The sequence below is a fragment of the Muntiacus reevesi genome, chromosome 6, assembly GCF_963930625.1.
Source record: "Muntiacus reevesi chromosome 6, mMunRee1.1, whole genome shotgun sequence".
NCBI lineage: Eukaryota > Metazoa > Chordata > Mammalia > Artiodactyla > Cervidae > Muntiacus > Muntiacus reevesi.
The window spans coordinates 63,291-207,469 of record NC_089254.1 but is presented as its reverse complement, the minus strand read 5'-3'; the positions used below and the strand labels follow the sequence as shown (position 1 = coordinate 207,469).

Genomic DNA, 144,179 nt, shown 5'->3' with positions numbered 1-144,179 from the left:
ATCTCTGGGCTTTCTATTCTGTTCCATTGATCTATATTTCTGTCTTTGTGCCAGTACCATACTGTCTTGATGACTGTTGCTTTGTAGTAGAGTCTGAAGCCAGGCAGGTTGATTCCTCCAGTTCCATTCTTCTTTTTCAAGATTACTTTGGCTATTCGAGGTTTTTTGTATTTCCATATAAACTGTGAAATTATTTGTTCTAGTTCTGTGAAAAATACCATTGGTAGCTTGATAGGGATTGCATTGAATCTATAGATTGCTTTGGGTAAAATAGCCATTTTGACAATATTGATTCTTCCAATCCATGAACACGGTATGTTTCTCCATCTGTTTGTGTCCTTTTGATTTCTTTCATCAATGTTTTATAGTTTTCTATGTATAGGTCTTTTGTTTATTTAGGTAGATGTACTCCTAAGTATTTTATTCTTTTTGTTGCAATGGTGAATGGTATTGTTTCCTTAATTTCTCTTTCTGTTTTATCATTGTTAGTATATAGGAATACAAGGGATTTCTGTGTGTTAATTTTATATCCTGCAACTTTTCTATATTCATTGATTAGTTCTAGTAATTTTCTGGAAGAGTCTTTAGGTTTTCTATGTAGAGGGTCATGTCATCTGCAAACAGTGAGAGTTTCACTTCTTCTTTTCCAATCTGGATTCCTTTTACTTCTTTTTCTGCTCTGATTGCTGTGGCCAAAATTTCCAACACTATGTTGAATAGTAGTGGTGAGAGTGGGCACCCTTGTCTTGTTCCTGATTTCAGGGGAAATGCTTTCATTTTTTCACCATTGAAGGAGATGCTTGCTGTGGGTTTGTCATATATAGCTTTTATTATGTTGAGGAATGTTCCTTCTATTCCTGCTTTCTGGAGAGTTTTGATCATAAATGAGTGTTGAATTTTGTCAAAGGCTTTTTCTGCATCTATTGAGATAATCATATGGTTTTTATCTTTCAATTTGTTAATGTGGCGTATTACATTGATTGATTTGTGGATATTAAAGAATCCTTGCATTCCTGGGATGAAGCCCACTTGGTCATGGTGTATGATTTTTTTAATATGTTGTTGGATTCTGTTTGCTAGAATTTTGTTAAGGATTTTTGCATCTATGTTCATCAGTGATATTGGTCTGTAGTTTTCCTTTTTTGTGGCATCTTTGTCTGGTTTTGGAATTAGCATGATAGTGGCCTCATAGAATGAGTTTGGAAGTTTACCTTCATCTGCAATTTTCTGGAAGAGTTTGAGTAAGATAGGTGTTAGCTCTTCTCTAAATTTTTGGTAGAATTCAGCTGTGAAGCCATCTGGTCCTGGGCTTTTGTTTGCTGGAAGATTTTTGGTTCCAGTTTCGATTTCCTTGCTTGTGATGATTCTGTTAAGATCTTCTATTTCTTCCTGGTTCAGTTTTGGAAAGTTATACTTTTCCAAGAATTTGTCCATTTCTTCCAAGTTGTCCATTTTATTGGCATAGAGCTGCTGGTAGTAGTCTCTTATGATCCTCTGTATTTTAGTGTTGTCTGTTGTGATCTCACCCTTTTCATTTCTAATTTTGTTAATTTGGTTCTTCTCTCTTGTTTCTTAATGAGTCTTGCTAATGGTTTGTTAATTTTGTTTATTTTTTCAAAAAAACACAGCTTTTAGCTTTGTTGATTTTTGCTATGGTCTCTTTAGTTTCTTTTGCATTTATTTCTGCCCTAATTTTTAAGATTTCTTTCCTGCTTCTAACCCTGGGGTTCTTCATTTCTTCCTTCTCTAATTGCTTTAGGTGTAGAGTTAGGTTATTTATTTGGCTTTTTTCTTGTTTCTTGATGTGCGCCTGTAATGCTATGAACCTTCCCCTTAGCTGCTTTTGCAGTGTCCCATAGGTTTTGGGTTGTTGTGTTTTCATTTTCATTCATTTCTATACATATTTTGATTTCTTTTTTGATTTCTTCTATGATTTGTTGGTTATTCAGAAGCATGTTATTTAGCCTCCATATATTTGAATTTTTAACAATTTTTTTCCTGTATTTGAGATCTAATCTTACTGCACTGTGGTCAGAAAAGATGACTGGAATCATTCAATTTTTTTAAATTTTCCAAGACCAGATTTTTGGGGTGGCACTGTTTTAAAAGTGTTTAACTGAATAGGTAATTCATTGTGTTGAGTTCACCAAATGTCAAAAGAAAAAAAAAACTATCTCTAAGGAGTATCAACAGAAACCTCTGAAACATATATTTATTGAAATTAAGGTTAGAGTTAATTTTTATGTAACAATAACCTTTCTTCCTATATTCAGATGGCTCATATTGTGCTTAACTTCTCTGTTTCCATTCTCTCCATGTTCTAAATCTTTACCACACATGACTACAAGGAGAGTCACTGAAAATATTTTCAACTAATACGGGTGTGCTCTGCTATGAGTAGAAGCATTTTTCAAAAATAATATTTAGTTCCATTGAATGTTTATCTGAAATTGCGACTTTGTAAGTGATTTACATTCACATGGAAAAGTGGAGAGATTTTCTTAAATATGTAAATATCCATTACATAGATGGCTAAAGGCTGGGTTGGAGAATTACTGTATTTTTTACAGAGATGGACAAAAGTTGGACTTTCCCTGGTCAGTGAATTTTGTTGCATAGTTCCCAAGAGCATGAACTCTGCTATCAGAGTCAGGTTCATCTTAGTTTGATTGCAACTTAATATCTTAATGATTTAGTGCCAATTACTGAAACCTCTTGCTTTTATTTTACAAATACAGAACGAGTATCAGAATACCACCTCTTGGTTGGGTTGTTATATTCCAGACATAATCATTATTTTATTAAATATTGTTCAAATTATACTGCTCTTAATATCAAATGATACATTATTTGTAGTAAATTTTCTGTGACTTACATCTTTGCTCAATGTACAATAATCCAAAACTTTAAATATGCAATTAAGGATGTATTATGTTCTGTATTGTTTCAGATGAACTGAATTTATGTTGTCCTCTGAACTCTACCCAACCTCATGGAAACCCAAAACAATGTCACAGAATTTGTTTTCATAGGGTTGTGGGGAAATAAGAAAATAGAGTTCCTGTTCTTCTTCTTGTTCCTGCTCTGTTACCTGGCTGTATTAATGGGGAATTTCATCATCTCACTCACCATCACCTAGAGCCATCTAATGCAACAACTGATGTACTATTTTCTCTGTCACCTCTCCCTCATGGATGTCAGCTACACCTCCACGGTCATCCCCAGGCTAATCAGGGACTTAGCTGCAGCAAGAAAAAATATTTCCTATAACAACTGTATGACCCAGCTCTTCACTGCCCACTTGCTGGCAGGTGTGGAAATATTCATCTTGGTGCCCATGGCTTTTATTGCTACATCACCATTGTTAAGCCCCTGCACTACATGGTCATCATGAACAGGTAGACGTTTAACATGCTGATCACCCTGGCCTGGGTTGTGGGTTTTTGGCATTCTATTGTTTTACTTCTCATGGTACTCCAATTATCTTTCTGTGGTCCTAATCGGATAGATCACTACCTGTGTGATGTGAAACCTCTTTTGAAACTGATGTGCAAAGATATTCGTGTTGTGAGTATCTTAGTGATTGCAAATTCAGGAATGGTGGTGGCTGTCATATTTCTTGTTCTAGTAGCTTCTTAGTCATACTATATAACCTTAGAACACATTCTTCTGCAGGGTGAAAAAAAGTTCTCTCAACATGTAGTTCTAACATAACAGTTGTAGTTTTATTCTTTGTGCCCAGTATCTATACTTACGTTCTACCTGCAGGGAGCAAGAACAAAGACAAGGACATCTCTGTGTTTTACACTGTGATTGCTCCCATGCTGAACCCTCTCATCTACACCCTGAGAAACATGGAGATGAAAATCGCCCTGAGGAAGGTATGGCCTAAAGTGACACACTCAGGTTTAAAGTAAATAGGGTGCTACTCATTATAGTTTAGAATTCATGTCTCGTCTCCTGGAGCTGTGTCCTTTGAGGTATTAGAAGAAAACATATACACTTTCTTTGAGGAATTGAAATAAATGTCGTCTGGCATTCAGTTCAGTCGCTCAGTTGTGTCTGACTCTTTGCGACCCCATGGACTGCAGCACACCAGGCTTCCCTGTCCGTCATCAACTTGTGGAGTTTACTCAAACTCATGTCCATTGAGGCGGTGATGCCATCCAACCATCTCATCCTCTGTTGTCTGCTTCTCCTCCTGCCTTCAATCTTTCTCAGCATCAGTCTTTTCCATTGAGTCAGTTATTCACATCAGGTGGCCAAAGTATTGGAGTTTCAGTTTCAGCATCAACCCTTCCAATGAATATTCAGGACTGATTTTCTTTAGGATGGGCTTTTTGGATCTCTTAAGTTCAAGAGACTCTCAAGAGTCTTCTTCAAGGCTGCAGTTCAAAAGCATCAATTTTTGGCACTCAGCTTTCTTTATAGTCCACCTCTCACACTTGGCATTAGGTTAGCCAATGAAGCATGCTACTGTGATTCAGACTACAATATGCACTTTAAAGGATCCAACTAGTTTTCCGTGTGAGCACTTGGAGGAATGTAAGAAATGTCCTTCTAAAACACATGTCTTATTGTATGACCAACCTGCCCGATAATTGCTGAGGAACATATTTTTCTTGAAATAAAATCCAACCTTCTCACTCATGCATTAGAAAATTAGGTATAACTATCTAATTTCATAAATCATCACATTGAAAAAAATTATGGGGTTACAAAGAGATTGGGTGGTCAAGGAAACCTGGGTGACTCCTCAATTTGTTTGGTTTTATGCTTTTGTCTTGGAAATTTGTTCTAATTATATTGTTTTTAAAAATGAATGTCTATGAAATAACATTATGCTTCATTGGTCATTAAAAGAAATATTAATTGGGCTACCATCTGTTAAATTTTGCTTGGGGTATGGCTACAGGAAACTCATACAAGGTGCTTTGCATGGGATTTGGTGACAAGAAATTCATAGTAGGTTCTTTTTTGTTCCTTCATCTTTTATCCCTCAATTTCCTCTCATTATATGCTTTTATCCAGCCACACTGGGCCCCTCTACATTCTCTAAACTTACCCTAGAATCTGGCAATCTACAACTTTTTTTCTTCTATTTTCTCTGTCTAGGATTCCTCCACTCTTATGTTCTAGGGTCCATACCTTAAATATTATTCACGTTTCAGATGTGAAATATTCAGATATATTATATATATACCAGACTTCCTGGTAGCTCAGCTGGTAAAGAATCCACCTGCAATGCAGGAGACCCCTGTTGATTCTTGTGACAAGAAGATCCCCTGGAGAAGGGATAGGCTACCCATTCCAGTATTCTTGGGCTTGCCTGATGGCTCAGTCGGTAAAGAATCTGCCTGCAATGTGGGAGATCTGGGTTCAGTCCCTGGGTTGGGAAGAACCCCTGGAGGAGAACATGGCAACCCACTCTGATATTTGTGCCTGGAGAATCCCCATGGACAGAGAAGCCTGGTGGGCACAGAGTCAGATACACCTAAGAACAGCAGCAGAATGTGTATATATACACACACCCATCACTGAGTCTGATCTATAGTTTGTCAAATATTATTTTAAGAGTATTCTACACTTGAATTTAGATAGTAAGTGAAAATCTTTAACTTTGAGATAAATCATCTATTTTGAAGAACTAGGGGATTTATATTTTCTTCCTTTTTTGCAGCAAAGTCACTTGTAGACTATAAGACTGGACTTTACTATGTTCTACTTAGATCTATACATCCTCTTCATTTAAGTAAAATAATAATGGTTCACAAATACACAAAAATGTTTCTAGTTATTCGATTAAAAAAAAAAAAACTCTACAGTTGTAAGATACAAGGCTAGTATATAGTTCTGTAAGGAGTTTGCAGTATGTGATTGTTCCTATTTTCCTATAACTGCCTTTCTGTTGTTGTTCAGTTGCTGAGTCATGTCCAGCTGTTTTGCATCCCCATAGGCTGTAGCCCACCAGGCTCCTCTCCCTGGGATTTTTCAGGCAAAACATTGGAATTGGTAGCCATTTCCTTTTCCAGGGGAATCTTCCTGGCCCAAGGATCAGACCCGTGTCTCATGCATTAGCAGGTGGATTCTTTAACTGTCTTTGACCTTTTAACATATTATAACCTTTTATACATTGAGGCCAAGTATTTTGAGCACTAGGTCTCACCCAGGTTTAGCCTGCCATACTGGCAGGATCACTCTTTCTCCAGATTTTTCAATGTGTCTTTACGCTGTAAAAAGTTTTCTTTCTTTTTTTTTCTTTTTTTAACAAATGGGATTATTAGTAAAAAGCGAAATCAAGGAAAACATATTGAGAGGAAAACAAAGAAGGAACCACTGAAGGCAAGCTGTTACACATTCTGACTGATTTTCCCACTAGCAGGAGAGAATAAGCAACAGAGGGAGTGATGAGAAGACAGTCACTGGCATCAAAGATGAACAACCTTCAAGTCATTAACCTCCCTTCCCAGAACTTTTTTTTTGCACCAAACCCATGGAATTATTCATCTCCATGTTTCTAAGTGTGTAGATAAGCAGGTTTAGCATGGGGACAATAGTTGTGTAGAAGAGTGTTAACACTTTATCTTCTGGTAATGTTGTGGCAGGTCTAATGTAAACAAAGATGACAGGTGGGAAAAAGAGGATCACGACTGTGATGTGGGAACCACAGATGGAAAGCGCTTTATGGTGGCTTTCTGCAGAATATGTGTGCAGGTTATACAAAATCAAAATGTAGGAGGCCATCAAAACCCCAAAAATCACCAGTCCCATCAAGCCAGAATTGGCAATGACAAAAAAAGCCAATTTTGTGTGCAGGCTAGTTTCAACAAAGGACATACATCACAGAAATAGTGATCTGTTTCATTGGGGCCACATAAAGGTAAAACAACTGCAAGAAGAAAGAGACCAAGAGAATGAAGAAGTCCCCATGCACGTGATGCTATGAGAATTGAGTGACATCTTTGCTATGATGATAGCATAGTGGAGAGGGTTGCAAATGGCCACATAGTGGTCATAGGCCATCCCTGTGAGGATGAATACCTCAATACCCTCCAAAGAAGTGTGTGGTGAAAAGCTGTGTCATGCAATTTTTATAGGAAGTGACCTTTTCCCCATCAGTAAGTCAGTCATGAGTTTGGGTGTCACAATGGAGGTGTAGAAGAGATCTGAGAGTGCAAGGTAGTTAAGGAAGAAGTACATGGGCTGGATTATTAGCTAACTGCATGTAATAGAAATCATGATGATCAAATTCCCCAACCAAACATCCAGATAACAGAGTAAGAAAAATAAAAAGCAGAGGATCCAGACTTTCTTGGCTGAAAAAAGTCCCAAGAGAATATATTCAGTAACATTATTTCTAGCTTCCACGATCTGATGATGTTCAAGAAAGTTGACTGAAATGACAAAAGTAATGAAACGAATCAATGATGAGAACGTGGAAACCTAATATCTACTTAAAATGGCACCAATGCCTTTTAAAGACAAGTCATTTTGAGACCCACTCAAATCACTTTCAGGTAATAGAACTCTTTTGAATATCTAGTACTAATATTCTTCTAAGAGCTAAGAATACAATGGCAAATTAGAGAAAGTTCCAGTTTTTATATAATTTAAATTATTTTTTGAGGAAGAAAGAAATTATACTTGTCAAGAATGAAAGAAGAGATACTCTTAACAGTGTTCAGTAGGGTGACATATAATGCACCAACTTGCGATGTAAAATAGAGGTAACTACAGAATTTGCTTGATTAAATGGCTTCAAATGAAATCACAAAATTAGTGTAGGATGTGTGGCTGGGTTTCACAGTGCTTGGCACATAGTCAATGTTAAATAAATATCAATAAAATTAAAAAAAAAAACTGGAAAGCAAACAATATGCTATAATTTTGAAGGAATAATAAAAGAAATAAGCAATCATCCATCAGTCAAGTAATTCGTGATAAAACTGAAGAACAAATCATTTTTATGAGTGGACTCATAATCCTTTTTGATTTATATGAAGAAATAATTCCTTCATGTGAAATACTCCATGAAATTTTTATATTTCTTAAACTTTATTTGTAACATCTATAGGTTAGTGTATATACAACTCTGCTATTTCTATTTGCCTGTATTTCTCTTGCAAGATTATTTCCTCTTTCAAGGTAAATTTGAAACTATTGAGTTTCAAATAGTAAACTATTTGAGTTACATCTTACAGTTACAGTTGCCTAGGTTGGAAATATTATAGAGAAATGGGATCTTTTAATTCCAAAATAGTTTCCCCCAAACACAAATCCAATAAACACGATGTAGCACTTCTTCCCTTAATTTCTTAGAGAATTCACCCACACAATCTGCATGCCTATATAAAAGGATGTTATCAATTCTCTAATATAGGAGCACTTATACCTTCATTCAACTAATCATCTGGTAAATACACTATATAAATAGATAAAATACCTAATTTTTTCCCTCTCATTCTGTTGTTTAGTTCTTCATGCCCTAGGATCTCAGGCTCCCACTCATAAAATAAGAAATTAGATAATCTATGAAGATCTCTCCAGATTTCAATAATGTGTGACTGCTGATTCTCCATTAATTTGGGAAAGATATCTGTCTACCTCTCTCCTGCCTTCCCTTCTCTGCTTGATACATTGAGAAAATAAAAAATAAAAAGTACAGTATCAGCAAGTGGTTATTTCATTACAGTTCCTGTGCCTCAGTTTACTTTTCTGTAAAACTGATGTAAAGATAATATCTCTTTATATGTGATTTTTTGAATAAAAATTACTAAATATGAAATTTCTTAAAGCATATCTGGAAAGTACTATACATTCAATAATTATTGGCCATTCTCTACAATTAATTAGGGCTTACCTGGTGGCTCCAATGGTAAAAATCTGCTTGCAATGAAGGAGACCAGGGTTCAGTCTTTGGGTTGGGAAGATCTCCTGGAGAAGGGAATGGCTACCCACCTCAATAAATAATTTTGCCTGGAGAAATTGGACAGAGAAGCCTGTTGGGCTATAGTCCATGGAGTCACAAAGAATCAGACACAACTGAGCTAAAAACATATAATTCCTAAATATCAAGGTCCCAGAGAAAATGTAAGTACACCAGCTCAGGAATTGCATCTTGTAATATCCTTCTCTGAACAATATAGGAAATATTATTAATGTTAATATCAGAAAATTTGGAGATAGACCTGAGTTCAGCACACCACTTTGATACTCAAATTCAAGAGTCTTCACCTCCTTTAACACTTTTTCCTTCTTCCTTCAAATAAGCATGCAGTGCTTAATTTACAGGACTATTGTGAAATGTAAACAAGTTGACATATACAGAATCTGATACTCAAAAACATGCTAGTTTCACCTCCTTCCTCTTGAAACTTCCATAGTGTTATAAATTTAGGAGGCCCTTACACTATTCAAGTAGTAGTAGATTCTAGCAATTAAGGTTATGAGTTCTGGATCTGCATAGAATGAGATGCCAGGTCCAAAATTATGTTGGAGCATAATCACAGAAAAAATATGTAACCTCAACTTCTTCATCTATAAAATGAACAATGCTGTAATTAACTCTGAGATCTGCTATAAAGATGTGATGAGTTCACTCATGTAACAGTTTAGGATGCAAAGAGTCGGACACGACTGAGTGACTTTCACTACGACAGAAAGTGAAAGTGAAATAGAAAGTCACTCAGTCATGCCCCACTGTTTGTGACCCCATGGACTATACAGTCCATGGAACTCTCCAGGCCAGAATACTGGAGTGTGTAGCTGTTCCCTTCTCCAGGGGATCTTCCCAACCCGGGGATCGAACCCAGGTCTCCCACATTGCTGGTGGATTCTTTACCAGCTGAGCCACCAAGGAAGCCTTTAGGACAGACATTGGTATATATTAAGAAAAAAACATTTAGTAAACATTCATTGTTATTGACATTATGTTTGTCATATCAATGGGTATATTGTATTATTCCTACTATATATTTTGAGCTTATTTAAAATATGTAATATTGTAACGTGGGATAAAGATAGATAGAGAAGACAGCATAGTTTCCCTGCCGTAAACAATCTGTTCTTTCTCACTTGAAGGCTGTAGTACCTCACATCAGAGAAACACTCTATCATGAAGCAAAACCCTTCTCTGGTATGGACTGCGCTGGCTTCACCACGCTCCTGAAGATAAATGTTCTGCTTATTTCCATCAGTTAATACTTTTGTTTTCTTTCTTTTCAACTAATTAACCCTACCCAAATTAGACAGATGTTTGTATTTTCCTTTGATAATTTTTCTTCGTTTCAAAAAACACATTATCTAAACATAGGAAAAAGAAGCCTACCACTTAAATACTATCCATTCAAGTAGGTTTGAAAGTTTCATCATTCATTTTTGCCTCTGCATAATTTTAGAAGCATACTGGTGTTTTGATTTGATTTGATTTGATTTTTTTAATATTCAGTTCCTTCCCGGCAATACTGTCCACTTATCTGCTGGGCCAGTCTATTCTTCTTCATATTCAACTTTTTTCCATCATGGAATTCAAATCAAATCAAATGTATGAAATATTAAAAAATAAGTAAATCTAGTAGTATTTTGATAGCTGCTGAGAGATATAGCACTGATAACTTTAAGAGCGCATGTGCAAATCACAATTCATGATAGTTGAAGCCAGAATGTTTCCCCATATAGTAAAAGTAGCATTTTAAAGATTTTGGAATTTTTCAAAGTTCAGTTAGAATGCTTAGATCATAAATATAATCAGAATGATTCAAATATTCATTTTTAGGAAAGTCACTAGTATAATTAGGAACTGGATTTAACTCACCAGCTACTTAACTCATCAGACAGATTTCTTATAAGATGAAGCTTCACACCTAAAATAAAGTCAGAATTTTAAAAATTACCATTTCCATGCAGCAACCCATCTCTAACTGCATAAAATCTTACAAGAGAATTCATGAGTTCCACTGATAGCGATATATTTGGCAAATTGAACTAACTTTGAGATACTTTTAGCACCCAATATTTCCATTTCTAAAAAGTAAATGTGTTTCTTTGATATTTTGCCTTTGCCTCTATAGAAAAGTTATATATATATATGTTATATATATGTGTATATATATTTGTGTTATATGTGTATATATATTTGTGTTATATATATACATGTATACATATGTATATGATATATTGTATCATATACATGTATATGATGTATATGTATGTAATATATAAATATATATATATATATATGATATATTCTTTTTGATGTTGAATTGGCATTTAAGGAGAATTCTGAAAAAATGTTTAATATAGAATATGTCTCAATATCTCTGAAGATTTAGAAATTTCCCATCAGTATACTTTGCCAAAGATGTAAACCATAGCTTCAGTTTCTCAGCTTCTACCTAATAAATAAAAATGCCAAAGTCCTTAATTACATTTCTCTATTGCATCTACATCCAAGGCACTGTGATTTGACATGGGACATAGAGACTATAAGGAATGTTGTATATAATGCCCATTTGTCAGAACAGGGCAGAATCAGTTAGCTGAGGGAGGCTGAAATGAGCTGCCATGGGAAATACTGAGAACCCTACGACCAGAATCAAAGTTCAGAGAGTAGACACATAATTTAAGATTGAATTTTCCCTGGGAGAGGGTATTTTTTTTTTAGGGCATTACAATTTCTAGGTGACGCCCGGAAAAGTCTCCTATGCTTTAGAGTGGTTTTTGTTTTGGTTGGTTGGTTGGTTGGTTTTTTTGGGGGGTGGACCCATGGGTTCTCTTGCCAGATGTGCAGATTATTTCCTAATTTATCTTTGTATGGCTAACTCCTTACTAAAAAGATGTGCTTTTTCTGATTGAATTTTCCATATGTATTTTGTATAAAATTTATTTTAAAAAGAATTATAACAAAAACATAAAATGGTCTCATAAATTCATTAATATAAAAATACTTACTATTTCCTACTTCTAAAAGTTCTGACTTTTAGATAAACCTTACTATGTAAGGTTTTAGTAAGGTTTTAGATAAACCTTACTATGGAGAATGCATTTGCTGTTGCTTAGTTGCTAAGTCATGTCCAAATCTTTTGCAACCCCATGGAATGTAGCCCACCAGACTCCTCTGTCCATGCGATTTTGCAGGCGAAAATACTGGAGTGGGTTGCATTTCCTTCTCCAAGGGAATTTATTGTGCCAGGGATCAGACTCACATCTCCTGCACTGGCAGGTGGGTTCTTTACAACAGAGCCACCAGGGGGCGCTAGAAAATGCTTCGCGGTGAACAAAGCAGGTCGTTGCCCTCAATGAGGCTGGAGACTAAAGAAGGAGACAGACAATGAAATACACAACAACAACAACAAAATAATTACAAATAGTATATTTTAAATAAATGAATAGGAAGCTGTGGGTCTTTTCTTTTTAATTTATAGAAGTTTTACTCAGCTGCGAATCTTCGACTGTTTTATGTTATACAGATGTTTATTATTTAGTTGTCTCTTGAATTTTACTTTATGCAATTCCATAAAACAATTGTATTTTCTCATACATTTTGTACCTGAAAATGTAGTATTTATATCTGTTCAAAAGCTGAAATCATACAACTGAATTCATCTTTTAAAAAATTTACTTTGAAAAAAAATTACTTTGTGTTTATGGTCTGTCTGAAAGCTTCTAAGATCTTTTCATGTATCCCTGAATTTTTTTAAGCAGTCAGTGGGTATCTGTGAATGGATCTATTTTTAGAGTTTTTTTTAAAGCTTATTGTTTGTCAAATGATGCATGTTATTTTTTTATGTTATACCTGGCTTCCCCCCCCCCCCCTTTTTTTCCCATTTATTTTTATTAGTTGGAGGCTAATTACTTTACAATATTGTAGTGGTTTTTGTCATACATTGACATGAATCAGCCATGGATTTACATGTATTCCCCATCCCGATTCTTCTGGGTCTTCCCAGTGCACCAGGCCCGAGCACTTGTCTCATGCATCCAGCCTGAGCTGGTGATCTGTTTCACCCTAGATAATATACGTTTCAATGCTATTCTCTCGAAACATCCCACCCTTGCCTTCTCCCACAGAGTCCAAAATTCTGTTCTGTACAGAACAAATGATGCATTTTAATAGAGAACATATTTGTGTTTTTATACAAATGTGTAATGAACATGTCAAAGATTCTCTTGAACTTATAATTAATATTTAATATACAAACCAGTAAGATGTTACCATTGGTTCAGACAACAGTTCCCCACATATTTATAGTCAGTAAGGGGTGCTAAAATGAATTTATAAGTTGATGCAAAACTAGTCAAATATACAAAGGGCTATCACTAACCACATTTCACCTGACACAATTTGAATTTCTATGGCCAGAAGTTGTTGGCACTGATATTATTTTGTGTGAATGAACTTCTCTGTTTTGACTTGTAAAATATTTTTGCCAAAGTTAATGAAAGGTGGGTAACAACCTGAATGCAAGAACTGGTAAGGTCACTCACTAAATTACCAAGAATTTCGTCATGGTTTCTTGATATTTTACATGCTATTAATGATCCAGCTGGAGAGAGAAATATGGCTGATGCTCTTGAGAAGCTGATAAGGGAGGAGCTCAAAGTGCAAAAGTGAAGGAATTCCCTAGTTAATGATTGATACTGACAATGCCATGTTTGCTTGCTTATTTTATTAACCTACAGTCTATTTAACTGATATTTTACATGCTATTAATGATCCAGCTGGAGAGAGAAATACGGCTGATGCTCTTGAGAAACTGATAAGGGAGGAGATCAAAGTGCAAAAGTGAAGGAATTCCCTAGTTAATGATTGATATTGACAATGCCATGTTTGTTTGCTTATTTTATTAACCTACAGTTTATTTAAAATGCAGTGCTGGTTTCAGGTATGTAGTCATGTGATTCAATTCATATATATGTGTGTTTATATGCATGTATATTTTCCATCTCATTATGTTTTCTCATTTTCATTATAGGTTATTAGAAGATATTGAGTATAGTTTCCTGTGCTATACAACAAATCACTGTTGTTTACCTGTTTTATATTTCATAGTCTGTATCTGTTAATCCCAAACTCCTAATTAATCCCTCCCCTCCCCTTTTCCTTTTAGTAACCCTGTTTGTTTTCTGCATCTGTGAGTCTGTTTCTGCTTTGTAAATAAATCCATCTGTGTAATTTTTTTTTTCTTGATTCCACATATAAGTGATAGCATATATTTGGTTTTCTCTGTTTGAATTAATTTACTTAGTAAGATAACGTCTTGGTTCATCCGTGTTGCTGCAGTCTCCAATTATTTTAGTAATCTATATTCACGACTTTTATTCCAAGGGTAAAAATAAAACAGAAACAATTGTGTTAATTTTTGAAGTTTTATTTTTCAATAATACAAATCTGGTTGATTGGAGGATAGAGCTTCTGAAGCAGAGCGACACTTTGAGGGCTGGCTGGTCTTCTTATGAAAGACCCTGCTTATTTCACACCAGAAGGTGATCTTTCACTTTCCTGCTCTGTTATGTTCTCTGACGTGTATACTGTGCATGCCTGATCCAGGAGCTTTCAGAAAGCTGTTAAGAGCTAGGTTTAAAACAACAAGCAAATATGTTAGGATACTTTTGCAAGAATTTCTAGCACATATTTTTAGGTTTATTTGCTGGGCATTTTAAACTGAGTCATAGAACTATGTTATTTTTCTTTTTGTATTGTGTACCCATTTTGAGAATTCTCAACACTGACAACTCATTTTGTATCTAGCATGGCTCTCTCTACATCTTGAAAACAAATTCTCATGCAAGAAAATCAAACCCATGTCTCCCACATTTCAGGTGGATTCTTTAGTGTCTGAACCACCAGGGAAGCCTAGTCAGAACATGACATTAATATGAGTCCCATTCTCACACCTTCACTGCTCCAAAGGAAAGTTATTATCAGAATGGTTACATTTCTGATGCATAACAGGAGACTGGGCAATAAAATAGCTCATGCTAATTGACTACTTACTGTGTGACCAAGCAGTGTTTCAGTGCTGCACATATCCTCACAAGACTGTGTGTTGGGCTATTATTGCCACTTGATGGATGGTTTGTTGAGCATATGTCCCAGTCCTCATAGTTAGTAAGTAATTCTGGGTCCAGAACTCATGCCCATCAGAAATACACACGATTAGGTGCTAGAATTAGCCAGAGTTGCAGTTCACGTTTACACGGAGAGAGTTGGGAGAGACAGTTCCTTAGAACAAAAGAAAAGAGTCCTAGTGTTGGACACATAAGAAGCTCCAGATGCCACTGGCTACAAAATTATCAGAGTAGAAAGCTATATTTTTAAGAAATATAGTTGCAGGTCCAAAATTTGGTCTTTTAGAATATTCTTTGAATGATGCAAGTAAATGTTGGAATTATCTTCTAAATCATTGCTACCTGGAATTGGCTTTATTGATTAAAGTCATGTACAAGAATGGGCTGTATGGGTTCTCAGTGTTGATTTGTATTACATGATGCCTTTGATAGTCGACTGCTAAATACCTAAATTGATTACACAGCCAAAAGATCAGAGGGGAAGAGGAGATATAAATAAGAAAACAAGAAAATTAGAAAAGAGCACAGCAGAGAGTCTGGATAAATCCAGGGAGTTGTAAACTTTTGTCCATATTTGAATCTATATGTTGCTAAAACAAAACAAAAAACATAGGCAAGCATTATACATTTTAAAGTTTTCTGTGTATAAAATTCATACATTCAATAAGTTCAGTGGTGAAAATCAGAGGTATCTTTTAGTTCATTTTCTTTCTTACTGTGATATGGCACCAGAGTTATTTATGGTTCTCTTCATCTCCATGTTTCTCAGCATGTAGATTAGAGGGTTGAGCTTGGGGGCAATGATCGTATAAAAAAGAGCAGACACTTTGTCTTCTGCTAATGTAATTGCTGGTCGAATGTAAATGAAGAATAAAGGAGCGAAAAATAGGACCACCACAGTGATGTGGGAACTGCAGGTGGAGAGAGCTTTGCAGTGATTCTCTACAGAGTAGGACCTGACCATGTAAGATAACAAGACCACAAAAGCCGCCAGGTCCAGGAGGCCCGAATTGGCGATGACAAGGAGACTGATTCTGGTGGTGTCAGTGCAGGTCAGTTTCAGCAAAGGATATACATCACAGAAGTAATGATCGATTTCATTGGGGCCGCAGTAGGGTAAAAAGATGGCCAGAAGAAACTGACCAAAGAATGCAGGAAGCCCCCAGCGCCAGAAGCAGCAATCCTGGCCCCACACTTCTGTCTGGTCATGGTCAGAGTGTAGCGCAGAGGCTTGCAGATGGCCACATAGTGATCATAGGCTATCCCTGTGAGGATGAAGACCTCGATCCCTCCAAAGAAGTGCATGGTGAAGAGCTGTGTCATGCAGCCATGGTAAAAAATGGTCTTCTTTGATGCCAGCAAGTCAGCGATCAACTTGAGGGGTCACAGTGGAGGTGTAACAAAGGTCTGTGAGGGATAGATGACTCAGAAATATATCGACTGCTTCATAAGTTGACTGGAGGTGATAGAAATCATGACAAGTAGGTTTCTGATAAGAATTCCAACGTAACAAAGTAAGAACAATAAAAAAACAGAGAATTTCAACTTCCTTTTTCTGAGAAAGTCCTAAGAGAATAAATTCTGTGACGTTATTATTATTTTCCATGACTCACAGGAGTTTGTAGCCATGCAGATAGTTATCAATCTTTATACATATGTAAATACAATGATGCATATTATTCCTTGTCATCAGTTCAGTTCAGTCACTCAGTTTGTGTCTGATCCATCTCTTTGTGACCCCATTGACTGCAGCATGGGGCATTTTATAATGGAAAGGGTTCAAAACTTGAAGTAATTAGCCTCCAACTAATAAAAATAAATGGAAAAAAAAAAGATTTTACTTTTATTTTGAAAGGTTTTCCTTATGTCCTTTTTGTCCCTATCTGGAAAATATTAATTCCTCATAAACAACTTTGATACCTGATTTGAAAACTAACACTGTATAATGTAGTATATTTACATAACCATTCTATTAGCATATATTATCAACCATAACTGGATATTATGCCTTGTTAGAATTCAAGAAATGGTACTGTAGAAAAAAATCAGTCATCTCTTTCCTATTCTCACTATTAGTTATTGAGAAAATAGACACATAATTGAAACCCTGAGAGAAAATAAAACAGCACAAATATATGAGATATAATATGTGGATAACGTTATATGTGAGAAATTTCCTTCCATCCATCCTAGGTGCAAATGTGATAAACAGAAAAAAAAGATCAACAAATTTGGAATCTTGAGATATACATACATGGCCAAAATCAGCTATATTTATTTTGTGCCTAATTTACAATTGTGCTTAATTTACAGATAAAATATTATATTTTATAGTCAAACAAAAGGATAACAAGCAAAGTATAATTACGTCTATTTTTTTTCAAAATACATCATCTCAAACTTTAAAAATATGTGTTTTAGATGTTCACTAAGGCATTTGAGGATACTAATAAGTTTCACTTGAGGTTTAGTCTCCCAAAGTGTCTTATTAACTTGCATAAATTGGTTTCTTTCTAACTGGTGTAGTCAAACTGTTCAAATCTTTCTAATAATCAGTCATCCTGAAAATATTTAATTCTTTCTTTTCCTATATCACATGTCTTAATATCTCAAGCTGACTTTTCTTTCTTCATTTCTGTTATTTTTACCTCCTTTGCCTCCTAGTCACTGCTATAAAGTAATGTAAAACCAGATCTAATAATGTATTTATAACTATTACACCTTTGAATAAATAAATATCTTTCTACTGGTAGAAGTTCAACAAGCATAGACTAGAGAAAGCTACTGAGAACTAATAATTCCACCAAAATTATCGACTTCAGCTATATAAAACACAAGACCTTAGTAATTAAAATATTTTATTTCATTTTCTGAAAACTTCAGAACCAATATATTCACAATTCACTTTCAAATCTGTAATGCTCCTCTGCTTCTTTTTCATTTACAGAGAAATTGCCATTCAAACCTGTGTACATAATATGGGGTTTGGAAGAGTAAAACTGCAAATCTATATAGTGTACGAGAGTCATTATCAATGGCCACAAAATGACATTTAAATATTTATCATACTGAATAGTGAAGAGGGGATATTTGTAGTGATGAAATAGGCCATCTCATTCAAATAGCAATTGTGTTTTAGGCTTTTAGAATTATTCTCAGTAATTTAAAAACATGTAATGCTCTATTTTAACTTCTTCCCTAAATTATATTCTTCTGATCTGGTAGGAAACAATGCAAATTAAATATCCAATCACAGATTATTCTTTATATAATACTTGACTTATTGAATGAACAGATCAGTTAACTGCTTTGAAGGTGGAATTTTGAGGTTTTATTCAAGTTGCCATAGGAAACTCGTGGTTCCTCTTGAGTAACTACAGGGATGGCAGTGAACCTCTCGTGGTTTCTCAGGGATGTCAGACCTCCTTTCTCATTGCCAGAGACACTTTGGGATTCTTCTCGAGTTGTGGCAGGGGAATCTGGACACATCTCGAGTTGAGGCGGAAATTCCAGGGTCCGTTGCCTGTTGAGCCAGGGATCTTGTGGTTTGTATCGATTTTCAAGGGGAGTCAGGCATCCTCTCCTGTGGAGGTGAAAGGTTGTTGCTGAATGATAAGACGCGGGATTCTTGGCCTCCGGAGGAGACGAATTCAATCCGGGGCCAGAGACGACGCTGGATCGCTTAGAGCTTTTGTGTAATAAAGTTTTATTAAAGTATAAAGGAGATAGAGAAAGCTTCTGACATAGGCATCAGAAGGAGGCAAAAGAGTACCCCCCTCCTAGTCTTTAGCTGTATGGTATATAGTCACTCACAGTCTGTTAATGAAAAGAAATGAATGTCATAAAATCTAGAATGGCACCAAATAATTCATCCCAGGCCATAAAATGATTGATTTGAATCTTGTAGAAGGGCAGAATACCAACAAATAGTTTCCGTTTACATAGATTAGGGGAACAATACCTGAGTAAGTAAGTTAGGCCGTTTGGCAGAACTAACTTGAAGATAGAGTCTGGGGTACATTAACGTAGCTTAAGACAACATTTCCATACGAAAAAGAAATGTATTGGTTAACTCAAGGTTTGGGAGTAGTTAGCTTTAGGTGAGACCAGGTGTCATGGCAACACAGAATGTTAAGAGAAACCTCCTTTTAATTTTGTATAGAGAAGGAAAAACAGATCGCTGGTTTGTTCCTTCCTGCCGCTTAAGAGAGATAAAAATGTCTGGCACTTACAGCCTCATTCCTCCATTTGGAGACCCCTGGCCTTCCTGCCTGTTACCCTCTCAGAGGCAAGGAAGCCCTCCCCATTTCGAGATGAGGTGGGGAACTCGGGCTTTTTCTAGAAGTGCAAAAAGGGCATCAGTCCTCCCTTAGTGTTGTGAGAGGAAACTCGGAGTTTCATTTAAGTCATTGCCATGGAATCAGTCCTTATGTCGAGCTGAGGAGGAACACGATGTCCTTTCAACTTACAGCAGGGACCTCTGTGTTCTTCTCGAGTTTCAACAGGTGAGACAAGGCAGCGCATCCAGTGTGAGTGGAACATCGGGATTCCTCTCCAATCGAAGAATGAGAATCGGCCCTCATCTCGAGATGGTTTGGGGAGGAGCTGTTCTCGAGTTGCTGTGCTGACCTCGGGGTTCCTCTAGACTTGAGACGGTGTGCTTGGGCAATCTCTGGAGTTGCTTAAAGGAAGTGAAGCCTCCTGTCGTGTTTGATGGGGAATGCGGGATTGTTCTGGAACCAAAGCAGGGGATTCGGGCCTCATCTCGCAGTGAGGGGGAAACCATGTGGTTTTTCTCGAGTTGCGGTGGGAACATGGGGTTTCCTCTCGAGTTATGACGGGGATGTTCTTTAAACGCTCTTGTCTTCTCAGCAACAAAAAGACTCCTGTAAATTTCCAGGGACACCTTGGGATATTGCTCAAGTCATGGCAGGGCAGTAGCTGACTAGGGAGACACAGGGTCCCTTTCCAGTTGCCACTGGGATATTGGAATTCCTATCGATTCTCAAGAGGAGTCAGGCATCATCTCCTGTAGAAGCAGCAACCTCACATTCCTCTTGAGTTGTCAAAGCAGTGTGAGGCATCCTGTCAAGATGAGGTCGGCAACTAGGGCTGTTTCCAGGGTCTCAACAGGGGATTAAGGCAATCCTTTACATTGTTAGAAGAAACGCAAGCTTGCATATGAATCACTGCAGGGAAGTCAGGCCTTACCTCGAGTCAGGGGAAGTTGGTGTCCATTCCACGTGAGGCAGCATACTCAGGGTCCCTCTCACATACCTATAGCCGAGAGTAGCCTCCTCTGGAGGTGCCAGTGCAAAGTCGGCATTCCTCTCGAGGTGAAGCAAGGGAATCGGCCCTCATCTTGAGTTGATTTGAGGTGCACTGAGCTCTTTCGTCTTACTGCGGTGACCTCAGTGTTCCTCTAGACTTGTGACAGTGTTCTTGGGGACTCTCTGGAGTGCCATCAAGGAAGTCAAGGCTCCATTCATGCTTGATGGGGAACACGGAATTGCTCTGCACGCAATGCAGGGGAATCGGGCCTCATCTCACAGCGAGGGGGAAGTCTCATGGTTTTTCTCGAGTTGCGGCGGGAACCTGGGGTATATTCTCGAGTTATGACGGGGATGGCCCTCAAAACTCGTGTTTGTTCAGTGAAGTCAGGACTCCTGTCTTGTTGCGATCGACACTTCGGTATTCACCTAAAAGCTTGCAGGGCAATAGGGACACCTCTCGAGGTGAGGCGGGAGACCCACTATCCCTGTCCAGTTGCCACAGGGATATTGGAATTCCTATCAAATTTTAAGAGGAGTCAGGCATCGACTCCTTCTGAGGCACTGAACTCCGTGTGCCTCTTGAGTTTTCAAAGGGATGTGAGGCCTCCTGTCGAGATGAGGCTGGGACTAGGGCTTTCTCTAGGGTCTCCACAGGGGATTCAGACATCCCTTCCTCTCGTGAGATGAAAGACGAGTCTGCATTCAAGTCACTGCAGGGAAATCTGGCCTTATTTTGACTCAGGACATGTCGGTGTCCATTCCACTTGAGGCAGCAAACTCAGGGTCCCTCTCACAGACCTATAGCTGAGAGAAACCTCCTCTTGAGGTGCTGGTGGAAAGGTGGCATTCCTGTTGATTTGAAGCCAGGAAACAGCTCTCATCGTGAGATGATTTGGGGCATTTGGAGCTTTCTCAATTTTCTGTGCTGAACTTGGTGTTCCTCTAGACTTGAGACGGTGTTTTCGGGGCATCTCTGAAGTTTCCTAACGGAAGTCAAGCCACTTGTCGAGTTTGATGGGAAATGCGGGATGGCTCTGGAGCGAAGGCAGGGGAATCGGGCCTCATTTCAAGTTGATTTGGGGTACACAGAACTCTTTTGTGTTGCTGTGGTGACCTCAGGGTCCCTCTAGACTTTTGATAGTGACCTTGAAGATTCTCTGGAGTTCCATCAAGGAAGTCAAGGCTCCCTTCGTGCTTGATGGGGAGCACGGATTTGCTCTGCAGGCAATGCAGGGGAATCGGACCTCATCTCACGGCGAAGGGGAAGTCTCATGGTTTTTCTCGAGTTGTGGTGGGAACCAGGGGTATATTCTCGAGTTACGGCGGGGATCGTACTTCAAACCTCTTGTTTTTTCAGCAACGTCAGGACACCTGTCTAGTTGCGAGGGACACCTCGGGATTCTCCTCGAGGCTTGGCAGGGCAATAGGGACGCATTTCGAACTGAGGCGAGAGACTGAGGGTCCCTTTCCAGTTGCCACATGGATATTGGGATTCCTATCAATTTTTAAGAGGAGTCAGGCATCATCTCCTTTTGAGACATTGAACTCCTCGTGCCTCTTGATTTCTCAAAGAGATGTGAGGCCTCCTGTCAGGATGAGGCGGGGAGCTAGGGATTTCTCTAGGGTCTACACAGGGGATTCTGACATCCCTTCATCTTGTGAGATGAAAGACGAGCCTGCATTCAAGTCGCTGCAGGGAAATGTGGCCTTATTTCGAGTCAGGGCATCATGGTGTCCTCTCCACTTGAGGGAGCAAACTCAGGGTCCCTCTCACAGACCTATAGCTGAGAGAAGCCTTCTCTTGAGGTGCTTGTGGAAAGGTGGCATTCCTCTTGAGTCAAATTCCGGGAATAAGCTCTCATCTCGAGATTATGAGGGGTACATGGAGCTTTTCTCGAGTTGTTTTGCTGAACTTGGTGTTCCTCTAGACTTGAGATGGTGTTCTCGGGGAATCTCTGGAGTTCCCTAAAGGAAGTCAAGCCACTTGTCATGTTTAATGGGGAATGTAGGATGGCTCTGGAGCCAATGCAGGGGAATCGGACCTCATCTCGAATTGATTTGGGGTACATGGAGCTCTTTCACGTTGCTGTGGTGACCACAGGGTCCCTCTAGACTTGTAACAGTGTTCCTGGGGACTCTCTGGAGTTCCTCAAAGAAGTCAAAGCTCCCTTCGTGTTTGATGGGGAACACAGAAATGCTCTGCACACAGTGCAGGGGAATCGGGCCTCATCTCGAAACTATGAGTACAGACTCAGGGTTTTTCTCGAGTTGTGGTGGGAACCCGGGTTATGTTCTCAAGTTACGGCAGGGATGCCCCTTCAAAACTCGTGTTTGTTCAGCAATGACAGGACTCCTGTCTAGTTGAGAGGCAACCTCGGGACTCTTCTCGAGGCTTGGCAGGGCAATAGGGACGCCTCCTGAGGTGAGGTGGGAGACCCAATGTCCCTTTCCAGTTGCCACAGGGATATTGGTATTCCTATCAATTTTCAAGAGGAGTTAGGCATCATCTCCTTTTGAGGCAATGAACTGTGCATGCCTCTCGAGTTGTCAAAGGGATGTGAGGCCTCCTGTCGAGATGAGACAGGGAACTAGGGCTTTCTCTAGGCTCTCCACAGGGGATTCAGACATCCCTTCCTCTTGTGAGATGATAGACGAGCCTGCATTCAAGTCACTGCAGGGAAATCCAGCCTTATTTCGAGTCAGGGTATCTCGGTTTCCATTCCACTTGAGGCAGCAAACTCAGGGTCCCTCTCACATACCTATAGCTGAGAGAAGCCTCCTCTTGAAGTGCTTGTGGAAAGGTGGTCTTCCTCTTGAGTCAAAGCCAGGGAATCAGCTCTCATCTCGAGATGACTTGGGGTACATGGAGCTTTTCTCGAGTTGCTGTGCTGAACTTGTTGTTCCTCTAGACTTGGGATGGTGTTCTCCGGACATCTCTGGAGTTCCCTAAAGGAAGTCAAGCCACTAGTCGTGTTTGATGGGGAATGTGGGATGGCTCTGGAACCAATGCAGGGGAATCGGGACTCATCTCAAGTTGATTTGGGGTACACAGAGCTCTTTTGTGTTGCTGCTGGGACCTCAGGGTCCCTCTAGACTTGTGACAGTGTTCTTGGGGACTCTCTGGAGTTCCTCAAGGAAGTCAAGTCTCCCTTCGTGCTTGATGGGGAACACGGAATTGCTTTGCATGCAATGCAGGGGAATCGGGCCTCGTCTCACGGCAAGGGGGAAGTCTCATGGTTTTTCTCGAGTGGCGGCAGGAAACTGGGGTATGTTCTCTAGTTACGGTGGGGAAGGCTCTTCAAAACTCATGCTTGTTCAGCGATGTCAGGACTCCAGTCTAGTTGTGAGGGAAACCTCGGGATTCTCCTCGAGGCTTGGCAGGGTAATAGGGACGCCTCTTGAGGTGAGGCAGGAGACCAAGGTCCCCTTTCCAGTTGATAAAGGGATACTGGGATTCCTATCAATTTTCAAGAGGAGTCAGGCTTCGTCTCCTTTTGAGGCATTGAACTCTGCATGCCTCTCGAGTTGTCAAAGGGATGTGAGGCATCCTGTCGAGATGAGGCGGGGAACTAGGGCTTTCTCTAGGGTCTCAACATGGGATTCCAACATCCCTTCATCTTCTGAGATAAAGGACGAGCCTACATTCAAGTTACTGCAGGGAGTTCCGGCCTTATTTTGAGTCAGAGCATGTCGATGTCCATTCCCTTGAGGCAACAAACTCAGGGTTCCTCTCACATACCTTTAGCTGAGAGAAGCCTCCTCTTGAGGTGCTTGTGGAAAGTTGGCCTTCCTCTTGAGTTGAAGTCAGGGAATCATTTCTCATATTTTTTTAGATGATTTGGGGTACTTGGAGCTTTTCTTCCATTGCTGTGCTGAACTTGGTGTTCGCCTAGACTTGGAATGGTGTTCTCGGGGAATATCTGTAGTTGCCTAGTCAAGCCACTTGTCGTGTTTGATGGGGAACACGGGATGGCTCTGGAGCTAATGCAGGCGATTCGGGCCTCATCTCGAGTTGATTTGGGGTACACAGAGCTCTTTCATGTTGGTGCGGTGACCTCAGGGTCCCTCTAGACTTGTGACAGTGTTCTTGGGGACTCTCTGGAGTTCCATCAAGGAAGTCAAGGCTCCTTTCGTGTTAGATGGGGAACACGGAATTTCTCTGCATGCAGTGAATGGGAATCAGGCCTCATCTCGCGGCGAGGAGGAAGTCTCATAGTTTTTCTCGAGTTGCAGTGGGAACCTGGGATATGATGTCGAGTAACGGCAGGAATGGGACTTCAAAATTCGTCTTTGTTCAGCGACATCAGAATTCGTGTCTAATTGTGAAGGACAACTTGGGATTCTCCTCGAAGCTTGGCAGGGCAATAGGGATGCCACTGGACGTGAGGCGGGAGACCTAGTGTCCCTTGCCAGTTGCCACAGTAATATTGGTATTCCTATCAATTTTCAGGAGTAGTCAGAATTCGTCTCCTTTTGAAGCATTGAACTCTGCGTTCCTCTCGAGTTGTCAAAGGGATGTGAGGCCTCCTGTTGAGATGAGGTGGAGAACTAGGGCTTTCTCTAAGGTCTCCACAGGGGATTCCGACATCCCTTCCTCTTGTGAGATGAAAGACGAGCCTGCATTCCAGTCACTGCAGGGAAATGTGGCCTTATTTCGAGTCAGGGCATCTTGGTGTCCATTCCACTTGAGGCAGGAAAATCAGGGTCCCTCTCACATACTTATAGCTGAGAGAAGCCTCCTCCTAAGGTGTTTGTGGAAACAGGGCCTTCCTCTTGAGTCGAAGCCAGGGAATCAGCTCTCATCTCGAGATGATTTGGGGTACATGGAACTTTTCCCGAGTTGCTCTGCTGAACTTAGTGTTCCTGTAAACTTGGGACAGTGTTCCTGGGGAATCTCTAGAGTTCCCTAAAGGAAGTCAAGCCACTTATTGTTTTTGTTGGCGAACGCGGGATGGCTCTGGAGCCAATGGATGGGAATCGGGACTCATCTCAAGTTGATTTGGGGGACACGGTACTCTTTCATGTTGCTGCAGTGACCTCAGGGTCCCTCTAGACATGTGACAGTGTTCTTGGGGACTCTTTGGAGTTCCTCAAGGAAGTCAAGTTTGCTTTCCTGTTTGATGGGGAACACGGAATTGCTCTGCATGCAATGCAGGAGAATCGGGCCTCATCTCGTGGCGAGGGGGAAGTCTCATAATTTTTCTCGAGTTGCGGCAGGAACCTGCAGCATGTTCTCGAGTTGTGGCGGGGATGGCCCTTCAAAACTCGTGTTTCTTCAGCGTCTACAGGACTCCTGTCAAGTTGAGCGGGACACCTCAGAATTCTCCTTGAGGCTTGGCCGGGCAATAGGGACGTCTCTGGAGGTGAGGCAGGAGACCCAGGGTCCCTTTCCAGTTGCCACAGGGATACTGGGATTCCTATCAATTTTCAAGAGGAATCAGGCATTGTCTCCTTTTGAAGCATTGAACTCCGTGTGCCTCTCGTGTTTTCAAAGGGATGTGAGGCCTCCTGACGAAATGAGGCGTGGAACTAGGGCTGTCTCTAGGGTATCCACAGGGGATTACTACATCCCTTCATCTTCTGAGATGAAGGACGAGCCTGCGTTCAAGTCACTGCAGGGAAATCTGGGCTTATTTTGAGTCAGGGTATGTCGGTGTCCATTCCATTTGAGGCAGCAAACTCAGGGTCCCTGTCACATACCTATAGCTGAGAGAAGCCTCCTCTTGAGGTGCTTGTGGAAATTTGGCATTCCTGTTGAGTCGAAGTCAGGGAATCAGTTCTCATATTTTGTTAGATGATTTGGGGTACACGGAGTTTTTCTCGAGTTGCTGTGCTGAACTTGGTGTTCCTCTAGACTTGGGACAGTGTTCTCAGGGAATGTCTGGAGTTGCCTAAGCGAAGTCAAGCCACTTGTCGTGTTTGATGGGGAATGCTGGATGGCTCTGGGGCCAATGCAGCGTAATCGAACCTCATCTCTGACCGTGAGATGAGACCCATTTCCCCTGCATTGCGAGCAGAAAAATTCTGTGTTCCACATCAAACAGGAAAGGAGCCATGACTTCCTGATGGCCTACAGAGAGAGCCCAAGAACACTCTCACAAGTCTAGAGGGACTCTGAGGTCACCACAGCAACACGAAAGAGCTCCATGTACAACAAATCAACTCGAGATGAGAGCTGATTCCCTGGATTCGACTCAAGACGAATACCAACTTTCCACAAGCACCTCAAGAGGAGGCTTCTCTCAGCTATAGGTATGTGAGAGGGACCCTGAGTTTGTGGCATAAAGTGGAATGGACTCCAAGATGCCCTGACTCAGAATATGGCTGGATTTCCCTGCAGTGATTTGAATTCAGGCTCGTCTTTCATCTCCCAAGATGAAGGGGTGTTTAAATCCCCTGTGGAGACCCTAGAGAAAGACCAAGTTCTCCACCTCGTCTCGACAGGAGGCCTCATAAAACCTCTTGACAACTCGAGAGGTACCCCTAGTTGAATGCTTGAAAAGGAGACAATGCCTGATTCCTCTTGAAAATTGATAGGGATACCAATATCCCTGTGGCAACTGGAAAGGGATGCTGGGTTTCCCGCCTCATTTTGAGAGGAGTCCCTATTGCCTTGCCATGCCTGTAGGAGAATCCTGAGGTCTCTCTCGCAACTAGACAGGAGTCCTGACGTGGCTGAACAAACACATGTTTGGAAGGGCCATCCCCATCGTAAGTCGAGAATATACCCCAGGTTCCCGCCGCAACTCGAGAAAAACCATGAGACTTCCCCCTCGCCGAGAGATGAGGCCCGATTCCCCTGCACTGCGTGCAGAGAAATTCCGTGCTCCACATCAAACACGAAAGGAGCCTTGATTCCCTTGATGGCACTCCAGAGAATCCCCAAGAAAGCTGTCTCAAGTGTAGAGGGATCCTGAGGTAACTGTAGCAACATGAAAGAGCTCCATGTACCACAAATCAACTAGAGATGAGAGCAGAGTCCCTGGCTTCGACTCAAGAGGAATACCAACATTCCACAAGCACCTCAAGAGGAGGCTTCTCTCAGCTATATGTATGTGAGGAGGACCCTGAGTTTGCGGCCTGAAGTGGAATGGACACCGAGATGCCCTGACTCGAAATAAGGCCAGATATCCCTGCAGTGGCTTGAGTGCAGGCTCGTCTTTCATCTCCCAAGACGAAAGGATGTCTGAATACCCTGTGGAGACCATAGAGATAGACCTAGTTCCACGCCGAATCGTTACCGGAGGCCTAACATCCTCTGAAAACTCGAGAGGTACGTGGAGATCAATGCTTCAAAAGGAGACGATGCCTGACTCCACTTGAAAACTGAGAGGAATCCCAGTATGCCTGTGGCACGTGGAAAGGGACACTGTGTCTCCCACCTCACCTGGAGAGGTGTCCCAATTGCCCTGCCAAGACACGAGGAGAATCCCGAGGTATCCCTCGAAACTAGACAGGAGTCCTGACGTCGCTGAACAAACACGTGTTTGGAAGGGCCATCCCTGTTGTAAGTCGAGAATATAACCCAGGTTCCCACCGCAACTCGAGAAAAACAATGAGACTTCCCCCTGGCCGCGAGATGAGGCCCAATTCCGATGCACTGCGTGCAGAGAAATTCCGTGCTCCACATCACACATGAAAGGTGCCTTGATTTCCTTGATGGCACTCCAGAGAATCCCCAAGAAAGCTGTCTCAAGTCTAGAGGGATCCTGAGGTCACTATAGCAACATGAAAGAGCTCCATGTACCCCAAATCAACTCAAGATGAGAGCATAGTCCCTGGCTTCGACTCAAGAGGAATACCAACTATCCACAAGCAGCTCAAGCGGAGGCTTCTCTCAGCTATACGTATGTGAGAGGGATGTTGAATTTGCGGCCTCAAATGGAATCAACCCCGAGATGCCCTGACTCGAAATCAGGCCAGAAACCCTGCAGTGACTTGAATGCAAGGTGGATTTCATCTCACAAGATGAAGGGATGTCTGAAGCCCCTGGGGAGACACTAGAGAAAGACCTATCTCACTGTCCCTTCTCGACAGGCGGCCTGACATCAATTTGACAACTCGAGAGAAACACGGAATTCAATAATTCAAAAGGAGAAGATGCCAGACTCCACTTGAAAATTGACAGGAATACCACTATCCCACTGGCACTGGCAACAGGAAAGGGAACCTGGGTCTGCCGCCTCACCTCGAGAGGTCTTCCTATGGCCCTTTAAAACCGCGAGGAGAATCCCGAGGTGTCCCTCGCAACTAGACAGGAGTCCTGACGTTGCTGAACAAACACGTGTTTGGAAGAGCCATCCCCATCGTAACTCGAGAATATACCCCAGGTTCCCGCCGCAACTCGAGAAAAACCAAGAGACTACCGCTCGCCGCGAGATGAGGCCAGATTCCCCTGCATTGCGTGCCGAGCAATTTCGTGTTCCCCTTCAAACCCAAAAAGGCCTTGATTTCCTTGATGGCACTCCAAGAAAACCCAGGAACACTGTGTCAAGTCTAGAGGCATCTTGAGGTCACTGCAGCAACCCGAAAGAGCTCAGTGCACCACAAATCACATCGACGTGGGAGCTGATTTCCTGGCTTCAGATCAAGAGGCATGCCAACTGTCCACAGGCACCACAAGAGGAGGCTTCTCTCAGCTGTACGTCTGTGAGAGGGACGCTGAATTTGCGGCCTCCAATGGAATCGACCTCGAGATGTCCTGACTCGAAATCAGGCCGGAATTCCTGCAGGGACTTGAGTGCAAGCTGGATTTCATCTCACAAGTTGAAGGGATGTCTGAAGCCCCTGGGGATACACTAGACAAAGCCCTAGCTCCCTTCCCCTTCTCGACTGCCGGCCTCCCGTCCATTGGACAGCTCGAGAGGAACACGGAGTTCAATGATTCCAAAGGAGATGATGCCTGACTCCTCTGGAAAATGGACAGGAATCCCAGGATCCCAGTGGCAACAGGAAAGGAACACTGGGTCTGCGGCCTCACCTCAACAGGTGTTCCTATGTCCCTTTCAAGCCGCGAGGAGACTCCCGAGGGGTCCCTCGCAACTAGACAGGAGTCCTGACGTCGCTGAACACACCCGTGTTTGGAAGGGCCATCCCCGTCGTAACTCGAGAATAGACCACAGGTTCCCGCGCCACTCGAGAAAAACCATGACACTCTCCCATCGCAGCGAGATGAGGCCCGATTCCCCTGCACTGCATGCAGAGCAATTGCGTGCTCCCGATCAAACCCGAAAGGAGCCTTGATTTCCTTGATGGCATTCCAGAGAAACCACAGGAACACTGTCTCAAGTCTAGAGGGATCCTGGGGTCACTGCAGCAACAAGAAAGAGCTCCGTGTACCGCAAATCATCTCGAGGTGAGATCTGATCTACTGGCTTCAAATCAAGTGGAATGCCAACTGTCCACAAGCACCACAAGAGGAGCCTTCTCTCAGCTGTACGTCTTTGAGAGGGACGTTGAACTTGCGGGCTCCAATGGAATCGATCCCAAGATGCCCTGACTCGAAATCAGGCCGTAATTCCTGCAGTGACTTGAGTGCAAGCTGTATTTCATTTCACAAGATAAAGGGATGTCTGAAGCCCCTGTGGAGACAAAAGAGTAAGCCCTAGCTCCCTGCCCCTTCTCGACAGGCGGCCTCCCATCCATTGCACAGCTCGAGAGGAACATTGAGTTCAATGATTCCAAAGGAGACGATGCCTGACTTCTCTGGAAAATGGACAGGAATTCCAGGATCCCAGTGGCAACAGGAAAGGGACCCTGGGTCTGCCGCCTCAATTCGAGAGGTGTTCTTATGGCCCTTTCAAGCCGCGAGGAGACTCCTGAGGGGGTCCCTCCCAACTAGACAGGAGTCCGGACGTCGCTGAACACACCCGTGTTTGGAAGGGCCATCTCAGGCCTAACTCGAGAATATACCCCAGGTTCCCACCGCAACTCTAGAAAAACCATGAGACTCCTCCGTCGCCTCCCAGGCTCCCAGGCGAAGACTCGAGAGCTGCTGTAAATCAGTCTCCGGGCTCCTGGGCGTTTCCTCGAGCGCTGCGGCCCCAAGCTCCCAGGCTCCAAGGGGCAGGCTCGGGAGCTGCGGCCCCCAGGCACACAGGCTCCCAGGCGCGGGCTCGGGAGCTTGGGCCCACAGGCTCCCAGGCACCCCGGCGCGGGCTCGGGAGCTGCGGCCCCCAGGCTCACAGGCTGCCAGGCGCAGGCTCGGGAGCTGCCGCACCCAGGTTCCCAGGCTCCAGGGTGCGAGCTCGGGAGGTGCCTCCCCCAGGTTCCCAGGCACACGGGCGCAGGCTCGGTAGCTGCGGTCCCCAGACTCCCAGGCTCCCAGGCGAAGACTCGAGAGCTGCTGTAAAGCAGTCTCCGGGCTCCCGTGCGTTTGCTCGGGAGCTGCGGCCCCCAGGCTCCCAGGCTCCAAGGGGCAGGCTCGGGAGCTGCCTCCCCCAGGTTCACAGGCTCGTAGGCGCAGGCTCGGGAGCTGCGCACGGGAACCTGGTAACCTGTGGGCGGCAGCTCCCGTGCCTTCCCCTCGGAGCCTGGGAGATCTAGCTCACGAGCCCGCGCCTGGGAGCCTGGGTTACGCAGCACCCGAACCCGCGCCTGGGAGCCTGGTGTCCACAGCTCCCGAGCCCTCGCACGTTACCCTGGGAGCCTGGGGGCTGCAGATCCCGAGCCTGCCCTTCGGAGCCTGGGAGCCTGGGGGCCGTAGCTTCCTAGCTCGCGTCTTGGAGCCTGGGAGCCTGGGGGCCGCAGCTCCCGAGCCCGCGCCCTTGAACCTGGGAGCCTGGGGGCCGCAGGTCCCGAGCAAACGCCCGGGAGCCCGGAGACTGCTTTACAGCAGCTCTCGAGTCTTCGCCTGGGAGCCTGGGAGTCTGGGGGAAGCAGCTCCCGAGCCCGCGCACGGGAACCTGTGAACCTGGGGGAGGCAGCTCCCGAGCCTGCCCCTCGGAGCCTGGGAGATGCAACTCACGAGCCCGCGCCTGGGAGCCTGGGGTCCGCAGCACACGAGCCCGCGCCTGGGAGCCTGGGAGCCTGGGGGCCGCAGCTCCCGAGCAAACGCACGGGAGCCCGGAGACTGCTTTACAGCAGCTCTCGAGTCTTCGCCTGGGAGCCTGGGAGTCTGGGGGCCGCAGCTACCGAGCCTGCGCCCGTGTGCCTGGGAACCTGGGGGAGGCACCTCCCGAGCTCGCACCCTGGAGCCTGGGAACCTGGGTGCGGCAGCTCCCGAGCCCGCGCCGGGGAGCCTGGGAACCTGGGTGCGGCAGCTCAAGTTCTGCCCCTGTGAGCCTGGGACCCTGGGGGCCGCAGATCCCGAGCCCGCGCCCGGGAGCCTGGGAACCTGGGTGCGGCAGCTCACGAACCTGCGCCTGGTAGCCTGTGAGCCTGGGGGTCGCAGCTCCCGAGCCCGCGCCGGGGTGCCTGGGAGCCTGTGGGCCTCAGCTCCCGAGCCCGCGCCCCGGAACACGTGGACCAAGGCTCCTGAGCCCGCGTCCGGGAGCCTGGGAGCCTGGGGGCCTGGGGGCACCAGCTCCCGAGCCCGCGCCCGGGAGCCTGGTGTCCGCAGCTCACGAGCCCGCGTCCGGGAGCCCAGAAGCCTGTGTACAGTAGCTAACGAGTCTGCCCCTGGGAGCCTGGGACCCTGGGGGCCGCATTTCACGAGCCCGCGCACGGGAACCTGGTAACCTGGGGGAGGCAGCTCCCGGCCCTGCCCCTCGGAGCCTGGGAGATGCAGCTCACGAGCCCGCGCCTGGGAGCCTGGTGTCCGCAGCACCCGAGCCCGCGCCTGGGAGCCTGGGAGCCTGGGGCCCGCAGCTCCCGAGCAAACGCCCGGGAGCCCGGAGACTAGTTTACAGCAGCTCTCGAGTCTTCGCCTGGGAGCCTGGGAGTCTGGGGCCCCAGCTCCCGAGCCCGCGCCTGGTAGCCTGTGAGCCTGGTGGCCCCAGCTCCCGAGCCCGCGCCTGGTAGCCTGTGAGCCTTGGGGCCCCAGCTGCCGAGCCCGCGCCTGGTAGCCTGTGAGCCTTGGGGCCCCAGCTCCCGAGCCCGCGCCCGAGAGCCAGGGAGCCTGTGAGCCTGGGGGCCCGGGAGCCCGAGGTCCGCAGCTCCCGAGCCCACGCCCGGGAGCCCGGGAGCCTGTGTAGAGTAGCTAACGAGTCTGCCCCTGGGAGCCTGGGACCCTGGGGGCCGCAGCTCACGAGCCCGCGCACGGGAACCTGGTAACCTGGGGGAGGCAGCTCCCGGCCCTGCCCCTCGGAGCCTGGGAGATGCAGCTCACGAGCCCGCGCCTGGGAGCCTGGGGTCCGCAGCACCCGAGCCCGTGCCTGGGAGCCTGGGGTCCGCAGCACCCGAGCCCGTGCCTGGGAGCCTGTGAGCCTGGGGTCCACAATTCCCGAGCCCCCGCCCGTTACCCTGGTGCGGGGAGCGGCTTGAAAGAGCTGACTCTGGGAGCTGCCTTGATTTTCGAGGGTTCCTTCAAGGACATAGCTCTCTGTCCCGCCACCCCTCTGAATTTACTATCCAAAGATAAACACAACACTAGTAAGCCTTGAATGCACACAAGACGCAGACAGACAGCCTTTTTACGATTACCCCTAATCTAAATCAGGATGCCATTCCTGTGCTCTGACGCCTAGTGAGAGTTCTAATTATTGTTATCTTAAGATGATGTACATGGGGAAGAATTTTCTTTGTGATGCCTCCTTCTTGGTTTAAGTATAAATGAAGCTTGGAGAAATAAAGGAGCATCGTTGACTGCAGCGATCCTCTCGACCCCATCTGTCCTGTGTCTTTATTTCTTAGCCTAAAGGAACGCGTCCTGTTGCTCGCTGAAATCTCCCGGCTGGTCCGGCAAGTGGCGCCCAAGCGTGTGGCTCGTCGAAAGTTCCTCTTGGCCGCTACCCGTTGGAAATTTTGCAGTAAGTAAGTAAAAGGATATTTGCTTGAATATTGTGGGGTAGGAAGGTTTATTGTCGAGAGTATAAACTATGGGGCAAGATCATAGTCGTCAGTTGTTTGTGTATATGTTACAGATAATGTTGAAGCATCGGGGAATGCAGGTTACTAAAACAAAATTGCAGACTTTTCTTAGTTTTGTTGAGGAAGTATGTCCCTGGTTTCCACAGGAAGGGACTATGAGTTTAGAGATATGGAAAAAGATAGGGAAACAGATTCAAACATATTATACTCTCCATGGACCTAATAAGGTTCCTGTGGAGACATTTTCATTATGGTCTTTAATAAGAGACTGCCTTGATTTTGAACATGAGGAAGGGAGTAAATTAAAAAACATGCTCTCACCTGAAGATCCAATTTATGCTACTCCTAAAGTTTATGCTACTCCTGAAGGGAAAAGACCCACAACCTTTGAATTAGAATCTGCCAAACCTTTGAAGGAAAATGAGGGAACGTTGACTCCAAAGGATGAGGAAAGTTTAAAGGAACAGGCAGCTGCTTACCATAAGGATGATCATTGGGAATTACTTGTAACTGATGATTCAAATGTGCAGGCAGCAGCTGCCCCTCCGACAAAGAGTCTGGAGGCACTCGTGCAGCAATTATTAATAACAAAAAAGGAAGACACTGGGCAAAAGATTGTAAATCAAAGGTTAATGAAACTATGGAAGTCATGGGAGCGTTGCAACCTGGCTTACCTTCCCCCATGGCTATTCCAAGAAATGCTCATATAATAATCATAGACCTAAAGGATTGTTTTTATACTATTCCCTTAGCACCTCAAGACTGTCCTCGATTTGCCTTTAGTGTTCCATCTGTTAATTTCTCTCAACCAATGCGCCGCTATCAATGGAAAGTTTTGCCTCAAGGTATGGCTAATAGTCCGACTTTATGTCAAAAATTTGTTGCAGCAGCATTAGAAGAGACTCGAGTAAAATACTCTGATGTTTACATTTTGCATTACATGGATGATATACTGCTGGCACATTTTGATGAAAAACATCTGTTAGCAGCTTATGCCTTCATGGAACCAACTTTGAAGGCTGCAGGGCTTATAATAGCCAAAGAAAAGGTGCAAACTTTTCCTCCTTATTCCTATCTTGGCTTTCGTTTAGAAAGGGAGACATTTGGAGTTCAGCCCATTGCTTTGCGAAGAGATAATCTGAAAACACTTAATGATTTTCAAAAGTTGCTCAGGGACATTAATTGGATTAGGCCCTATTTACATCTTGCAACATATGAATTAAAGCCTCTTTTTGATGTCTTAAAGGGAGATAATAATCCTACCTCCCCACGCAGCCTTACAGAAGCTGGGGAGCGAGCTCTTCAGAAAGTGGAAACTGCCTTATCACAGCAGCATTCCAGTTACTGTGACTATGAAAGGCCTTGGGGACTTTATATCCTTGCCTCAGAACATTCACCTACAGGTGTCCTGTTTCAAGATAACCCTCTAAGGTGGATTTACTTGCCAGTTTCTCCTTTACGGGTGTTAAGTACTTATCATGTTCTTGTAGCTAAAGTAATAGCCAAAGGCAGACAGGAATCCGTTAATTATTTAGGGAGGGATCCCCACTTTATCTGTATTCCTTTTTCAACTGAACAGCAACTATGGCTCTCTCAATTTTCTGATGATTGGGCAATTGCGCTTGCACAGTATGCAGGGGAGATTAAACAACATTATCCTGCTAATAAATTGTTACAATTTGCACAGCTGCATCAGTTTATTTTTCCAAAAGTCGTGCAGCAATGCCCTTTGGAAAAGGGGACAACTGTCTTTACTGATGGATCTTTCAATGGCACGGCCAGTTTGGTGATTGAAAATGAATCTTATTATTGTCAAACCTCATATTCATCAGCTCAAGAAGTAGAGCTTTTTGCAGTACTCCAAGCTCTGCAACGTGTTCCTCAAAGTTTTAATTTATACTCTGACAGTCATTATGTTGTCAGAGCTCTCTCAGTCATTGAAACAGTACCCCTCATTGGAGCTGCAAAGCCCTCTATTCAAACCTTGTTTTTGAAAATTCAGAATCTCATTCGAGCCCGAACTCATCCTTGCTTTTTTGGGCACATACGTGCTCACACTGCCCTTCCTGGGCCTTTAACGGCCGGGAATGCTCTGGCGGATGAAGCCACCCGTATGGTATGTTATTCTTCCTTAACCCCTATCTCTGCGGCACAGGCCTCTCATGCAATACACCATCAAAATAGCAATTCTTTACGGCTGCAATTTGGAATTTCTCGGGAAGCCGCTCGTCAAATTGTAAAAGTTTGTCCTACCTGCCCGCAGTTTTTTGTTCTTCCCACTTATGGAGTCAATCCTCGGGATTTACTCCCCAACGATTTGTGGCAAATGGATGTTACACATATTTCTGATTTTGGAAAATTGAAATATGTGCATGTTACTGTTGATACCTTTTCTGGTTTCCTCATGGCCACACTTCAACCTGGAGAGGCTAGTAAGCATTGTATTCAGCATTGCTTACGGAGCTTTTCTGCTATGGGCCTACCTAAATGCATCAAAACAGAAAATGGCCCTGGATATACTGGTCGCAATTTTCAAGCCTTCTGTGCCCAGTTACAAATTGTGCATAAGACTGGTATTCCATATAATCCGCAGGGCCAAGGAATTGTTGAGCGAGCACATCAAACCCTTCAGCACCAATTGAAAAAATTAAAAAGGGGGAGTTTGTATACTATTACTCCTAACAATCTCCTCAGCCATGCCTTATTCATTTTGAATTTTCTAAGTCTTGACCGGGATGGCAAATCAGCAGCTCAACGTTTTTGGCACTATGACAATAAAAAGGCTCGGCCATTAGTCAGGTGGAAAGACCCGCTGGAAGGCAGATGGCATGGGCCGGATCCAGTTCTAACATGGGGGAGAGGTCATGTTTGTGTTTTCCCGCAGAATGCCGAAGCGCCGCGCTGGCTCCCAGAAAGGCTGGTACGCACGGCGGAGGAGGTCACTGGTGGAGCGAATGAGACAGCTCACAATCCAGGAGACAGCCCCGCTGCCGACAGCTCAGCAGATACAGGCCCTGTTACAGATGGCATGTGAGAATGCTCCAAACCCTTCCCCCGCCTCTCCTACTAGTATATTAATTTCTTTATTACTCCTTTTAAACCAGATAAGTTCCATGAATGCTGATGTCTTCTGGGCATATGTTCCTGATCCCCCTCTTTTGCAGCCTGTCGGATGGGAAATGAGTTCTGTTCCTGTGTATGTGAATGACACAATACTTTTGGGGGTGTTTTCTGATAAACATATTTTTCCGCAGAATGCCAACATTTCTTATACTGGATCCTCTTCACAATTACCAATGTGCTTTTCCCTAAATCATAATGTTTCAGGTTGTCTCACTGTTACAGATGTTGGATATTCTGATTACAGCACTGGCTGGAGTGTGGATATTCCTGGTGTGACCAAGCTCACAGGGCATGCACAGCGACGCAACGGAACGGGACCCCAGGATATCCCATTCTGTGGCCTGGGGCAAAAAGGGAAACATATAGCGGTGCCATGGAAACTCTGCCGGAATGAGACTGCTACGGTGTATTCTATTCCTAACAGCACGCACTCACTGTGAGACTGGTCGCCAGACTCAGAGAGAAACCCCGGAAAGGAAAGTAACAGACAGTTTGCAGCGAGAATTTGGAATCTTGGTGGCACCCTTGTTTATCAAACTGAGGTCTGGAAGTTGCTGGCCGCTTTTGAAACAAGCGGATCCTTCCTGCAGACTGGAGAAAAGGTTAAAGGTGGACTTTTTTGGAATGCAACCTGGAGATATCCTCGGGCTTGTGTACCTTATCCATTTATGATTATTGCTGGTTCTGTAAATCTTACTAAGAAAAATAGTCAATATTATATTCATTGTTTTAATTGTACCCTGACTAATTGTATAAGAGGTATGGAAAATAATTCTGGGGCTTTGATAGTCAAACAACCACCCTTCGTCATGATGCCTGTGAACCTTACTGAACCTTGGTATGAGGAGTCAGGGCTTGAGCTATGGAATAAGGTGCGTACAGCCCTTGCTAGGCCACAAAGGGGGATAGGATTAATCATTCTGGGAGTAGTAACTCTAATAACTTTGATTGCTTCTGCTGTTACTGCTTCTGTATCTTTAGCTCAATCTGTGCATGCTGCTAATATTGTAGATGATTTGGCAAAGAACACTTCAAAAGCCTTAGGAGTTCAAGAAGATATAGATAGAAAATTAGAGGATAGGCTAAATGCGCTTTATGATGCAGTAAGATTTTTGGGAGGAGAAGTGCAAGGGTTAAAGCTAAGAACAAAAATTAGATGTCATGCTAATTATCGTTGGATTTGTGTTACACCAAAAATTTATAATAATACTGAGACCCCTTGGAATAAGATAAAATTACATTTAGATGGTATTTGGTATAATGAAAACATTTCCTTGGATCTATTACAACTTCATCAGGAAATTCTTGATATAGAAAATGCTCCTCGGGCTAGTATAGATTTGGCAAAAAATGCTGAAGAGTTTGTTAACAGTTTGTTTTCCAATTTTTCCTCGATTACCTCACTTTGACATCTTTTTTCAGGGGTCATGGCTGTGCTCCTAGTGTTTGCACTTTTTGTGTGCATTGCTCCTTGTATCATAAAGAAATTCATTACAGAGTTGTGGGACATCAAGGCTGTCCTACACAGTAATTACTTACGCCAAAAGAATCAGGCGTGCCCTTTTACTAAATAAAAGAGGGGGAGCTGCGGGGAGCGGCTTGAAAGAGCTGACTCTGGGAGCTGCCTTGATTATCGAGGGTTCCTTCAAGGACATAGCTCTCTGTCCCGCCACCCCTCTGAATTTACTATCCAAAGATAAACACAACACTAGTAAGCCTTGAATGCACACAAGACGCAGACAGACAGCCTTTTTACGATTACCCCTAATCTAAATCAGGATGCCATTCCTGTGCTCTGACGCCTAGTGAGAGTTCTAATTATTGTTATCTTAAGATGATGTACATGGGGAAGAATTTTCTTTGTGATGCCTCCTTCTTGGTTTAAGTATAAATGAAGCTTGGAGAAATAAAGGAGCATCGTTGACTGCAGCGATCCTCTCGACCCCATCTGTCCTGTGTCTTTATTTCTTAGCCTAAAGGAACGCGTCCTGTTGCTCGCTGAAATCTCCCGGCTGGTCCGGCACCCTGGGAGCCTGGGGGCCGCAGATCCCGAGCCTGCCCCTCGGAGCCTGGGAGCCTGGGGGCCGCAGATCCCGAGCCTGCCCTTCGGAGCCTGGGAGCCTGGGGGCCGCAGCTCCCGAGCCTGCGCCTGCGAGCCTGTGAATCTGGGAGAGGCAGCTCCCGAGGCTGCCCCTCGGAGCCTGGGAGCCTGGGGGCCGTAGCTTCTTGGCTCGCGTCTTGGAGCCTGGGAGCCTGGTGTCCGCAGCTCCCGAGCCCGCGCCCTTGAACCTGGGAGTCTGGGGGCCGCAGCTACCGAGCCCGCGCACGGGAACCTGTGAACCTGGGGGAGGTAGCTCCCAAAGCCCGCGCCCTTGAGCCTGGGAGCCTGGGGGCCGCAGATCCCGAGCCTGCCCCTCGGAGCCTGGGAGCCTGGGGGCCGCAGCTACCGAGCCCGCGCACGGGAACCTGTGAACCTGGGGGAGGCAGCTCCCAAAGCCCGCGCCCTTGAGCCTGGGAGCCTGGTGTCCGCAGCTCCCGAGCCCGCGCCCTTGAACCTGGGAGTCTGGGGGCCGCAGCTACCGAGCCCGCGCACGGGAACCTGTGAACCTGGGGGAGGCAGCTCCCGACCCTGCCCCTCGGAGCCTGGGAGATGCAGCTCACGAGCCCGCGCCTGGGAGCCTGGGGCCCGCAGCTCCCGAGCCCGCGCCCTTGACCCTGGTGGCCGCAGGTCCTGAGCAAACGCCCGGGAGCCCGAAGACTGCTTTACAGCAGCTCTCGAGTCTTCGCCTGGGAGCCTGGGAGCCTGGGGGTCGCAGCTCCCGAGCCCTCGCCCGGGAGCCTTTGAACCTGGGGGAGGCAGCTCCCGAGCCCGCGCCTGGTAGCCTGTGAGCCTTTGGGCCCCAGCTCCCGAGCGCGCGCCTGGTAGCCTGTGAGCCTGGGGGCCCCAGCTCCCGAGCCCGCGCCTGGTAGCCTGTGAGCCTGGGGTCCGCAGCTCCCGAGCTCACGCCCGGGAGCCTGTGAACCTGGAGGAGGCAGCTCGCGAGCCTGCCTTTCGGAGCCTTGGAGCCTAGAAGCCGCAGCTTCCGAGCCCACGTCTTGGAGCTTGGGAGCTTGGGGGACGCAGCTCCAGAGCACGCGCCGGGGAGCACGGAATGAGAAGTTTGGATGATGACAAGGCAATTCATCAAGGCTTTTGTGTTTTTACGTGACTATCTGATCTCGTAGCAGTAACGCCCAGAATTTTCACGGCTTACTTTACTTTCGATATGTTTAAAGCATAGTCAATACATATTCTGCTACCTAATGTGCTCAAGTGAAATGAACTGCGCTGAATGATCATTTGGATTTGTCAATGTTTTAAAAATTAGTAACATAATTCTAAATTAAAAAAGACATAACGTTGGCAGTCTGATTAAAATGAAGGACGAGACAGACCAACCTAGTGAATAGATTACTGGTGTTATGAGTAAGAAACAGGACCCAGGTCATATCTAGTTTTCAGGTTCAGTGAATGACGTTCTTTCCCAGGTCATTTAGCAGAATTTGTGGAAGATGTCTAAGATATTAACCTTATTAACATTTCTCAGAAGGCTGGTTGAGGCTTGAAGCCTTCTTCTCTGCTTTGCCTCACAGGATTTGGAAAGGCTAATGAAACAACATTAGCAAGTTTCTAAGGACTTTGTGGGTAATGGCTTCGCAGACAAAGGCCTGGAGAGACTTCCTCTGTCCTGGGAAGACGCAGGTGCGCCTGCCCGGTGGGTGACTGGGTCAGGGTGAGGAACGGACCCCAGTGAGGTGTTGTCATCTTTCGGCCCAAGGATGTTGCTCCATTTCATCCACTCACCCTGGAGAGCAGAGTCTGATTGCTCAACCGTTGCTCAGAAATGCCTCGTTGATCCATTTCTTCTTAAAATTGAATGCTTATTAGCACCGTGCTAAACATTTTACAAACACCATCTGATTTAATCCTTACAATGAACCTATGAGAGAAGCACTACTCTTTCCCTTTTACAAATTAGGATCCTGAGGCCCAGAACTAACTTACCTGCACAAGATCAGACAGCCCGAGAGAGGCAGGGTGTGAGGCCTGTGCTAACTTCAGAGTCTGAACTCTCAGCTCAGGTTACACTGTTAACTGATCTTCACGGGTGCTGCCCAATGGGTGGGTGGCAGCAACTCAATGATGCATGTCTCAATTCCTTGACTTTATCAGACTACAGATACATCTAACTCCTCTGAGCTATTACAACACTGTCTGTATCATTCATTTGGCAAATACCATTTATTGTCTTATACAGTTTATTTGATTCTGTGTATAAACATATTTTAGTTTGCATTAATTGGGGATCTTCGGTTGCAAGCTACAGAAACTAACTTCAACTAACTTAAGGGCTCCCTACTACTCCCCGACTGCAATATGGGAAAAATATCGGGTGATTCACAAAATCAGAAGAAAAAAGAACCACTTCATCTTGGGAAGATCACAAACAAGGGCAACTTTGGAGATCTTTATAGAAGACATTTATGGGTGTTCTCTATTGGTGTGAAACAGGGATGATTTAACTCTAAGTACCTTCATTCAAGCAGTGTCGCCTGCCCAAGATTCACACTCCTGGCAGAGATGGAGAGTCTGATTGGCCTAGTTAGACCAATCATCTGCCTAGTCTTTGCAGAGCATGGGGACTGTGATGGATAATCTTTCAGGATCCAAATGATCCTACTGTGACATGGGAAGAGACACAATCCATGTCTAGATTATTGTGATTAATTTTATATCCCCTGATGCAATACTATAATTTTTCAGGCAGAAAAGACAATCTATGGTACAAAGACAAGGCTAAGAGGCAGGAAATTATTAAGACAAAGGACCCAGAGAATAAGCAGAGAAATTCTTAGAATGATGATGCCCTAGGAAGAGGCACATAATTTCAGCCTCCATCAGTAAAAGTTAAAGTATTCATCTATTATACTCTTAGCTGTTCCTCTGCTCTCTTCTACTTTCAGAACTGCTCCCTGTGATAAATTTTATGGTTTGAGCAATCTTACAGCAGATTATTCCTCCTGAATAAACAAATATGGAAATGAATTTTTATGAACACAAGTTAGATGTAGTTCATTTCATTTATAGCTGTAGCTAAATAAACTTGGCTTTAAAAAAGCTAAGTAAAATTATAATGAGTGAATTTTAAAACAAACCACTTCAAGATTTTTTTTTTTTCAAATTTAAATTTAGGTTGGGCCTACAAACTGCCTTAGGAAAGCAGGTGGTGTTTTGGATTAAATTTTGTATTATTCCACTACGTAGAAATCCTTTTAGAAAGTTCTCTTTCCCTAAGTGCTACAGTATTGACTGGTCAACCTGACCTCAAAGAAGTTGCAGAGGATCAATGTTGGCTTAGCTACAGCTTGGCAAAGACTGGGAGGTAAGATAAGAGCTGTTGGTCCAGAAAAACAACCCACGATAAAGTGTTCTTTTAAACTATAGCAAATGCATATATTCTAACAAAACAATACAAAATTTCTTCCAAACAACTCTCAGATCTCTCTGCACATATTTTAAAATCATCTGCAAAACCATAAGGATCATGGTTGTGTAATGAAAATTCAATAGAAACCTCTAAAGATTAATAGTAACATATGGATAATCATTAAACAAATTACATTCAATACCCTAAATTTTCAAACAATTGCACCTACTCTGTTTATATACATATTTTTTTGACATGCTTGCATGTTTTAATACACATATATCATTGCATGCTTTACCTTTTTCTTTGATGGCTCTGGTAATCCTACTTCATGATCACAGCAGCCATGGCTCTCATCTCCTATCACAACATACCAAGAAGGAAGAAGATATAGAGGCTAAAGACCCTGTATGTCTTATGAACTTTCTTTTTTTTTCAGGATGGACAATCTCTTTCGAGATCTCTTAGCAGACTTCCTCCTAGATCTCACTGACTAGAGCTGGGTTTACACAAATATGTACTCCTCAATCAAACCTAGGCAAAGGAGAGCTGGACTGTCATGGCCTGCTGAGAACAGGCCAAGCATGCTGCCCATTATGGTTTGGGAGGCTTGTAAGAACCTGGGCCTCATCTTCAGAGATTCATATTTATTTGGCTAGAGTAGGGTGCAGATATCAGGAGTTTTAAACATTTCCACAACTCTAATATGCAGCAGGTCGGGATCCAAGAGTCTATGCCAGCTTTGGTGTTTCACTTTTGTCTGGCCTGTTCCTACTCTGTAAAAAGCAGAGCTCTGTTAGCAGGAGGAGCAGGCAGACCCCACAGCTCACAGTGTCTACCAGAGGAGCTGACAGTAGATCAGGTACACGGCCTCCCTAAGAGAGCATATCTGAAATCTACAGAAGATATTGTTCATTTAGGCCCTTCATGAATTTAATTCGTCAGTCTTTATAGAATGTATACCACTGTGGAGACCCTGTATATGTATAAGGTAAAAACTGGGAGTAGAGTATACTTTATCTTGTAAGTCCAATGTCCTTGTAACAACCTTCACTCAGCACCTAGAATGAGATCCACATTCTAGTTACATTAGGTGCTAGGTTCAAGCAGAGAACAGAGATTCTGCCCTAATGCAACTTACTTTCAAGAATACAGTTGTGCTCTAAACATTGAAGAGAATTGTAAAGAAATTCATGCAATGGTTTCCTCCTTCCATGAGTTAACAATTCAAGGCTGCCTGTTCACTTTCTACTGTTTAAACTCAATATTTAAGTACGTACATGTTCTAGACAGATACTGTTACACAAAATAATCCTAGTCATAAAGACTGCAGGCTTAGATATAGGGGAGATATACTAAAGAAGTAGTATATTATAGTTAAGTGCCATGAAGGAAAAGAATAGGCTCTTATGAGAGAGTTACAGGGCAACATAATTGAAATGAAAGGAGATCCAGAAAGGCTAACTGTTTAAAGTGAGATGGAGACAAATTTAAATTCAGATTAAAGCACATTCCTTCCATTTCTTAATTTCTGTTTTACTACCTTCTCTTCTAGCTGACTACCTGGAACTTCTTGAAAGACTCACCATCTTGCCAGTGAAATTGATCGAGATGTTATCTCAGAGAAGCTGCTTTCTCAAGATTTTTTGGGCAAGACATGTGCTCATAGACTCATGTTTGTCTTGCTTGCTATATTCTCCATTGTTTCTTATCACCTGATTTGCCTTTTTTTCATATATTCCTCTCCCCCCTTTCATCCGCCCCACTGTCTTTTTTCTTCCTCTTTTCAAAATATGAATTGCTCCTAAATGCACTTAGTACTCGGAGAAGGCAATGGCACCCCACTCCAGTACTCTTGCCTGGAAAATCCCATGGACAGAGGAGCCTGGTAGGCTGCAGTCCATGGGGTCGCTGAGCCGGACACGACTGAGCAACTTCACTTTCACTTTTCACTTTCACGCACCGGAGAAGGAAATGGCAACCCACTCCAGTATTCTTGCCTGGAAAATCCCTTGGACAGAGAAGCCTGGTAGGCTACAGCCCATGGGGTTGCAAAGAGTTGGACACAACTCAGCACCTATGCATACCAGCATACCATATCATGGTGCTGCCAAATATTAAAAGCTGAGAACTCTTAAAGCCACAAGCACACACGTGAGCTGTCTTCCAAAAGACAAAACAACAACAACAAGAAACCCCAAATTATGTTAATTTGTTCAGAGGTATGAATGATGTAGCATACACCATTGTAATTGACTATGCCAAAGCCTTTGACTGTGTGGATAACAATAAACTGTGGAAAATTCTGAAAGAGATGGGAATACCAGACCACCTGACCTGCCTCTTGAAAAATCTGTATGCAGATCAGGAAGCGACAGTTAGAACTGCACATGGAACAACAGACTGGTTCCAAATAGGGAAAGGACTACGTCAAGGCTGTATTTTGTCACCGTGCTTATTAACTTATATGCAGAGTACATCATGAGAATTGCTGGGGTGGATGAAGCACAAGCTGGAATCAAGATTGCTGGGAGAAATATCAATAACCTCAGATATGCAGATGACACCACCCTTATGGCAGAAAGCAGGGAGGAACTAAAAGGCCTCTTGATATAGAAACGAATGAAAATGAAAACACAACAACCCAAAACTTATGGGACACTGTAATAGCAGTGCTAAGGGGAAGGTTCACAGCATTACAAGCTTACCTCAAGAAACAAGAAAAAAGTCAAATAACTAACCTAACTCTACACCTAAAGCAACTAGAGAAGGAAGAAATGAAGAACCCCAGGGTTAGTAGAAGGAAAGAAATCTTAAAACTTAGGGCAGAAATAAATGCAAAAGAAACAAAAGAGACCATAGAAAAAATCAACAAAGCTAAAAGCTGGTTTTTTGAAAAGGTAAACAAAATTGACAAACCGTTAGCCAGACTCATCAAGAAACAAAGGGAGAAGAACCAAATCAACAAAATTAGAAATGAAAATGGAGAGATTAAAAAAAAAAGAAAGAAAATGGAGAGATCACAACAGACAACACTGAAATACAAAGGATCATAAGAGACTAGTACCAGCAGCTCTATGCCAATAAAATGGACAACTTGGAAGAAATGGACAAATTCTTAGAAAAGTATAACTTTCCAAAACTGGTGAACCAGGAAGAAATAGAAGATCTTAACAGACCCATCACAAGCACGGAAATCGAAACTGTAATCAGAAATCTTCCAGCAAACAAAAGCCCAGGACCAGATGGCTTCACAGCTGAATTCTACCAAAAATTTAGAGAAGAGCTAACACCCATCTTACTCAAACTCTTCCAGAAAATTGCAGAAGAAGGTAAACTTCCAAACTCATTCTATGAGGCCACCATCACCCTAATTCCAAAACCAGACAAAGATGCCACAAAAAAAGAAAACTACAGGCCAATATCACTGATGAACATAGATGCAAAAATCCTTAACAAAATTCTAGCAAACAGAATCCAACAACATATTAAAAAAATCATACACCATGACCAAGTGGACTTTATCCCAGGAATGCAAGGATTCTTTAATATCCACAAATCAATCAATGTAATACACCACATTAACAAATTGAAAGATAAAAACCATATGATTATCTCAATAGATGCAGAGAAAGCCTTTGACAAAATTCAACACTCATTTATGATTAAAACTCTCCAGAAAGCAGGAATAGAAGGAACATACCTCAACATAATAAAAGCTATATATGACAAACCCATAGCAACCATCACCCTCAATGGTGAAAAATTGAAAGCATTTCCCCTAAAATCAGGAACAAGACAAGGGTGCCCACTCTCACCACTACTATTCAACATAGTGTTGGAAGTTTTGGCCACAGCAATCAGAGCAGAAAAGGAAGTAAAAGGAATCCAGATTGGAAAAGAAGAAGTGAAACTCTCACTGTTTGCAGATGACATGATCCTCTACACAGAAAACCCTGAAGACTCTTCCAGAAAAGTACTAGAGCTAATCAATGAATATAGTAAAGTTGCAGGATATAAAATTAACAACAGAAATCCCTTGCATTCCTATATACTAACAATGAAAAAATAGAAAGAGAAATTAAGGAAACAATACCATTCAAGATTGCAACAAAAAGAATAAAATACTTAGGAGTATATCTACCTAAAGAAACAAAAGAGATGGACAGGGAGGCCTGGTGTGCTGCAGTCCATGGGGTCGCAGAGTCAGACATGACTGAGTGACTGAATTGAACTGACACCACTGTAAAACTTTGCAATTTCAGCTGTGGGTTATAGGCCTGTAGCATTGATATTACCTGGGATCTTGCTAGAAATGCAGAGTCTTAGATCATACAAAACCTGCATTTCAACAAGATTCCTGGTTGTTTCATATGTACATTAAAATTGGGGACTTGCAGATGCAGAGAATCCTAGAACATAAAGTTATGAGAATTAATAATCTTACTTCCTAGACACCATTGTATATTTAACCTTCCTGGCATAGCCATTTTTGCTTTCTCAGCACTTTTTCATTTCTTTATATTCTCTAAGTTATCATATGTTGCTCTTTTTTCATTCCATCTGTAGCACAAAATATTACATATCTCTAAGATCTAGAAAATTGTAGCTGATCAGTCATCCACTGCCTTTTCTGTCTTCATTCAAAATATCTTATTTAATTTTGAAAAGCTGTATTAAACTTAGTTTCTAATTCCTTAGAATAAACAGATACTAACACAAATATAAACTGAGACATATTAATTAACCAATGTTTATCTTTAATAGGAATCATGTACATCTTACTTTCTCAAAATTTCTATCCAGTTATTTAGATAATTTTGTTATGTGACGTGCTTACTTTTCTAGATTCTTTTCTAAGAAGTATTTTGCTATCTGCCTTTTCTTTAAATAAGAGCCATACCACCTCAGGTAAAATTAACCTTGGTCTGTTAATAGAAACATTAGACAGTGTTTGGTCTTTAGATGTTTAAATATATTTATATCTGTAACATTCTGGAGAGGGAGGTCACTGTTGTGTGGAATATCAGCTCTGAAAATACTTGGCTTGAACCTCGAGCAATCCAACCAACCTTGGATCTTCTTTGTCTCCAGATCATCTACAAATGTTAAGGTTTTTTCCTATGTCAATAAAGAATATACACACACATATGAGTTTGATTTTGTTTTTAAATTAAACGTTGAGCTAATATAAAATAAGATTTATAAGGTATGTGTAAGGTATCAAGTATCATAGTACAATGAAATCCATGTAGCCACTGCCCAGTTTAAGTAACATACCTTTCAAATCCTGCCCCTGCTAGATACCATAATCTTCCCTTCCTGCTCCCTAATCACTCTAGAATTTTATGATCATTTCCTTGCTTTTTCTCAGTTATACAACACTTGTAACTCTAAATACTGTTTATTTTGAAATTTCATATTAATAGAATCATATGATATATATTCTGTGACTTTTTTTTTTTAAACCTGACATTATTTTCCTGGTATTCATCTGCAGTAATTTTTGTAGATAAAATTCACTAATTCTCACTACTCTATTGGCAAATACTGAATACACCTTAATTTATCCATCTACTACTAATGGAAAGTTGGATTATTTGCAATTTTTTGCTATTACAACTGTACTGAGGGACTTTCCCAGCAGCCTAGTGGCTAAGAATCCGCCTTCCAAGGCAGGGAATGCGGGTTGATCCCTAGCCCAGGAACTGGGATCCCATAGGCCATGGGACCTGAGCCTGAGCGCCACAACTAGAGAGAAGCCCACAGGCTGCAGTGAGGATCCTGACGTAACCAAAAGTAAAATAAATGTCAGAAAAGTGAAGCCGCTGCACTGACAGGGTCTTTGTGTTTATGCATTAAGGACACGAGTCTCTTTATGGCAGTGATTCAGTCCTCACTGAGTACCACTGACTGACTATGTTTTACGATAAATGACATGTAATAATTCTTCCGTATTGATTCTATAAGGACTTGCTTTCATACAAATGACAGCACATGATAAATTTAAGAATAATATTACCACATTTCAACTTTTTGGAAAATGTATTTCAGACTGTTACACAGAATCACATGATCCTCAAAATTCAAGTTTACAACTGATCTTCACAAGACCCTTATCCATATACACAATAGTTATTCAGAAGGAAAAATTCGATACAGTATTTTAGTAGTTACATGATTTGTAACCAATACTGAATTACTGAAAGCTGAAGAACTCTCAATGAATTCCATACAGGATAACCATTCTCAAATACAAGAAGCGAGACAATAAAGGAAAATTTTCTGTTCAGTCGTAGAAAAATGATAAAGGCATTTATGATGAGATAAATGCTTTAAGTTAGTACACAACCTACTGGGCGAATAAAACTGCCACACTCGTTGGTAGTTTTCCTCTTGAATATATGTGGTATGGCATCATCCATTTTGGAGAAGAAAATGGCAACCCACTCCAGTATTCTTGCGTGGAAAATTCCATGGACAGAGGAACCTGGTGGGCTACAGTCCATGGGGTTGCAAAGAGTCAGACTCAACTGAGCATGCACACATTACCCAATTATCTGACATTAAGTAATACGTAAAATTTCAAGTCGGAGTTCTCAAAACGGTTGCTCGGTATTTTTGAATAGTGTCTGGTGTACTCAGAGTGTTTCTTTTCATTTATCTTTTCTTCTTTTATAAGGTTTAGTGGGACTGTGCAATGCTGGAGCAATAGTCCAGAATGTCCTGAATAGTGAATTCCATTGTAACACCAGATCCAGGATAACAGCGAGCTATCAAACCTTCAAAATGCTTGTACTGGCGAATGAATTCATCCTGCATGGAGTGCCACACCACCTACAAAATGAAAATGAGAGTCGCTAAACTGCAAGAGGAAACAATACATAACAAGAATGTAGAAATACTGTCAAGACATATTCTAAGCATTTAGGATAGCATAATTCACTTTCACACATTGGAGAAGGCAATGGCAACCCACTCCAGAGTTCTTGCCTTGAGATCCCAGGGACGGGGGAGCCTGGTGGGCCGCCGTCTATGGGGTCGCACAGGGTCGGACAGGACTGAAGTGACTTAGCAGCAGGATAGCATAATAGTTAATCACTGTGGATGGTGACTGCAGCCATGAAATTAAAAGATGCTTGCTCCTTGGAAGAAAAGCTATGACAAACCTAGACAACATATTAAACAGCAAAAACTTCACTTTGCTGACAAAGGTCTGTAGAGTCAAAACTATGGTTTTTCCAGTAGTCATGTAGAGATGTGAGACTTGGACCATAAAGAGGGCTGAGTGCCAAAAAACTGATGCTTTCGAACTGTGCTGGGGAAGATTCTTGAGTCCCTTGGACTGCAAGGAGATCCAACCAGTCAGTCCTAAAGGAAATCAACCCTGAATATTCATTGGAAGGATTGATGCTGAAGTTAAAGCTCCAATATTTTGGACACCTGATGTGAAGAGCCGACTCACTGGAAAAGACCCTGATGCTGGGAAAGATTGAAGGTGGGAAGAGGAGAAGGTGGCAGAGGATGAGATGGTTAGGTAACATCATCGACTCAATGGACATGAATTTGAGCAAACTCTGGGCAGTCCATGGGGTCGCAAAGAGTCGGACACGACTGAGCGACGGAGCTGAACTGGGAGAGAGTGAAGGACAGGGAAGCCTGGCGTGCTGCAGTCCACAGGGTCACAGAGTCACGTCTGAACGACTGAACAACAACAGTTAAGAATGTACATCCTGAAGGAAGATTCGTAACTCCTCGAGTGACCTTGAGTATGTTACACCACTCTTCTGTGCCTCAAGGCCCTCCTTATCTGTAAACTGGGTCGTGATAATAATACCTTCCCCACAGGTTCAAATGAGATTAAATGAGTGAATGTATGTAAAGTGCTCAGAACAGTGTTTGACACAGTAATGTTTATTACATTTCAGCTGTTATTGTATCTGTTCCAATAGCCAACACAGATGTGGCTATGCACTACTATGTATGAAATAAGACTAAGGATTAAATGAAACTTCACAGCAGATGAAAGTTTAATTTATCTAAAATTAAGGATGCAAAACACTTCTTGATGACATGGAGAACACCAAGATGAGTCAGACTAATCATGAGCAGTCAAAGGGATCTATAGTCTAGAAGTGGAAACTAAATTGCTGACAGATATAAGCAGAAATCAATACGACACTGTAAATCAACTGTACTTCAGTCAAGAAAAAGTAAACAAATGAACAGTCCCATCAGAAAATAAATCTTAGACAACTATCAAGGCAGAACCTGACACACACACACTGACACGGCAGCGCTGTCAATAGGCTACACTTACTCGACTTGTTTCACATCAGCACAGTGCAAAGGGCTTTATGCACGTATTATTCTATTTAAGTCTCATGACAACCTGGTGAGGGTGGGTACTATGAACGAACACCACTTCTATCTGCCAGCTCAAAGAGTGCCTTCTTCGAGGATTTTTCCTTGTAAATCCTAAATGTCACAAACCTTAAATTCCTAATAGTCAGCTTAAGACTATTTTACTAAACAGCTTTACTTACACTTTTTGCTTCTCATCTTTTAGCTCACAGTATTTCTTCCACTGGGAATGCCACTTCTATTTTATCTGTTAAGTTAGTATCTGACTTCCAGAGACTAACATAAATGCTTTCCTTCATGAAGCCTTCCATGATGCTAAAATCAAGAGTGATTCTTACTCATCTCTAACTGAGGTTTAAACCTGACTCTATCATACATTAGCTATGGGATCGTGGTCACATTACTCTACCTCTCCAAGCTCTGATTTTCACATGTATAAAATGGCAATGGCAATAATATTAGTGCCCACCTAGAGAGTACAGGTATTATTTCTGCTTTTCAAATAAGGAAACTGAGGCTCAGAGAGGTGAACTAACTTGCTCCAAACCAGGCAGTTTTACCTGGAGGCAGATTATGAACCCATATCCAGGCTCCCATGCTCACAATCACTCCACATTCCCTTCCCTTACTACCTTCCAAACTAAAACAAAACACAGAAAGTCATGAAAAACCCGTCCCCAAACAAAAGCAAAACAACTTAATGTCTCAAAATGATACCACAGATATATAAAATACACAGAGATAGCCATATAAACTTGTATAAATATTCCTTTTTTCCTCACAATTTACTAATCTTGTCTGCATTTTATATGGCACTTTCCTCCTGCACTAAAATTAGAAAATGTATAGCATTTCTAGAGGAATATTTAGGGGAAAATAGATATATAAAAGGATGTGCAATCTAGGTAGGTTAAGAGAACTAAAGCATACCTGAAGTAAGTTCTCCTCTTCACATAAATGTTTATCAACCTTCTTGTAGAGGTTATCGAGACCTTTTTTCACTTCTTTTCCAGGAGACTCTTTAATAACTTTTCGGAGTTCTTGCTTGTTAAACGCAAGTTGATAGCTCACTTCCTCCTCTCTTATACCCTGTGCCACCCGAGCTTCCACACCTTCAAAGAAATGCTTCAAGGAAATGAAAAGAAACAACGGCTAACAACGGCTCTCACTACCACTTAAATTAAAAAAAAAAAAATCTGATTATAAACTAGTATATATCCACTGTGTAAAAATCAGACAGTGTGTGAAAATATAAAGGATAAAATAATAATCAGCTATTATCACACTACTCAGAGATAAGCACTGTCAAAAGACTAGAATTCCCTCTAGTCTTTTGATGTGTGAGTATGAAAATGAGATTAATTTTGTATGCTATATTTTTCATTTAATATTTTGATATGTTTTTCCCAAAGTATAAATTTTAATGGCTGCATCATGTTCCGTCCAATGACTATACTATGTTTATTCATTCCTTCAGTATTAAGTATTTAATATTTTTTACTTTTTCTCTTGAAGTTGGCAAAATCTACTCATCAAAAACAAAATCTATTATAAATACAGCTATAAATAACTTTCATACATAGGTATTTACCCACATTTTTGATGACTGTCCAGCATAAATTTCTAGGACTATAATTCTTCAGTTGAGGAGTGTAATTGTTAAGCATTCTGAAGACTCTTCATATACACAAATTGCTTCCCAGAAAAGTTCAGTTACTTTATATTTCTGTCAGCAGTATATGACACTATTTTATCTTATCATACTATCATAAGCATTATCATAATTAAAGAAAAATCTTTGTCATTTTGAAAAGTGAAAAAGGGGGACTTTCCTGGCAGTCCAGTGGTTAAGACTCTGCCCTTCCAATGCAGACGGCATGGATTGGATCCCCGGTGGACGGACGGGGATGGGGAACTAAGATCCCACATGCCAAGTGGTGTAGCCAAAAAAAAAAGGTAAGAAAGGTTTATTTGTCATTTTATTTCAATATTCTTCAGCTAGCAATGAAGTTTATCTGCTTTTCATATGCTCAGTAAGTACATTCAGAACCCATACCCATTTATATATTGGGATCCTAGTGCTTTCCTGATTGATTTTAAAAAGATCTTTTATATTTAGCATCCTGACTCTTGTACTGTTATAAATATTCTTCTCAGGCTGCCTTTTAAGTGTAAGTGGTTTTTTAACATGTATATTGGCAAGTCTTTACTTGAGCACAACATGATTTAATACTGACAAGTCAAATCCCCTCTCTACTATTCTCTAAAATTTTCTTAGCAATTATTTATTTATTCTTCATTAAATTACTACATTTTTAATAATAATTTTCTAGACAAATCTGTTCCAGATATTTAAATTTTTTTTCTACACAGATTTTAATTAATGTATTTATTTTTCTACACAGATTTTTAATTGGTTATTATAACATATAGGAAACAAATTGTTTTTTGATATATATATATACCTTGACTAGGTTAAAAAACCTACTTTACTTTACCAGATGAAATAACTCCCACAGGTCACACACAGGTGATTGTAAGCCCGAGGGCCTCCCAGGTGGCGCAGTCACAGACTCCGCCTGCCAGCAGGAGACACAAGAGGCCCGGATCTGACCCCTGGGTGGTAGGATTCCCTGGAGAAGGAAATGGCAGTCCATTCCAGTATGATTCTCTTTCCATATATCTTTATGTTTCGGTCTTACTGCATTGGCTAGAGCTTCTCTAACAATGTTACATAATAAAGGATTTATCAATGTGTCTGCTCTAAATTTGATTTCAAAGGAAGTTCCTTTATGTTGCAGTTACGCATCATGCAGGCTTTAGGTCTGAGACAGACCCTTTACCCTAAAGGAATATCTGCCTGTTCTTCAGTTTACAAGGCACTGGTTCTGCATTTGAATTGCTGACAACAGATAGACAATTTTTATTTGACTCTAACTTCAAAACAAAGATGACGAATCACACTGTGGACCTAATTTGTTAGAAGGGTCCATTTAAGCTTCTACTATGTTGCAAAGTTCTCTAAAACTACCATTTCTCATGTTTAAAGATCAGATTTGCTCTGGGGAATGACAAGTCAAGAAAGGAAGGATAAAGAAAAGGCAATGAATAAAACAATTTTTTATTTTCTTTTTATCTTGATAGAATTTTCAAAATCTTCATCTGAGCTAGGGATAAAGGTTAGCCATTTACGAGGTAAGAAATGGAAGACTGGTATAATGGAAAAGGCTAAATCTATGGTTAATCCCCCTGCTTTGCTACCTGTCAATTACTATAACTTTTTATTTACTTCCAGTTTCTTCATTTGTAAAACAAGGATAATGCTATCTTACCCCACATCATCGTTTACAAGAATTAAAAGAAATAATGTATATAAAACATCTAGCAGTGTCTGAGCAGCTTCAATATCTCAGTCCATCCTTCCTTATCCTCCTGCACCCACCAATGAATGAGCAAATTTAAATGTCTGTTGTGTTACTCACATCTAAACACAGGTTCAAAACCAAGAAAAAAATACTGAATGAAAATATGCTGACATTTAGCTTTTCAAGAGGTTGTCCTAAAGTGTATATGACATAAGACTGAAGGTGATCTGTGTTTTTTTGTTTGGCTTCTTTTTTTTTCAGCTTCTAGACATGAGATTTTCAAACGAGAAAGTGTTGCAAAAATATGGTGGAAGTTTTCCATCATGAGGACATCCCTGGGGGTCTTCTGGCTTTCGTTCGCTACTTTCTCCACTAAAACAAAAATGGAAAAAATGTAACGATGACCTGGTATGACTATGACCACATTTAGCTATGGAAAAATTACATGATTTTTTTCATTTATAACTTTAAGAAGTAAGCACATTTCTGGACTTAATCAAATAAAACATACTGTATTGAAGGATCGACCTAAACCTAAATAAAAAATCATTCTAAAACAGTTATATATATATATATATATATATATGGCTAAATTTGGATTCCTATTTCACATCTTTTAGCCAACCAAATTCTAAATTGTTCAAGTGCTTAAAATGTCAAAGGCAAATAAATGAATGCAATTGTAAGTACTAAGAAAAATAAACCTAATTAAAGAAATAATTCTGTGGTAGTACGAACTTTCTAAGAATGGCCCAAAACTGAGAAGTCATAAAGAGAAAGATGAATAAACTTAACATATAATTTGGAAGTAAAACATACCATAAGCAAAACTGATTTATATCCTTCTAGGTTAACAAAGGATAACAAGACTGATAATACCGAGAAATACTGGGTCTCGAGGCAGATGTGACAGAAACTTTCACCAAACACTCAAAGGACCAAACAGGTATAATCTTTCTGTGTGGTTATTTGGCAGAAACTCAACAGACACAAAACTTCTGACCCAGGAATTATTTCTAATAACTGATCCTAGGGAAATCATTGGACAATATACAGAAATATACAGAAAACTGGAAACAAACCAAATGCCTGTTAACAGAAGATCTGCTAAGTAAACAATGACAGATGGAACTCTATGTAATCATCAGAAGTGACTACGGTTATCTGTATCAGGAGACAAGGACAGACACTAGAATCACAGAGTCTAGCAGGTTCCAAACAGGGTGTAAGGTGTGAGAAACATTTCAAATTACAGAACACACAATATGTGCATGTCTGTCAGGGAGAGAGATATACTGAAAAGTTCACACAGGTAAAAATTAAATGTTAACCTTTGTATGATGAGATTACAAATTACCTTTAGTTTCTTCTTGATTTTTAAAGTCAGTTTGCTGATTTTGGGGGGTATGTAATGAGCATAAACTACTTTACAATCAGACAAAGCAAAGCTACTTTGAATTTTAAAAGTAATATCAACCATATAAACATTCAATCATGTAATTTATCATCTTTCCCCTAAACCTGTTTCCACCAAAAATGTATTATCTCTAACTGTTGAGATAATTCTACTTTGGTCATTTTTTTTAGTTTTAAAAATTCCTGAATTGATGCAGTCAGATCATTTATTTCAAATTAAACACATCCACACTGTTTCTGTAACTTAACTGTGTGATCTGACATAGCTAGATGATGAATTACACTATTTTAGCATTAATTTGGGCTTCCCTGGTAGCTCAGCTGGTAAAGAATCGGCCTGCAATGCAGGAGACCCAGATTCAGTAACTGGCTCGGGAAGATCCCCTGGAGAAGGGATAGGCTACCCACTGCAGTATTCTTGACCTTCCCCGGTGGCTCAGATGGTAAAGAAACCACCTGCAATGTGGGAGGCCTGGGTTTGATCCCGGGGTTGGGAAGATCCCCTGGCTGATTGCACGGCAACCCGTGCCAGTATTCTTGCCTGGAGAATCCCATGGACAGAGGAGCCTGGTGGGCTACAGTCCATGGTGTTGCAAAGAGTCGGACATGACTGACTGACTAAGCACACACACATACAGACATCACTGTTGATCAGCTCAAGAAGACTCTTGCTAAAATGCGAATGTAATCCACAAGGTCATTTTTGTGTTTAAAAAATGAATTTCAACTTTGCATACTGATAGCCCATATGAACCCTAAAATATAAGTAGTTCCTGGTAAATACAAAAGGGTTTTACACACTGTTTTTCAAATTTAAGAAATCTTTATTATTATTATTATTATTAATATATATATATATTTTTTATTTACTTGTGCCAGGACTTCATCGCTGCATGTGGGATCTGGTTCCCTGACCAGGGATTGAACCCAGGTTCTCCACATTGGGAGTGTGGAGTCTTAGCCACTGGACCACCAGAGAAGTCCCAAATTTAAGAAATCTTTAATTTCAGAAAACTTAAAAAAGACTATAGACTATGGAAAATAATGAACACATCTGTCTCCCAACTTCTAACTTAATCAGAAATAATGAAAACAACTGACCAAAAACACCAGAAATAAGGAAAACCACCACCAAAAACTTCTTCATAATGTAACAAAAGTTTACCATTAACAAATACTCCTCTGATAAGTTTAGTATATGCTTTATCTAGATCTCCACGACACTCAGCATTTTTAAAGATTGATTCTGCGAATCCAGCAAATTCTTCAAATTCAGCAACAAACGGGAGAATTCCTACTTTACTCTTCTTTGAGATCTTTACTTCTTCCATTTGCCTTATTTGGTTACTCTAAAGTTAGGCAGAAAGCAAGGGAGAAAAATAGCTAAGCAACTTAGAAACAACGTACAATTAAAAGTAAATATATATACCACAAAGGCATGATGTAATTTAATACCTAGAACATTTCGGACATTTACTAATCAAAGATTAACACAATATGGATAACTATGAAAAACTATTTCTAGAGATTAAAAAGTACATAGATATCACTGAAGGAACTAAAATCAAGGGAAAAAATCCAAATTATTCAAAACAAAATGCACTCAAAGCTTGTGAACCTCAGGTCTTTGTTTCAAGTAAAAACAACCAATGAACACTTCTATCATTTATAAAAGGTAAGTATATAATGATTGCCCACTTTGGGGCAGAGCAGATACCAGAGCACACACAGGATCTCTCAAGATTATTTCTGGTTGGTGTCTATATAGTCAAGTTGAGAACCACAACCATTTCCAAATCTCATCAGCCTAAAATTTGTTTGGATAGAGAAGTTCTATGTTTTGGGGGTATGAGCACAGAGGAGAACAGGTACTTCTACTGTGGATTTGCATTATATAGTTTTCCATGTACCTATTAGTCATTCACTCTAAATCAGTATAGCAAAGTACTTGTGTAAGATGGATACAAAGTAACAAATAGACATATAGACAGAACATAGACACTTTGGTTCAAAATAATCAATTATGATTCTGTGTACTTCCAGGGGATCTAGTTCTATTCCCAGTAAGAAGTACACTGCCCAAGTGTTGAGTCATTTTCAACTCCTACCTAAAATTTCATTGTGCTGAGATTCTGGGGGTATAACCTGAAAACCATATGACATGTAGAGATTAGAAAAGTAACCGTTCTTTTGTTCAATATGGTATTGGAAGTCCTAGACATAGCAATCAGACAGGAAAAATAAATAAAAGGAATCCAAATTGGACAAATCATTCTAAAACCTGTATGGAAACACAAAAGATCGTAATGCCAAAGCAAGCTCAAGAAAGAAGAACAAAATCAGAGGTATTATGCTCCCTGATTTCAAACTATACTACAAAGTTACAGTCATCAAACAATATGGTACTGGTACAAAAACAGACATGTACATTAACAGAACAGAGCACCCAGGAATAAACCCATCCTTATACGGTTAATTAATCTATGACAAAGAAGGCAAGACTATACAATGAGGCAGAGACACCCAGATCATACCATTTTCAAAGGTTAAAGGGTACAAGACCACATCACTGTAGTGTGAGGAATCCTGAAAAGCAAAGTAAATGCAGGTAAGAAATGTACTGGAGTGCAGTGTCCAGCTTGGTAGTACTTGATATGTTTCTAATTTTATCCCTAGTTCTTGGCAGGCTAATCTTTTTAGCCCTGTTCCTTGAAGAACACTTTGGGCTTGGCCACCAGATGAAAGTACTAAACTCAGATACCATCTATTCCACTTTCTGCAGTTGTCTGACATTCATTCTTTGGCTCAATACACAGAGAACCATTCACTACTCTTTCAAGGTATGCTTTAGGTCCAGATCTTGTGCCAAGTACCAAAAACATGTAACACTTACTGAGCACACACAACTGACGACACTGTGAAAAGACTTGATTTAAATTAAGAAACAGATTGATGATAACCAACAGAAGGAACCATCCTCTTCCCTTTAGTGACAAGGTCCATCTTTTAGAAATACATGCAATTTAGCGAAGAAACACGACTTTATACCTTTGTCTAGGTTAATTTTACTAAATTTCTTCACTTCCCAGTTTTGAGAGGAACACGAACATTCTTCAGCAAACTATTACTAATTACCACTATTGTTCCCTGGTGACTCAGATGGTAAAGCATCTGCCTACAATGTGGGAAACCTGGTTTCGATCCCTGGGTCGGGATGATCCCCTGGAGAAGGAAATGGCAACCCAGTCCAGTACTCTTGCCTGGAAAATCCCATGGACGGAGGAGCATGCTAGGCTACAGTCCATGGGGTCGCAGAGAGTCGGTCACGACTAAGCGACTTTACTTTCACTTTCATTACTGTCATCATCATCATCATCATCACCATTACAAGCAATTAGTTACAAGCTCTTATTCTGTACCAGGCAATGTGCTAAGCACTTCATTTGAACCCATGTCTACATCTCCCTGACACTATTATATCTTACACTTCTAACAATTACATTCAACTGGATTGAGAGGTATTATATTAAAGTTTTATATACTAGCTTTATTCACTGATAAGAGCAAGAAAATCTTCATATTCTAAAAATGTACAGTGTTCTCATGGTTTATGTTCTAGCTATTCTTATTCTATGTCACATGGGACTCATTATCTTAGACTTTAGTAATTCTTTATTTTCTTTTTGGCAATCAGCTTACAATCAGACCTTACAGGTTTATCATCACTTCTGAAGAAAGCTGGGCAGGGAAGAGGATAAGTGGCCAAATTTCATAATATTTCAAATGCCAGTGCAATCATTTGGTGGGGAAGGAGGGTTAACAAGTCTGTTGAGGTGACATTTACGTTTCTACGGATGGCTTTTAAACTTTCAGAAATCAGTAAGCATTATTTTTAAAAAGTATAAAAGATGAAGTGGATTTTAATCACCCTTAATATTTTTATTATTCTCTCATTATTCTATGGGCTTCCCTGGTGGCTCAGCCGGTAAAGAATCTGCCTGCAAAGCGAGAGACCTGGGTTCGATCCCTGGATTGGGAAGATCCCCTGGAGGGAATGGCTACCCACTCCAGTATTCTTGCCTCTGGCAAACTACAGACCATGGGGTCACAAAGACTCAAACATGACTGAGTGACTTTCACTCACTCATTATTCTATGGCTATTCAAGCACTGGATTTAACTTAGAGGTTACATAGTAGAATAATTCAGATGATAAATACCTATTTTTACATATTAATACTAAATATATTCATAAAATGAAACTCTTTTTAGAACCTGGCCCAATCCTCTTCATATCTATGAGCTTACCAAAACCTAACAGAAAAAATAAAGTTAATGATTTTTTTCCCTATTAGGAGAAAAATGATAACTACCAAAAGTTGTCATAAGAACAATGTATTCTTAAAGCAATATGATTAAAGCTATTGAACTGAAAGAAAATACTTTAATCAATTAAAATAACCCAAATATTAATTATCCTATTGTGATATATTAAAAGAAGAAAAACAATAAATTCAAGTTTCAGTTGCTTCATTAAATCTATGGTCACTAATTGGTCACCTGGGATTTCAGTTACTTAGTGGATCTCGGGTGTAATCGCTGCTGCCTCTGTGTCAGCCACTCCAGGACTGGCCATGGTTCACAGTGTAGACGGGACACAACTTGGCACTAGCCTGCTCCTGGACACTGCAGCCAATACCCTGCTGCAAGGCGTGGGGATAGGAACAGTAGGTCCCCTGGTGGGAAGCCAGAAGTCTTTGAAACACACACACACACACACACACACACACACACAGATACTCTGCAATGGTTAAGAGTTCTAAGTTACTGAAAAAAAAAATACCCAACTTACAATACATTTGTCAAAGTTCCTTTTGACAGTCACCAAAACATTTCCCAGTGTAGTGCTCAGAAAAGAAGCGGGGTCCACGTTCTGTGCAGTCCACACATGGCGACTCATTTTGACTAGCATGTCAAGGGAGTTAAAGCTATCGATTTTGTCTCCTAATGCAATCAAGTTGTTCAGTTCTGGCTCAATGCAGCGAAATATTTTAATTATCATCTGGCGGATCATATCTTTCCTGTTCAGAAATACAAAACAGAATAGTTAGTACAAGGTATTTAGTTAGTAAAGGTATTTACAAGGTAAATACCTTTAACTTTAATCCACTCGGTATACACAAATGACTAAAATTTGATATATCAACTAACACTGTCCAAATAGTTAATTATTCTAGAGTGGTTTCCAACATAAACATATTTTTTTGAGGTTGCATTTTTATCACTCAAAATAACGTCCTTTGTAGAACTGGGTCCTGAAATGTGCTTTGTGATTTCTGAGAAATACACTACAATTCAAATGCAACTTCCTACCAGCAAACATCAAAATTGACTGCCTTTGTGTGATTACAAGAGCAAAGAAAAGCCAAAGAGCTATAAAGGGGACCAAGTTTACTTCATTGAGAAGCTCTGTAACACACTGGGCACACAGATCGGTGCTCTGAGTGTTGTCAGCTATGGACAGTAATCTGGACTCCTCACTGGGCAGCATTCCTTCCTGCTCAATTGAAAGTTTACTTTTTTTTCACAATAAACAACAGATAGTAACAAACACATACTCAGATGAAACAGGCAGCGGTGTGCCAGCATTATGTTGCCGTGACAAAGTTCCTCCATCTGTGTCCTCTGCTTCAGTCTGCAAAAATTATTCAGATACTTTACATAATAAAAGGCTAACAAATTGAAGAGTTTAGTTTATATAGCAATAGCCTGCTCAGTCTCCAAATTCTTAGGAGAGAATGTATGATGAGAAATAATGATTTTTAAAGGTAGTATTATCAATGAAATTATATAATTTAACATGTTGCTTCAGAATGTTCAGGAGAAGCTTTGTTTTCAGATTTTATCTGAGAATGAGAAGCTGTGTTTGCTTGTGAGCACATTTGGGGGGGGTGGGGCGGGAGAGAAAGGTAGAGGAGACTCAGAGGGAGTGCAGGAACGAGGTGACAATTTAATAAAAAGCTGAAAATATCTAGGGACATGTTCAAGGGAGAATTTTGAAAATTAAAATCATTGTAATAAAATTAATCATCCTAATAAAACTTGAGCATAAAAAATGCTGTCAGAAGTTCTTACAGAAACTAACAAATTTACTAGCAATTACCATCTACAAGAACAAACCCCCCAACCATCTGAAAGACTTAATTTTGAGCACTGTTTTTATATGTTAGTTCTTTTAAAGATCATCTTAATTTTAAAAAAATCACTCGATTTGCATTGTGTTTTTAAGTTCTTTAAAATACTCTAGCAAATGGCTCATTTTATTTTCTTACATTTATGCCACCAGAGAGCCATGTTCAATAGGCATTATTATACCCATTACATAGATGAGGAAAAGTAGGGATTAAATAATTAGTTTATGGTCTTGAAAGGTTGTTGCTGAACGATAAGACGCGGGATTCTTGGCCTCCGGAGGAGACGAATTCAATCCGGGGCCAGAGACGAGGCTGGATCGCTCAGAGCTTTTGTGTAATAAAGTTTTACTAAAGTATAAAGGAGATAGAGAAAGCTTCTGACATAGGCATCAGAAGGGGGCAAAAGAGTACCCCCCTCCTAGTCTTTAGCTGTATGGTATATAGTCACTCACAGTCTGTTAATGAAAAGAAAGGAATGTCATAAAATCTAGAATGGCACCAGATAATTCATCCCAGGCCATAAAACTATTGACTTGCATCTTGTACCAACAAATAGTTTCGTTTACATAGATTAGGGGAACAACACCTGAACAAGTAAGTTAGGCCCTTTGGCGGAACCAACTTGAAGATGGAGTCTGGGGTTCATTAACATAGCTTAAGACAACATTTCCATACGAAAAAGAAATGTATTGGTTAACTCAAGGTTTGGGAGTAGTTAGCTTTAGGTGAGACCAGGTGTCATGGCCACACAGAATGTTAGGAGAAACCTCCTTTTAATTTTGTATAGAGAAGGAAAAACAGATCGCTGGTTTGTTCTTTTCTGCCGGTTAGGAGAGATAAAAATGTCTGGCACTTACAGCCTCATTCCTCCATTTGGAGACCCCTGGCCTTCCCGCCTGTTACTCTCTCAGTCTCATAGTAAGAAAGCCATAAGAAAGATTCTGATTTGAGGCTCACCATTTTTCTCTTGCTTGCTTTCATTTATTTTTTAAGACCATGGGGGCTTCCCTGGTGGCTCAGCAGGAAAGAAATCTGCCTGCCAATGCAGGAGCCACGGGTTCAATCCCTGGGTTGGGAAGATCCCCTGGTGAAGGAACTGGCAATCCACTCCAGTATTCTTGCCTGGGAAATCCCATGGAGAGAGAAACCTGGTGGGCTACAGTCCACGGGGTTGCAAAGAGTCAGACACGACTTAGTGACTAAATAACAACAAATATACATTAAAACATCATTGTAATTTTTTTAATTCTATTTACTTTTTCTTGATCACTAAAACAATAAATTTGCTTTTTAAAAATATTTTTTGCCAAGTAAACTCAGACATTTCCCCCACTCATCAATTTGGAGAATGTTTAGCCCTAAGATAGTCTAGAATATTAGATTAGATGCCCAAACCCTATCCTTTTTTTTAATATCTTATATGATAAAAAATATTTTAAAAATCCTTACAATGTAAATTCTTTCTGTTCTCATATTAAAATTATGACAATATAATGATTATGCTAATTATGATACAGATCATAAATATGCGCTAGTAAATAAATGTCACCCATACCACAGTTCCAGGCATACTCTGATGCTGCTGTAGTTTGAAAAATTTACTTATGAAGTCTTGTTCTGCCAGACACAGGGGCTCCAGTTCACTCAGTACCTGTTCAAAGATCTGAAGAAAACCAAAATGATTCTACAAAGAACTGAACAAAACGCTTAAAATAACATTCCACATTTAATCACTTTTCTGCAGCAACCAGGGAAGCTTTATCTATAATCTTAATAGAATCCCCCAAACAAATACTTCCAAGATTGACAGGACAATGCAGTACTAATGAGGCATAACAGGGTCAGAACATACCTAAAACAAAACTGACAACAATTACTCACTTGGAATCTGGAAAGAGGAACAGAGTGATAAAACTTTATTTAAACAATTTAGCTTCATAAAAGTTGTTTCCTCTTTGTAGTCACTCAAATAACTGGATTGACAATGCAAGCTCTTTATGATTTAAAACAAATTTTAATAAAGCTGTTATGTCATTTAATTGATGAATCACATTTCAGTTGCCATTTGACCAGTTATTTTTTTTTTTTTTTTAGATTCAGAAATGGAAAGTAAGACACGGTTAATTAAAAGAGTCAATAGAGCCCAAATCTTTGAACACAATTAAAGCAGTAACAAACTGGTGCTAGAAAACTGACAGTAATGTTTAAGAAACATGCGTCATTTTATCTTACCTTATCAAATCTGGCTCTGTCGGCAACATCGAGATCAGAGGCCGACATGTCTCCCATGTCCAGCAAGGAAGATGACTGAGACCGGCGGTTCCCGGAGCTCTGAACACTGAGCTTATTTAGACTGGAAGTAGACCCGGTTAATTTCCCGGAACTCCCGTGAAGACCTGGGAAATGATAAACCTTTAAAAGCTGTGACCTTCACGAATGAAAGGTTCATGGCATCCATCAGGGCTCCCTTCTGCTGTCCTGCTCTTCTGGGGCTCATATGGGTTAGGGCACAACTCTGCCACATGAAGAGGATGTAGAGTGTCTTCCTCTTTCATTAAGATTTGTGTTCTACTTCTGAGCCTATGTAAAGACAGGTGAAATCATACAGAATCACAGAATAAGACTGAAAGGGATCTTAGAGATCACACTGTGCCCTGCCCAGTCTCATCACAGTTGTCTGATGATTTTTCAAAAGTAGATGAGGAGTTCTTTTCCACTCAGAAGACATGACTATGGATGAAAGTCACTGACCCCCTAGAATACTAGCTAACATAATGATTGTATTTCTAGAAAAAAACTGCCATATTCCAATATTATTTGCCTCTACATTGAATCAACATATTAGGCTGAACCACATGAAACTACCAACACTCAATTAATCTTGTCCTACTAAAAACGTCAATTACACATGACTCAACTTAATACATTCCTGAACTCAGACACTCCTGTTTTTTCAGCAAGTGAATTGATTAAAGTTCTTTTAAAAACTAAACAAAATGAAAAGAGAAAAAAAAACAACAAAAACAAAACCCTGAATATTTGTTGTATTTAAAATACAACTAACATAACACATACATAGTTAACTATATTAATATGGGACATCTGAGTTTAGGTATAAACATAGGTATCTATCATAGCTATGAGGAAAAATGAGAACAATATGTCTGCATAATATCCTACATACACCAAACTATTAAAGGATTCTATTTTTACAAGAAAATGTGATGTTTCTATTCAGAATTAAATTTAAACAGTAAAACATTTTTATTCTTCTTGACTATTTCTCAGCTAAACCTGTATTATTCACTGATGGTCAGAAGGGACAAATAATAAAATAAGTGATAAAAAATATGATATACAAATCATATTTGTATATGTAAAGTAAAAAATAACAACAACAAATATGATATACAGTTAGTTAGAGACAAACTTTGGTTTCATTATGCAAAATCTGACCATACGTACAAGAAATTTTATAGTTTCTAAACACAGCCTGAAAACAAAAGTATAACGGTTAAGACTTTTTATAAGTTTCTGACTACCCACCATACATGTTTAACCATGCCACACATTTCTTGGATGCAGCCATCCCACTTCCTTTCTGTTGGTTTTCTTTCTGGCCAAGCCCTGGCAACCCAGAGCAAGCAGTGTTTCTGGCGCAGCTTCTCCAGGATGAACGACTGGCTCCTAGACACACACACGCACTGAGAGCACCTGCTGACACGCCGAGCACGCCCACTCTCGGCTTCCCGTCTGACAGCACTGCCTTTCCAGGCAGTGTGGCTGCGACGGGTTAGGCTGCAAGCGTCACAGACAAAGACAAGTTAGCAAGCTGCAATCTGCACAAACCGCGCACAAGAGGAAGTTAAAGCTCTAGTTGAAAAGACACATGCAAAGAACCAGGAGCATCAAGCAACGAGAGAGGCAACATATGTTTAGTTGGTCAGCTACTGCTTGAGAAATTACATGACAGAAAAACCTTTACTAGTCTTTTAATGTACTATTTGATGCAAATATTCAGGTAAAAATATCTACATTTGTAAACCTCCCCCACACTTTTAAGTCTCCTAAGCTGATGTACTTAAATTTAAAGACTACACTTCCAAGTTCTGATTTCTGAAGAAAACAGAGTTCAAGTAAATAATTTAATACAGTGAAAATTTAATAGAATGAACTTGCACATTTATACATTAAATGCATTAACAATCCTGTATTCACTGAAAGCTCTTGGAAGGAATCTCCACTGTACTAAATAATTTTATACTCCCTCTGATAAAAAAAATTATGAGTGGAGTTTTAAAACCATTTTAGAAATAATAAGCTAAACTGTTTAGTAACTTAGCTGGCTCTGTGAACACTGAGAATAAAACACATGTATCAAAACACTAATTATTGGGAGATGGGTAGGTAGAAGGGTAAAGCTGAGAGACAGGTCTAATGTGGGAATTGGAGTTCTTTCAGGGTCATTTGGCATTTCCTTTATCTAAAACCTCTCTTTAGTATTTGTTCGATCAATTGTAGAGATCGTTTTGTGAAACATTCTAAACCCAAATGAGAATCTAACTTGAATGGCAAAGAAAGAAATTATAGAATAAAACAGAAAATTAATGAATATAACTCTAGAAATATTTAAGAAACGGAAAACAAGGTGTCAACTCCTGCCAAACAGGGATAGTGATAGTTGCTATTGCTAGGCAAAAGCTCGAGTATAAACTACTAATTTGCCACACCAAAAACATGTCAATCTTCCTAGCCTTGTCTGCCTGAAGTTTAAAGGAATATGAAATGATAAGGCTGGACACACAGCAACCAGGAGCGGGGGATGCACTGGAGCCACTAGCTTGTCAATCTGAACAGTACCTGCTGGCGATCTTAAGGTGTCACTCTACTAAGTTCACCAGTTTCAGAGCAAAGCCTAATTCTGCATATAGTTTTCTTTTTTAAAGTAGTTAATAAATACTACTAGTGCCCTATTTGGGCTCATAAAAAAGTCTATATTATTTATCAGCAAGAAGTAACAATATTCTGGTAAATTTTAAATATCCTTAAACAATTTCTGCTAGAGTACAAGCACCAAGAGGGTAGGGTCTTTGCTCATTGCTGCATTCTCAGTATCGAGCAGCGATTATCATGTAATAGGTAATTAATAAACATTTACTGAATGAATCATCCACTCAGGACTGAATGTAGTCTTGTGTTCAAGACTCCCTTTGGAGTCAACAAGATTTCTTAATTTCAGTGGACAAACACTGGAAAAAATGTGCTTGGCATATCATTTTTTAAGTTTTGGATTACTAAAGATAAGGAAGTTATTATGTAAATGGACTCAACTAATACTTGTGTGTCTTATCTTAGTAGTAAAAAGAAAAAAAATGGGCAATTTAAAAAATTATTACTAGATATCCTTTGCCTGTCTTTTCATTCAGTACATCTGAGGAATACAGAAGAAAAACAAAACACCAAAGTATCAATCTCGGGAGGACAATCCCACACCTCTGAGAGTATCAGGGTAACCTTCTGACCTTAGAAAGGCAAAGGTTTTATAAAAACCTTACCACAAAGAAAAAGTGCTTTACTGGCATTTTAACGTTGTTTTAAATTATCTAAACTAAGTAGATGTTAAAGACTTGAGTAAAGAATGGTTCAAAAAGAGAGAATTCCCCTGAATCTCTATGACTATACACAATTTCCTTTTGTAAAATACATTCAATCTGACTTTCTATTCTTTTTTTTTTTAACTGCCCGCCGCTGACTTTCTATTTTTATTAGTATCTCGGATGCAGCATTTTCAGAGCAAGGAAAAAACAAAACAAATTTAAAATTTTATTCATAATTCCTTAATTTTGAGCCATTGAAAATTTACCTTCCCCAAATTTTAGGTTTCTCTTTTAACTGTAATTACTATTAAGAACTGATTTAAACATAATTCGAATCCTTGAAAAGGTATCTTTAAAAAGTTTACATTCTATCTACTTAGAACTTCTGAAGTCATTTGTATTTAACTTGAAATTTATTTTTAAATGTTGACCAACAAGCTACATTTTCAAAGATGAACAAAATAGTTTTTATCCTCTGAATTCTGTTTATTATTTAGTTTTTCCTTTCTTGTAACTGATAACATCAAAGTAATAGAAACTATAATTTTTTGGTTACTCTCCTATTTCTTACTACTTAATGGATACATACGAGAGATGTAATCTTAACCCTGTTTTAAAAGTATCTTCTAAACTTGTCTTAGGTTAATTAAAAATTTTTTAACAAGATAATTTAAGAACTTCAAAAAATAAGAAAAAAAAATTAAGGTTTTAGGTTAATGCAATGATACCATTAAGATAGTATTGTATTTGATTTAAATTATATTCCAATTATGTCATTTATCTCAATGAGAATCTTAAGCTTGATAAATTAATATTATGACAGGGGCATTAATAACCTCCCAAGGAGGTAGTTTTAGAAAGATTTCCCTTTTACTGCAGTAGCAAGTGATGACAAATATACTAAATGAAAACATTAAACATGTAACTGTATTAATATGTTGTTTACTAAAAAGAAAAACTGATTTTGTTATAGCCACGCTTTCCGGGAAACAGACTCACTCAGAAGGACAATGCAGATAGTGGAGTGCAGTTTATTACACCGGCGGGCCCAAGGCAGAGTCTCCTCTTAGCCAAGGACCCCGTCCAGCATTTGTGAAAATCTTTTATACCCCATGTGTACGTGTCCAAATCCACCACCTACCCCATGTGTACGTGTCCAAACCCCACCACCTACCCCATGTGTACGTGTCCAAACCCACCACCTCAATTCCGTTGAGACTTACATAAACAAAGGTAGGGTAAATACAACTACAATAACCCCATCATTCAAGTGTTGTGTGTTCAAACAGTCAATAGTCAATAAGCCCGGAGTTACATTCCAACCAGTTAATAATCGATAAGCCTGTGATTACATCCTGATAGATACAGGAAAAGTTTATGACCTGTCCGGAGACAGGGGTGATTACGGTATGCTTCCTCTTAGGCAATGAGCAACCTGGATGTGATCTTCAAGATTCCCCTGTCTGGAGGGGGTCTTATCCTTCCATTGTCGTTCCCACAGGCACTAAGCAGAGAGTTCAGAGTCCACTGGAGAGGCAGCCGAGCACGATCAGCACGGACAGGCCTGAGATGGAGTCCAGGCCCTATGAATTCCTTCTTCAATTTAACATATCCATGGTGAAACATTAACAAGGATATAAACACACCGTTTAAGAACAAGTAACCTTTAGGATGAGTTAGCATTTCTGTTTCCAAAAGCCTATTGTCCCAATATTTTTATCAGTATCTTTACCAAAGTGCAATACACAGATTCAAACCATTTAAAAAATCGGAACTAGTATCACCAATATATTAGTGTTGTATTAAAAACAAAAACAAACCACAAACCAGTGAATCACAAAATAATTACCCACTACTAAAGATAGTCTTCTTTGTCCTAAAGAAAAGAATGGAAAGACGAGCTATCAATTTCAATCAGGGCACAGGCTCCTTTCAACAAGCAAATGCTACACTCATGGTTCTAAAGGGGAGCTATGCAGACACAGAGGACACACTGTAGCCATTTAAGGCCAGGTTCTGACTCCGACAGGCACAGAACTCCATCCAAAAAGCCCAGAGATGGGTACATGCAAGAGCAGAACGTGGCCTCGGCAAATCATTTCCTTGCAACTTGATACTTTCACTGGTTATCCTTTTAAATCAAGTTTTTTGTTTATTTAACATATTTAGAAGCAACAAAAACCCCTCTTGTTTCAAAAATAACTCTTTGGAAAAATAAAGTATAATTACAGGAGAAATTTTGGTGACATTTTTACAGCCCCTTCACAGGGGAGAAAACACTTAGCAACTTTCTTTTTGATTCAAAATAGCCAGTGACAAGTAAGAAGCCAGGCATCACTTCACTTCCCTGTGGAGTGCAATGACTTAAGAGATCACAGACTTGCCTCCAACTGGTACAAAAGGTCTTTTAGGAAATCAGAAACTGAACTTCCAACATCTGTCTCTTAATCTAGTACTTTCTCTCCAGACTGCACTTCATTCTCTGGCCAACTGCTGCTGCTGTGACTATACACAGCTGTCCCTGGTGTCTGTGCAGGGTTGGTTCCAGCACCAGTGGTGGACACCAAAATCCATGGATGCTCAAGTCCCATGGTTGGTCCTCCGTATTTACGGGTTCCGCGTCTGCGCTGTACTTTTATTAGACACGGCATGTATATACAATTGCTGTCAAGTTCACATACTGCAGAATTTTAATTAGTAAAAATAAGGCTTTAGAGACATACTTGTTCCATGAAAAACCTATAAATCAAACCAATGCATTAGATTTATTCTTTTACTAATTCTATTGTATCTCCTTCCACCTTGCCTAAAAAGTCTTAAAATTATGTGTCACAGATAAATAATTTTTAGTAGAAGAGAAAACAAGGGGACTGAGGTGCCTAAGCTTACCAAGCTTCTTGCTTTCTTTAGTTGTGCCAGTCATCTTGATCTTTGCAACTTCAAAGACATCTTTAATTTCTCTCTCACAGAGTCATGATAAATAATCCATGCAATTCTTAAAAGTGAAAACAACACATACTCATTAATAAAACAAGTATAACAATTTCCATTTCTCAATCCCCCCATATCCTTTGTGCTTGTTTTCAATTTTGTGGTCTTAAAATATTTGATGCATTTCATAGGACACAAGAAGGCTATTTTCCATCTTTTAAAAAAACTGAACTGGCATCATAATATTAACAGTTTGTAAAAATATGAAGTTGAATAATCACACTCACATTTTCACTTTTATACTTTCAGTTCAGTTCAGTTGCTCAGTCAAGTACGGCTCTTTGCAACCCCATGGACTGCAGCATGCCAGGCCTCCCTGTCCATCACCAACTCCCGAAGCCTGCTCAAACTCATGTCCATTGAGTCGGTGATGCCATCCAGCCGTCTCATCTTCTGTTGTCCCCTTCTCCTCCAGTCTTCAATCTTTCCCAGCATCAGGGTCTTTTCAAATGAGTCACTTCTACGCATCAGGTGGCCAAAGTATTGGAGTTTCAGCTTCAATATCAGTTGTTTCAATGAATATTCAGGACTGATTTCCTTTAGGATTGACTGGTTGTATCTCCTTGCTGTACGAGGGACTCTCAAGAATCCTCTCCAACACCACAGTTCAAAGGCATCAATTCTTCGGTGCTCAGCTTTCTTTACAGTCCAACTCTCACACCCATACATAACTACTGGAAAAGTCATAGACTTGACTAAATGGACCTTTGTTGGCAAAGTAATGTCTCAGTTTTTTAATATGCTGTCTAGGTTGGTCATAGCTTTTCTCCCAAGGAGCAAGCCTCTTTTAATTTCATGGCTGTAATCACCACCTGCAGTGATTTTGGAGCCCCCCAAAATAAAGTCTCTCACTGCTTCCATTGTCTCCCCATTTATTTGCCATGAAGTGATGGGACCAGATGCCATGATCTTAGTTTTCTGAATGTTGAGTTTTAAGCCAACTTTTTCACTCTCCTCTTTCACTTTCATCAAGAGGCTCTTTAGTTCTTCACTTTCTGCCATAAGGCTGGTGTCATCTGCTTATCTGAGGATTTTGATATTTCTCCTGGCAATCCTGATGCCAGTTTGTGCTTCACGAAGCCCAGCATTTCAAACGATGTACTCTGCATATAAGTTAAATAAGCAGGGTGACAGTATACAACCTTGATATACTCCTTTCCTGATTTGGAACCAGTCTGTTGTTCCATGTTCAGTTCTAACCGTTGCTTCCTGACCTGCATACGGATTTCTTGAGAGGCAAATAACGTGGTCTGCTACTCCTATCTTTTGAAGAATTTTTCACAGTTTGGTAATCCACACAGTCAAAGGCTTTGGCGTAGTCAGTAAAGCAGCAGTAGATGTTTTTCTGGAACTCTCTTGCTTTTTCAATGATCCGATGGTAATTTACACATTACCTTTCATGTATTTTAAACATAGCTGCATTCATACGATACTGGGTGTTTGGGGCAGCACAATCACGCTTTTCCAGGTCATATGCTAATGACTGCACAGTATTATGCTCTGCTGATGTTCAGTTTAGTAAACCAACCTCCTAACACAGACTACATAATTGGTTTTGATGTTTTCCTGTGATAGACAATGTTACAACAAGCTTTTCATCTCTAATGAACTGCTTTCTTGGAATAATTTCCTAAGGGTAAAATTACAGTGCTAAAGAATAAGGGAATCTTTTAACTCTTCTTCCATAATACCATGCTGTTTCAAAAATTATTATACCAACAGACAGGATCAATGACACTGAAGCAGGACACTGAGTTTTACCATACCTTGCCAGCATGGGGTAGTAAATTAGCCCCAAATAGGTTACTCTCATAAGAATTTAATTACCACATCTTACAGTTTTCATAATCAAATGATTTCTTTTTAAAAAACAAAATTTATTCTAGTTCAAATGAAAACATCTATTATTTAACATGCAAACTCATTCCCTCATCATCTATGCTTATTATCATACAAAAATATTTTATACCCTGACGAAAGAGTCAACAGTGGGAGGCCATGTATTTTTCCAAATCCTATGTTAAATGCCTTATGTAGAGTTTCACTAAATTTAAATAAATCCGCAGCAGAAAAACTCCTATGCCTAGTTATTCTTTTAAATTTATCATGAAATCTACACTTCAATTTCAAACACATCCAGTTTTAGAACAGTTTACTTTGCTTTAAACATCAGATGTAACTTTCAAAGGTATATCACTTAAATTATTTGTATACTGACTCATAGTTCATTATTGATTTGTTTAAGTTATTTTATAAGTATATAAAAATATATTAGATATATTTATATATATTTAGATATTTTATTGATAGATACGTCCTTATAAAAAATTTTTGGATGAAACATAATATAGAGCCTTCTTTTTTCCAATTTGCATGCCACATACATTTCCCACAGATTCTCCGTAAGGAAAGTTAAATAGGAAATTTTTTCCTGTGATCTTTGTGTGTAGCTTTAAAAGCAAATCTAAAGCTAAACAGACACTAAAATTATTCCTATTTCGTTCAGCTATTTCACTTTTCAGCATCTCATTCGTTGAATTTTAAATTATCACAAAAACACTGATCACTGGAAATCAATGTAAATGGCTGACCAACTTATAATTCATAAAATCTTCATTAGATTTCTACTCAACTCACTCAATATAACAGACTGCATTCCAATACCCAAACTAAGTGCACACTACTACCCAAGCAATTTAAACAGTCGCTATTTCTAAAACAGTGATTTGAGCAGACTACTGAAAATCACCTTCTTTTTCAATACAATTGAAATGACTGAACACCTTCCCCCAGGTGCTCAACAGAACCCACAGGTGGGGAAGCCCACAGACAGGCGTGACTCCCAGCTCATTCACTTACTGAATTCAGAGAGAAGCTTCTCACTGGGAGTATTTCTCTTAGCATCCTGTATACAGCACCTAACTTAAAATCCAACTATCTTGAGCTTAAATACTGTTATCTCAGGCAGTATTTCCAACTTTTTCTTGTGCTCACTTTAGAGTCTTACAGATAACACCATGTTTTATTTTCTATATTTACAAATATAGGACTGAGGCTGAGACAATGTGTGAGCAGTCTTAAAGACTGTCGGCCTCAAGGGGCTATTGGGAGAGGAAAGATTGTTCCTACCTAAACAAGGATAAACCATCTCCCTGCTCAACTGCTCTACATGCTCTACTGCCCCAGCTAGGCAGAAGGGATTCTGGGCAGCCGAGCTTATTACATGCCCAACGCACCTCTATTTTCCTTAGGCTCTAAATTACATACACCCCCAAATCAGGGGTTTGCTTAGATTCAGCCGTAAGTAGAGTTGGGGCAGGGCCTAGTTATTCTTTTCCCTAAAGAAATGAAGACAAGCTTTTCCTGGTCCTGCCAAAAAGTGTGAGCTGGGTACAAATAACCAAGTACAAAGGTGAGTGCTACGTCACTTCAATCAGGTTCAACTCTTTGCAGCCCTATGGACTAGAGCTCACCAGGCTCCTCTGTCCATGGAATTCTCCAGGCAAGAATACTGGAGTGGGTTGCCATTTCCTTCTCCAGGGGACCTTCCTGAGCCAGACACTGAAGCTGAATCTCCTGTCTCCTGCATTGGCAGGCGGGTTCTTTACCACTAGCACACACTACATGGAAAGGATCAAGTACAAATAGCATCTGGATTTAATTATTATTTCTTACCAAAGAAACACTGATTTGTCAGGTTCCTTTTTTCATTCCTTTCCTTCCATTTCCTTTCATTCCTTTCTTGGTCATATTAATAAGATTCCTATTTTTGAAAACACTTGAGCAACCAAATTAGATTATCAGGCATAAAACTGCATGGTCTGTCACAAGTTCAAACACAAGATAAAGCAAGATTCTTTGGAAATAAGATAATTTCATTTAAAAAAGCACATCAATACTGTCAATTGAAAATATACCATGAGCAGAGAATGATTCCATACTTCAGCACTAGACTGGCTACTGGCTTGCTTCTTCACTTTAAATTACATTCATGAAGCTACATATATATAAAGATACGGCAATAATACTCACTGAGAACACAATCAGGCAAAAAGCTTATTGATTATTTTACTCATTTGAATATTCACTAGGGGACAAAGCACTTGTTGGCACAAAACTCTTAAGATGTAACGATATTTAATCATTCAAAATACAGTATTAATCCTCTTAAAACTTCAGAAGGCAAAGATTCCAGTCATGCAAATATTCTTCTGTAAACTATCTCCAAATCAGAATTCTGCTGACTCAAAACTAATCAGAATACAACACAACAGTAGAGTCCTGAGCCCAAGGGTTCCTGCTACAATGGCCGTTTACTAAATGAGAGCATGTCATTCTGCTACTCAAAGCCCATCAACACCCCTCCCTCATCTCTCTGCAAGTAAAAACCAAATTCCAACACCGGTGCCCAGTCCCTTCCAGATCTGCCCTGCCCCGCCCCCCGCCCCCCACCGCACCTCTCACGCCCGCCCTCCCATCCTGAACCTGACTCGCCGTGCTCCCACCACCACGGCCTGCTTGCTCCTCCAGTGCTCCAGGTTGCTCTTGCCTTGGGGCACTTGTGCTGTGCTGGGAAAGCTTTCCTCGGAAATTCCCACTGCGCACCCCTGCTTATCTTTAAAATTTGTGCTCAAATGTTGCCTTCTCGGACCACCCTTTTTGAAACCGCAACCTTTCTGATGTCCTAGCATTCCCTGCTTTATTTTCTCTAGAGCTCTCAGCAGTACCTTCCAGCAGACTATGAAGTTGACTTTTATGTTGGTCCTTCTCCACTGGAATATGTACTCTGAACAGGCAAGTGTTCGCCTGTCTCCTTCAGCGCCGTTCTCTTTCGTGCATACAACAGTGTCAGCACACAGCAGATGCTCAGCGCGTTTGCTAAGGGAACGTGTGAATGGCTCTTTCTTGTCCAGCTGTGGCCATCCGTGTGTGTGTGTGCTCAGCCACTCAGTCGTGTCCCACTCTGCGACCCCACGGACTGTGGCCACCAGGCTCCTCTCTCCACGGGATTCTCCAGGCAATGGTACTGCAGTCGGTTGCCATTTCCTTCTCCAGGGGATCTTTCCAACCCAGGGATCAAGCCTGCATTTTCTACATTGACAGGTGGATTTTTTTTTTATCATTGCGCCACCTGGGAAGCCCAAGTGGTATTTATCACTGTTGTAATCTCTGCGTCTCACAAGTCTGGCACCATCCTGTCCCTTGTTTTGGGATTCTCTCTTGTGACTTATAATCTCTATTCCTACTATCATCCTCTTCGTCCAAGATTTCACTTCAGCTCATTATTGTATTAGGTTCTTAGTTTCCCCTATCAAGTCTCTTCCTATGTCTGAAGAATGCTGCTAGGACTCACGACTCAGATTTTTCAACCTAACTTCTCACTCTTCTAGAATATGGAATTTCAGCTTCAGTCAGGCTGGTCTTCTTAAAGTCCCGGGAAAAGAGTCAAGTCCAATGTTTTCTATGAAGTTTTCTCCTGTGGCTACAGGTCATGAATTTCCTTTCTCTAACATGCTATACATTTAAACTCATATCCAGTTCAGCACTTAACTCTGGCCGGCTGCTAAGGATAGTTGCTCTTCCCGGGCAGACCTGACGCTCTCTGGAAGTAGGAGCATGTGTGGGAGCCACTTCTTATTCTTACATATGGATTAGTGAGTACAAAAGAGGCACACAGTGAAAATCTGGTGAGTGACAAAGAAATGTACCATAATATGATAATCCAATTTTTCCAGCTAGTGTGTCCCACAATCAGGAACAGAAATACCCATGTTCCTCTGTGCCTGGAACAGTGGAATGTCTGCTTAATAAAGAGGCACACTGCATGTGCTTAAAAGAACAGATTACAGGTTCTTATAAAGCAAATGCCTCATTGAAAATATAACTTCATACTCTCTAGTTTTTATATTGCACATAAAGCAACTCAGGAAATAATTATTTAACTAACTAAACTAAATGATGCTTCAAGCTACAGTACGGCCTAATACTATACTGAAGTTCAAATTTTAGCTGTTCTCCATCTAAGTACATAAAATAAATGTTCTCCAGAATTTTAGACTCTGTGGGAGAAGGCGAGGGTGGGATGTTCAGAGAGAACAGCATTGAAACAAGTATACTATCAAGGGTGAAAGAGATCACCAGCCCAGGCTGGATGCATGAGACGGGTGCTCAGGGCTGGTGCACTGGGAAGACCCAGAGGGATGGGATGGAGAGGGAGGCGGGAGGGGGGATCAGGATGGGGAACACATGTAAATCCATGGCTGATTCATGTCAGTGTATGGCAAAAGCCACTACAATATTGTAAAGTAATTAGCCTCCAACGAATAAAAATAAATGAAAAAGAAAAAAAATGTTCTCCATAGCTAATGAGCACTAAGAAATTCAACTACTTGCTGCTTTTTTAAGAACATACAATAGTGCTTCAAATGTCACTTGCGGAACTGAACACACGACCTCTCGATTCTAAAAGATAATGCTCTATACTCAGTGAGTAACTGACGTCAAATCCATACCTTTGTTAGTCCCTCATATTTTCGATAATCCGTACTCTCTAGCCACTCCATCAGCTTGGCATATCGGAGTAAGTCTCTATGAAATGCATGATGATTAGGTAAAGTCAGTTCAATAGAGCGCTGAGCAAGAGTTGAACTCTGATCACGACCCTAGAGTGAATAAATAAGGACATAACTATCACTGACAGTATAAAGAAACACTGTTGTAACTAAATATCCTTAATAATGATCAAGCATGGCCAAGCAAAAACAACAGAACATAGAAATATAAGAACTGAGTACTTACTTGTCTTTTTTTAATCATCCTGTGTATACAAACTGAACACCACCACCATAAAATAGTCATAAACACACAAGAATGACTCTCTGATAAATCGACTCATTTTATCTTTTAGAGTAGTTGAGAATGAATATTTTAATCAACTTTACCTCTCCCATAACATTTTACAATTGACTAAGCAAATAAATATCATGATATAAACTGTTACTGAGAAACACACACCGAACAGGGGAAGTCATTCAAAACAAATTGTCTCCATCTATGATATCTCCATTAGAGTCTACGATATTTAAACAGCAGGTGAAAATGCACAGGACACAGAATGTCAGAACTAGGAAGGACTGCAGATGACTGCTTCCTGGGCTTTCCAGGGCAGCGCTCAGTGCTCAGTTGCTGGATCATATCCTATTCTTGGCCAACCCAATAGATTGTCTGTAGCCTGCCGGGCTCCTCTGTCCATGGGAGTTCCCAGCAAGAGTACTGGTGTAGGTTGCCATTTCCTCCTCCAGGGGATCTTCCCCACCCAGGGACTGAACCTATGTCTTCTGCACTGCAGGTGGATTCTTTACCACTGAGCCACCTGGGAAGCCCTTTCCAGGATAACCCCTAATAATAATGTAATTTTAATTTTTCCATTAATTTTCTACAGAAGCAACTATATAATTTTGTTTTTAATCCTTGACATGACTTATATAAATGAGCACGTTTTCAATCAGCCTGAGGCAGACGATGCATCCTGACTTTTGTTCTAGAGTATATGGATCCAGTAGATCAGCTGACCCAACGGAACAAACTGAAATTCAAAGGGCTAAGTGATCCACACAGGCCACACAGGCGGAAGGCTAGAATCTGAACCTCAGCCATGTGAGTCTCACTTCTGTTTTCTTTTAAAAACATGCCAAACAAAACCATTCTAACCAGACTCAAAAACTGCTGAAGGTCATTACAAACATTACATTTCAGAAATGTTTACCACATCAGAAGGATGACTGAGATTCCACTGACTCACAGATATTAGATACTGTACACAGAGAGAGATTAGTTTTAAGTCTGCTAATGTCTCCAAATTGTGCCTTAATTAAGTTACACTAACTAAAAGGAAGGAGTATTTGACAAACTTGTTATTGCTGATAAATGTTTTCCAAATATTTTACCCTTATTAATAATAACATTAGATATATTTCCATTATCCTTCCTCATTAATTTTTTCAATAATTCAAGACTCAAAATCATGGTTTATGTTCTTCTATAGCTGTTTACTCAGGTCACTGCATGTTAAGTTGTACTATTTAATTTAATGTCAGGAAAACTCTTCAATTAAAAACCTTCATCTCTCCTGCAAAATGGAAGAACCAACATTTATAGAGAATTTTACGGTTTACAAAGCTCTTCTACATATATTACTATTCAAAACTTTCTACTGTAAGTAGCATTTCCAGATCATCATCATGTGAAAATTCACTGATATAAAAACATTATTACCTTCAGACTATTAGGATATATTAAATATTGTTAGTGTTAACAGAAAGATTTTAAGAGAAACTGGTTTCAAAATATATAGGAAGGAGAAAAAATACTTAAATTGCTTAATTCAATCAATAATATAGATAACTATCATATCTAGAATTCAATCGTGCTAAGAATTTTACTCTTTATATACTTTAAAAATTAAGACATTGTTTAAAGTTTCTTATTAGAGATAAATAAATTAGTAATGATGACTGAAAACCTTTTGAAAAGGACTGGCCATTCTAGATGCCTTTAAGAACACCATGATTCATGAGAAGAGGTCAAAATATCAACATTAACAGGAGTTTTGGAAGAAGCGGATTCCAACCCTCATGAATGACTTTGAGGGGTATGACTTCAGTACAGGAAGTAACTATAGATGTGGTAGAAAGCAGAACTAGAATTAGAAGTGGAGTCTAAAGATGTGACTGAACTGTTATAATCTCATTTAACAGATATTTAATGGATGAGAAGTTGCTTCTTACGGATGAACAAAGAAACTGGTCTCTTGAAAGAGAATCTACTCCTGATGAAGATGCTGTGAAGGCTACTGAAATGACAACAAAGGATTTAGACTATAATTAATACATAAACTAAGTTGATAAAACAAGTAGCAGGATTTGAGAAGACTGACTCCAATTTTGGAAGAAGTTCTACTGTGGGTAAAATGCTATCAAACAGCATTGCATGCCACAGAGAAATTGTCTGAGAAAGGAAAAGTTGATCATTACAGCAAACTTCACTCTTGTCTTATTTTTAAAAATTGCCATAGCTACCCCAATCTTCAGCAATCACTGCCTTGGTCCTCCAGCACCTTCAACATTGAGGAAAGACCCTCCACCAGCAAAAAGATGATGACTCAGATGGTAGGCTCAGAGGGTGCTTAGCAATTTTTAGCAATGAAGTATTTTTAAAATAAATGTGTACATTCTTCTGTTAGACATAATGCTATTGCACACAATAGGCTACAATACTGTGTAAACATAGCTTTTTTATGCACTGGGAAACCAAAAAATTTGTGTGACTTGCTTTACTGACACATTCACTTCATTGTGGTGTCCCTAAGGTAGCCCCTATACACTGCTGTAGAGTTTTAAGTACATTACCTTTACCACATCCTCACAAGCATCTTGAGGGTAGCAGCCATTTCTTACTCTTACATATGGAGGACAGTGAGTCCTGTCACACAATGTAACACACAAATCAGACACACAATCAAAATTTGATGGTGAACAAAGACATGTAACCCAGTGCGGTAATCGAATCTTCCCAGTGTGTCCCACAACCAGGAACAGAAATCCCCTTGTTTCCCAACTCTTTGCTAGGTGACACGAAGTATTCAATTTAACACACAGAAAATCTCTTTTCTGCACTTGGGACACTGTCTTTCATCTTCATCAGCACATTCCAGGTTGTTGCAACATTCTGGTTTTTAACATGCATTACTCACATGTAACAATGCATATTAGATTTTCAGAACTGGGATGCATTCATTTTAAACAAAGCCATTAGTTTATAAGGCAAGGAAGCAAAAATCACAAATAATAGCATGTTATAACAAACAATTAAGGGTGGAGAAAGGATTATCATTTACTGACTGGTATTTTCCATACCATTTACAAATGTGGACTATAGCCTGTCAACAGGATAATTTAAAAAAACTAGGGAATTGTGTAAAAATAGATATTATTGAAATAATAGTGTAAGAAAAATGTGCATTAGTATTTCCTATGTGATTCCTAGGTTTACTTTTTTCCTGAAGCTTTTCAAGTCAAGTGGAATGTTAAGAGAGTCTTCCCCTGGTTCCCCCTTGCACGGTTAGTTAGCTGGTCTTCCTTTACTCCCATGGTACCACCATAACATACACCCTCCCTCAGTCTGTTTGTCGCCCTTCTCTAGATCGTGAGCAACTAGAGCAAAGAATCAGCCTCTCATCTATTCCAATGAAACGTCTGGAATGCATCTTTAATCACTTGGCAAATGACTTCCAAATAAAGGAGTGAGTGAGTGAATGAAAGAATGACAGAAAGAAAGGCAAGCAGAATGAGATTAAATGCCTTTGGATCTAAATAAACTTTCTGTTATGGGACATTAAAAAAACTGCCACAAATATGGTTAACAGGTAGCTCAAATCAGTAAATTATAACTATAAAGATTCTGCTGCTATTAAGCTTAGTAAACCTTACAGGGGAAAAAAAAGAATCGGAGAAGCTGGAGCCAAAGTTGATGTACCCACAGGCACGGAAAGAAAGTAGGACCTGTTATAGAGTTGAAGGAGGGCCTGAGTAAACTAATCAGAAATAAAATAGAGTAAATACAATTGTTTCAGAATACTACAAAGTGAAAACAAAATAAGAACCTGGAATATCAGTCAGCATTTCTTGATGAACAAAATTTCACTCAACTTTTTTTGGCCCCAAATCCCTATTAAAGAGATCATAAATACACAAAATCTAATTTATGACACCTAATTTATTCAAGAAATATTAAGTCTAATTTATTATTTATTAAAAAAAGCACCTTCTAGTCAAATCCCTCTAAGGTATACTTAACAGTAACATTTATATCATTGCCACAACCTTAATTATAACACCCTTTCCACATAGAAATAGAGATAAAGGTTTTCTATAAGATTAAATCAACTAGAATTTACAATTGAGTTAGTCATTTTTCTCATATTTATAAGTATATGGAGCCAATGAAATACTGAAAACATGGAATCAAGTCCCTGTTCTCACTTGAAAATACTGAAAAATAAAACAGGCCAAACATTAAAAACGTAACAAGTTTGGACTTATTTTTAGAAACAAGATTGTCTAAATGGGGTATATGTAACATGCAAGCACAATTATTTAAAACTTGGGGAATTTTGGCTAAAAGGAACTGTCTTCATAGGAGACCACTGAGGCCCCGAAAACATCTATGAGCAAATACATACATATCTAAAAATATTAAAATCAAATAAATATAGAAAGGAACATATTGTGCTCCCAATTAAATACATTAAAAATTTTTTTCTGTGACCATTTCATTTCAAGCTACAGGAACATGCCAGTACTATAATAAGATAAAATTACCTGTCGAACAAAAACATTGTTGAGGTGACTGGCCAGTCTCCGGGCAAAATTCTCTCGCAAATCACTGAAACGCTGCTGCTGCTGCTGCTGAACTGCCAGAAGCACGTCATGGCCTGAAATCGTGACAGCTTATTCAACGGGTTAGAGAGCTCCCGGATGTCTAAGGAGTGCATTTATAACAGAAGCCGTATTTCAGTTCTGAAGAACTCAACCTTTTGCTGGTTTATGCGTGTGTTTATAAAAGAAAGGTAAGGGGGAAAAACAGTGTAACTCAGCGATCCTCACGCTGCGGTCTTGCCTCAGCCTCACCTGGGAACGGTCAGAAACATGGATTCTAAGGCCTCAGAGCGGACCTACTGCTTATGCGCTGGCCCCTAGCCGTGATCCCGATGCAAGCTCAAGTTTAGGAACCGCTGGTCTAGCAAAGCCTTACGGCATCTACTTTGTGCTAGGTCCTGTGAACAGCGCTGAAGAAAAATGCTGGTGTTAACGTAGAGTCACTGATGGTCAATCAGAAGGTACTGAAATGAACAAGTTCTTCGTGCCGATATAAATTATGTTTGAGAGTAAGTGAAACTTGTTTCAATAGCTAATAATCTAACCCTAAACCACCTGCCTCATGGACTTCTTGTCAAAAGCTTTACACTAAGTCAGAAGCTTAGTCCCAGGTTCTTGGGCAGATTTTATGGTCATACCTGGTCGAAGAGCTACATTCACGCACTGCAGCAGGGCATCTGCAGCATTGGTGCAGGCCTCAATGCCCCTGGAAGAAGAAAGATCTCCTTCCTGAAGTGCCTTTATATGACCTTTGGCCAGGTCCATGTGGCTCTGGAAAGTAAACAAACACACCATTTGTCTGTGTACTCTTAGGAAGTTTACAGGTAAGATGCTACGCAATCCTATTACTGGGTGTTTGAAACTTCAGTATTTTTAAATCTTGCTCTCCTAAGGAAACTAGAAAATACTTGCAAATGGGCTTTAGAGATCATTAGTTTTGTTTTTTTTTAATTGTTGTTAGTAGTTTATAACCATGCTTACCACAAGAAACTCTATCTCAGACAGGAGTTTTACGTTATTAGTGTTACTGAGATGAATGAGGTGGTTGCTTTCGGAGATCTGATCCATCTGTTCTTTTACACTTTGGAGCATTTCCTCATAACTGCTCAGTTTCAATTCAATCTGATCCACCTCCTTGAGAGCCTCATCCAGTAACTTCATTAGGATGTTGACTTGCTTTTCAGAGGCCATGATAGACTGGATGTTGGCCTACACAGTTAAAAAGAGAAGTAATACTTCATATTCTTCAAATGAAATATCCATAAATCTTTGACAGCAGCGTGACTCAGCAGCAGCGGCAACAAAGGCTGACACACACATCTACATCTACACGTCTACTTTAATTGGCTGCTTTGTGTTTACACTCCACTTTTTCACACAGTATTTCAGGGAAGCACACGTCCCCTTATGTGGAGGTTAGGGACCAGATCTCAATACCGCATATTTAGGGCATGCGCCATGATGTATCATCAGCAATGGTGCACTCTCATTAGTGCCGTTAGGTTATACCATCTCTGACACTGCTTCCAGCTCTATCAACTATAGACATTTTCTATAATCTGCAACATTTATGTAAAACCCTAAACAAAAGCATAATAATCACCTATGCTAATACCTTAGTTAAGAGGGTAGCAGTAGCATGCCAGTCTTTAACAGATACATGGAACTAATTTATAACTGTAGCATGATTGGTACTAATAGGATGTGGAAGAGTCTATTGCCATAAGATAGCTCCTTCTACAATATTCTTTCTTTTCTCTTTCATTTGCAACTACTTTTTTTTTTCCCCAGACAAAGTAGCAACAAACCACCGACCCCTTATTAATATTTTCTAAAGACTCTATTGATTCTCAATTCCCTGAAATATGGAAGCTTTCAAACCCAAAATTAAACTGCAAAGTAATATGATGACTTGAAACACAGATGCAACATTAACTAGAAAATACAAACCACAAAGCCACATTAAGAAGGCAGATAACATGATATGAGGAAAAAATTTGGATAAAGAATTAAAATAATATCATTGTATGGGTGATGCTAAAATTTCACATGTTATTTTATATACTATTCATAATAACTCCCATGGAGATGCAGCCCAACTGTAAAGCAGCAGAGCTCTGACCCACTGAATCTTAAGCAGCAGAGCTGTGACTTGAACTGATCAGGACAATTTTCACTTCAACATCTTGAAGTCTCTTCTAGGCTTTACTTCCAGAGAGTTCTACAAATTTGTAAGCTTGGGCTATTGGTGTAATCTCTGGACCTCAGTTCAACCTTACAACTTCTGTACCTTTCATGTATAAAATGCCAACACTCTTTTAAGTCTTAAAAACATTCCTTATTCTCAGAGTTTTCCTTAAATTCATACTTTGCCTAACAAAACGACACCCCCCTCACAAAACACTCTCATTTTAGATTTTTCTCGTAAGACAGGTGCTACTTGCAGCTTTTTACTTCCTAAAGATGTACATGCAGGTACAAGCTCAGATATGTGCATACAAATAAACAGCATCTATTCCACAGCAGTTCAGAGGAGTCGTCAAACATCCTTTTGCCCTGGCTCTCCTGTTTTCACTACACTATTTTGCTCTCTTTGGGTAAAGGATTCGCTTCTTTCAGCTCACTCTCTCTCCTTCTAACTTGTACCTATTTTTTTCCCCCCAAACCACAAAAATTATATTCTCTAGCCTTGAACTATTCTGAAGTGTTCCAGAGGCTGGGGGAATCAACCCCCAGGGTGGTTTCAGGTTGGCTACTTTCTATTTCCATCACTTCATATCAAGAACCTCCCCAAATCCAGAACCTCAGCCAACTGCCTTCACTGGCCTAATAGGAATGGTTCTGTCTCTGGACCAAGAACAGTGAAAGACAGAGGGAGGCAGCTGGTGATGCGCTTCTAGGGAAAGACAGCAACGATCCCACCGTCTAGGCTCAAAGGCAGCGGCAGCAGAATATGAACATCACCAGTCTCCTCAGCTTACCACACATCACTAGCCACACGTTACAAGAAAGGCTGACCCCATCTAACACCTGCAGCTCTCTGGACAACCTTTCTGCAAAGGCCTCGGCGCTAGAAATTGCATATTCACAGCCTTCCATCATTATCTCAATATCCCGCTCTTCTCTTGCATTTAACTCTTGGCATTCATCCACTGCCTCTTCCTCACCTCCTGTCACACTCTGATTTTCTCCACTTGGAACAGATTCTTAAAAGAGGGTAAAAATTAAAAATAAAGTAGTAAAAAACTAGGAAGGACAACAGCATTGTACTTACAGGTAAGGTCAGTTATAAGCACAGGTCACATTTAGAGGCTGAAAAATAGGAAAAAAATGATTCAAAATATATGAAAAATAAACTTATTTTTATGAAGAACCGCATATGTTAACATGTCTATTATAACAAAAGCATGCAGTCTAATTTATTGACTTGTGTTAAAACAGGCCTTAGTCACACTTTCCCAAAACATAATTAAACTATAAAACAAATATAAAACCGGAAACGAAACACGTGTACAAGCCTAACCTTTTTTTTTTCTCTACCTGAGATAACTGTTGCTCTAATACAATAATGCTTATAATTCAGGACACATGAGGAACAATTTGCTTTCCTTTTTTTTCCAGGTAACACCTTCTTCTGTTATTTTTGTTCTTTCTATCTTTGTTATGTTTTGTGTTTTCCTCCAAATAACTTTCAATTGAAATTTTAAAAATGCATCTACAATTCATAATTTATTTTGGGCAATGAAAATATTAACTGAACTTTCCATTTCTCTCTGTAAAAATTTTTCACATGTGTTTATAAAATTTCTAAGGATCAGCTAATAGAAACTTTCTCAATATCTGTATAGTAAGAACAACATCATGGCTGTGTAAAACTACAAAAATTTCAGCTGTCTTCCTGCTTCAAAACAAAAGACCAGGAGGTCAGAACTGAGATGCTTTCTAGATAAATGTTTCAGTTCACTTTCTGGAAAGAACAGACTCAGCATATGGGATTTTACATAAATCTTGAGATCGAGAGATAAAATGAAAAAAATAATTTTACCCTTAAATAAACCTCGAAACAAAGTTACTGATTTTCAACAATTCACAGGACACGCTTTAAAACATAAATTCCAAGTGTTCTAGATATTCATTATTTTGTATGAAAATGAGAATCTACATTCAGCATGACTTGACATATGTTAACTTGTCCTTGAACAAAACACACCTAATTCAAAGTAACAAATGATTTACTCTTAAGAATGCTAATTAGCCAGCTTTAGATAACATGCCAGAAAAAAAAGAGGGGCTAAAACTTTCGGCACAGGCAATTACAGACTGCAGTACACAAACGCAAGTCCCTTAGAGCGGCGTCTCCCAGCTCTCAGCCCTTTCCAAGTCACTCTGGAAATGTTAAAAGTGTTTTGTATGCAGCTTTTTAGCCACTAGGGGGCAGGGGATGCCCAGTTCATTCTGCACAGCTCCTTACACAAGTAAACATTTAAAATAAACAAATATTTTAAATGATCATAATTGTTTCAGAAGGCATCTTCTCACATAAGCAAGGTCATGAATCACTGTCAAGTAAAACTGAAGTAGCACCAAATCAATAACAAGAAACATTTTTATGGACTTTGAAACTTTAGAAAGCATTTGTATGTTCATTATCTAATGTAATCCTCAAATAAATTCCATGAAATAGTTATTATTTTCCCATTAGAAATTACCACATACTATGTCCTTAGTGACTGCCCAAGAAAAGCTGAAATCTTGAGTGTTACACCTATTAATGCCAAGGTCCCCGCCCCACCCCATGGGGATGGATGCTAAAACTGACAGGGATTTTCAGCTCAAGATGGCAGACTAGGACACATATTTACTTTCTGTTCCTTCTGAAACCATACTTAAATAAAAGTGTAGAAATACCAAAATTAATAAGCCAATAAAAGCCAAGAGGTTGTGGAAGTCATCAACTACAGAAAGATTTCAACATATTTCGAGAAGGCAAAAAATGAAACAGAGTGATGAATAAAATAACTAAGGAAAGACTGTCCTAAGGAGGGTCTGCACAAAGCTTTCGGTGAGTTCTGGTTATAGCAAAGGGCAAGGAAAGAAGAGGGGCTGAAAAACAAGGAAATTAAAGTTATTTTAGGGAAAAAAGTTACTTGTATGAGCTCCAGAGACCACTCAGCCTGCTGCCATATCAATCCATGGATTACAATGGATTGTTGGTAAGCAAGACAAGAAAATAAGGAAGAAACAAAAATGAAGAGATTGTTCCTTACTGAACTCTTCTCAAATGAGATCAAGGAATTATGGTTAAATGCCACAGCTGTAAATCATTTCTGCTCCTAGAGAGGTCAGATAGGGCTTATGATATTTCTCGCTTTTTTCAGACATAATTTAGGTCTGAGAAAAACCTTTTGTGTCCTCCAATCTCAAATCTTCTTGGGGATGGAAGTCCAAATTTACTCTGACATACTATAAAAAGAATCTCAAGAGCAGAGGGCAAACTAATTTATAATATATGAATTATGTCCAGTGTTATTTTAAATAGATTTTAAACTAAAATATATAAATAAAGTTTCACTGATCAATACAATTCTGGGTTCTGAAACCTCTACATGTCACATGCCTGCTGTGTAACACACAATGTCAGCCCAGGAGAAAGAAAACACTCCAATGAAGTAAGCCAAAGAAACAAGATTCAAACTCGATAAAGCCATGTTAGACTAGGAGTTTTCAGTCCTATCCTATTCTTTTGAAGCTTCTACCTTGTGAATAATAACATGTCTCCCTTGTCCTAGACACCCAAGAGTGTGACTTCTCTCCTGGGCATAAGAATCTTTAGAATTATATATGGTAGTAAAGAGTGGACCCAGCTAACATGCTCACAGTGACCAAACTGTACTGACTGACTGAAGCTGACACAGGGCTCCACTATGAAGCTGCAATAAGTGATGTGTTTGCTTTCTCAACATGAATGAGCTGCCTTATTGAACACACTCCAGGAAGGCCACAGAAACAGGCTTCTAATCCATACAGAATAATGCACTGGTAAATTTCTTTCAGGAAAGCCCATGATTTATCTAGACTATCATCTTTACATATCTGGATCCTTCAAACTATCCCAAAGGGAAAACCTCCGCTGGTGCTATGCTGACAACTGGTGGTCCTTAACCTGCCTCTTCTGAGATCAGAACCCAACGCAGCAGGTGATCAATTCATGAATTGAGCAAAAGAAAACCTACAGGGTAGGATATAGACTCATTATAGGTATGACACTTAGGGCTAAGTGCCATAAGGAGGACAAGAAAAGAGCAGTAACACGTGAAGCATGTATGGCGGGGAGGCACCACAGCCCAGAGCAGGTTTGGGTCACATCCTGGCTAAGCCATTACCATCTGCACACCCTGAAGAACAGTCTAAGATTTAACTGTTGTACCAAATTTCTAAAAAGAAGTGAAGAAAGAGGCTTACCCGCCAGAAAAGGACGTGGTGGGGTGCAGCACCTGGCCAGGTGAGGGCTCTGCATTCCGGCTGGTGATGATGGCAGAGGAGCCGCGGCGGAGAAGCTGCTCCTGGCTCCTGGCCTCGCAGAGAAGCTGGAGAGGTCCCCACAGGTGCTGGACCACCCCCGGGAGGGTGGGTGGCTCCTGCAGTCAGCTTTGCACAGGTCTCTGAGACCCAGGGCCGGCAGATACACACGCAGGCACCAAGGGGGCTGCATGATGAGGAGCTAGATGGGATGAGCTCTGGAGAAGGAGGCCCCCACGGTCCTGAAGAGTCTCTGCACGGTGGCCCATCTGGTGCCAAACACCTGCCACCCACAGTGGGAGGTCTCAGCGGCTAGAGAGCCCGGGAGGGGTCGTGCACTGGGGCCCGCCCTTTGCCCCGGAATTTGCAGTTTCTCTGTGACACGTATACCATGGACGCGTCACAATTGCCAGGCTGAGTCCTCCTCTCTCCAGGGCGTGTTTGACCGCGAGAGGAGTAAGAAGCTAGGGAGACGCTCTCCCAGTTTCACATTCTATTCTCGGGTTATTTGGCGCACAATACGGGCAATTTACTGTGTAAACTTCTTTCTGTGCTCCGCCGCCGGCGCCCGCTGGGCCGGCGCTCGCTGGTTTTGCGCCCTCGGGGTGCCACCACATCTGGCCGGGGTCACCCCGCCGCCCCAGCTCCTGCTTTACAACCTGGTCGCAGGCTGCTCAACCAGGATCCAGTGCCCTCATCGTCCGGGTTTTACAGCATGCCGAAAAGGTGGTACCCAATCCAGCAGGCTGGGTACTCCCGTGTGGGCGGGCTACCCCTGGCGAACTTGAGGGAGCGGCCGAAGCAGCAGCCCGTCCTGTCCACTCGTAATTCCATGATGTTCGGACCTTCGAGAACCGTCAGAATTCCTCCACCGGGGCGCAAAATTACTCTCCTGCGTTCACTCCCTGAGCTACCTGTTCAGGTAGCCAAGGCTGGGAAGCCGGTACCAACCAGTCACCGCCCACTTCCTCGCGCAAAGGAGAGTAAGGCCATGGTCCAGGAAGATCAAAGGGAAGGCGTGACAGAGGAGGAAGGTCACACAGAGGCCGAAGGAGAGGACAACGGAAAGATGAGTCCGGACCGCAGCGGGGCTATGACAATGACACCTAGGCCCCAGGAGACCGGCGGGCTCCTCCCGCCCCTCCACTGCCCTCCCGAGCCTCCAAACCTCCTTCCGGGGCACCCAGGAGGCAACTTCAGTGAGAAAGCCCAGGTGTCTCGGACGAAGCCTTCCTCCCAAAGCCCCGCCATCTGCTCAGACGGCACTGCTGGAGACGGCCGGCCTCCCTCGCAGCCTGGCCCCCTGGCCACGGTGCTCTCTGCCCCAAGTCCGCGCTGCAGCCTGCTGCCCGAGAGGCCAGGAGAAGTGGTGCTGGGTGAAGACCACCAACCCGGCTGCCCAGAGTCACCGATGTCCGGGAAGGCGCTGCAGCGTGAGCCACCTTCAGACACCCCGCGGAGAAGCTCTTCTCCCCTGGGAGCCGCCGGCAGTGGGCGCCCCCGCAAGAGGACGATGCCCCCGCCGCTTTTTCTGCCACTGCCGCCCCCGCTGCCGCCACTGCCGCCCCCGCTGCCGCTGCTCTGGGGTCGCAGTGACCTTCCCCCGCCTCCGAAGCTTCCAGCCATGACTCGCGCCAAAACCCGGGGCACCCTGAAACAAAACAGGGACCGTCAGAGGAACAGAATCCTGAGGGATCCAAGGCAGGCCATGCGACGCCGCAGCGCCGCCCCGCCTGCCCCAGGGACCACAGGCTCCCTGCCTCCGGTCAGTCACACGTTGCAGGTCCCTCCTACCACCACCAACTTGGCCGACCTGTCCTCCAGATTCCCCAATCTGGCTGGCCTTCCACCTTGCCTGACACCTTATGTGGATCGGGTGGCAAGACACACAGCCCCCGTGGACTCTCATTCTGCTAGTCCTGCAGATGCTCTGCCTCCAGTTTCCAATCCCACTGTGGGAACTGCCCTCAAGGAGGATGCGGGCACTGCGTGTGCAGTCAGAGCAACACCACCTTCTATTTCTGACCTCTCCACACCCCTGAGCACCCCAACCCTCCCCTTCCAGCCACCCTCCGACAAAAATGAATCCCCAACACCCATGTGTGTAGATTCTCCCCCTCCCTCATACTTACTCACCCCTCTTCCAGACCGCCCCATCGCTCCCCCTGCTACAACTTCTACTGGAGTCCCTTTTACCACCACAGTCACAGCATCTCCAAGTGTAACCTTCCTGTCTCCTTCAGATCAGGACGTCACTGACATGGACACTACTCCCCCGGCTCATGCTGTAACCTTTCAGTCTCCCCCAGGTATTGGGGTGGAGCAGACACGCACTGCAGGGAGACCAGACACCACCAGCGCCATTTGTGCCGACGGTCTCCTGCCCTGCTTCAATCTTTAACTATGCCTTTCACTCCCAAACCAACCCTCACCCTACATCTGCAGCCACTGATGGGCAGCAGAGAGCCTCTGTTTTTCCCAAGCCCCCATCTGGGGCTCCGGCTGCTGTCTTCCCCGGGCCCCCACCTGGGGGTCAGGCTGTTGTCTTCCGCGGGCCCCCACCCGGGGGTCAGGCTGCCGTCATTCCCGAGCCCTCATCTGGGGCTCCGGCTGCCGCCTTCCCTGGGCCCCCACATGGTTATCAGGCTGCCGCCTTTCCCGGGCCCTCATCTGGGGCTCCGGCTGCCGTCTTCCCCGGGCCATCACCTGGATATCAGGCTGCCGCCTTTCCCGGGCCCTCATCTGGGGCTCCGACTGCCATCTTCCCCGGGCCCCCACCTGGGGGTCAGGCTGTCGTCTTCCGCGGGCCCACACCCGGAGGTCAGGCTGCCACCTTTCCCGGGCCCCCACCTGGGGGTCAGGCTGCCGCCTTTCCCGGGCCCCCATCTGGGGCTCCGGCTGCCGCCTTCCCCGGGCCCCCACCTGGGGCTCCGGCTGCCGCCTTCCCCGGGCCCCCACCTGGGGGTCAGGCTGCTGCCTTTCCCAGGCCCTCATCTGGGGCTCCGGCTGGCGCCTTCCCCGGGCCCCCACCTGGGGGTCAGGCTGTCGTCTTCCCCGGGCCCCCACTCGGAGTCAGGCTGCCGCCTTTCCCGGGCCCCCACCTGGGGCTCCGGCTGCCGCTTCCCCGGGCCCCCACCTGGGTATCAGGCTGCTGCCTTTCCCAGGCCCTCATCTGGGGTTCCGGCTGCCGCCTTCCCCGGGCCCCCACCTGGGGGTCAGGCTGCTGCCTTTCCCGGGCCCTCATCTGGGGCTCCGGCTGGCGCCTTCCCCGGGCCCCCACTCGGAGTCAGGCTGCCGCCTTTCCCGGGCCCTCATCTGGGGCTCCGGCTGCCGCCTTCCCCGGGCCCCCACTCGGAGACAGGCTGCCGCCTTTCCCGGGCCCCCACCTGGGTATCAGGCTGCTGCCTTTCCCGGGCCCCCACCTGGGGGTCAGGCTCTCGTCTTCCCCGGGCCCCCACCTGGGGGTCAGGCTGCTACCTTTCCCGGGCCCTCATCTGGGGCTCCGGCTGGCGCCTTCCCCGGGCCCCCACCTGGGACTCTGGTTAATGTCTCCCTTGGAACCCCATCTACGGCCTTGGGTCCTGTCTTCCCCGGCCCCACTGTGTAGGACTCCAGCCAGTGTCTTCCCCATCCCTCCATCTAGGGTTCTGCCCACTCTCTCCCCTAGCCCCCCATCTACAGCTTTTGGTCCTGTCTTCCCTGGCCCCCTCTCTAGGGCTTTGGCTCTTTCCCTCAGTCCCCAAATTATGGCTTTAGGTCCTGCCTCCCCCAGCCCCCCATCTATTGCTTCAGCTCCTGTTTTCCCCAAACCCCCATCTATGGCTTCGGCTCCTGCCTCCCCCAGCCCCCCACCTATGGCTTCGGCAGTTATCTATGCTTCAGCAGTCAGCATCTCTACAGATGTCAAACCAGTCTTTGACATCAAAGCTATGGATGCACCTCCTCCTCAGACTTTACTTTCTAGTCTACCTCTGACTCCAAGGACAACCACTACTCATACCACATGGCTCTTCCTGGTTCTGAGAACACAGCACCCAGTGGCAGCGATGCCTGGACCCGAGCCTCGACTTATTTACCTGTGGACGTGGTCAACAGAGGTACCCATGTTTCAAGTGAAGCTTGAAACCCAGAACTCACCATTGAACCCACATCTGGGGCCAACAACAGGAAGAAGCCTAACAAGTCTATTCCACTGGGAAACCCATTAGCCCTAGCACAAGATGAAAAGCTAACCTCTTCTGCAGTCCAGCCACCCAGAGGAAGGATAATGGATTCGGGTTTACCAGATCCCCTGTCTTCCACCACCACCATCAACATGCAGCCGCCCTCTGTCTACAGCTCAGGTATTTTCCCCAGGGATGTATCTGCTACTTCTGGTTTTGGAATGGATACCACAGTGCCCAGTCCTGGAGACAGTAGCTTGTTGTCTTGCTAGTACCACATGAGGCCAACTGTTGATGGGGCTGCAGCCTCTATGGCTGGTGGGAGTTTTGGGTTGGTGTGAATGCCCTAGGCCTCACTTATTCAGAAGCATCTGGCCCACCTCACTTTTGCACAGAACTGTGTGGGACACCCAGCACCACCTGTGTTCCTACTGTGGCCAGATCACCTTGGGCTCATCTCATTGCAGCTGGCTGCTGCAGTAGGAACAGCAAGCCCCCATCCCAGCATCCGGGCACATATCTGGTTCCAACTTGAATCCAAACGCCTGGGGTCTCCTTCAGCCAAGTCCAGGTGGTAGAGTCACGGCAGGGGAAACCACCATCCTTATGGTTAGAGGTCGGGGTGTTACCACTTCCCATCACTGCACCCAGGACCCACATGAGTGTAGACAATCTACAGTTACAAATCCCATCACCATGAAGAAGAAATTTGTGTCAAGGGACAAGTCAATTTCAACTTTTCACTAGAACAACACTGCATCCATTGGATTTGCAACTGTGAGACCCACCCCTGGCTTGAAACCCACTAGAAGTTCCACCTGACTTCCAAACACAAGGGGTCCACCTGTCCAAGATCCAAGTGGTGGTGGTATAGGAGGGAACGTCATCATTCCCAGGAATGGAGGACCTGGTAGCCACACTTCCCATCAGTACAACTGGGACCCACCTGGCCAATACACCATGGGTGAACACATGGAAGGAGCCACATCTCATCTCGGATGGGAGGCCCCAGTGTCAGCACCTGCCACTGGGCTCGGAACTCATATATGCAAAGCACAGAGCGGGTGACGGGGGCCAGCACCTCACCCGCTGTGACTGGGTACACTTCTGCTGTCCCATTCACACAAAGCACCCAGGCCTCCCCAGCCCAAACCCACGTAGTACGATGGGGGATAGCACCATATATATTTAGAGAGGAATGTCTGCACTCAGAACTCCTGGGACCCCAACTCAGGGCACCCCTCTGACTTTGGAGGAGCACGATGTTGCCTTTAGCAGCAATGAGCCAAAGGACCACACGCTCAGCGATATGCACGAGTAGGTGTGTGTTGTATGTGCATGGGTGAGGAAGGTGGGTGTGTGTGTCGTGCAGGCTGAGAAGTATCTGAGCCCAGTTCAGAACTACATACCAGAATTGAGAAGTTCCATGTGGAGGATGGAAAGTAATCTGCATGTATCATCCACTATGCCATCCCTGGTTTGACTGTAAACTTGGCCGACCCAAACTTCTGGATATTTTCCCTACACTTGGAACTGGCAAGTTCTACAGCTGTCTTTAGCTGCTTCCTCTCCCCCTACCCATTTGCCTCAATGGACACTTATCTTTCCCAGCTTTATGGACAAATATGTATATAGGTAATTTATATATAAGTAAAAACTTATTCCTGTTAATCTACTACTGTTTGTGTGTCTTTACCCATTGATATATATGAGTCATGATGTGTTGAGGCAGACTTAAGGTTGCAAAATTTTCTGGGTCCCAGTGACTGGGTTGTGGAGCTAGGCATACATTATGACCATGTGTGCTGACTTCTGAAATCTGCTTTGAGTGTAAGGAGTGACAGTCCAGGAAGAACTAAGGTCCAGAGGAGGCAGAGACAGGGCAGCTCATCCTTACTTCTCTATGTCTCTCTCTCTCCCCCTGCACCACTCGAACCACACCAGAGGCCAGACAATCCCTGATGTGTGAAGAGGAAACACACTTGATGGTTTTCGTTTTTGAAAACGTTTAAATGTCTCTTTTGTGCATCTTTTGATCCAATTGAAACTTAGGCCAGTCATCTCTGTATGTTCCCACTTCACCCAGAGAGGATGGACTTTGTATCCAGGTTCATGTGTCTGGAGAAACAAAGGAAGAGTCCATGCCTGCTCTGTAATTGTTGAAAATTTAAGTTTACTTCAAGTTGATCATACTGCTTAAAGTATCAGAAAAGATTCTCTTCAATAACTGGCTTGGCTCTGAGATAGGCTGCTAAAATACCAAACATAAGAGGTATAACTGTGTCCAGTTCTAGCAGACCCTAGAGTTTTGCTGGGCCTCCAGGAGGTTCAATAAAGGCAAAACTCCTGACTCTCTGTAGCCTATCCTGTAGTCAGAGGGGAGAACAGAAATCAGTGTAAATTATCTGACAAGCTGGTGGTGTGGTTTAGTTGCTAAGTTGTGTCAGACTCTTTGCAACCCCAGGGACTGTAGCCCACCTGTAGGCTCCTCTGTCCACAGGATTTTCCAGGCAAGGATACTGGAGTGGGTTGCCATTTCCTTCTCCAGGGGGTCTTCCTGACCCAGAGATCGGGCCAGGTCTCCTGCATTACAGGTGGATTCTTTACTGACTGAGCCTCCAGGGAAGCCTAGTAACAAACGCAACAGAGATTGAGCAGTGTATGGGCAGAGAAACAAGGTGTTCCAGTTAAACAGTAGAACAGGATAAGTCTTACTGGGAAGGTGGAGTTTGAACAGTGTAGCGGGAGGGAACTGAGTCAGATATCTGAGGAAAAAGCATTCCAGATAATGGGAATAACCTCTGCAAGGCCCAGAAGAAGGACACCAATGTCCTAAGGGAAAAGCTAGTAAATAATGCGGCTGGAAGAAAGTCAGAAAGTGGGAAGGGAGAAGAGAAGAGGAAAGGAGGGTGGAGAAGATGTGGATTGAATTGTGGCATCATCATTTATTGATTGTGTGATCACAAAGTTAATCCAACCTTCAAACGTTTCAGTGAAATCAGTGATTTTCCTATGGCCAATTTACCTCACACGAGTTTTGGAAGGATAAAATAACACAGGGAAATGAATTATAAGCCACTGTTATTATTCTACACATAAAGACAGATAGACAGACAGATATAGAGAGTTAAGACAATTTTTTTGTCCCCCTCCACAGATTCATATATTGAAGCCCTATCCCCTTATGTGTGATGGAATTAGGAGATGGAGTTTTTAGGAGGTAACTAGGTTTAGAAGAGGCCATGAGGGTAGAGCTGTCATGATAGGATTAGCTCTTATAAGAAACAGAAAAAACACGAAAGCTTTCTCTCTCCACCATGTGAGGAGGACACAGCAAGGAGATGGCCATCTACAAGCCAAAAATGGAGGACTCACCTGGAAGTGTTTCTGCCTTGCTCTTAAGACTTCCCAGAAGTGTGAAATGTCTCTTGTTTAAGCCACTTAGTCTATGCTATTCTGTTATAGCAGCCTGAGCAGACTAATACAGGCAGGTGAGTAGGGAAAGGATAACTGATAGCTACATAGATGGAGATAGAGCATGCATATGTATGCTTAATGAATTACTTCAAATGTCCTCACCAGGCAATTCAAATAGGAGATTCCCATTTTAAAGGGAGCATAAAAGTGCTTGCTTTCATGAAGTATACAGATGGAAAAATACTGCAGCCTAAAAATGCACAGCACTGAGCCTAATGCAACATTTCTGAGATTAGTCCTGCAAAACAAAGAACACCATCACAGAGAGGCCGACAGCCTCCTCCCGGCACCCTGCCGCCTGATTCATTTACTCCAAGTTGTTCCTTCCGACTCCAGAGGATCAAAGCTCCTGTTGCCTGACTTCAGACACTCTCCTTCCCTACCAGAAGCAGGGCTGAAATACAGTTTGCTTCTAATAGTTCCACACCTTCTCTCGGCCATGCAGGACAACATCACCAGGGACAATTTTTAACTTTTAAAATTTATAATGCTTTTCATTAAAAAACAAAAATCCTTCAAAGCTGAAAACAACAATTCTGATAAGGCAAGCACTTAGCAAATGTATGAGATATAAAGATGATTTTGAATTTCATGTTTTAATGCATTTACACAGTTGAAGCTTCATCTAAATAAATGGAAATATTGTTATGAAAATACTATGTGGACATGATAGCATCTCAAATACAGAAATTCAACTTTTCTAACCCCAGTTCCCCTCTCCAGAGACAGTTTTTGGCCACAGGAATGTTGCCCCCATAATTCTAGACATTATGTTTATCTGCTGTATCCATTGTAGATCCATTTTAGCACCCTAGCATGAGGCAGGAAGATAAACTCCTACCCCCACTACTTCTCATCCCTCTTCCCTCCAATACATCATATTCATTTCATCACTTCTGCTGCCTCTCTTCTGTAATGCCATGCAATTTTTGCTGGCTTTTATTGAAGGGAGAAGTAGTAGTCTAGTGGCTAAAAGCCTTGGTTCTGGAGATGGACCACTTGGCTTGGAAGCTTTGTTCTTCAGTATATTATTAGCTCTGCAATCCTGAGCAATTTACTCAACCTTCCTGGGCCTCTGTTTCCTCACCTGTATGATGAGGAACTGGATGATAACCACCACTGCGTGGAGTTGCTCGTGATGATGCAAATAATAACACATCTGCAGCCTTCAATGTCCAACACACGGAAGCTCTCAAGAAATACTAGCTATAGGACATAGCTACAGTACTCACTTTCACTCTAATCTCATCATTTTCTTTATGCCTGAGACTGCTTGTGCCCCCAGTTCTGTCTTTCCCCTTGTACAGCTCACCTTTGGGCAATAGCATGTTTGCTTTACCTGTGATGATAATATTTATAATTTGTTATGCAAACACAACAAAGTGTCCTGTGTTTTATTTACAGGTTGATGCTATGGGTTGAAAACCAGTAAGTTAAATTAACTAAGTTCTGCTCGGTCCTGGGGACAACAGAATGGTAGAACTGTATTTCCCTCTCTGTAGGCATGATGCTCCTACTTCTGTCTCTATCATCAACTGTTTAAACTCATGCTGTATTTCAGTTTGCTTTTTCCTTCAACTGCTATTTTCTCACAAAATGTCATCACTTCTCCTAAAATCTGACCCACCTTCTTTTGTTCTCTTGAACCATTTCCCCAGAATAAACTATTTTTAAAATGTTCAAAGGCAACACTGTTTCCTTGCCTGGATCCCCTCCTCTTTCAGAACCCTTGCCCCTCCCCCTCCTCAGTTTGAAGCTCTAAGACCAAAGGAAGCATAAGACCCTGAAAGAAAAGAGACCAAATTGCTTTCAGGTTAGACTGGAAATAACCACTAGTTACTGATCATGAAAACGGCATAATTCTGGCCCCATCACTCCTAATTTCCTTGCCTTGTGGGAGAGTTAACAATCTGGATTTCAAACAGTACTTCAGGTCATTATGAGCCAGGTAGTCCTTATTCCATACTGTGCCCAATACTGGTCTAGGCCACGAGTGAGATCTCACCTAGGGCCTCTTATATTTCTTAAAATTAGAAATTTTGTGTGGAACTTCAGGCTAAAACTCTCGTTATTATCAAGCAGGGCATTTTCCCCACATATACCTCTCAAGAATTAGCAGGCGGCTTGTGGAAGATTTGAGAATCCCAGACTCATGAATGCATGTCTTTCTTGTCGCCGATATTTTCTTCTCAGAGATCCAGAAACACCCTTGCCTATGCTGAGCCCACCCAGGCCCTCCCTGGACCGGGCGCTGCCGTCACCCAGGGTGACGAGAGGCGAGGGGCTGCCTGAGCAGCAGCTGACGCCTCACGTGAGACGGAGCCGGGCGCGGTCCCTCAGCAGCCCCGGGACAGGGGTGCCGCCCTCAGACGCTCCTCTCAGGCCTGGAGAACGCCGCGGGTGCTAAGTGTTGGAGCCACAATGTGGACCTCCCGTATTTGCCCAAGGTGGAAAGGCTAGGAGAGACAGAAAAACAAAACAACCTTGAGAAACAGAACCAGGCTTGAAAAGTTGTCTCTCTGAGACAAGTGGCACTATTGTCTTAAATTCACGCTAAGTTGGAGATCACACACCTTTGGTTTTTAAACTGGCAGATACTTGTTTTACAATGTTGTGTTGGTTTATGCCATACAACAAAGCAAATCAGTCATAATTATATATACATATATAATATATACGTTATATATAATATAAACATATAATTATCTATATCTGTATCTCCCCTTCCTCTTGAGCCTACCTCAGCCCTCCCCTCACTCCCCTCCAGGCCATCACAGAGTACCAGGCTGGGCTCTCCGGGTTATCCGGCAGCTTCCCACTAGTAGCTATTTCACACGTGATAGTGTCTATATGCCAATGCTACTTTGTGGCGACATGGATGAACCGAGACACTTTCTTAGAAGTAGGTTTTCAGAACATGGAGGAAAAATGAAAGCTTATGTCCAAAGAGATGGGGATGTGTGTGGGGGAGGCGGGGGGACAGTGAGATAAAGGGTGCAAAACATAAGCTCTGTCCATTTTTAATTTGCTGCTGGACTAGCCCAGGCTGTTGTACAGAAATCTGAAAACACTAAATGTGGTGAAATAGCCACATGGACAATTGCTCAAAAATACTTTTCTGTTCCCCTTGAAACAGAATGATTTTACTGATTTCATCAAATACATACCTCAAAGTGATGACAGAAAGTTGAGTAAGTTATGTGCTGGGAATTGCACTTATGATTATTAGCAAGCACAATTACAGTGCTTACACTACAACAAGTACTATTTTAAGTGCTTAGCAAGTGCTTAAGCCCATTTAATCCTCACAATTGCAATCTTAGGTAGGTATTATTTATAATACTGACTTATTTTTTTGAAACTGAGGCCCAGAGAGGTTAAAGAGCCTGTCCAATGTCGCACAGTAAGTAGATGGCAAAAACCCAGGATTAAAACAAACCATCTATACTTTCATCACTTTGCTATGTCACCTTATTACAAGTTATGTTTAGGGAAGGGACAAAAATGACAAGACTCAACTAAAAGGAAAAGGGAGAAATGAGAAAATGACTGATCCTAGAAGCTAGGCAGGGTTTAGGCTCAGGAATTTCTGGTGATGAGGTCTAGAAATAAGAATAAGAACTTTTGGGGAATATTAATTTGGGGTAGTATCTGAATCCATTGAGAAATGACTTTGTTTTCTTTAAAATTTATAAAGACCAGTTGGATGAAGAGTCATAAAGGAGAGGAAAAGAAGATGGTGGCTTAAGTAACGTCTTACTTAAGTAACCTCTTCCCTCTCGTTAGGACTTCCTGGGTAGCTCAGTTGGGAAACAGTCTGCCTGCAATGCAGGAGACCCCAGTTCGATTCCCGGGTCAGGAAGATCCCCTGAAGAAGGGAAACTGCCCACTCCAGTACTCTTGGGCTTCCCTCGTGGCTCAGTTGGCAAATAATCCGCCTGCAATGCAGGAGACCTGGGTTCGATCCCTTGGTTGGGAAGATCCCCTGGAGCAAGGTATGGCAACCCACTCCAGTATTCTTGCCTGGAGCCTCCCCATGAACAGAGGAGCCTGGGGGGCTATGGGGTCTCCAAAGAGTTGGACATGACCGAGCAACTTTTACTTTCCTTCTAATTAATAGAGGTGAGAGGACCTGTGGAGAAGGACAGAGCTCTCTCTACTAGCTGTCCAGACATGTTACCAGGATGAACAAGGAGAAAAACGGCAACCACTGTACTGGATCTGATGATCCCGCAAAGCCAAGGATTCAGGTTTTTAAGAATGGCTTATGATGGCAAACCTGCTGCATGCCGCTATTCCACTAAGTGTGCTTCCAGGCACACATCTTAACTGGGGTAATAGTTCCTAAGAGGTGCACATTTGTTCGGTACGGTTGCTGTAATATTACTACAAACTTGGTGGCTTAAAACGAAACACATTTTCTTACGGTTCTGGAAGACAGAGGTCCAAAACCAGTTTCACTGGACTGAAATCAGGAGTTGGTAGGACCATTCATGCCCCCTCTAGAGGCTCTAAGACAGAATCTGTTTTCTTGTCAGCATTCCTTGGTTTCTGGCTGCATCAATCCAAACCTAGCTTCATCATCACTTTCTCTTTGGAGTCAAATCTCCCTCTACCTCTCTCTCGTGAGGACACCAGTGATGACTGAGTGCCCATCCAGGTAACCCAGGAGAATCTTCCTATCAATAACCTTAATTTAATCCCATTGGCAAAATCCCTTCTGTCATTTAATGTGACATTCACAGGTTCTGGGCATTAGAATATGGATATTTAGGGACAAGGGTATTATTCAGTACACAACAAGGAAGATACAGTTATGTTTCTCGGTTGCAGGAAATGAAGTTTAGGAGAGCAATTTTTCCCAGGTTTTACAATCTCCAGAGTTGAGGTTTAAATCCTGGCAGTCAGAGTTTAGGACACACTCTAAACAATTTCAATCTGTGTCCTTAACTACTGCATACTACTTGGTTAAGAGTCACACACAGGTATCAAGACCCAATTGAATAAAACATGATGTACTGTCTCATCTTTCACTTGTGTATTTCTGAATCTGGCCCAGCGCAGAAGAGTCCAGAAAATTGTTAAGCAGGGTTACTAAGAGAAAGCATTTCCTGTTTGATTTGCACTGAGTAATGAAAGGTTGCTATTTTTTTTTAATTGAATATGCCACCAAGTAGTGTTATCACCATTTTATATACTCAAACAACAAAACAACAACAAAAAGCTATGGATGCAAAGGTGTCAGGGTCATGTCTAAAGGCATCCTGCTGGAAAAAGAGCTGGGTACCAGATGCCGAGACCCGGATTCAGCCCATCCGTCCTGACTAAGCACCTATTCAGAGATTGTGACTCACCACCCAGCACCTGAGTCTTTATATCCCAGCTTCAAGATGGAAATTAGTTGAGGGATCACAGACACTTGTACTAATCACCAATTCATAATCTGCTAACCCCTTCCTTTGTGGGAGAGAACCTGACATTTCTAAAATCCTTTTCTGCCTGAGAGCGAGCAGAGCTGCCCTTGCTCCTCTGGCCATGACCTACTGTGCTTTGAAAAGGAGATTTGGCAAGTGCAGCTGCAAACACATCTCCAATATCACACATCTATGGAAAATTCCAACCAGGTTTTAGGCCCAGTCACATTACATTTTTCTGAGGATCAGTAATGATTTGCTGCCGGGGTCCAGCCTCGGCAGGATCCAGGGGATACCCTCAGGATGAACGGCGTCGGCGAGAGAGAGAGAGAGAGAGAGAGAGAGAGAGAGAGACGAGAGACTAGCATTGATAGGGTCAAGTCTGCGAGAGAGAGAGAGAGAGAGAGAGAGAGAGAGAGAGAGAGAATGACCAGACGCGGGTGCAGAGAGTCTGGAAGAGTCTGGCAATGCTTTATTTTTTACCATAGCTTTTATACCCTAAGTTTGTACATTTCTAAGGGGAAGATAGTTTAACATTACGTCAGCTTGTCCTTCACGAAACCAGGGTGTTTTCTGCATACTTCTTTGTTTATGAGGGTCTTGTACATTATCTTCTGGCCTTGGGGCCTATTGACATTTTATGACCTAGGTGAATGCAAAGCTGTTTTCCGTAATCTATTCTTTAATGAACACAAAGGTCAATCCTTTTGCAGAAGTTATCAGTTAAATTTATCTAAAAGGTTTACCACACAAAGACTCTGCAGCTCCAGTGAGGCAGCCCCTGTTTAGCATTCCTGGTTAAAATTAACAAATTTAAACTCTTATTTTTCTAAATCTTTAACTATAACCACTTTTAGAATAATATTTTTATGTTCTCTCATAGGGCTTCCTCACCCCCGAAGGGCTCTGTGCCTACTAAAGACTTTAGGTGGTCAGGTTCTTTATGCTGTTTTATGATTAGGATATTATAAGCAATCATGCATATTAGTACCAAGGACCTAAACGCATTTGCCAAACAAACTAAAATACCAGCAAAGGAGTTTAAATTAAAACACTCCTTTCACCCTAAATAATCTCATAAAATACCACCACCTGGGAAACTTATTGATTAAAATTCTAAATTGATTCTTATTTGGGAAGAGATCGGGGAAGGCCTTCCTGCCTGTGTCAGAGAAATTAGGGAGTAGTCCATTGAGGCAGGCATCAGAAAGACAGATATCATCTTTAAGGTGAGAGCCGGGGGCAGCTTTCCAAAACCCCTGAAAACCTGATTCGCCTTGCCCGTCAGGTTTTCTCCCCTATGGCCTCTTTAGGGGTAGGGTCTCGTGTGTTGGCTCCCGGCAATTTGCTGAGGATCAGTAATGCTCTCCGTATGCTAGCTGACAAGGGCATGATCTCTGTGCTTATTATATTCCATTTGTCAGTTCCTCTCTGACACAGTTGTCCGCAGGATTCCTTAGGAATATTTGAGTTATTTAGGCACTATTTCAGGAGTTGCTCCTGCCTGTATCCTCTCATTTCTTAATCAACAATTCCCAATAAGTAATTCAGCTGAGGTAGGTTATGAGAGGCATTCTTCCCTACTCCATGTGAATCTACACCCTGGACATCTGAATCTTCATGCCCTGTAAGTTTCAGATATGTGACATCTCATCCTCCCCATCATCACTATTTTCAGGAGTCAGGACCACAACGGTGACTGGCAAGTTCATCAACCTTTCCATTTCTTTCCCTCTTGATTGTTTCAGAGTGATTGGCGAGAGACTGTGCGTTTCGATTTTTTGAAAAGCTCAGTGGTCCAGAGACAATACTAGAATTCGGCCCTGGAGAAACACACATTCTGCTCATTGTTCTCTCTCTCTTATAGAACAGAAAAGAGACTCACCCATCACACAGTTACGCAAGGTTTACCTGCGTGCACTGCTAAGGATTTGGATAAGACTGCTAATACTCCGTGTTTCCTACAGGAAGATACTTTGCATTCCATAAAATTAAATCCACACCATATGAGAAATTTAGTCTAACCTCTTATCTATTGATTCATGAGGTTTGGCTCACTGAGATTTCCCCCTCATTCTACGGTGAAAAAAGGGAATTGCTGGCCAAAGACATCATCAGATGTTTATGTTTCCAAGTTTGCCAGTTATCTTTAACTCTATTTGGGTTGCCTTTTGCTATGCAGAATTCTTTCATTTTTCTGAAGTCAAAGCAACTCTCTTTTTCCTTTATATCTCAATTTCACACTCCGCTTAGAGAAAGACTTCCTCATAACAAGATACAAATTCTCATCCTACAGGCCTCTAGGTATTTGTTTCTTACCATGGGACATTACTCAACATATGCTATACAGGCAGTTCTCACTCTGAACAGTTTGCTCATGCATGAATTTCAGTTCAGTTCAGTTCAGTTCAGTCGCTCAGTCATGTCCGATTCTTTGCAATCCCATGGACTGCAGCACGCCAGGCCTCCCTGTCCATCACCAACTCCCAGAGTCCACCCCAACCCATGTCCATCGAGTTGGTGATGCCATCCAACCATCTCATCCTCTGTCGTCCCCTTCTCCTCCTGCCCTCAGTCTTTCCCAGCATCAGGGTCTTTTCAAATGAGTCAGCTCTTCGCATGAGGTGGCCAAAGTATTGGCGTTTCAGCTTCAACATCAGTCCTTCCAAAGGACACCCAGGACTGATCTCCTTTAGGATGGACTGGTTGGATCTCCTTGCAGTCCAAGGGACTCTCAAGAGTCTTCTCCAACACCACAGTTCAAAAGCATCAGTTCTTCTGCACTCAACTTTCTTTACAGTCCAACTCTCACATCCATACATTACAGTTATTTAATTAAATAATGCCTATCCCACAACAGAACAAACAAATTTCAGATACCGGCATGTATTAACTGTGAGGAAGTGCCAAACTTCACAGCTGTTATCAAGTTCACAAACCACCACGGTGATGATAGATGTATATCACAATTAGAGAACAGTCAGGCCCCATCTTTCAAAGTCTCTGGGCTAATTTGGCCTTGGAGTACAGAATGAAACAGGGCAAAGGCTAACAGAGCTTTGCCAAGAGAACACACTGGTCAGAGCAAACACCCTCTTCAAACAACACAAGAGAAGCCTCTACCCATGGACTTCACCAGATGGTCAATACCAAAATCAGACTGATTATATTCTTCACAGCCAAAGATGGAGAAGCTCTATACAGTCAGCAAAAACAAGACCAGCAGCTGACTCTGGCACAGATCATGAACTCCTTATTGCCAAGTTCAGACTGAAATTGGACAAAGTAGGAAAAACCACTAGACCATCCAGGTGTGACCTAAATAAAATCCCTTAGAATTATATAGTGGAAGTGACAAATAGATTCAAGGGATTCGATCTGATAGTGGCTGTAGAACTATGGATAGAGGTCTGTGACATTGCAGGGAAGGCAGTGATCAAGAACATCAACAAGAAAAAAACGCAAAAGGCAAAATGGCTGTCTAGGAAGGCCTTACAAACAGCTATGAAAAGAAGTGAAAGACAAAGGAGAAAAGGAAAGATATCCCCATTTGAATACAGAATTCCAAAGAATAGCAAGGAGAGATAAGAAAACCTTCCTCAGTGATCAATGCAAATAAATAGAGGAAAACAATAGAATGGGAAAGACTAGAGATCTCTTCAAGAAAATTAGAGATATCAAGGGAACTTTTCATGCAAAGATGTTATAAACAGTGACACATCCCAGAAAAGTCAAGTCAGAAGCACTTCTAGAATAGTGATGTGAGGAACTCTGTGGATCCTCTTCCCAATAAAAAACAAATGATCAAAGTATGGAAAACAATTTAAATATGTCTGGAAGCCATCCTAAGGTCATATAACAAATGGAGAAATACTTATTCAAGAAAATCTGCTAACTTTTAGAAGAACAGAGTCAGTGCCATCTGAACCATGCCTTGCCCCCTTCCTTTCCCAGGTATAGTGACAGGAGGTCTAATCTAGGCTTGGGAAGTTAAGAAGATGGAGTAAGTCTTTCATGACAGTCCAAGCCTAGGGTTATGGTATCTGCCAAGAGGAGCAGACCACCTATTTCTCATCCCTTCCTCTCCCAGCTTCATGTGGCTAAAGCTCTATTTCAGGCAAAAATGACTGAGAAGGTAGAGGCTCTCTTCCTCTACCTGGGCCTTGTTGTAGGACAAAAGTTCCACAGCAGCCATGACAGGCTGAGAATACTAGACCTTAAGCATCCTCGTCTTAGTACACGAGTATAGCTGAGGTTCCATGTTAGGAGGAGAAAGCCAAGACGACCATACAGTATCTTTGCCTAGAACTCTGCTCATAGAACATGGGTGTCTCTGCAAGAGAAACAGGGTGCTGTCCTCACCTTAAACTCTGAAGCAGTAGCAGGTACATTCTGCCCGGGAAGAAGAGGAAGCCTAAAAGCACAGAGCACTCCATACTTCTCCTTAAGAGGACTCATCTTATATTGAATGGAGTGTGGAGAAGTTCAAGCCTAAGGACACTGGAATCACCAGTGGTGATTTTGGTGATAAGTAAATTAGTTGGGGCTTATAGCTCTGTAACAGCAATACGAGAAAAGGCAGAACAGCTAGAAGGTTAGTAGAAATAACTGAGGAAAGAAGTAGCAGGGTCCTCCTGGGGGTGGCGGAAGCCTTAAAATGTGACCTCAAAGACAACTCCTACAGAAGTTGTAGAAGCACTGGAATCAGATTGTTTCTGTTCAAGCAGAATCAGATCAGACTTCAGAGTAATTTATTTACCAGGGTGTTGTCAAAACAATAGAGCAATCAGCTAGAAATTAGCATAGGCTAACTGTGGCATCTGATACCAATGCAGATATGCCATCTGCAACTAAAGCAGTATCCTCAAAGGGAGTTCACTGAAAGAGATAATCAAAGAGGACAGAGATAAAACCATTTTAACCCAGTGGGGTAGGAGGAGTCATACTCAAGCCTGCACTCTCTAAGCTCAACATTAAGGGTTGCACATTTGGGGAAAAACTAATTTCACTCAGCTAAAACAAGCAACTAACTAGAAAATAAATGCCAACAAACAAGTAGACTAGTTAACAATGATAGCCCTAGAAATAGGGAGTTAGTATCAGAACTGCTACAATGTATTATCAAATATCCAGTTTGGAACTAAAAAAGTACCAACTATGAGAAAGGCAAATAAACAAGAAAGCATAGTTTCAGGATTTAAAAGAACAGGCAAAGGAAACTGCATTTTAGAGAGCCCAAATGTACTTTGAGGAGAGAAACTCTAAAGTAGCTATTACAAATACCTTCAAAGAACTAAAGAAAGTCACACTTACAGAATTAAAGGAAGATATGATGATAATGTCTCATCTATTAGAAAAGATCAATGAAAAATAGAAATGATAAGTTGAACCAAAAGGAAATTCTGGAGTTCAAAAAGCCCAATAACCAAACAAAAATTCTGCTTCAGGGGTCAACAGGAAATGGGAGTTAGGAGAAGAATAAACCAGTAAACACGAAGACAGGCTGATAGAGATCACAGAATCTGAGAGCAGAAAAAAAATAAGAATGAGGAACAATGAAGAGAGCCTTGGAGAAATGTAGGACACTATTGAGCATACTAACGTACGGATCCATTCTTCATGGATTCTGCATTTGCAAATTTGACGACTTGCAAAATGTGTTTGTAACCCCCCAAACGGACACTCAGCGCAAGTTCACAGTCATTTACAAACTTATATAAAAAGTAATGAATCATCTGAGTCACCCAAAACATGTTCTAACTGAGGTCAAATCAGGCAACACACTGCCCTGTCATTTCAGCTCTCACACGGAACAAGTTTCTTTTCTGACGTATACTTAGTGTCAAGTTTTTCATGTTCTCGTGCTTTTTTTTGTGATTTTGCTATTTTAAATGGCCTCAACTGTAGTGAAGTGCTGTCTACAAGCACAAGACGGCTGTGATGTGCTTCTTAGGAAAAAATGTGTGTTAGATAAGCTTCATTCAAGCATGACTTATAGTGCTGCTCACTCTGAGTTCAATGTAACAAATCAACAATACTTTACGTTCAGGAAAAAGAAGAGGGGATTTGTTTTGTATGTGACACTGCTCCATAAAGTGCTAAGGTAATATCCATAGTATGTGATGAAGCTACGGAAAGGTAGAGTTTTACAGATAAACTTTTCAGATAACTTGTAGATTTGTGAGTTGATGAACAATTTTTTAAAAATGCAGTGTACAGATTGCTTTGAGGCTGAATTCCAAAGAATTTTATGGTCAAACAGTTAATGAAAACACGACCAATTCCTTACACAGTCTTCTAAAAAACAGAAGAGGACAGAATACTTCTCAACTCATTCTATTATTTCAATTTACCCTGATGCCAAAACTGGACAAACACAAGAAATACCCATACATAATTTGAGATAATGTGGGTGTGGGATTTGATCTATTCTCAAGAATGAGGACTATTTCTGGCTTAGAAGTGAACCACAGTTCTGATGATAATAATTCATATTAGTATGTGTCTGTGTTGTAGTGCTCAATTGTTTAATCTTCAGTCTTAAATATTGTTTCATGGCTGCAATTCCATCAAACAATATGTATATAATAAATTACCTGCCCCCCAATAGAGAAGAAAATCTTAAACAGCTGCAGTGATTATTATCAGAAACTTTATATGCAGCCATAACATCAAACAGTGCTGCTGGTGTTTAGTCGTTCAATCATGTCCTACTCTTTGTGCCCTGAAGGACCGCAGAATGCTTCCCTGCTCTTCACTATCGCCCAGAGTCTGCTCAGACTCCTTGAACTGGTGACGCTGTTCAACTGTCTCATCCTCTCTGGTCTCCTACTCCTCCGGTACTCAGTCCTTCTCAGCATCAGGGTCTTTCCCAAAGAGCTGGATAGCTCAAACAGTGATACATATATAATTTATCATGTGATCAGATGATAATAGTCTTCTTCAGCCAAAGCTGATAAATCACAAAAACGAAGGACTGAAACCTGATGCCAAAATAATTTTCTCTTCCTGTGTTAAACAATACAGAGACTGAGCAAACTTCCTCTGACTATGTTAAACAATACTGAGAATAAGCAAAGTAAAATTAGGTTTTTGCTCCAGGGAATACTCCCTCCTAGAAGAGAAGGCTGAGCAAATAAGAGCAGTTGACTTGTGGAGACGAGACTTACTTGTCACACCGCACTTCAAAACCCTCACTTCCCTGTACGTGCCAACCCAAAGCAGTTACAGCATAAACTCTGCCCGGTCCCAGCTGGTTCCCTCTCTTGCAAGATTCACCTGAAAATTACTCTCTAAAATTCTAAAACCATGCAACTATTCCCCACCTCCCCGGTTTTCCCCTTCAGAGATGTTACCAAGAGTGTGACAGCTATAGTGTATTTTCCCTTATTGCAATATGTCAAATAAATTTAGCTTTACTGGATTCAGGATTTTCTGTTGATCTTTAGGGGCTGTTGGCACACCCCTTAAGATTTTTGTATTCTATTGGACAGTGAGTTTTTAAAGACAGGCTCTTATACTCTACTCTCCAAGTATATGTCAGAAAGTACCTCCCAAAAGAATGACTGCATTCACCAGGCAGTTAAGAGAAACCTATGAAACTGAAACACTGCCTTTTATTTTAAAAATAACTATAGTGGAAGAACAAATGCACTACAGTCTCATGCTTTAGAGACTAAAAATAATAGTATGTTTTTCATTGCTTTCTAATTAGTGTAGAAATTATCTAAAATGGAAAAATGAAACTCAGAGGATCATATCAGCCTAGAGAAGCAGTAAAATTTGCCACATTTTATAAAGACAGCATTTTAAAGAGAAAAACAGAGGAACATGTAGAAGGGCTTTGAACTAAATCATTCATAATATGATAAGTAATCTACTCCTAAAAGAGGTTTAAAGGTATTTGACAGTATGGGAATGTACTTATTTATTCAATAAATATGTTTTAAAAAAATTTTTTTTTAATAAATATGTTTTAATAACTACTATAGGTTGAGTCAAGTTTTTGGAACTGGTGCATAATGGTTAACAAAGCGAATGTTCTCTAAATACATGGGACTTGTATTCTAGTTGTAAGAAGGCAAATCTTTCAGAAGTTAATGCATACATAAATATAGAATTAACCACTTGCGGGAGGAAATACAAAAGTGAAATTTCAAGTATCTTACATAATGGAAATAATAGATGACAGGAATGAGATATGTTTCATCGATCTTAAATAAAACAACACACTCGATCTGAGGAGGAAGGACTGAGACCATGTGAAACTCAGCGCTCCACGGGGCCACAGAGAGCTGGACAAAACTGAGCCCACGACGCACAGGAGACACAGCTCAGCGCCCGAAGCTCTGTTTCCACACGGCGTCTCCAGAAGCGTCAGACAGAGTGACTCTGAGAGAAGCTGCAGCTGGGACTGGTTATGGAACCCTAACAGAGACCAGCTACTGCAGGAGACAGCATTCTAACTCACTGACTGCACTGGGCATTTTCAGTAAACACACATCACAATGCTTACCTAGAATGTACAGGACATAACCTGGTCTGCATTAATACATTTAGGTATCTAAACTCCAAAAGAACACACAAGTGGGATAAAAATCACTTAAGCATGAAACATACACACTTACCCAATCATAATTCAGTACTAAATAAAGAGTTTGAGTTGTCTCAAGGCCCTCTGTGCTGAACTAATTCTTAGAAAAGCACATTTTCCCAAGTCTGAGTCAGGAAGAAATACAAAATAGGAACAGGCCAATTGCCAGTAATGAAACAGAACAGATAATTTAAAAACTGCACCCAAAACAAAATGCCAAGACTAGATAGCTTTTACAGGTGAATTCTACCAAACAGAGAAAAGTTGTCATCTATACTTTTCAAGTAGACTCAAACACTGTTAGCCCACAGGCCATACTTTGAGCAACAAGTGTGTAGGGACTATAGCGATAGCTATGTGTAAGCCAGTGTCAGTCTCCAAGGAATTTCAATAGCAATCAGCAGGAAATGATTGAGCAGGTCTGCAAATCATTTTCGACTCTTCCTGCAGAGGTCTTAATCTTCACTGGGAACATGCAGGTACCCAGAGTCTCTGTCCTGGTCTAAGTAAGGCAGACCAGAGGAAACAGGCTTTACGTAGCGCAAGCTCAACCACCATAAACGCTGCGGATGAGGTCGGCAAGAGTCGGATTTTTCTGTTTGTTTTCGTTTTATTCATCTATATATGCACAGTCTCTGAAACAGAACCTTCCTTTAATAAGAGTTCAATAAGTGTTTGTTGAATTAGATTGGAAGTAAATGAAATCTTTCTGGTCTTATTTTCTAGTTCACCTTAAATATTAAGACTTCTAGTGACATATGGGCTGATTCTCAAAGAGTGTATTTGCTGGAATTATGCTTTCAGATTCTTGCTGTTCATACAGATAAGAAATGGCTCAATATCTTTACTAACTTGAATTCAGCAGCTTACTCTTACTGGGTTTCTGACATCAGAAATACCTAACTTGACTACTTTTCAAAATCATAACATGGATAAATCTAAAGAGCTTTTCTATTTAGTATATCATGATCATAAAATTCTTGTTGGAAAGATTATTTATTAACAATCCAGCAGCACTCGGTAACCACATTAACACTTCTTAATAAAAAGTATAATTAAATAAGATTTTAATGATGCTAGTATCTCCTTAGAATTTTTAATGTGATAGAAAACTCAGTGCCCTGAGTTTATCATGGAAGCCTAGATTAAAAGCCTAGCTGTCTCATTCTTCAGCAGTGTAGACCCTCTGTAAAATAAGAAACAAACATTATATATATGCATATATATTGGTCAGGGCCCCAGTGTCTGACACAGATCTCTTGGACTTGTAGAGGGAGATACTATCATTACTCTTTGACCCAAGTTCCTGACACAAAGCTCTTGAGACTTTCGTTAATTTACTGAGTGATGGGACCATCTGACACAGAGCTCCTAAGTCCTCTGTGATTTCCTAGGTGATAGGAATATCTTTCTGTTCTCTTGGATGGAGGATGGTCACCAGAAAGAGCAAGCTGGGAGCAGAACTTTGGGACTTTTGGTCCCATCTCCTATTCTCCAGGAGGGGAAAAGGTTGGAAGTGCAGTTTGTGATCATGCTAACATTAGGAATCCTCCATAAAAACCCTAAAAGTACTGGGTTCAGAGTATTTCCCCGTTAGTGAACACACCTACGTGCGTGGAGGACAGCGCATTTCAATTATAAAAGGTAGACTCTTGCACTCAAGACCTTTCCAGACCTCATCCTACGTATGTCTTCATCCAGCTTTTCATTTGTAACCTTTATAAAATATAAAATCAGTGAACTGTTTTCCTGAGCTCTATGAGCTGCTCGATCAAATTACTGAATCCAGGGAGGGTACTGTGGGAACCTCCAATTTGCAGCCAAGTTGGTCAGAAATTTTAGGCAACCCGAGGATCTACTACTAGTGATTAGTATCTGAAGTTAGGGGTTGGGGGAGGGGCAGTCTCACAACCCTTAACCAGCAGCCTCTATGCTACCGCTGGTTAGTGTCAGAACTGAATAAAGGATATCAAGCTGGTGTTGGAGATTCAGCGTGGGAAAAATCCCAGACATCTGGTGTCAGAAATCTTATGAACGAGTTGGCCTCTGCTGCTGTTGTTGCTATTTAGTCGCTAAGTCATGTTGAACTGTTTAGAGATACCACCAGGTTCCTCTGCCCATGGGATTTTTCAGGCAAGTACACTGGATTGTGCTGTCATTTCCTTCTCCAGGAGATCTTCCCGACCCAGGGACTGAACCTTCAGCTCCTGCCATGTCTCCTGCATTATCAGTGGGTTCTTCACTGCTGGGCCACCAAGGAAGCGCTCAACACCCACATATCAAGTGGAAATCACAGCTCACTTGAGACTCTCATGTCAAGCAAAAATAATCACAAAAGTCATTCTAAAAGTCAACAGATGTGAAGAGTATACCAAACTCACGGGGGTGGCACAGGAGTCAAAGCTTTTTTTTTTTTTCTTAGCTTGCAAAGCACTTTAACATTCCTTATCCTGTTTGAATTACCCTAAGAGCATTTTCTAGTGCCAGTGTAAGGGAAGGAACAATATGAACAACCCTCTTTATTTGTGAATATACAGATACAAGCATACCTCATTTGACTGTGCTTAGTTTATCAAGCTTCACATACATTGTGGTTTTCACATATTGAAGGTTTGTGGCAAGACTGCGTTGTCAAATGATGGTTAGCATTTTTTAGCAATAAAGTATTTTCAACTGAGGTATGTACTTTTTTAGACATAATACTGTTGCACACTAGACTACAGTATAGTGTAAGCATAACTTTTTTGTGCACTCAAGAGACCAAAAAAATTCATGTGACTCACTTTATCATATTTGCTTTACTGCAGTGGTCTGGAACTGAACCTACAGAATCTCTGAGGTATGCCTATATATAAATACACTGAAGCCCTAAAATCCTAAGGCTAAGGGCAGAGGACTTCTCTTTGAGAATTATAGCATTTTGGTGTTTTGAAACATGTGAGCAATGCCTTGTAATTAATTTTCCCACCATCATTATTTTATGTTTAAAAGCTTTAATGTGTGCCCAGATTTCTAAGGTCAATAAACAAATAATATATTCTAAAAAGAAATGGCCCTGAGACAAAAACTGCTTGCCAGTTTGTTTTCTATCATTGATATCTATTGACAAATATGCCAATGGTTGTGCTAATCAATGTCATTTCAAATTTGTATCCTTCCATTCTCAAACACAGACTTGAGTAGACGTTTTATTCATATAAATGGAATCTTTTCAAGTACTTTTAAACTTGAAATCATAGGACTTATAATAGTGAGAAATCTACAGTTTAAGTAATTACAACACAATTCATTGAAAACTTTTTTTGAGAAACTCAATTTTTTGAAATGTTAGTGTGAGAATCATATAAATCAAGCTCCCCTCTCCTGTAGAATTTTGGCCTGGAGTTTTTAATAATTATTTCAGGAAATATGATAAGTGAGAGAAAGTATAAACACATTTCACAGAACTTCTTATATATATGACATTATAGTATATCAAACTAAGAAAACGATTCTGCAACAATAAGCAATAGTCTTATGACTTGAGATATGCTTACAGATCATTTCCGATCAAGTATGTAATATTTAGTATTTTGATAACAAGAATGGTATAAGACCATCTCTGTTCCTCTCTTAAAATGGAAAATAAAATATTATACATGTCTCCTTCTTATTTCTGTATAATGCTTCCCCCGCATGCATTGCGGAGCCAAAACCTGACATGAAAGTTTATGACAGAGTGAGATTGTAAAAATGTATTTTTTATCTGAGACGATTTTGCAATAAAAGCACATTTCAGTCCTTTAAAATAACAGTCGACAAGATTTACTGTATCAAATGTAAGTGTCACACCTCAGTCAGTGGTTAAGATTTCAAACAAACCCCAGCCGCTAAGCTGAAATTGGCTTTTAAAATCTTTAAGTTAGTTTGTTCCCAGATGAACATTTTTTTTTAAACATGAAAAACCACACTTATCATACAGCTTGCAAATTCTCTGGTTTCCATTTACCCATTTTATTATCTTTTTATTACTGACAGAGACAGGAGCCAAGTCAGAGCTACATTAATCCAGAAACCAAAAGTAAGTAGACGACAATATTGTGAATATTAATGCAAGGTGGCAGCTCTTATTTTTCACCATCCCATCGTATTTTTCCTTGGAACCAATTTGTACAAAATGTATTTAAAAATCAGAAAGTTAAAGACAACCAATTTTCAACTCATTGACCTACAAATTTGTCTGATTGCAGGGGACTTCTGTTGTAGCAGGGAGATTAGGAGTGGGTGCTTGAAACTTCAGGTCCCTTGGGGAGGGTGTAATCACTGCTGACAATGCACCCGAGCTGTTTTATGTCTGGGGTAGAAATTGGAGGACATCTAGCCAGTTTATGAGTCCCAAGAGAGGGGGCAACGGATGTCCATAACCGTAACACCTCACTCTGTGGGGAGCCTGTCTAGTTTGTGGCAAGAATTTTAAGCTTCATTTTTCCTGGATAGCGTTCCCTTCTCTCTTTTTCTTTCACTCTCTTGTCTAAGTAAATAAAAGTAGACCTAAAAGTACATTCATACACACACACACACACACACACACACACACACACAGAAAAGAAAATTAAATGAAGAAAATCTCAACAAATTCGACCTTAGATTTGTTTCAGCTATTATGAACACTCAGACTTAGCACCCACTTTCTTTGCAAGTTTATCCCTAATAATGACCAATATTTGTGTACTCCCCTTAGGATTACCAAAGGCATTCACAAATGTAACATCTGCACAATTAAAAGTTTCTGCAGCAGGAATATAGCTCCATCACGCAGATTGCAAATTTTAGTCTTGAAGATGGTTTTTTTGAAACAAAGTCCCTGAGATAGAAATTAAATCTACTTTTCCAGAATTCAAAGTCCAATGATCTTTTCTGTATACTAAATTGATATTTTCAACTTTGAAATGTTTATTAATTGTTTTAATATTGTATATAAAGAATAAATTAAAATTAGACTTCCTACATTCAGCATACTCAAAAAGGTAAACCTATACAGAGTATCCAAGGAGTAAAAATACCAAAACACACAGTGTAAAATCAGATAGAAGGTGGATGCCAAGGGTCCTCTGGTTCCCTTTCCTTTAAGAGTCCGACCAGCGAAACGTGAAGGGCTGGGACGCAGGGGAGGCGGCAAGCAGGAGACACTGCGCCCTCTGGTCCTGTCACTTGTGTGCTCCCTTGGGAAAATGTGGGACTCACTGAGTATGATTATTTCCAATAAACCCAAAGTGAAGACTACCCAAGTGCCCGTGAGTAGAAGGATGGATTAACAGATTGTGATTTACACAAACAAGAAGAAAACACAAGCAATGAAAAAGAATCATCTTCACTTCACCCAACAGTGAGGCTTTCTTAAATACGCTAATCAGCCAAAAAAAACAAAAAAACAAGAGCCAGACACCAAAGAATACACACTATATTACCAAATTTATATAAAATGCAATGCAGTCAAACTAGTCTCTAGGTTAAAGGAGGCGAGGAGCTGCTGAAAGGAACTAGTGCAGGGGGTATGGAGGGCTCCGCCTTCATCTGCATGATGGGTGCACAGTTGTGCTTTATTTGTCACAGTCTTTGAAATGAAACATTCATGATATTTGTACTTTCCTCTACATAGAATACACCTCAATAAAACTTGCAAAGGAAGGACATAGTTGGACCTTAAGACTGCATCTGTACCACCATGGATCTCTTGGATTAACTAACTTGTAGGCTTTTTCAGGCTGAAGAACTTTGGAAAAGTGTGGGCTTTGGATCCATTTGCCTGAGTTACAAATCTCCACTGCACTGTGACACTCACTGGCAATGTGTTCTAAGGGAAGTCCCCTAAACCCTCGGTTTCTCCAGTAAAGTTTTTATGGATTTGTGCCCCTCAACTCCCCAGTAGGGACAAACAGCATAAACAGGACAAAAACATAAACGTAAACCATATAAACTGAGAGACTGCAAACAAACTGATGGTATCATTCTTCCTCAGCCCTTAAATATCTTTGAGTTAGTGCTATCACTAGCAAAAAAAAAAAAAAAAGAAAAGAAAAGAAAAAAAATCAAATTCTGTATTAGGAAGGTCTGGTAATAATTCAGTACGGCCAGCAACTCTCCACAGTTTAGTGCCTTCACACAACAGATGTTATTTCTGACACTTGAATGGCCAGGTGGGGTTTCCTCATTTAACGGCCTTCAGAAATCCTGTCCTCGGCTCAGTCTTTGGGATCCTCTCACTGTGTATTTGGAGAAAAGAGACCTTAGGAAAGGTGCATCTGTCCTTAACTGCTTTGGCCCTGAAGATGTGTGTGTTGCTCTCATTTACATTCATTTTAGGGGGAAGCAGCCACAGGGCCCCATCTCTCTGCAAACAAGCTCAGGAAAGTATGACTTTTCATTATCAGTCCATTAGCCACATCTGCCACATTGTCCTTATGTTCTCCTACACAAACTACAGGTAATTTCTGAGGCTCTATCAGTTAGGCATTTCACAACAAAGTCACAGAAATCCCAGGATCATTTGATCTACAAACGCATGTAACTTTGTGAAATATATATTCCAACTGGTTGACTTTAAACTCAATCTAAATACCAACGGATCTACTCACATTTCTGAGAGACAGCTTACATTCATTAACAAATGTTAGTTAGCCTGAGTCTCAACACCAAGGTGTCAGATCAGATCAATCTGAATTGAACACACTTTACTTTTTTGATCTTCAAGGTGAGAGATATCTTGGTGTTGTAGAAAGTACCCAGCACTGGTAACTGGGGTCATGATCCACCTTCTAAATTTATAATCAAATGTCAATATAATCAAATCTAGAGGGAATTCTTATATAGGACTTTTAAAAAATCTTCATAAACTTAAACCCACTGTAAATATTGTTCTCTAAAACTTTGGAAATGGAAGTTTTACTTTTACAATAGAAGGCTTATATAAGATACAGGACTTATTCCAAATCACAAACTTGGAACCAAAACTTGAGGCTCTATATTACCAGTCTAATATATATTTTCTTTCTTAGCAAAGCAGGAAAATGTCAAAAGGAAAAATGTAATAATGGTTGCATGTAGGAGACACTAATGATCAAGTTTAAGAAAAAATTTGATAAATCTGATAAGACTGTTTTACTGCCGAAATTCTCCCTGCTCCTTGATAGTTGACCCAAGTAGTACCAGGAACTGCAATTATATCAATAATCATCATAAACTGTATGTATTTCTCACTCTTCAATCTTTTTTTTGTACTTGCAGGCTTAGGATTGCAAAACATAAGGCAAAAGGTATCACTTTGAAGAGTTTTCATCATTATAACCTTTTGGTCCCAGGAAGTGGTTATTTCATTTTAATAGTCCTCTTTCTATATATATAGGTGTCTTATGCCTGAAATGAATTTTCAAGACTGTCTTTATGTGAAGTATTTGGCAATCCAAAAACTACTGTTTCTGAAAATATGTATAGACCAGGAATGAAGTGTTCCATTTTTACAATGAGATGCAGATTTCCCATTAAAAAGTAAAGCTTTCATCTCCAATGCTATCAAGGACAGTATTTGAGTTTTGGTGAATTAATTTAAGAGGCTATAGAAGTCCTATAAAAGAATTTTTGCTAGTCTATTTATTACTTACTGTTGATTATAAATTTGAGCATTACTATTAGTGTCCAGCTTGTGACTTTGAATAGTAGCAGATAAATATTGCTAACTGGTATTTAATCATTTTCAGTAACACTCTTTTCAATTAAACTTAATCTCATACACGTTTATACAATTTTACAATTTAATTATACAATTATCTCATACTATTTGTACAATTTGAGGGATCAATTATCAAAATGCATTGATACTATTTTTTTACTTGTCTCTATCTCAATCACCCTGTTTACTGTTTTAAGTGCCCTTTCTTCCTTAAAGCAAAACAGGACAAAAAAAAAAAAAAAGAAAGAAAGATAGATACAGGAGAAAATGTGGAGGTTATTTCAGGGCTGAAGTAAGATATGAAGAATTGTTCTAATCTTTCCTCCAGCTTTTAACAGTGTTTCAAACTCTATCAAGTAAGAATAGATGACTGTTATGCGATGTAGGGCATTGTGGGCCTGGGGTCTTCAATATTTCTCTAAGTTTGTAGATTTCATGGTCACAAGTAAGCACAAGTAGTTAATAAGTTCTATGCACCATCTTCGCTAACCCTACATACCTATGAACCGGCACAATGCCTAGTACATAATACTTGATTAAAAATTAATGAAGTATGGTTGGCAGCAGTTCCTCTATCTCTTGGCCAATCCTGACTTGTACATTCTTCTCTCAATATTATAGGTAAGCCAAATAAACAATCACCCTGAAAGCTCTTCAAATGGCTAAGAAAACTTCTGTCCCAAACTATACTGTCATCTGAAATTCCACTTTTGAGTTTCATTCATTTAGCTAAAAATGTCGGTCTTGTTAAAATGCAAAACAAATGCAGCAACACAGAGTCAATCACACTTGAATCCCTTTTAAATTATTTAAACTCATGACAGATGAATATCAGATTTGTTTTTCCCTAGTGCAGTCTGGCCAGAGGAGGGAGTCATTCTGTGGTCATAGAAGTAGGATGAGAAAAACCCAAGTCAGTAAGATGAGTTTAGATGAGTCAGAACAAAGAAACTTATCTCACACTGTTGCCTATAGATGAAATAATACTAAGAGCATACATATTATCTGATTATTACCAGTACTCATACATAATGAAAGTGAGATCCACTGCTGTGAACTAGTTAAAAGCTAATCATTGTCAGAGTCAAGGTTAGTTTCTAAGAGACTTGACTTTTAGTTTTGTGCTCCTTCTTTCAACTTTGATTACTTCTTTATAAATGCGAATCCTACTTCAAAGTAACCTAAACCTTATAAAATATTTTGGAAATTCAAAAGAACCTTAAAAGGAGTATCAACAAATTTCCTGCCTCTGTAATTTTCTATAGTATACATAAATAACTACTTAGGCTCCTTAAGAGTGATTTAATTTTCCAAACATGTAAACTATGATTAATTAAGTGTGAAGGTTTATGATTATGTAATTGGAATTTGGTTTAAAAATATTCTCCATCATTTTCATCAATACTAAATCAGCTAATTGAAATAATCATTGGGATCTACATCTATAGCAAAAAAGAAAAATCTGTATTGCTGCAAAAAAGAAAATATCTTTCCTCCTACTTCAAAAATGTATTCAATAAGGTAATTACTGCTAAATAAAAATTATACCATGTTCCATAATAGAGTGCTGAGGTCAACAGAGTCAAAATTAAGAATATCAGGCAATGCATTAGAGTTCTCGAGAGAAATGGGACCAATAGGGCATAAATATGTATATATGTGTGTTTATAACAATATATGTATATATTTATACACAAACACATTCATTACAGGGAATTAGCTCCCATGATTAGAGAGATGCAGAAGTCTCAGTATTTGCAGGGTGGTAAGTCAGAGCTGAAGACTCAAGCCTAAGTCCACAATTCTGAGAATCAGGAAAGCCAATGATGATGTTCCATTCTAAAAACTAGCAGGCTTGAGATCAGGAAGAGCTAATGTTTTAGTTCGAGTCTAAAGGCAGGAGCAAAGTCAGTGTCCCAGTTCAAAGGACACAAGTTGGCAGAATTCCCTCTTCACAGGGGAAGGTCAGCTCTTCTGTTCTATTTAGGCATTCAGATGATTAAATGAGGCCCACTCACATTAGGGGGGGGGGGGCAATCTGATTTACTCGACATGCCGATTTAAATTTTAATCTCATCCAAAAACACTCTTAGCAAATACTTGGTGTCTTAATCCACTTGGGCTGCTGTAACAAAATACTATAAATTGGACAACTTATAAATAACAGAACTTTCTCAGAGTTCTGAAAGTTGTACATCAAAAGATCGGAGTGATAACATGGTTGGCTGCTGACTTTTTCTGGGTTGTAGACTTCTTATTGCATCCTCACATAGCAGGAAAAACAAGGGATCTCTGTGGGGCCTCTTTTATAAGAAAACTCATCTCATTCATAAGGGTTCACCTCTTGACTCTTAAGTCACTTCCTTACACCCTTAACTCTTGATACTATCATTCTTGTGGGTTGCCATTTCCTCCTTAGGGGAGCTTCCTGACCCAGGGATCAAACCTGTCCATCTTATGTCTCCTGCTCTGACAGGCGGGTTCTTTACCACTAGTGCCAGCTGGGGAGCCCCCTACGGTGCCTGGCATCTACATTAGTCAGGGAGCACTCTAAGGGAGCCCTCTGTGACATCCTAAAACAGTGGGGGCAGCAGGAACATTGTTCATAGTAGGGTGACTGAGTCAAAATTTTACGTAGTGAAATAGTCTACTGATAAATCCATTTTCATTTTGTGTTTTACTGCTCTGTACTCACAAAAACATATAAAAATGAGCTTCCCTACAGTCTCCAACCCTAACTCCCTTCTCTCCAGAAGCACAGTCAGCCCCACAGTTCTAGTTCTTAACTCTCCATGTGACAAGGTGCATAGTAGACAGGATCCTCTTCACACCTCTTTAAAGAAATCAGACCCAGGACCATGGACCATGACGCTGTCAGTTCTTACAGCGGCTCTTTCTGTGTGGAGACTGGGGACACTCCAGGTCTTCCCTGGTAGCTCAGAGGGTAAAGCATCTGCCTGCAGTGCAAGAGACTGAGCTCCATCCCTGGGTCCGGAAGACCCCCTGGAGAAGGGAACGGCAACCCACTCCAGTGCTACTGCCTGGGGAATTCCATGGCGGGAGGAGCCTGGCAGGCTCCAAGAGAATCTAAGGAGAGAAAGACAAATGGTAGTGTACTACAGAGAGCTCATATTCTCTTGCTTATCTTTTTCAGGAATTTTGTGTTGTCAAATACAGTCATCATTAAAATTTAAATGATATAAACTTACTGTGAAACTAATTTTATTAACAACAATACTAACGGATATTCAAAACTCATCACTTCCTAATTATTATACTGCATTTTATTATAATCTGTGCTCTTTCTTGAGGTTATTTACATGTCTTAAATTTGTATGGTGGAAATAATAAAACAAATCTGTTCCCAACTCTGCCTTCACTGACATCATGTTGGTAACATGAAACTGACCACCATGGGAGCAGTCCCACTACAGAAATTGGCAAACACTACACTGTGGCTTCAGTTTCACAGTGAGTCCATTACGAAGCTGGCATATCACTTGGCTGACAGAGTGAGTGCCAAGGTCTAACAAGGATGATCTGACCCTAGCTATTGTGAGGTCACTGAGGATGAAGCAGAGGACAGTGGTTACAAATTGAACATGGCACCCATGTATGGAAGGATTTCTAAACGTGCTGTGTCTATGGAGTGGATTCTAAATCATGATATTCTGGAATCCCCTCCACCTTCAAAGGGATCATTCCTGGTCTGATCAAAAAGTATTGGCAGGCATGACCTTTGCAAATGAGGACCAAGTCTCTCTTCACTTTTTCTGGTATAGAAGAAGCCTCCGATCTCTTCTACAAAATAATGGAAGGGTTTCCCACTATTAGATGACACTGTACATTTGCCCAACTAGGTGGTTTGTGTCTGGATCCAAAATAAATGGTATTTATATGAAAAATCTGATATTACTTGTACCCCTACGATTGTGTAATGATTCATGTTTGTTATTGCATGGGGAAATGCCTTGTTAGTAAAAATTAAATGTGGCAGTAGGCATATCTCATAGGGACACTGATTATAAATTGCATTTATTACTAAGTTTCATATAGGCCAAATATTTGAAATATTCATATTGTCTTAGAAAAAACAGGTGTGATTAATGTTTTAAATGTTTGCATCTGATTCCAGAAACTATGTTGCAGAGTTATAATTCCCCCTCTATCCCTCAGATTTTGTGAGACTAAGAAATGATTATACATGTGACATTGGAAGGAGAATTGATGAAGTTGGTAGAAAGGTCCTACAACCTTTCTCAAGACCCCCCAAATCATGCTACCTTAAAGATACTCTAAGGATGGCTCAGATATTACAGTTAGTCGAATGCAGCTAATGGGTTAGTAAAATTAGGATATTAATGTTACTGGGAATTGGTTGATCCTCACTGATTAGTGAGTTAGTCATGAGAAAAACTGCCCTATCCATTGTATCCCAGGGGCTAGCCAAGGAAAGAAAACCATTTTACAAGCAAGATTAAAGGGAATTAAGTACAGAGAATTGGTTATACCAGTCATGGAAGAGCCATGAGACCAAATAAGGGATGTGTGCAATCCACAGATTATCACCAACAGAAGACTACTATTCTCTTAGGCTGGAGGTCAAAGGAAACAGGTGATATCACCAAGAGTCAAGACAGCATCTATGGTCACCTGGCTGACAGGCTTTTTAGGACCTGGAGTCAAAGAGTTGAAGACATTCCTGCCAGAGATGCCAGCAAGATCAAGATAGAGAAAAAGACTCTGGTTTCTCCCTTCCTCCTGCTCCTCAACTACATATCAAGGATTCTCATTAAATCTAATCATGTGAACAGTATGTGGCTTCTAGGGGTCAGCAGAGCAAGAAAGGGAGAGGGAATACATCTGAGGGGAAACAGGTACAGGAATAATAAATCTAGCAAATCCAAAATATGTATCTATATCTAGATGGATAGACAGATAAACACAGACTCCCCCCAACATCCATTAATGCTATGACAAGGTAAAGAAAAATAGGGTTTTTTTCCCCTTACCCAGGTATATTATCTAAAGGAGCACTTAATTAGTTACTGAATTAGAAGTTGGTACATTCTACTGCTATTTAGCGTCCTAAATGAGCACAAGATTGGCCAACTATCATGAGAGTCTATTACTGATCCAAGAGACTCTTTTTTTCCCATTATTCCGAAGCTCTCTATCTGTTCTCAAACTGGGAGAGGTACTATAAAACAGAAAATGAGACTGATCTGACAGTTAACCCACTCTTTTCACCTTGCCTTCTTTTAAATATGCTGAGAAAAGTAAAATGGTCAAAAGGAAAGGAGGAGGAGAGGCACAAGTATGCTCACAAACTAGGTGATGGATGGCTGAGAGCTGACTCTTTCTCAAGTGCTTTTATTGTCCCACGTGCTTACCCCTGCATCCCAGGAGACAGCTTGATGTAACACGCCAGTATTAGTGTCACTTCCTTGCCATATCCTCTTTTCACCATCACAAAGATAAGAGTCCATCAGAAAATACATGTTTCCTAGGGTTACTTCTGTTTTACGCAGATCCTCTTTATGAAGCTATTCTTAGAGTCCTCTTCAGTATCATAAGCTTCAACTAAGAAAACTACCTTTCCTTCCTTTCTGAACATTGTTTCATGAGGAATGAGTCCTGTTACTTACAAAGATAGGCAGAGGTCTCTCAAAGCAGAAAAGTCATCTCTTTTGCTTGCTTTCCACGTGCCATCTAGGTACTACAGTTAAGAACTTCAAGCACACAAATTTGTTCTAGAGAACTGGCAACTCAAAAATACAAATAATCTTTATAGTATTCAAGTAACCCTTAAACTTTTTGAAAAATAACCTTGCTTTAAAAGTCAGAGTGCAAAAAAACTCAAAAGAGTTGGCACGTCCCTCCAAAAGATTCTCTAACGTTTAGCAAAACTGAATTCACACTAAATCTGTTTATGAGTAAAAGACAAGTCAACTTTAAAACCAATCATAGATGACAATGTTTCTTTTCAATGTGTCTGCTTTGGAGCCATATTTCTGCTAAACACTCAAAAATTTCTTCTTGAGTATTTAGTGATATATTAGAACGAGAAATAAGGGATGTTAGTGCTAGAAGGCAGTCAACGGTCTGTAATTTAATTCACATATTCCTTCTGCACCAGACTCTGTAAGATCACTGAGTCAGCTTAAGAACTTTGAAGCTGTAGAGTCCAGGGCAGGCCATTACAGTATGCCGATATCACTGTCCTCCTGCTCTGACGTTCTCCACTGAGTGACAGGGGAAGGAGAAGGAAGCGCAGTCACCATCAACTGAGAGTGATGAGACTGGAATATTAAAATTCAGGCTTATCTGAGCTGACTGAATTGGCTGGCAGAATGTTCTCCAGTTAAAGGTGGGGAAAGGTTAATTCTGCACATGACACCGCTACTGCATTTATACAAGTCTCCTAGGACAACTGTTTGCCTTGAATTGTTTTCTTCCTTTATTTCAGTCAGACAGTTGTGTTGACTGATTTTTCTTTTTGATGTATGAAATGACTGTTTGACTGAATTTACCATTTGATTTCTACTAACGCACTGTAAAAACAATAGTCAACTTAGACTGGCAGGTATGAAAAATTCTACTGCAGAACCAGACAGAAATATTGCGTTCTATAGGTACATATGTCATATGCCCTGGGTTTTGGAAAATTGTTCCAATTTCAACTATTTTGCCCCATGTTTCAAAAGAGTGGGGCCACTGATTTAATAGTAAAAATAAGATTTGTGAAGTTCATATAAAAATAATTTTGTGTGAACCTGAGAATCACATAATGGGATCAGAAAAGAACTATTATGAGAAATTTTACTGTTTCTTACTTATCAAGAGGTGTTTCTATGTCAAACTTTTCAGTCTTCTTCTAGAAGATGTTTAGGAACAAAAGGTTTGAATATATTCATAGCAAATCCTTATTTATAGTTTTGTTTTCCCAATAATTATAGTTACTAAGATAGGACATGGAAAATGGCCTATCTCATGATTCTAAGCTCCTATTGAACATGTGGGAATTGGTAACATGAGTAGGAAAGTGAAGCAACTTTTGAGATTGTTACTGAGTAATGCTGATTTTATAATGAGTGCTTCCTTACATATCTGACTAATTTATCACGGTGCAGATGGCTGATTCCCATGCTTAGAAATGACAAAGGTCTTAAGAAATTCTCCATATTCCATTCATCAATCTGTGTTCTTCTTCAAAGCAAAATTAATCCCTTCACTATTAACATAGTAGCTTAATTATAATTTTTAATTTTAAAATTAACTGTGAGAATCGGAATTTCTGGTAGGAAAAAGTGATGGAAGATGGGACAAAATAAAATAAATCAAAGAATTCATAGAAAGCTAAAACAGAATTTTTCAATAGTAGGTAAGGACTTCTGCTTCCAACTATATCAGTTTACCTTAGGAAACCATACTAGAAAGGTCAGATAAATCATAAGCAACATTTGACTGTGAGCATTATAAAGCTAATGAGGTAGCCATGACATAGAAAAATAAAATAGAAAAGAAACTCATAGAAGTAAGAACAGTATTCTGCACATGCTTTATCTAATCCAGTCATTTAGAAACTATTGATGAAAATCAAAAGCATGAGAAGCCAAATATGGCTCCTAAGAGGCAGAAAAGCCAGTAGATCTTAGGACAATATTGGAGGACTGAGGAGAGAGCAGGGTTGGACTTTAGAAATAACAAGGCAGCTAGAATTTTAAGGATCAAAATCCCAGAGATGGGAAAGATTCAGAGACTCGAGCTCAATTCAGCAACAGTGGTCCCTTGACGTTATCACATTTTCCACGTAGGTAGACAAGGCAAGATGTTAAGAAGTCAAACAAAAGCTAACTGAAGTCAAAACAAAGACTCAGGAGTCTTGTAATGCTGAGGAGATAAAACTGAGGTTCAGAACCCACCAAAGAATAGTGGCCCGGTGGAAAGCTAATGATATGAATTAGGACACTGGAGGTTTCTATATGTATCTGTGTCCACGTGAATGTGTGTTAGGAAGGTTGATGAAACAGCTACCTTGATGGAAACATCTATAAAGAAGGAAAATGAGTATGAAGCTTGTGCAATGACTGAAGATCAATAAGCTGATCTTTCCTTCTGCTCCTTACCTGGGAATAGGAAATTCTCTCTTGAAAAAAGGACAGTTGACCGTTCAACAATACAAGACTTAGAGACACCGACTCCCTATGCAGTCAAAAATTCACATATCACTTGATAGGCGGCCCTTCCTATCTATGGTTCTGCATCTGAGGATTCAACCAACCACGGATCATGCAGTGCTGCAGTTGTTGGGAAAAAATCCATATATAAGTGGATCTGTGCAATCTAAATCCAGGTTGTTCAAAGGTCAACTGGAATGTCATTATGATTCTCTACAACTTGTCATATCCCAAGTCTGGTGTTCATCAAAGAACCACCAAGACTCCCAAGAAAAGGAGAATTAGAATAAAAAACAGAATCAGAATCATGGATGACCTAGATATTAAAGTTCAAATATATTTTGATAAATATTACCAAGTTCAGGAAAATAGATGACAAGGTAGAGAATTTAACTAGACAACTAGAAACTGATTAAAGTTGAACTGACAGAATTCAAAATTAAACTCAGTAGTGGGCCGAACACAGGTGAAGAAAGATAAATGAACTGGAAGACAGAGTAGCAGTAAAAATAGGAAGACTAAACGTGGAAAACAAAAAGGATAAAAAAGTACAGAAAAGAGCATTTGAAACATATGGGCCACAGTAAACATTTTCATCATATGTTTACATTGGAGTCCAAAGGGAAAAGAAGAGAGAGATTCGGGCGAGAACAATATTTAGAAATAATAGCTGAGAGTTCTCAAAAACTAAAAAGAATATATCAAGCCATAAATTCAACAAGCACTAAAAAACGCAACAAGAGTAAATATAAAGAAACCATATCTAACACCACCAGAGTACAATTTACAAATAGCAAAGAAAAACAGAACACCTTAGAAGTAACCAGAGGAAAAACAACAGTTGACCTTTCAACAACGCATGAGATTAAGATTACTGCTTACTTCTCAACAAAAATGATTAATACTAGAAAATAATGGAAAGTGCTAAAGAAAATAACTGCTCACTGAGAATTCTAGAGGCAGAGAAAATGTTGTTTGGAAGATGAAATAAGGAAATCTGCAAACAAACAAAATTTAGAGAATATGTTCTCATCAGAACCAACTGAAAGGGAGACCCGCAGGCAGAAGGAAAATTATCATAGAGGAAAATAAGGACTTGACAAAGGAATTAAATAGAACAGAAAGGAAGCGTAAGTGAATAAATCTGAATAAAATCTAACTGCACATAAGAGTAATAATGAAATATATAAAAATTAGAATGCATGAAAACAAGAGGAAGAGGAAAAAGTAATAAAATAAATTTAAGGTCTCAGCACTGCTTGAGAAGCAGTAAAGGAGCTAATAAGTCACGGTGCATGTGTAACTGCTACCTATATAAGCATTGTGAGCTAATAAAGGGAAAATGGAGTTTGATGAATTTAAAAGGAAGAGCCAGAGGAACATAAAAAGGAAGGACAAGCAGAAAACAAGGAGTAAAAGGTCTATAATAAGATACGTTAACTGTAAATAGTCACATTAAAGGGCAGAGATTTTTTGAAACAAACAAAAATCTTAATTCTATGCCCCTTACAAGACACCATAGTCAGACTGCAAGTTAAAGGATGCAAAACTTATGTCATAAAAACAATAAGCAAAACTGAAAAAAAAATAATGGGAGATTTGAAAGCAAAAAGTATCACTGGAGATAAGACAGGATAATAAAACCAACCATTACTTTACAAGGAACATATCATAAAACTAAACTTCGAGGCAATATATGAAGGGAAATTCTGAAAACTAACTAGAAATAAAATCTAAATTACCTAGATCAATAATTCAGAACAACAACAAATCAGTAAACTACAGAAGATCTGAATACCATTGTTAAAGTCTTTGGCCTATACACCCCGAGGAAACCAGAATTGAAAGAGACATATGTACCCCAACATTCACTGCAGCACTATTTACAAAGCTAGACAAGGAAGCAACCTAGATGTCCACCAGCAGATGAATGGATAGGAAAGTTGTGCTATATGCACACAATGAAATATTACTCAGCTATAAAAAGGAATGCATCTGAGTCAGTTCTAATGAGGTGGATGAACCTGGAGCCTATTATACAGAGTGAAGTAAGCCAGAAATAGAAAGACAAATACTCTATATTAATGCATATAGAGAGAACTTAGAAAGATGGTACCAACAATCCTACATGCATGGCAGCAAAGATGACACAGATGTAAAGAACAGACTTTTGGACTCAGGGGGAAAAGATGAGAGTGGGATGATTTGAGAGAAGAGCATTGAAACATGTACATTACCATATGTAAAATAGATGACCTGTGCAAATTTGATGCATGAACCAGGGCACCTAAAGTCGGTGCTCTGAGAAAACCCAGAGGAATACAGTGGGGTGGGAAATGGGAGAGGAGGTTCAGAATTGGGGGGGACACATGTATACCTGTGGCCATTTCATGTTGACCTATGGCAAAAACCATCACAATATCCTTAATGTAACTATATCCAATTAAAATAAATTAATTGAAAAACTCTTTGGCCTACATTTGCATAAAACACTGCATTAACAAGAATGAAATGCACATTTACATACAAATTTTGAGGTGTACATGGCACATTTTTAAGTTGACTGAATGCTGGGTATAAAACAAGACTCAGAATAATCAAGAAATTTTAAAATGTATAACCAATATTTTATCAAATATTTGGACATTAAAAACACACTTCTGGATTTCCATGGTGGTCCAGTGACTAAGACTCCATACTCCCAATGCAGGGAGCCTGAATTCCATCTCGAGTCAGGGAACTGGTTCCCACAAACAAAGAGTTTTCATGCCACAACTAAACGACCTTGCATGCTACAATGAAGACTGAAGATCCTGAAAGCCACAACTAAGACCAGGTGCAGCTGAATAAACAAATTAAATTAAAAAAAAAAAAACCAAAACATACTTCTGATAAATATGGATGTCAAAGATAAAGTCATAATAGGAATTAGAATTTCATTAATTGAATGATAATGAAACACTGACCTAGAGCCAGACATCCTGGAATATGAAATCAGGTGGGCCTTAGTAAGCATCACTACGAACAAGGCTAGTGGAGGTGATGGAATTCAAGTTGAGCTATTTCAAATCCTGAAAGATGATGCTGTAAAAGTGCTGCACTCAATATGTCAGCAAATTTGGAAAACTCAGCAGTGGCCACAGGACTGGAAAAGGTCAGTTTTCATTCCAATCCCAAAGAATGCTCAAACTACCGCACAATTGCACTCATCTCACACACTAGTAAAGTAATGCTCAAAGTTCTCCAAACCAGGCTTCAGCAATACCTGATCCGTGAACTTCCAGATGCTCAAGCTGGTTTGAGAAAAGGCAGAGGAGCCAGAGATCAAATTGCCAACATCCGCTGGATCATCGAAAAAGCAAGAGAGGTCCAGAAAAGCATCTATTTCTGCTTTATTGACTATGCCAAAGCCTTTGACTGTGTGGATCACAATAAACTGTGGAAAATTCTGAAGGAGATAGGAATACCAGACTACCTGACCTGCCTCTTGAGAAACCTGTATGCAGGTCAGGAAGCAACAGTTAGAATTGAACATGGAACAACAGACTGGTTCCAGAATTAGGAAAAGGAGTACGTCAAGGTTGTCTATTGTCACCCTGCTCATTTAACTTACATGCAGTGTACATCATGAGAAACGCTGGGCTGGAGAAAGCACAAGCTGAAATCAAGACGGCCTGGAGAAATATCAATAACCTCAGATATGCAGATGACACCACCCTTATGGCAGAAAGTGAAGAAGAACTAAAGAGCCTCTGGATAAAAGTGAAAGAGGAGAGTGAAAAAGTTGGCTTAAAGCTCAACATTCAGAAAACGAAGATCATGGCATCTGGTCCCATCACTTCATGGCAAATAGATGGGGAAACAGTGGAAACAGTGGCTGACTTTATTTTTCTGGGCTCCAAAATCACTGCAGGTGGTGACTGCAGCCATGAAATTAAAAGACACTTACTCCTTGGAAGGAAAGTTATGGCCAACCCAGGCAGCGTATTAAAAAGTAGAGACATTACTTTGGCCACAAAGGTCCGTCTAGTCAAGGTTATGGTTTTTCCAGTGGTCATGTATGGAAGTGAGAGTTGGACTATAAAGTTGAGCACCAAAGAATTGATGCTTTTGAACTGTGGTGTTGGAGAGGACTCTTGAGAGTCCCTTGGACTGCAAGGAGCTCCAACCAGTCCATCCTAAACGACACCAGTCCTGGGTGTTCATTGGAAGGACTGATGTTGAAGCTGAAACTCCAATACTTTGGCCACCTGATGTGAAGAACTGACTCATTTGAAAAGACCCTGATGCTGGGAAAGATTGAGGGCAGGAGGAGAAGGGGACGATGGAGGATGAGACAGTTGGATGGCATCACCAACACAACAGATATGGGTTGGGGTGGACTCTGGGACTTGGTGATGGACAGGGAGGCCTTGCATGCTGCAGTTCATGGGGTCGCAAAGAGTCAGATATGACTGAGCATCTGAACTGAACTGAATGAAAATATACTGTAGCAAAACCTGTGGGCTGCAGATAAAGCTGTGGTCACATAGACGCTTAAGTATTAGAATTATATAATATATGTAATCATATACGTGTGTGTGTGTTGTGTAAATGGAAAAAGAATAAAGCTTCCAAAAGATACCCTATTACCTTGAGGTAGACAACTACTGAACTATACCTAATAGTGGAGGCAGGGCAGACTTCAGAACTTCAGGAGACCAGCAGAAGGCAGCATTTGGAAACAGGAGTAGCTTCCAAATTAGGCAGTTTGAGAGCACAGTGAACGCCAATGTCAGAAGCAGTCTCCAGGAAAAAGCATTTAATGTATAAAGTGGTGGAGAAACTAAAATATATTTAAGATTTGACACTCTAATTCCTTTTAAGGATGATTTATGTTTCTAGGGAAAAAATAAGAAGTACTTGATGTAGAAGGTGAATAACTTTATAATTTCCAGGAGAATCTTGGTACCAGGATGACACAATGAAGAACTTGGGAGTCCCCTGACTAATCTAGCAGCGAGAAAATGAAAACAGAGATGAGAGAGAGAAATAGAAAGACATATTTGTGCAATTGGGCACTGCTGCACTTTAAAGTCTAGGTATGCACTCCAAATCATAAACAAATGCCACCATGTTCAGAGCTAACCCTGAGACAGTGATTAGTGTCTAAGAGATTAATTAGGGACAACTCTTGGCATCAACAACGTATGGAAGAAAAGGACATCAGATTGGGCAAAGGTAGAAGTAAAGTTGTGTTGCAGCCTCAGGAAACCTCAGGTGACCCTTTGGGGGAGAGTTCTTAAAATGAGATGACCCCTTCAGGGGGATGTCCCAATTCAGGAGGATGTCTTAACTTTTATATTCTTACACCTGTCATTGGATGAAGGGCATTGTACGAAGGGGTGATGTGACCCTGGGCTAAGTGGCTCCCTTTAGCTGAGATTGGCTGTCTGCAGCATTTCCAGGGCTGGGGCAAAAGCTCTAGAATCTGAAAATTGTTCAACTTTCCTTGTCTGGGTTGCCAAAGTAAAAAATACAGGCAGGGTATATTACAAATAGTTCTTTAGCCTGGAGAAGAGGTCTTGAAGCTGTGAGCCACTCACTGGGAAGCAGCAGGACATGAAGGATTCTTGAACAGATCGGAAGCTACTGGAAGGCCTTTCAGGAGTTCAATCCCATAATAAATACTGTACCTTCAGTGTAACTTTGCCCTCTCTGCCAGTCTTCCTCAGTTCCCATGTGGGCCCTTTTGGACTTGAACTTGGTGTTCCCAGAACTTGAGCTGGAGACTTCCATGAAGTCTGCTTTCCATCTACTGGCTCAGCTTTCTTGCTCTCTCTGCTCCAGGCTAGTCTCTTCAAACTGCCTTTTCCATTTCTGGCAATAATACCCCTCTCTAGACCTAACTAATGCTTTTCTGGGGCAAAAGGAAGAGAATTAATAAGGGTAACTTTTATTTCTAGGAGGGAAGTTACCATATTCCTTCAGAGTATTCATCTCCTTGATTATTTAACTTTTACTCTAGATTACTCATGGGTATTTCTGCTCCCCTACCTTCAACCCAAGGAGGTTTTAGAACATTGTCCTCTCTCAGCATCAAGTCTCTCTCCATCCTCCCTCTCTCTCTCTAAGACCCACCTTTATCCACACACTCACAGGCTTTCTGGACCTCCGAGGAAGATAAGCACTTCACAGAATCTCTGCTACAGGACCAAACATACTGAAATGACTTTTTATGAAGATATTGAAGCAACAGAAAAAGAATACATGAGGATTGTTTCTCCTGAGGGTTCAATTATTTAGAGGGCCTTTATCACACTTCGATTGATAAATCTAACCTTTCCTTTCTTGACTACAGTTGATCACACTGTGATGAAAACAAGGTAGAAAATGGAAAAATAATACTTGGATTTTAATGAAATAATAAAAATGCAGGGCCTATCTTTGACTTTTGCCAAGAGAGAAAAGAGTTCACATTTCGACTATGTGGTGGCAGGAGTCCCTTTTAAAACAGGGCCAGTCTGCATGATGCATTGAAAAATCAACCTTTTCAAATATAGCCATAACCCCTCAAGATTGTTTCATTTCTTGGGGCCAGGCAAACCAAACTTCGGGTTTGGTTTGAGTGGTGCCCTGTATACTAAAGTGATAAACATAATCTGGAAGCACAGCACAGGCTAAAAATATGGAGCTGGCAGCCTTTGATTGAAATTGAAATATTTTTCTGCTTTTAATTCACTGCATAAAATTTTAACTGTCCAAATTCAATCAGGTAGGTCGTCCTAATGATCATGAGCTTCAACCCTGCTAACAACTAAGCCTGCACTGTTAAACTCTACTTTATCTGTTCCAGAAACCTCCTGGGTTTCTTTAATGCCTCTGTTATTACTTGCTTTGCATCATTCTGCGTTTCTTTAAAAACACAGCTGTGTGACCTCTGGAAGTTTTATTACTTCCTTGAGACTTGGTTGCCTCCTCTATGAATATCTGGGTATATATTTAGTATTGCTCAATAGAATTTTTTATGATAATGAAAATGTTTTGTATCTGTACTAGCCAATGCAGTATTCACTAGCCACATGTAGCTAATAAACATCTTTAAAATATGGCAAATCCAACTGAGAAACTGCAGTTTTAATTTTAAAATTTGTTTAAATACAAATAACCTCATGTAGGTAGCATCTACTGACAGTATAAATCTATGTAATATTTTAAGGATATTCTCCACTCTAAAACTCTACCATTCATTAGCTCAACCTAAATATTTCTGCCCTTTGACAAGCAGAAAATAATTTATGACGCCCTTGAAATTATTTTTCAAGACCTTTGTCAGTTTGGGGACATCATATTCTTAAAAGTGACTTTGCTTTGTGAAACTTTAATAACGTTGACGTTTCCTGCCCTTGGAAGCACCTCTGTTATTATGGGAAATGTTGTGGACGAACAAGGACCATTTCAAGAGATGTGGGAAAACTCCTTCTGGACTTAATTTCATGATGAGGATGCTCAGAATGTCAAAATGCTAAATTGCTTATAGTAAGAACCATACCTCTTTCACACTATTTTCTGCATGTAGCTGGAAAATGTTTAAAATATTTTAAAATAACTGCACATCTATTTCTGAAGCTGATTTGGCTGTTCAAGGCTTACTAGAACTTTATCCATCTCACTATTTCACTCAGTAAACAAATGCAGTTGTTACATATGTGTCTGTGTTCCCTTCTAGATTATGTGTTTATGAAGTTAGAAACTAGATTTATGTCACAGCCCTTATGTATAGCACAATATTCATTGCTAATTCAGATCGTATTTTAAGATGAGACAAAAGTTAACATTTTTAATGTAGTCACAAATATCTAGCAAACCAATCAGAAAAAAAAAAAACAATTTTTTTAATTGGTCAAGAACAAAAAGAGAAATACTTCATGCAAAATCATATCTCTAATAACTACCACTGGAATTAGAACACACACATGCTAAAATTATTTTAAAATATCTTATCAAAGACTTTAAGGCTGTACCTAAAAAGATTATATCAGAAGTGAACATAATCACGTTGTCTGACCAGCGTGAATCACGCAAGGCATATTATATATAAAATAAACAATAAGAACCCACTGTATCGCACAGAGAACTTACTCAATACCTTGTAATAAACGGTAATGGAAAAGAATACACACACACACACACACACACACACACACACACACACACACACAACTGAATTACTTACCTGTACAGCTGACATACAACACTGTAAATCAACGACACTTCAATTTTTTTAAATAAGTGTAAAAGGTCGTATAGCTTCATAAACTCACCTCTGGTACCCAAGGGACTACCTGAAACAACAGCAGCTACAACTTTCCTGGAGACAGGACGTGGCCAGCAAACTGGGCTGTTACACTCGGTAATAGTCATACCTGTAAAAAATATACAGGCTCATTAACACATAGGAATTCCTCATTTTTCTGGCAGTATTAGGCAATGAGGTATGCATATGAGAATTTTTTAAATGACAAATTTAAGAAGAGTATTTTAACCTTCACTCATTAATTTTTTCTAAAATTAAGAAATGTATTCATCAGTGTATTTAATGTTTCCTTGATGACTTGGGGTCATCAGTTCAATCAACGTTTGCATGAATAATACAAATGGAAGCAAGACAAGCACTCACACTGAAACTGAAGATGACATAATGTTCTATCAACTGGAATAACTGATGAAGGAGTAAGAAAAAAAAGACAAAAATGAAAACAAACCATGATCAAGAAACAGTCACGTTCTGACTTCTTCTATTTAGTTTCAAAAAGTGAATTGAAAGTGCTCCGTTGTGTCCGACTCTTTGTGACCCCATGGACTGTAGCCCACCAGGCTCCTCTGTCCATGGAATTCTCCAGGCCAGAATATTGGAGTGGGTAGTCGTTCCCTTCTCCAGGGGATCTTTCCAACCCAGGGATCGAACCCAGGACTTCTGCATTGCAGGTGGATTCTTTCCTGTCTCAACCACCAGGGAAGCCATTTCAAAAAGAGACCACAAATCCCAGTGGTATCTCCAACATTATTAGCTGTCTTTATCCCTTGTTTCCATTTTCCTTTCCTTTTTCTTCTACCCTAGAGGGGTTCCAGGAAATGTTTATAGCTGCTCTCAAGACAAATTCTAATACCTGCTTCTTCTCAAAATTTCACAATGTGTCCAGGAGATAAACAGTGTGGAGGTCAAATACAATTCACCACAGGGAGATCTGTGGTGAAAATAACATCAGAAACTAGCTCCTAAACATGCAAAGAGCAGAGTATGGTGTCAGGCACTAATTTCCTTCCAAATACCTCTCCATTTCTAAACGATGTCTTTATTTATTTACCAAGATCCCTTTTTATTGGTTCCCTCTTCCAGACTGCTTCACTTCACCTGTCCTCACATTAAATACATTCACACTCTTTTTGATTCCAGTTATTTGCTCATTAAGTAATCATAGAACACACACATGCTAAAATTATTTTAAAATATCTTATCAAAGACTTTAAGGCTGTACCTAAAAAGATTATATCAGAAGTGAACATAATCATGTAGTCTGACCAGCGTGAATCACGCAAGGCATATTATATATAAAATAAACAATAAGAACCCACTGTATCGCACAGAGAACTTTGGAATTAAATACTGAGTAAAATTAAAATACTGGAATCACTTGGAGGGTTTAAGCACTTCCACCAATGAATACTGGGTGTGGAATTCAAGAGGCTGCACTTGACTTGGCCTTGTCCAAGTTCTTTCTTAAGAAGTATGTAAGATAAACCTAAACTCAGAGTTATTCAGATTGGACTGCTTTCTCAGGTGGACTAGAATTCACTGCTCATTCCACCCACTCTGAGGTCAGTGGCACTTTTCGGAGATGGGGTGGCCTCCTCTGCCCACTGCGGAGGCTCAGTTCCCCCTGGGCCCACTCTCTGTCTCAAATCCCACACTGAGGCCAGATGCCAGCCTTCCCAGAACATTAGTGGTCTCCTTTCAGTGTTTGAACTGCTCAGACTGAGTCCCCGTGGACTCTTTCTCAGCTTGAAACCTGATCTTCAACCCCTTTACCTGACCTGGATGGTCACCTTCCTACTCTAGGCTTCAGCTGCTTTAGCTGTAAAATGATATATCTCTTCTTAGTTCCATGGAGTCGCAAAGAGACCGACACAACTTAGCAACTGAACAATGACGACATGATATTCTTTATGATACCCTGTATCGCAGGACCTGTTTCTACGGCTCCTGATGCCAGCTTCTTTCACAATCATATCTTGTTCATCTCTGAAAGTGGAATCCAAATCAATCATTTCCAGGCAGCTTTCAAATCTAGAATCATTCCCTGAACTTTCAAAGCAGGTTCTCTTAATCCCTTTCTCCTAGGATGGCAGGCACTTCATACTCTGTCTTCTCTCCTGAGGATTCACAACTCCTCCAAGATCAAGATGCTGCTCAACCAATTCTCAGGTCACACTCTGCACAGCGCTTGGTGTATGGCAAACAGCCAATAAAGATTTGAAAACGAATTAAATCGAAATGAATGACTCACGGTTGCTGACAACTTTAATTGTTCTCCCTTCCTGGGGAGAACAGTTGGAAGAATCCCCAGTCTCTCTTGTGGCCACAGAAATGGACTGTGGCCAAAACAGCAGCAGAGAAACTGACCTGGATCCTTCCAGAGCTGGCTCATCAGAAACTTCCATATGCATTTCTCCATATTCTTGACCCCTTCTGCTGATGGATGCAGATGGGGATGAGGTCTAAGGGAAGGGAGACGGTATAGGATGGGAGGAGTCTGGGTTCCTGAATGACCATCTGAAGGAGTGCAGTCTCCCCAAAGTGAATACCCACCCAGGGCTGTGATGTGGGAACCATAGTGCTGTGCTGCTGAAATTTGGGGAGTTGTGTGGTAATTTAGCATAAACCATTATACGCACAATTATGCTAATTATACGATCCACTTAAATGGCCCTCAATCTAGTACATTTAAAATGACAGACATCAATTTGTGTTATTGACACTTTTACCCTCCAATTTAACCCTGCTCTTCTGAATCAGTCATTTGACCTCAGAGAATATCAATTCCTCAACAGATTTTACTCTGAGATTCATACACACTGCAATCAGAATTACAATATTTGAAAAATAATGTTGAGAAAGTACTTTCCAGAGAAAACTTCAGTAACTTTTAATTCCTTGATCCTGCTTTGAAAACACAGCATAGCTCCGACAAGATGGCGGCGGCCGAGTAGCGCGGGGGCGGGTTGTGGCCGCAGGAAGCCCGGCCGCTGCAGCGGGCCGAGGCGGGATGCTGTTCCCAGGGAGCGCCGTTGGCCACCGGTGAGGAAGGTCAAGCACAGAGCTGCCTTCCCGAGCCCCCCGGCGCCCCCTACGTACACCCCCGTCTGCTCGAGTGCGGTCGCCGCTTTGCCTACTTCGCTACCGCCCTGTGCTGTCGGGCCCGGAGCTCCGGCGGCGGCAGGGGCTGTGTCCGGCAGGAGAGGAAGCGCCCGGGCTGCGTCCGTGCTTCTGTCCGCGGGGCGAGCGTCTGGCAGTCTCCACAGGACAGCCAGACTCCTCTGTCCATGGGACTTCTCCAGGCACGAATATTGGAGCAGGTTGCCATTTCCTCCTCCACAGGACCTTCCCGACCTAGGGATCAGAGCCACATCTCTTCTGTCTCCTGCGTTGGCAGAATGGAATGATTGGCACTGGAGTAATGTAATGGAATAAGGTTTCATCTTAGACATTGTTAAGGTTCATGATACATGTTGCCACATTGTACCATGTCTTGTAAGCCCAATAAATGTTAACTGGTTTGAAAGTAACGGTAGCTGGGTGGTGGTGGGGAGGTGAGGACCTACGGAGTTGCCAAGCTTGAGTGATAGGCTAGGTTAGCCTTTTATTTCCAAATATTTCTTTCTTTTTTATCTTTAATATATATTTCAAGGTGTATATAAAAGCACCATGGAGAACTTTACATGTTACTGCAAACACACAAACACACATGAACTTATTGCTCAGGTCAAGACGTACAGCGCTGCCGCCACCCCAGAGCTCCTGCCCTTCTGGTTCCCGGTCTCCAAGAGGAAGCTTTCAGCATTTCCCTCCAGGCCTGTTTGCTCAAGTTCGTTTTGTTTTGTTTCTGTGAAACCCTTCATCATGTTTAAAGAAGTTCCCTTCTGTACCGGTTTACTAAGAATTTTGTGTTTTGTTCTGTTTGTTTGAATTTAATGCTTTTTTTGTTGTTGTTGCAGCTTTTCATTACTGTATGACTTTTCTCCTTCACTATGTTAATATATTGAATTACATATTATTTAAAATCTTAAACCTAACCTGATTTCTGAGGTAAACCTAATTTGGTTTTACAGTATTACTCTTTTTATGTATTTCTGGATTCAGTTTGATATTCTGTTAATAGTTTTGTATCAGTGAGGTGGCCTATATTGTCCTTGTCAGGATTTGAAATCAGCGGTTATCTCATACTAGCCTTATAAAATGAGCTGACCCTCATTTTCTATTCTGAAAAAGTTTAAGTAGGACTGAATTGTTCCATTAAATTTCTGTGAGAATCTGGCCGAGAAGCCATCTGGGCTGGTAATTTTCTTTGTGGAAAGATTTTTAATTACTCCTTTGATTTTTAATTTTTAACCTTCTCAGATTTTCTGTTGATTATTTTGGTAGTTTTCCCCCTAAGAAGTTGTCCTTTTCATCTAAACTTTTTAAATTTACTAGCATAAAATTATTTATAATAAATATTAGTATCCGTTTAATGGTTGCAAAAAAAAAAAAAAAAGAAAACACAGCATAGTAAACTACTTGCAGTTTATCCATATTTATTGCTAATTAACAAAGTATTTTAGTTGGGATTAATTTTTAACAAATAAATAGCAGGTTTCTTGTCCACATCACAGCTGAATGACTAAATTCTCTCTCTGGAAGATTTCTTGACTGACCTTTATTTGTACTCAGTCAACTGATCTGGGTCAAATACCAGATATTAAAAATCTTCAGCATGTTCTTTTTCTTTCATTACTTTTCATCCAATAAGCATTTGACCACGTGGATTTTTCTCTGGTCTGGAGTATTTTTACTAACAAGCTACATGATGTTGCAAAAGACCTTAAGGCCCAAATGCTGGTATCTAATGAGTCTGTTCCTTTGAAGAGACTGATTTACTTTTGCTCCAACTTTTGGAAAACTTGCCCCAAAAAGCTCCACCACCCTCCTATTCTGCCCACTTCATCCATTAGAGAAGACGATTTTCTCAGTGTTACTTCCAAGGTACAGGCAGATGAACGCTTATACAACGGATTCAGTTACCTGCCTGGGAACTGAAAGGACCTTTCCCATTCAAATATCCTGGTTAGGAACCACGTTTTTTAATTTCTCTGGGAATTAAGAAACAGCAAGGAACGAGGGTACGTGGTTGATAAATGAACGTCAGTTCTTCTGAAAATCACTCTGTCTCCTCCCGTTCCTCTTGGTGTTCAAGGTAGGGAAAGAACCCTGGTCATCACCATGTGGTTATCGCTCTCCTTCTCTTCGAAGAGACAAGCCGTTTCATTGAGGACACTAATTCACCAAACTCAAGGCTCGAATTCCTTTTATGTACCCGATGCCTATCTTTATAGTATATGCCATTATCTTCAACAGTGAAATGATATGCTTTATTCCTCATTACAGAGACCAAAGTGCTATAGCAAAAGTCACTCCTGAGAGTTTTACGTGGAAATTTACTGACTCAAGAACAAATTTCTGTAGAAAAAGACAACCCATCTCTGTGTTACAAAGCATTGTTCCTTGCATCAACCACCAGTGTTAACTACAATCTATTATGATTTGAAGCATGCTAAATAAGCAGATTTTACTAAAAAAGAAAAGCACATAAAAAACCCACAGAACAAAACCCAAACTATTCTCAATAAAAATATCCATTTGCTGGAGCCAATCTGAGATTTAACCAGGATTAGATACTTTAAACTGCAACACTGCATACCAGAACACCATGAAATAAACATTTCTCCTGATTTGGATACCATCTCCTCCTGATGCAAACTCTACCCCGACCCAAAGAAATCCAAAAATCCCAAAACCAGCCAACCAACAACAAAAAATAACCAAAGACCCAAAACCAAACAAAAAACCAAAGAAACCACGCCCATTACTATAACTAAAATTCTCAAATATTTGAGCGTCTATGGTAACTGCTCAAAGAAGTATTTTTTAAATGCTCATTTAACTTAGGAGCTTCCCTAGTAGCTCAGTTGCTAAAGAATCTGCCTACAATGCCAGAGACTCGGCTTCGATTCCTGGGTTGGGAAGATCTCCTGGAGAAGCAAATGGCAACGCACTCAAGTATTCCTGCCTGGAGAATTCCACGGACAGAGGAGCCTGAAGGGCTACAGTCAGTCCACGGTGTCCCAAGAGTTGGGACATGACTTAGCGACAATACTGTCACCATTTAAGAGCAGTGCAGCTCCGCCAAAAGTCGCCAAAAGTCGTTAGGCAAGAAAAACTCTTCACCATACCCCAAAACATACAAAGGCGGGAATAGTTTTATTTCAAACTTTGCTTAGATGTTAGTATGTCACAAACTGCCCTCCAAGACGCGCTCTTAGAGTCAGTGACCGTCAATAAAGCCTGAAAACGCTGAAAGTGAACGTTAATAACCTTTTGTAGCCTATCCTCCAGAAGGCTTTAGCAAAGAGCACGGAGTCCCACCTGAACACCCGCTGTTGGCGGCCAGCGAACAGGATCCCGAGCTGGGCGCCCCCATCACCGGCGCGCATCCGGGAGCAGAGACCTCTTCACACCCGCGGACCCAACGCGCCCGACGCGCACCCCGCGGCCCCGACTTCGGGCTCCTCGGAGGCACCTCCCCTTCCCGAACCCGCGAGCCCGCGGCGACCGGGTCCAGGCGGCGCCCACAGACCCAGAGGCCGCCCCCCGCGGTCGAGGGGCGCCGAGTTAGGGAGGGCTGCGAGCGCGCGGGGCGCCCACAGTTCCACGACCGTCTTGGGCCCCGGCCCGGGGTCCTCACCCTGCGGCCGGTGGCGGCGACCCCGGACCCGAGGACCCAGCGAGGCTCGCGCTCCCCGAGGCTGGAGGAGTCGGGGGCCGCTGGCCGTTGGGCAGGCGGGGGCGCGCGGTGAGGGGCTGCGGATAGAGCTGCACTTACTCGTGTCTGCGCTGCTCCCCGGTCCGGGGCCTTTCGCAGTGGGGACCGACCCAGTCTCCACCTTCCCTCCCCTCAGGAGCGGTCCGGGAGCTCTGGCGTCCCTGTGCCTCCGCCCACTCGCCTGTGGCCGCTCGCGCCTGCGCACTCGCACCTGCAGCCTCTCGCGCCTGCGCACTCGCTCCAGGCCCAGTGGGGGCGGGGAGGGGCGTTTGTCAGCCCCAGGACTCCTGGCTGGAAAATCCTGACTTTACATTTCCTTAGAGTGTTGGACTTGATATCAGTTGTTTAAAAAAATAAATGTCAAGTTTTCTTATCCTAATCATCATTTCATGACTATAGATTCTGTCTTTGTAAGATTTAAGAATAATAATTTCTACTTGGTCAACTGAGTCAGATAATAGGTACCAAACTTATCTATTGCTTCTATAAATTTTCAGTCAATACGTTTTAGCCTGTGAAGTTTTATTTAGTGTGTGTGTGTGTGTGTGTGTGTGTGTGTGTGTGTGTGTGTGTTACTACTAATCAGCCTCGGCAGGGGCAGAGTCTTGAGATGAAGGGAGAGTTAGGATCTCCTAGGCTAGCGCTGTCTCCCTGCCACGTAGTTTGCCGTGGGAACTAGAGGTCCTGAGACCCCAGGATATTTTGGCAATGTGGAGCAGATTCTCTGCGTGTGCACACAAGTACACACTGACATACGTCAGAGGAAGGGAGCATAGGCAGTGGGGTCAGGGGAGGGGTGGACCTTGGGGTGGCAACGGTGACAGAAACATGCGTCATTTCTCCTGGACTGAGGCAAAGACCACCTTGTTGGACCTCGTATGGAATCAAGGTCAGGACATCTGCACTGGCTGTGGTGAGGAGTCCTGAGAAGCGAATGAGACACCCCCCGGCTGAAGTGGACAAGAGGAGGCTGAGGGTCCTCTTCAAGGTCCCTCTCAAAGCCCCTGCTTCCTGTGGATCCTCTCACATTCCCTCCTGGGGCCCACGGAATGTTGGTGTCCTGAAGTCTCTCAGAGGTAGGGTCTGTGCTGTGCTTTCCCTGCTGGGTGTGCAGTATGAGAGGTTCCCATCAAAGGGGTCATGTGTCCAGTGCGGGGGCGAGGAGAGTGGCCCTTGCACTCCTACACATTCCCCTGCCCCTGACCTGGCCTATACCTCCTCCTACTAGCATCCGAGCTTCTCAGTGGAGGAATGGAGCCTCTGATCTATTCACCTACCAGCTGTGCCCTGAGCATTCAGTGGGGGCTGTGATGAAAAGAAGCACCAGGGTCACAGGCTGGAGGGGGAAGTGGAGAAACACAGGCCCTCGTCTATCAGATCTAGTCCGTTAAATCTATTTCTCACTTCCACTGTATAATCATTAGGGATTTGATTTAGGTCATACTTGAATGGTCTAGTCGTTTTCTGTACTTTATTCAATTTCAGCCTGAATTTGGCAATAAGGAGTTCATCATCTGAGCCACAGTCAGCTCCCGGTCTTGTTCTTGCTGACTGTATAGAGCTTCTCTATCTTTGGCTGCAAAGAATATAATCAGTCTGATTTCAATGTTGACCACCTGGTGATGTCCATTTGTAAAGTCTTCTCTTATGTTTTTGGAAGAGGGTGTTTTCTATGACCAGTGCATTCTCTTGGCAGAACTCTATTAGCCTTTGCCCTGCTTCATTCTGTACTCCAAGGCCAAGTTTGTCTGTTATTCCAGGTGTTTCTTGACTTGCTGCTTTTGCATTCCAGTCCCCTATAATGAAAAGGACATCCTTTTGGGTGTTAGTCCTGGAAGGTCTTGTAGGTCTTCATAGAAGCGTTCAAGTTTCTTCTGTTCTTCTGCTGAAGAAACTCTTCAAGTTCAGTTTCTTCAGCATTACGGTTTGGGGCATAGACTTGGATTACCGTGATATTGAATGGTTTGCCTTGGAAACCAACAGAGGTCATTCTGTTGTTTTTGAGATTGCATCCAAGTACTGCATTTCAGACTCTTTTGTTGACTATGATGGCTACTACATTTCTTCTAAGGGATCCTTGCTCACAGTAGCAGTTATAATGATCATCTGAGTGACATTCACCCATTCCAGTCCATTTTAATTTGCTGATTCCTCAAATGTCGACGTTCACTCTTGCCATCTCCTGCTTGGCCACTTCCAATTTTTCTTGATTCATGGACCTAACATTCCAGGTTCCTATGCAATATTGCTCTTACAGCACCAGACCTTTCTTTCATCACCAGTCACATCCACAACTGGCTATTGTTTTTGCTTTGGCTCTGTCTCTTCATTCTGTCTGGAGTTATTTCTCCACTGATCTCCAGTAGCATATCGGACACCTACCGAATGGGGAGTTCGTCTTTCAGCGCCCTATTTTTTGCCTTTTCATTCTGTTCATGGGGTTCTCAAGACAAGAATACTGAAGTGGTTTGCCATTCTCTTCTCCAGTGGACCACATTCTGTCAGACCTCTTCACCATGACTCGTCCATCTTGGGTGATCCTACTTGGCACAGTCTATAGTTTCATTAAGTTAGACAAGAGTGTGGTCCACGTGGTTAGAGGAACCATGTGATTAGACCTGGTTCATGTGGTTAGATGCACCAGTCTTACTGGGGTAGGCTTATAATCCATGTTTATAATTCTAAATTAGGTGAAGGATACTGGTTGTTGTTTTTTTTTCCTCACAACATTGATTATACCTATCATATAATTGTTACTATTCCTAGGTGAAGGAGGCCATAATTTTTCCTCATGATGTTGATCATATCTATCATTTTTCCTCATGACATTGATTATACCTATCATTCCTCATGACATTGATTATACCTGTTATAGACTTCTTATATCTATGCCTACCTAAATTAAGTGTTACCATTTGTTTAATACCTGTTTCTCTTACTTGTTAAAGATATGGTCATGTCCATTTCATCTTTACATTTTCTAAAACATTTCCAGACATTATATTAATGTCTATCAATGGGGAAATCAATACATATTTCTTGACTATTACATTGATATATCTTGTTTGTCAAACATTTTAGGCAAAATTCATAGTACCAAGAGTAAATTTTTCTTCCTTAAAATTATTTTACAAAGATCATTTACTTATGTAGATCAAATTCACATTTCTCAACCGTGTACCCTGCCTACATAATCTTAACATGCTATTAAAATGTGTACTATCCACGAGATTTTTCTAGTGTTCCTTGGTCCTTTTAAGATGGTGCTCTTGATGTGCAGGGGAAAGTATGTAAGTGACTCATTTGAAATGGAGCCCTTTTCAAAGAGCCAGGATTCATTGGATATATCTTATAAAAGCTCCACCCTTACCGGGGTCTAACAGCTTTTGTAAGCCTGTTTCTGATGCTCCTGCTTAAACATTTTCAGCATTCAAAATGCTTTAAACTGTCATCATTTTTTTTACACATTGATACTTATTTTACTGTGCGACTTTTAACTTCTTGGCTTTTACCTCCCTTCTATCAACTTTGTTTGAACTGTCCACTGACATGGCATAGAGGGACTCCTCATAGAATTGAACTTAACCCTGACCTAACCTCACTCCAAAAGTTGTTTCAAGTGACATCATCCACCTTTAATTAAGTCCCTTCATTCTTCTCCCATGAATTGGCTCCTGTGACACTGCAGGCAGGCATGGTTAGCATCCCTCCATTCTGCCTGGGCATTGGATTGGCCGCATGCGATG

General features: G+C 41.2%; 2 protein-coding genes and 1 non-coding gene across 3 annotated transcripts; all 3 read right to left on the bottom strand.

The window, feature by feature from the left end:
• Positions 1-46,633: 46,633 nt before the first annotated feature.
• Positions 46,634-88,616, bottom strand: LOC136171069 (exocyst complex component 1-like). Its single transcript, XM_065939756.1, is given in 19 exon segments — positions 46,634-48,739; positions 51,197-51,391; positions 53,803-53,886; positions 53,888-54,003; positions 56,213-56,396; positions 59,899-60,127; positions 60,665-60,741; positions 62,796-62,903; positions 63,473-63,636; positions 69,727-69,832; positions 76,341-76,490; positions 81,207-81,319; positions 81,902-82,034; positions 82,245-82,472; positions 84,282-84,469; positions 84,718-84,737; positions 87,726-87,850; positions 88,316-88,452; positions 88,556-88,616. Coding segments are annotated over 19 exon segments (2,571 nt in total). The 3' UTR covers positions 46,634-48,586.
• Positions 55,954-56,026, bottom strand: TRNAG-CCC (transfer RNA glycine (anticodon CCC)). The gene has a single exon. It is a non-coding gene; the product is annotated as a tRNA-Gly (tRNA).
• LOC136171068 (uncharacterized) lies at positions 87,946-141,270 on the bottom strand. Its single transcript, XM_065939755.1, has 4 exons — positions 141,186-141,270; positions 140,494-140,724; positions 133,618-133,719; positions 87,946-89,433 (listed from the first exon to the last, which is right to left on the bottom strand). Exons 1-4 carry the CDS (start codon positions 141,268-141,270, stop codon positions 88,979-88,981), a joined length of 873 nt encoding a protein of 290 aa, XP_065795827.1. The 3' UTR covers positions 87,946-88,978.
• Between the last annotated feature and the right edge of the window lie 2,909 nt (positions 141,271-144,179).

Excerpts from the sequence above, each read along its gene's own strand:
- LOC136171068 (XM_065939755.1), bottom strand. The coding sequence starts at position 141,270 with ATGACGCATGTTTCTGTCACCGTTGCCACCCCAAGGTCCACCCCTCCC. Across the intron at positions 140,725-141,185 it reads GCTCCCTTCCTCTGACGTAT|CCAGGAGTCCTGGGGCTGAC; the intron begins GTCAGTGTGTAC and ends AGGATTTTCCAG. Across the intron at positions 133,720-140,493 it reads GGGGAGCAGCGCAGACACGA|GTATGACTATTACCGAGTGT; the intron begins GTAAGTGCAGCT and ends TATTTTTTACAG.